Raw genomic sequence first — 125,594 nt, 5'->3', positions numbered from 1 at the left:
TAAAATTTAAGTCAATAAATAGAAGTATAAATAAATAAAATTAAAATATAAATAAATAAGATTAAATACAAACAAATGAGACGAAAAGGTTTAAATATAAAATAATGGGTCCTAAAATATATATGTGGCACAATGTGTGGTCCACTCTTTGATTAATAATCTATTCAACAATGTAAGGGGATCTAAATAATAAATTAGTGCCGCATAATGCACCCAAGTCAAAAGTGACCATGTAAGTATAGAAGACAAGAGGTTGGAAAATTTCCTACAAAGGAGCACAAATTCTATAAAATTTATGTAATTATTATACTTACTAGAAGCATATTTTTATTATTGTGGCCTTTTTTCATATTTCCATATAGAAAGCGTGTCTTTCTTATATATAAGGATAATACACGTTGGATTTCCCGAGTGATCACGGAGTTTTTGCAAGCTTTTCGGCTAAACTTCAAAAAGGAAAATGCGACTTGTCAATTTGACCTTATCGGGGGTCAGGTGGTGACTCAGTGAGGTACCTCTTAGTTGAAGGTATTAGACAAGTTCTTCCCTTCTCTTGATGTGGCATTGAAGTGAGACGTTCTCTCTTAAGGGTATCTTATTTTGGTATCACTACATAAATTCCCATAAAAGCCCATATTTAAATGATTTTTTTTTTTTTTATTCTCCCTTAGAACTGAAAATAACCTTATGCTAAAATCAATCTATTTTATAAATTTTTTAATTTAGTTGCAGGTATCCTCAAGCAAACATACAGGAGAAACAAATGACCTCATATTCATTTCTTTTCTCTTTTGCTGCCCATAGGTTGTTGTCTTCATCCTTGATTCTTTTTACTAAATACACTAGCTGCATTGCATGTCAAAGTAGCTTCACAAATTTATAATTGTGTTATAGCCTTTACTAGTGTTTTTTTTTTTAAATACATACAACTTTAAAAAAAATACTTAAAAAACTATTTTTACGTCTACGATAATTTATGTCATAGATATGACATCTAAGACATATTTCAACATAACTTATTAAAATTGTCCTAAAGACATTATTTGAGTATAAATATTATAGTTATATCTAGATTATATGATTTCTTTGTATTATATTAATTCATGTCTTGAAAATATCACATTCTTTACAAATATACATATTAGTTTTATTTTCAACTTAATTTTTAAATTTTTTGGATTTAATTTTATATTTAATCCAAAAATACCTAATTTCATATATTATAAAAGTTGTATCTTGAAGATATCATTTCAGCATAAATATCATAGTTGTATCTTCAAGACAGTACAATTTCTTTGTATTATGTTGAAGTTGTGTCTTAAAAGATATTACTTCCTTATGAATATATGTAATTGTCATTATTTTTTGTTTAGTAATTTTTAAAATTTTATTACCTTCTTGTTTTTTCTTTTGAAAATTTTTTGTTTCAATTTTATATGTAATCTAAAAATATCTTATTTTTATAAAATTATAAAATCATTGTTCCACATTGTGAAACTAAGGTTTGGTTAATCTTGATTTTGATGATAACAAAACAAGGTTTAGAACTAATAATCATATTTTAAGTGTGATTAGGCAAGACGATTTCCAAAGTGGCAATCACAAAGACAAATCAAGCCAAAGAGAAATCATGAAGAAGAAGACCACCTCAAAGAGAAGAGTTTTTCAAGACCAAAGCTTCATAAGATCTCTTTGTAAGGTTGTTGGTGCACTAGGACTTTCATGCATTTCATTCTTTATTTATGCACCAAAATCATCCAAGAGTAATATTGTTTTAAATATCTTAAGAATTGGATGATTTCATGTTTTCAACTAAAACCTTGTGTTAAATTATTTTCAAACTTGTGTTAAAAGGTTTTATGTTGAAAAAGATTGGGTGTTGAGCCAAAAAATGGCTCAACCGGTCGACCGGTTGTGCTCGTCCGGTTGAGGGAGGCCAAAAAGTTTCTCTCTCTCCCAGTGGCCTTCTCTTCTTGGTCAAGGTTAAACCTCAACCGGTTGAGGTCCGGTCAAGGTCCGGTTGAGGCCCAACGGTCACTTTTCAGGCATTAAATGCTAACAGCTAGTCGACCCCTAGCTCGACCGGTCGAACCCCCAACGGCTAGTTTGACTTTTTTCTTCTATAAAAAGGCTCAAATCTTCATTGTTTCATAAGCTTAACCTTCCCAAATCATTCTTGATTATATTTGAGCCTTGGAAGAGTGTTTTTGAGTGCACCATTGTTTCATAACTTGCATATCTTTAGTGCACCATTCAATCCTAGTTTTTCTTGTATCTTTGAACCTAAAGTTCTATTACTAGGATTTTTGTGAGATCATTATTTGTATATCTTTGTGAGGAATTTTCTCAAGTGAGGGGTATCACTTGAGAGGTTGTTCAAGAGAGGGATATCTCTTGAAGAAGTGTAAAGGGTGCTTGGAGCCAAAAGTCCAAGAGGGTGAATTGGAACCATAATCCAATTGTAAAGAGATTGGAAGCTTGGTTGAAGCTTCAAGATAGTGGAACCCTCACTCGATTAGGAGGTTGAGGAGAGTGGACGTAGGCAAAGAAGTGTCGAACCACTATAAACTCTCGTGTTTGCACTCTCTCTTCCCTAACTCTTTTAAATTATATGCAATTTTCTTTATTTTGTTTATTATATACTTGCATATAATTGTCTCTTATTTTTGCATAGTTTAAATTTGTGAAAAAGAGACCATCACCCTATTTACCCCCCCCCCTCTAGGGTGATTACCATAGTTTGGATTAGCCTCAAATTCCTAACACACACGTATAAAACATATAGTTATATTTGGGAAAAAGTTACAAAGAGGTTGACCTTTTTTCGTTTATTTTTTTATTTTTTTGGATAGTTTATTGATTAACACTCAAAACTACTCTTTTCATATGCCTAAATGATGCAATTTTCTAAGTGTTTTGAGTGCAAATTATGTTCTTTAAGCCTAGTATCGGCTATGTCCTAACTTGTTGACTAATATGCCTAGAATGTAGCAAAAAGAAGGTAAAAAAAATGCAAATAATTGAAGTCTCCAAGCAATCTAACAACTCAACAAGAGGTGGCACACTTTATAAAGACCTTGAGGTGTGTCATCTTGTTGTGAACCTTGGATTATTCCATTATTTGACCTTAGCTCTCATATGATGCATGCATACTATCCCTAGACTCTATATCTAACATAGTGGAAACATATGATAATAAAAATCATAATAAGACATTGATTTAGAGATAGAAAACTCATACTTGTGATTTGGACATTCCTAAATCAAATCCAATCCAATGAAAATAGTTCATAATGTGTCATAGATCTTGTAGACCCATGCTTTTCCGCCTGATCTCTCATTTCATAGATCTTTACACAAGAGCGGGGTTTTTCTTTCTCTAGAAGGCTAGCTAGGATTTACTCTTTGGAGTTTGGAAGACAACAACCAAAGTTGAAGCCTTAAACACCTAAGGGGGTTTATATAAGGTTTCTTGTGGGCTTAAGTGATCATTTGAGTCCAACTTGGGTTGGGGTCATCTAATCCAGCCTACTTGGATTCTAATTAATTAATTAACCCTATTGGATTAAAATTAATTAATTCGTCCAACTTAAAAAGACCATTCATAAGATTTAGCACAACCTCACATTTTTACTAAGGTTTCAATTAATCAGTCCAACTTAGAAAGACCATTCATAAGATCTAGTGCAACCTTGTATTTTTATCAAAACGCCCGTATGCACACTTATGAATTATCAAAAAGTGTTTTTATTAGAAAGAATGATTCATTTATTTGTTTTGAGTCATTGGTTAACAATTTCTTTTATACTATTCTTGTTCCTTTTTTACCTATTGTTGAAAGTCATCATATCTCATTAAAGTGAAAATATCTATCACTTATCAAACATACTTATGGCATCTACTTCTAAGTCATATTAATCTAAATAGGATCCAAAGATTAGCTAAGTCTGAAACATTGCACTCTTTAGTTTCATAATACCTTCCTATTTGTGAATCTTATATAGAAGGTAAAATGACCAAGAGGCCATGTACGACTTGATTGGAGCCGAAATATAGGCTCCAACAACTCATATATGATATGATTTATGCAATATAAAAAAACTCAAATCATCCAACTTAACTCAAATTGATGCTAAGACCCTAGTAATGGATCTAACTTCTATTTTTAACCTAATCCCAAATTTAAGAGATGAAAAAAATGATAAGTACAAAAATCATTGTCAACCAAGGAAGAAGCATATATAATTGAGATACTCGAGAGTTATGAACCATGAAGAGTCTAAGAATGGTTTAAATGGGTGAGTCATGGGCATGAAATACTAACAAAGAATGTTAGGAAGTGAGATAGAGGGCATGCAACCACCATGAAGGAGATTTGAAGCAAATGCAATCAAGTTCATATGGAAATTTGGAACTTAAAATCTTGCCACAATATATACTCTGATTTTAAGTTGACATTTGAAGTACTTTCTAATATCATTTTTAGGTATACTATATATTATTTCAAATCTTGGGAATTCAAGAGTCCAACACTTCAAACGATGTGTAAATTGGTGTTGAAACGAAGAAATTATGGTCATTTCAAGACAACTACGTAGAGTTGAAAAACCATTTTGAAATAATTTCGAAATTCAACTTAGGAATTTGAAATCCATTTTGAAATGGCCCCAATTTCAAAATCGCACACTATCACATTGATGTTTCACCTCCTCTACTTTGGGAATTGCATCTTGGGCACCTCATCTGTCTTAAGTGGACCTGACATGACTAGAAATCATCATTTTACTATTTTTTTTTAGTCATTTTAGGTAATTATTTGTAATATGTAGCCAATGAGAGTGTGTAACATGTTAGGTCATTAATGATACTGTATAGCTCTCTTAGTTCTAGGGTTTAGGGATCTTTTGGAAGAATTTGACATTGGAGGTGGAAGAAGATAAGAACTTTAGTTTGTTTCTTTTCTTCTTTATTGAGTATATTGTTTTTAGTTCTTTTTTATTCAAATTATGGAATTATAGATTGTAATTATGACATCACCCTCATGAGAGGCTAAAAACAACCTTTGGGGCTTGAAACATGAAAACATAAAGGTTAGGCAACTTACAGGAACAATGGGTAAATCATTATAACAATAAGATTAATTATTGATAGAGTTACAATTTATCAATTTTATTTTTACCTTATGATCGTGAGTTAGTTTAGGGAATGATACAATAGATTATTACCCAATACTAGTGATTCTTGGTAACTTTTGATCATTAGTTATTTTAATATTCCCTATCATTATTTGTCTCATAACAAAGTTATAGGGAGTAGGATGAGCTAAAAAAAACAAATCTTATACCGGTAATTCATCTTATTTATTTGATGGTTTTAAGAGTTTGTTTTAAAAAATAAAATTAGGTTTTGGATGGAATTTTGAGTTTTAGAGCTCGGGTTGATTGTGAGCGGCCAAGGATCCTAAAATCCTGAGATCATATTACTTAAAAGACCCTTGTTCTCTTTAATTTCTATACCCTAAGTTAGATTGTGGAAAACTCTAGACTTGAATCAATCGAATTTAAAGTTAATATTCGTTTTGTTATTAATTTAATTTTCTAGTTTCATCTCGGTTGGTAGTGGGTTAGCTCGCTCCATAAAAAACCATCATCACCACACATTCTTTTTCTTCACCACACATCTCCCCTGTAGTGGGCTCCATGTACAAAACACCTGGGTTACAATTGAAAACGTGTCAAATATCATTGATTCGATTTTTACAGTTAGTGTTTCTTTTCTCTTTTTTGGATAAGGCAGCATATTGACCTAGTACAAGCCCAACTCAGCCCACAACATGCTTATGATGTAATTAAGGAATGGGATGGGCATGCTCCTCATCAAATCCACAATTTTTTGCTTTCAGATTTTTGAATAAGGCAATATATTGACCCAATACCTAGCCCACCCATCATGCTTATGAAGAAATGAATGGGATCATCCTTATTAAATCCTTGGAACTTAGTCTTCTATATAGCAAACTACTTTCAATATGCAATTATATATATAATATTTAAACTAAATATATTTTTATTTTACTATTAATACATTTTCAAATTCCATATATTATTACAAAATATTACAACATATATTATACATATATATATTTTTTATAAAAAAATAAATTGAATATGTATATTATTTCCTATTTTATCATTTATTGAAAAATATCTCAATATTTTTATAAGTTATCATTAATTTTAATTTCTTTTGTTAAAATTTTCACCAATATTTTCATAAAATTTAACTATCGATATATATCCATAAAAATCAATTTTTTTTCATCCTTGGTCCCCAAGACCTTAAACTCATACACTCACCATCTAAACTTCTTTTACACATTCATAGCTACCAGTTCATCCCATCACTATTCCATTTTTGGAAAAAGGTCAAAAAATTCTCATATATACGAACTTATTTCTATACATAAGAATATGCAACAATCTCTTTCACATCCCCACTATACCTCCAAGTACACCATAGTTGGTGATGTGTTTCTTCAGTACATGTAACAATATATTTCCAATTGTGTAGATATTATCTATTTTAGATTTAAAAGGTTTTTATGATATGATTAAGATAGACTTACACATATATATTCTTAAACACTTTTTTCTCCATCCAATGTTGAATATCTCAATCACTTTCCATTAAGTTGCTCTTAATCATGAAGATGTGTTTTAAAACTATGAGGACCCATTGGTCTCATAATAGACAATATTTATATGCTATCAAAGTTGAACCTTGTTAGGAGAAAGCCCTTAAAGCATGACATGATGTAATAAATTTAGAATTCATTATTTATTTAATGACGTTTTAGTTTCACTTTTATATATACTTATTCCATATAGTATACTTTATGAGCATTCTTGTCTACATCTTTTACATTGTACGTGACTTAGATGCATTAGGAGTTACACAAAAGATCTAAGTCATGGATTTCTTGTAAATAAATTATTTGTGCACAGTCAGTTCATGGGTCTAGGCAACCCATTAGAGACTGTAGTGTACCACCTCCTAATTAAAGGGATGGTTGGTCTTGGCTATTGGGATGGGTTTCCCATGGTGAGTGTACTAGTGTGTATGGTTGCACATTGGACATAACCTATGGTAAGTTATGACTTAAGACTATCAAGTAGTCATGACTCCATCAAGCTACTTCATTGTGTTGTCTCTCAACCTTGAGAGAATATTAAGTTTGTGTTGAAGTTAGCAGTGGCTTTGAGCTACGGATGAGATCGTAAATTAATCATATATTCCCTATGAATTGGGTCACTATTGATGGAAGTCGGTAGCAATAGATATTCCCAATAAAGGCACCATGATATCTCTTGGGATTGAGATAATGTGTCCCCTTGGGTGATCCTAAGGAGGTGTGTTCATGGAAACTATGGCTATAGTAGTTCCTTAAGTGGAACTTGACATAGGCTCTTTGAAAACTAAGATATGTCAATTGAACATACAATAGGAGGATATGTAATTCAAGCATAATAAAGGTAGTCTTGAAAGACTGATAGCTTTCAACTTGTTAGACTATGGACACCAATTCATGGGAAGATAAAACACAAGGGATAGCAGGTCACAGACCCAAGCATTTGGTGTCCCGTTGTTATTTATACAGGATACTAGAGTTCAGTTGATTCTCTATAGTGGAATGTTGAATCAACTTTAGAATTAGATTTTGAGGGAGACGGTATTCCTATGGGTCCCAATGGTCTTTGCTCTAAGCTCATATACCTTGTTGGCATGGGTTATGAGGCTCGAATTGACTCTAAGTTCACTTTTGCGCATAAAGGAGTTTTGGTAATTACGCAATATTGCACAGGGGTGAGTGAACAAGGTCTCTAGATTGGGCTAATTGATTAATTAGTAGGTCATATTAGGTTAAATAATAAATTAAGACTCGTTTTGGGTTAGATTAAGTGACTCAAGCCCTTAGGGGTTAGGGTTCCTATATTTTTTTTCTAAAAAACCGTCTTCCATCTCCAGAGAGAGAGAGTGAAAGAAAGAGAAAGAGTCATAGCCTCCACTCTCTCTTCTATTCCCATCGGAAGTGTGTCAAGATCAAGGTTCAAGTCATCAGGCGGAAGACTTTGGGTTTACAAGACTTCTACGATTTCATTCTTCATCTTTACCACATGGATTTAATTTGGGAACATTTGAATCTGAGTTATGGTTTTCGTTAGCACTTTCTAAATCCTTTTAAAGTATGATTTTTTTTTTCTTGCTATGCATAGGGTTTAAAAAAAGCCTAAGATAGTTATGTATATTTCTAACCTGATCCAAACTTGGGAGACAGAGAGGTGCTTGTTTTTCCCTTCAATCCTTACTTCATGTGAGACTTTATTTAACTCCACAAGAGAAGAGATGTCTCTTTATTTGACCACATAATTGTGTTTGCATTAAAGATGATTACGATATCCCACTTCGATAATTTTGTGGGACATAATTAGAAAGTTATGTCTATATAAGATGATTGTGATATCCACATCAGATATTAGAAAAAACTTTTAACTATATATATATATATATATATATATATATATATATATAAGCACGTTTTCAAATCATGAAGGTTTGCTATACTTAAAAGAACAATATTTACATAATTAGGATGAACTATTTTAAAGTGTAACTAAACTAAAGCGCAACTAAGAAATTTCCTAAAGTTGAATCAAATGAGTTAGACTAAGTGAATTAAACCTAAAATGAAAATAAGTGAACCAAACTAAAATACAACTAAGTGAGCTAAATAAAAATGCAACTAAGTGAGCTAAACCTAGAATGCAACTAAGTGAGCTAAACCTAAAATGCAACTAAGTAAGCTAAACTAAAGTGCCATTAATGTAGACCCTCAATTTTGTCCTTTTAGCACATGACTTTAAGTTCGTTTTCAGTGCTTCAAAATAGTTCCTTGGTGGCCCATTACTACTCGTACAACTTACCTTTTTCTGAGTCACCTCGGGGACTTTGGTTAGGGGATTATCTTACCCCTTATTGTGACCCTTGGCAGCCCTAACTTAGACTTAGGCTTTTCTTGCTTTTTTTGGGATAGCTTTTAGATACACTTGACCCATTAGGCACCACCCTAGGCCCACTTAGATTCACCTAGGCTCATTCAGGCACATCTAGGCCCATTTAGGTTCACTAGATCCACTTAGGTATCTTAGCCCTCCCATGTCACCGTTGCGGTAATTCCTACATGACTTACATAATTTGCATGATTTGCATTTTTTTAACACTTGTATGTACTTGATTTCCTATTCATTTATTTATCTACTTATTTTATTAACATTTAGTTAGTTATTTGTTTTATTTATTTATTTTCTAGAATATTGCATGAGATTGATGTCATTAATTGCGTAAACTGATGTCTTAATTTGTCTGTGTGTAGCTATGATAGATATATTGTTTTTGATTGCATATATTTTTTATTAGTTTTAATTCTCAATTTCATGACCTCTACTGCTTTTAATTCTTATTTTATTTTGGCATGAGATTTGAATGCACACATTGGAGAAGATCTTTGACGTATACGACTGCATATAGAAAGTGGGCACATCACGGCTGAGGCACATCCGGGAGCATATGGAAAGAAGATTAAAGAGAATCTGATTACTTACCAAATGAGAGAGGGGCTGCATCCTTGGAAAATCTCCAAGTAAGATGCACATATGTAGACTTCCCATATCCACCCGTATAACAAAAAAAGGAAGTAAAATATTCTAGAAGAGTGGGTTGCCATATAAAAAAAAAAGTGGGGAGAAAAAAAGGCATGGGAGGATTTCGGAAGGAAGGAGGAAGAAGGAGTGACCGGGCAAAAGAGGATTTTTATCTGGGGAGTTGTCTTTAGAGGTGAGAGGAAAGCCGGAAGCCCAGCGATTGCAGCCAAGACTGCCCAAAATTTAAAATCCATTGGGTTTGGAGGAGAGGCACAGAGAAGAGGGGACTTTCAGCATGCACTGAGAACGGAGTGGAATCAGAAAAGAGAAGCAATCTTTGCTTCTTCAGAAAAGTTCTAAGCCCAAGAATTGACATGCATTTGACTCTAAAGATCAAAGCTTTAACAAGAGAAGATTCAATTGTTCATTGATTCAGAAACAGAGGGTTAGGGTTTTGATTGTTTTGTGGTTCTGCAGATTGGGTGAAATTGTCCATTTAAAAAGAAAAAGAATCTTGGGCTTTTGAGGCTGGTGTAAAAATGATGTCAAGATCGTATACCAATCTTTTAGATTTAGCTACTGGGAATTTTCCGGCAATAGGTCGAGAACGGAAGCGGCTTCCGAGGGTAATGACGGTTCCGGGCAATGTGTATGAACTTGATGATGATCAGGCTAATAGTGTGTCGTCTGATAACCCCTCTTCAGTTGCTCAAGATCGGTTGATTATAGTGGCAAACCAGTTGCCTGTGAAAGCTAACCGAAGAGCAGATGATAGAGGCTGGGTTTTTAGTTGGAATGAAGACTCATTGCTTCTGCAACTTAAGGAGGGTTTGCCAGAAGACATGGAAGTTCTGTATGTTGGGTCATTGAGGGTTGATGTTGACTTGGAGGAACAAGAGGAAGTATCCCAGATTCTGTTGGAGACATTCAAATGTGTCCCTACTTTTCTGCCTCATGATGTTTTAGAGAAATTCTATCATGGATTCTGCAAGAAGTTGTTATGGCCGCTTTTCCATTACATGTTGCCATTTTCAGCTGATCATGGAGGTCGGTTTGATCGGTCTATGTGGGAAGCATATGTGTCGGCAAATAAGTTATTCTCACAAAAGGTTATTGAGGTGATAAACCCAGATGATGATTATGTTTGGATTCATGATTACCATTTGATGGTATTGCCAACTTTCTTGAGGAGGCACTTTAACTAGTTAAGAATGGGGTTTTTTTTCTTCATAGTCCATTTCCATCTTCAGAGATCTACAGGACTCTTCTTGTCAGAGAAGAAATTCTTAAGGCTTTGCTTAACTCAGACCTTATTGGTTTCCACACATTTGATTATGCTCGGCATTTCCTTTCTTGTTGCAGTCGGATGTTGGGTTTGGAGTATCAGTCAAAGAGGGGCTATATAGGGTTGGAATATTATGGAAGGACTGTGGGGATCAAGATTATGCCTGTTGGGATTCATATGGGCCGGATTGCTTCAGTGATGAAGCTTGCAGATAAGGAGAAGAAGGTAGGAGAGCTCAAGCAGCAGTTTGAAGGGAAAACGGTGTTGCTTGGTGTTGATGATATGGACATTTTTAAAGGTATTAATTTGAAGCTATTGGCAATGGAACAGTTGCTTCAGCAACACTCAAAGTGGCAAGGAAAGGCCGTGTTGGTTCAGATTGCAAACCCTGCAAAAGGTAAAGGAGCAGATTTAGAGGAAATACAAGCTGAAATAAGGGAAAGCTGCAGAAGAATCAATGAAGAATTTGGGGAGCCCGGGTATGAACCAATAGTTTTGTTGACAGACCAGTTTCAATCAATGAGAGAATTGCCTATTACAGTATTGCTGAGTATGTTGTTGTCACGACTGTCAGGGATGGGTTGGATTGCAGTTCAGAAATTAGAGATCAAAGAAAATGATAGAAGCTGGCTGATGTCTTCCCTTCACCAAATATTTAGCAGAAGATATTTCCTAAGAAGAAGTGCACTAAAATTATTTATGATTGACCGGTCAAACTTCTTCTTTGATTTTAGAGGCACTTGTCAAAGAGATGGGGATGTATTTGCCCACTACAGATAATTTAATCCATGCAAGAGATGGACTGGCAGATTGGAGAGCTTTGTGAGGTACACTCATTGGTTGCCTGGCATTAATGAAGGAGAAAAGAGCTGCTTGGAAGACTGTACAGTCGCTGTTTATCCTTGAATCTGGAGAGCAGAAATGCCATCATAATCTGTAGGTAGAAAAGATGAAATCAGAGATGCTCAACCTATAATTCCAACTTCAGAGTATGAGCACCAATTCAAACCGTGGTAAAACTTCTCCCAGGAATGAAAATCTAGAAGAGGCAGAATCTGGACAAGTGGATGGAAATTCTGAGAGGGGTGATCTGGGAAGAGTAATGAAGAGAAAGCTGACATGGATTTAGAGGCACTAGGGGAAGATGTCTTGAGATCTGGAAATTTTGACTTCACTAGTGATCATGTGCTCAATACAGAATTTGTGACACAACTAAAGGATGACATGCAGGCTGCAGATTTAAGAAACAACGGCACCAGAACTCTAATAGCAGTAATATTCACAATAACCTTACACCTGTAAATGGCTTACCTCCCAATGATACTTCTGAGATGGAGATATTGGTGGCTGACTCATCTATGGACGGGAAACTCATCAATGATCAATCCAAAACTCAATTGCCTCAGCAAGATTCTTCATTCATCCGGAAAACCCAAGCCAACCTTTACCATAATGTTGAGGATGCGATTGAAGAGTGGAGAGAAGGAGCCGGAGTTGTCTTCTGATCTGCAGGAAGATAACACAGAGTCTCTGGATAATGTGGACGATGAGAATGCAGATGAATATGGATATTTTTCTGAGTTTGAGAAAGGAACTGCCTAGGCATTAGGACCTGCAACATTTGACCAGATTGACAAGAACATCACTCAAAATGAACCTGATGTTGAAGGAGTTATGGCACAAAAAGAACACCTCACTAAGGAGAATGATAAACAAAATTCTGAAACAGAGAAAAGAATAAAGGAGCAGATACAAGTTTCAAATTCAGAGGTTTCACTTAAAGGCTCATCCCCATAAACCCTTTCTCCCCCCTCAGTTTTCATGTTGGTTGCAGTTTCAAAGAGTATTGCTACTTTCTTTTACATATTCAGCAATTAGGTGTAAGATCATGATTCGAACAGCAGTTTCAAATGATGATGAAGACAAGAAAGCTCTACAGAAATCCCACAAAACAGTACATGGTGCTCTCTATGTTATTTGGAGAAGAGAAAGGGGACCGAGGTTCTTTAAGGAATTGCAAGCTTAGATCCTGAAAGTCGTACTAAGCTCAGCATTGCTTTTGATGATCAAGGAGAAAATTGTAGCAGGCACTTGAGTACTAATACTTGCAGCCGCCCCAAATTAAGCAAGAGCTGGAATTGTCATTTCCTGTCAGTTCCCACTGTTGCCCATGATTAAATGAAGCCCTCAAGCTCTCTTCCAGCAATATCTTTGACATCAAATGCCCACCAGAATCTCCATTCAATAACTGCTTCAATTTGAGCTCATGGATCCAAGGAAAACATGGATAGGGAAAGTTGGTTGCGCCAAGAAGCCCTAGAAAGTGCCAAGAGAGAGAGATGGCAGAATGTATTTGGGGATTCAACACCAGCAAGATAGTCTCAAATCTCATTCCTAGGCTCCAGTCCATTATGGCTACCTTGCTACACACACTTTCCCCTTTTCTTGCTTCTTTGCTTGGGAATTTACTGTTTTAAATTGAATTTTTGAACCATTGTTCAACTAAACATTCCCGGCTTTGAAAAATTCATCTTAGGTCCTTTCTAGGTATAAAATCCATATTCTAACACACTCTTGCTGCCATTTTCCTTCCGGCATGCATTTTCACTATTTTATTTGATTTTCAATCGATTTTCTTGATTTTTCTCGATTTTCTTAAGCATGAACAAACTCCATAATTCCAAGTCATGGAATTCATGGAATCAACTCATGCGAAATTAATTAGGGCTTTGGTGGGGGCCCGACATTCATGATACCTTCTTCAATATTGTTTGCTTGATATGTTGATTTTTTGTTCTTCTTGATGATATACATGAATTCGTTTCGTATTTATTGTTGAGATGCTTTTGATTCCCATAGAGGAGTACTAGCTTGCTATCCAGGTACGCTCTCTTCTCATCTATTTTTTTTAGAACTCTATAGACTTGTATGTCATTGATGACCCTATCCATATTTGACGTGATTCTTGGATGTCTTGATATATGCCTGATTTGCTTGAATAAAACAAATGTTGTATGATGTACCTCTATATTAACTCTGATGTTTTGTGATAGCGCTTGAGAGGCAGTCCGGGTACGCATCCTAACCTTCCTTTATTATGATTTGATCTTGTTTGGCATGCTATTTTTTGGAACCACCTAGCCTGCTTAGGTATCCATAATTAATCGATTAATTGCCACATTCCCCTTAACTTAGTTAGTAGAGACCTTTATAGGGCTTAGAGGGGTGCTACCTTTTAAAGGTACCTTCCCAATAGGTAACCTGATCCCCGGACTTAGACTCGGGTTTTTCAAAGATATGCTTTTTCCAAAAATTATGGAGTCACATTTTAGGGTTTTTCTTTCTTGTTTTATTTTCCCTTTAAAATAAAAATAAAATAAGTGGCGGCTCCAACTTTTTTCCAAAAATTAATTTTTCACAAATAAAAAGCGAGTCTCGCCGATTGAGTGGGGGCGCACGTGAAAAATGCGGGTCCACAATTAAGGTTACATTTGGGATCCATAAAAATCCCTCGACAATGAATCTCTAAAAATGACTAAAAAGTAGTAAAATAAATGAGTGGCAATGAACCACCATGGGACAATTATAAGGCAATGAGAAGTAAAGGAAAATATATATAAGAATATGTGCTTCTAGGAAAAAATGAAGGGTCTACACATAAGAGGTTGCATGTTGTGGATAATAGCTCATGGACTTAAGCTTTGTCTTGTTGTTATTTACATATAGCATTGGAATGTAGTTGATTCTCTTTAGTGGAATCTTGAATCAACTTCAAAATTGGATTTTGAATGAGCCAATACTCTTATGGGTCCCAACGGTGCCCGCTTTGATCTCATATATCATTATGGTACGGTTTGTGAGGGTTGAATTGCCTTTAGGTTCACTCTTGTACATAAAGGCATTTTAGTAATTACATAAGGTTGCATAAGGGATAATAAATAAGGTCTCTGGATTTGGCTAATTGATTAATTAAATGGTCATATGTGGTTAATTAATCAATTAGAACCTATTTTGGGCTAAATTAAGTGACCTAAGCCTTGGTAGGCTCAAGTTATTTAAGCTCAATATGGGAACCCTATAAATACTTTCTTAGGAGTTAGAGTTTCCAAGGCTTTTGATAGTCGTCTTCTACCTCTAGAGAACTAAAAGAAAGCCAAGTCGTTCTTATTTCCAAAGCTCATACTTTGGAGTGTCAAGATCATGGTAGGAGTCAACGAGCGGAAGATTTTGGGTGTACGAGACCTCCAAACTCTTGAAGGGAGATATAGTTTTTGAAATACTAACTATATAAAAGATTAGAGTCTATTCCTAAAACTCATAGGGTTTACATAGATTCTCTTATGGGTTTAAGTGATTTTAGTTTAACTTTGGCTTCGATCACTTAATTTAGCTCACTATGTTCGAATTAATTAATTAGCTCTAATAAATTTCAATTGAGTAATTAGGCCAATCTAGATAAATAGAAATAATTAATCATAAAATCCTATATAACATTGCATTTTTACCAAAACACTCTTATGCACATAAATGATAAATTCTTCATAAAGCCTTTAAATAAATAATTATAAGTTCTTTTGCAATCTAGACCCTTATACACATATGATTAATCTTCAATTTCCTTGAAAACTTTATGCCAACAATGAACTTGAGTAGAGACTATTGAGCTCATAAGAAAATATTAGCTTCCTTAAAATCCAATTTAATTAATTCATCCAATCCATGACCTATGATCTACTATATCTAGACTCCTTATGAACTAGTGTTCATAATCTAATGAAGTAGATATTATTTAGATTTCCTATGAATAAATTAAATATAATCATATATAGTGTAATCATTAGTAAAGGTGATGAAACACTCATACCCTCCACATGCTTGGACATGAAAAGGTCCACACATATCAATATGTACTAACTCCAAACATTTTTTGGCTCTAACTATTTTAGTAGTGACCGTTATTCTCTATTATCCAAAATACTAAGTCTTTTTACGTGGTAACTTTGGTCATAGTTGTCTTCAGGCGGCGCGATGCCACCCTCCGATGCCTCGCCTGAAGGCATGCGATGCCCCGTCACGAAGGCGTTGTTTAAGTGCGCAAGGCGCGATACGGTCCACAAGTGTGCCTCGATCCCCTACCTTTTTTTTTTTTTTTTCTTCTTCTTCTTATTCTTCTTCTCTTCTTTTCCGACGTCAGGTTGCAGAGGGCAGAGAGAAACCCTAATTTTATTTTATTTTACCAAAATGATGTGGTTTTAGGTCTCTTTAAAAATGGTCAAAATGACGTCATTTTGGACCTTTTTATTTTAAAAAGTATAGGCCAAAACGACGTCGTTTTCGACATTTTTATTTACAAAAAGAACAGGTCAAAACAACGTCGTTTTGGCCTTGTTTTCCCTTCCCAATCCCATTTTCTGGTTGTTTTCAACCCGACAATCCTCCCTAATTTTGCCCTAACCTCAGACGTGCAGTGGAGGAGTGAAGAAGACGAAAAAGATGAGGAAAAATAAGAAAAAAATAGAAAAAAAATAGACATACCTTTTCGGGACCTTGATATTTTTTTTTTCACTTTTCTGCATTTTTTTTTTCATTCTTGTCTCATAACTCTCATTGGCATTTAAAAAATAAATAAATAAATAAATATTGTATTTTGACATGAAAATTTTACTAAATAAAAATAAACAAACAAAAAGCACTCTCATGTGCATATTTTTTTGTTAATGTGATGTATATAATTTTTTTTCAATTTTTTTTCTTAAATTAATTATTATTATTTTATTGAATTATAGATAATTTGTTTGCAAGATGGATAATGAGAGTGAAACTCAAGTGGACTCTAGTGCAAGTGGAAGAAGAGATTCCGGATGGAAGTATACTCGTTTGGTTAATAAAAAAAATTTGAACACCATCATATGCATTTTTTGTGATAAAGTAACCAAATGAGGCATATAGACACAAACAACATCTTGTTGGTGGATATAGAAATGCTAAAAAGTGTAGAAAATATCCGGAACATGTTAGAAAAGAAATGGAAGAGTGTATGAGTTCCAAGAAAAGTCAAAATGAGCAAATGAATATGGGGAGCGAAGATGTTAATGAAGATTTGTTTGGTTTGGAAGATGAAGATTTTGGTAAGGAGATTAATAATAGAATGAATGTCACCAACATTTCTAGTGAAGGTAGTAACCGAGGAGAAAGTGGTAGTAGGATGTTTTTTTCAAAAAAACCAAGACAAAAAGGTCTTATAGATCATTTTTTTCACTCCTAATGCAAAAATGGTTGTTCAAAATCGAAGAAATGAGAAGATAAATCAAACTGCCATCAATGATGCCTACAAAAAGGAATCAAGAGAAAAAGCTTGTATGTTTATCACAAGGTGGATGTATGAGGCTGCTATTCCATTTAATGCAGTCACATATCCGAGTTTCCAATCAATGATTGAGGCTATTGACCAATATGGTGTGGGTATGAAGGGACCAACTCTTCATGAGGTAAGAGTTACTAACATTAGGAAAGAATTGACTCTCACAAAAAGATTTGATGAAAGATCATATGGTGGAATGAAAAAAAAAAAATTGGATGTTCAATTATGTCGGATGGATGGGCCAATAGGAAATAGAGAACTTTTTGGTTAATTGTTTAAAGGGAACCATATTCATGTAATCTATTGATACTTCTTCAATGATTAAGACAACAAAAAAAATGTTTGAGTTACTTGACAAATGGGTAGAGCAAGTTGGTGGGGAGAATGTTATTCAAGTTATAATAGATAATCACTCAAGTTATGTGATGCCAAGTAATAAATACAATTTCTTGAATTTTTATTTACTTTTAAAATTTGAATTATTTATCTTGAGAACTTATGTAAATTTATTATCTACAATGTCATATAAGAAGGTTGTTAGAATTAAAGCGTCTGCATTTGTATTGGACACCATGTGTTGCACATTGCCTTGACTTGATGTTGGAAGATATTGGAAAACTACCAAACATCAAGAGGACATTGGAGAGGGTTATATCACTAAATGGGTATATTTATAATCGCTCAGGGCTACTCAACATAATGAGGTGGTTTATTGGACAAAGGAAATTGCTTAGGTCTGCTAAGACTCTGTTTGCAACTGCTTTCATCATATTATCATGATTGCATGAACAAAAAAACAACTTGAAGAAGATGTTTACAAGTTCAGATTGGTCAAATAGTAAATGGGCAAAAGAGCAGAAGGGGAAAACTATAGCCAACATAGTTCTAATGCCTTCATTTTGGAATACTATTGTGTTTTCCTTAAAGGTTTCGAGTCCCCTAGTTCGTGTGCTTTGTTTGGTTGATGGTGAAAAAAAAACTCCTATGGGATACATCTATGAGGCCATGAATAGAGTTAAGGACACAATTGTGAGAAGTTTTAATGGAAATGAAGAGAAGTACAAAGAAATCTTCAAAATCATTGATAAGAAGTGGGAGATTCAGCTTCATCGGCCTTTGCATGCAGTAGGGTGCTTTTTTAACCCGGAATTCTTCTATGGTAAACCAAAAATAGAGCATGATGCAGATATTATGAGTGATTTGTATAAATGCATCTTAAGGCTGACAAAAGACCCTACTAAGCAAGAAAAAGTTGTGGCCAAAGTGAGTTTATACACAAATGCCCAATGACTATTCAGGAATTAGTTAGTTGTTAGGACAAGGAAGACTAGAGCACCAGGTTAGTTATTTAGTTTTGTTTATTTAAATGATTAGATTGTATTTTTGCTAAAATAGGTGAATTGTTTCACTAAATTGTTAATATCTATACTACAGTTGAATGGTGGGCTGCATATGGAGCTTCAACTCCAAATTTGCAAAGGTTTGTAATGAAAGTCCTCAACTTAACGTGTAGTGCATCGGGTTGTGAATGGAATTGGAGCATCTTTGAAAATGTAAGTGACCAAAATAATTACAATTAATAGTCTAATAGAGTCTTAAATGTAACTTAAAAGTTAAAACTTTAAAATATATTTATGAGCTTATAAATTTTTGCAGATTCATAAAAAGAGGATAAATAGGTTAAATCATCAACACTTGAATGATTTGGTATACATTAAATATAATCGAGCCTTAAAGAGAAGATACAATGAATATAACACCATTGACCCAATTTTCTTGAAAGATATAGATGCTAGCAATGAGTAGTTGATAGGAAAAATGGAAGGTAAGGATTTTCATGGAGGTGCACAGGATGATTTTGTATTTGATGATGATAATTTGACATGGGGTGATGTTGCTAGAGCTATTGGAGCTGAGGAGGCTAGGTTTGATACTAGAGCTAGAGCTAGAGCAAGCTTAAGCATAATACCACCAATGATGGGGATAGTTTCAAGCTCTAAAACTTTGCCTTCTCATTAACTAATGGATGAAGGAATATGGAAAAATGGTTGATTTAATAGATGAAGAAAATGGGGAAGACTACAAATGTGATGATGGAAATGATGATGATGATGATTTTGTTGATTTAGAGGAGTGGTGATTGCTTGTTGTAGACAAATTTGTTATTTAAGTGTTTTTTAATGATGTTTTTGAATTGTGGGCAAATTTCATGTTTTGGTTTGGAAACTTTGGATTTGGATGTGTATTAAGTTATTAGCAATATGGATTTAGGTTTGTTTTTATACTTGGAGTTCTTTATTTTTTATGTTTTTTGTTTATTAAATTGAAGTTTTGGATGATATTTGATGATTTATGTGTTTAGGACAAATAAATGATTGTTAAATTTGATTATATTATACAAATATATATATATATATATATATATGTAAATTAGGGTGCGCCTCAGGCTCTAGGGGTGCGCCTTAGGCTCTAGGACTATTTTGCGCCTTGGTGTGCCTTGAGCCTTTTAAAACTATGACTCTAGTCAAGAAACTAAATAAATAATCACTACGACTTTTGTAGTACTTTGGGCATCATCTTTAGGGACTAGCTAATGGAATTTGTCAATACTAAGGTAAATGAATCAATTTTATTTAAATTGCAAGTGAAAAGCAATCTAGGAATTAACTTTTATGAGCTTTCTCTTTCTCTTTCTCTTTCTCTCTCTCACTCTCTCTCTCTCTCTCTCTCTCTCTCTCTCTCTCTCTCTCTCTCTCTCTCTCTCTCTCTCTCTCTCTCTCTCTCATGTAGTCACGCTACACAAGTGTCACAAATCAAAGAAAAAGTAATTGGTTGGAAGATTATGAGGCTTTGAGATCTTAACTACAAGAGGGTTTAGGTTTGTGAACATTTAAATCCCAAGTATGGTTTCTAACACACCTTATAGAGGCAAAGTTTTCATTTTTATTTCTTCCATTATGCCTATGATACAAGCACGTCAAAGCCTAAACGTATATAAGATCTCCTTAGGAAGTTTTAGGTAAATATTCTCTAGATTAGGATTACATATATATTCTAGAGTTTAGGACCTTATTCTTGGGATGGAACTATCTTATAGGTTCCAAATTTTAGTTTTATGATTTTGAGATATTAAATATCTCTTTGATTACTATTTTCTTAAATTTTTCTAGTTAATTATTGTAATTTGCAATGCTTTAAATGGTTTACTTGTTCTATTTTTTTATTATTTGACTTATTTTAATTAATCTATAGAAAGAAATTGTTTACTAAAGGTTACTTTGAATATTTCTTATTGTGATCTTATGTTAAGAAGTTTGTGATCTAGGGGGACCTACTTATTCTTGTTTTCTTAATTGAAATTAAACTAAATTGTTTCTCAAAATTAGTATAGGGATTAGAAAAATCATAGAACATGTTTGATTCTATTTAGATGAGCTAAAAGGAATGTTTTATTAAAATATTTTGAAGTGAATACCTTAGTAAAATCTTAAATTCCTATCATTAAGTCATGCATGAAAGTCATCACTTGTAATATTAGAAATATCCTCAGGGTAAATATGCAATTTTAGATGAAAGATAATTTTCATTCTATATTCAATATGCCTCATAGAGATGTACTATTGAAAATAATTTACGTATGAAGAAGCAAAGTCATATAAATTGACTTCCTTGATGTAAGCCATGTTGAATATAAATATGGTTGAATAGTATCAAATTAAATGTTTTCAATGGAGAGCATTGAAGTCAAATTAAATGTTTTCAATGGAGAGCATTGAAGTTTGACGAATTGAAGGACTCAAGTAAGGAGTAATATCTCCAATTCTGGAATTGATCTTTACAATTTTTATGTGTTATATTCTTTGTAAACTTGTAGAATTGTTGATTTCTAGAAATTAAAATTCTTGAGAGATTTTTTCCATGTGTTCCTATTCTCTATAAACTTGAAGAATGCATATGTTACAATTCATTATTTTCATTCCTTACAATACAAGGCCACTTTCTATGAAAGATTTTTTGAAAGACGTGTTTAGGTCAAGCTCCAAATAGTCTTATCCACATTTAGAGATACTTCCATCCCTTGAATTTTTTGAAATTGTCATTGAGAGACCTTAGCTTGCATCCGATAGGCAATATACCCTAATATACTCAGATGTTATATGTTAGCATCCATATCTACATTCCAAGTATTTAGTTTAGCATTTCCATGTATGGTTTATCCTTCAATGTTACCTCTCATCTCATCTTTCAGGTCATCGACCTCTTTCTCTAGCGAGGCATTGCTCTACCAATGGTTCTCAATGTTTATATCTTTTGAGTGTGGAATTGTGGGGTCAAGGTTCATCTATTTCTTGTTTATATTCATTTAATTGATATGCTTAGGAGGTACTTTTAAGTGTAATAAGTTCCATCCTACCTCTCATTGCACCCAAATTAGGAGGTTAACATCCCGTTTTATTTATTTTACCCTCACTATAAAAGATATCAATATAGGCCAATTTATTCCCAATGTCACGGGCATATATGCTTCTGAGATCATGTTAGTGGTTTTCTCTTTTTTATCATCATCCCACACATTATTCCAGGGAAGGGTCTCACTTTTGGCATAAGTTTTCTATTATTCAACGATTAGCACCAATTAAAGATCATGTTGAATTAGAAGCGCATTGCACTAGTCCAACCCAAGTTGCAACCTTAGTTCCATCAACCACCCAAATCTCGACATAAGAAGGAGATGAAGCCATGAAGATCTTAGGAAACAAACAAGGATGATCATTTATTTCATGCCAAGTTTGTTGTCCTACAAAGTAAACATGCCCATATCATCAATGAGTTTTAAGACATGTCATCAAAGCACATTATCATTTATTAATTGTCTAAAATAAGACATAATAAAATGCACATTTGCAAGTACATTATCCTATGCACCTAATTCCATTAAAATACCCATCACAAGATTTGAAAATTCGAGCCATTTTTCCCTCCTTTTTATTTATTTATTAAAAAAAAAACATTAGCCAATCTCCCTTCCAAAGAAGAGAGGATGCATTAATGAAATTTTTGTATTTGGTGTTTGGGCAAAGACAAGGTAGTAAAGGCTGAAGTCTCCTTGTCCCATTGAACATTTATTGGGATGGGGATGTGGACCACATTAGGCCCCATCCCCACTTGCTCCACCTTCTACCTTCTTATAGTTATAGCTGGTCAACACTCTACCCATCTCTCTATATGCTGGCCCCCTTGCTCTCCACCACATAAGAGCTTTCCCTTTCTTTTTTTTTTTTAGTATAAATAACTTATCTCATAATTATGTTTTTTTTTAAAAAAAAAGTATTAAAAATAAAAATAGTATTAATACCTTAAAATTTTAATTAAATAATAAATTATTTCTTATATGTTACTTTTAGAATATATTTTGTAGTGTTTTCATTTTTTATTTTTTAAAAAATATTTCATCTTTTATTGAATGCTAAAAAGAACTATACTTAATATTTTAATAGAAATAAAATAATAATAAATTTTTTTATATTTAATACTATTAAGTTATATTTAGAATTAAGTTTCATTTATATTTAAGTAAAAAAAGATAAACGTAACAGATTAAGTTTAGTTATGGAATAATATCTTAACATAACAATAAAGAAAAAAAATTATTTTTCTTGCAATATGATGTATAATTTTATTTAAGACTAAAATATACTAATAAAAAAATGGTATTTTACTTGAAAAATGAGACATAACCATGTGAAAAATAAAAAGGTTTGAATAATGTAAGTATGAATGAGGAAAACTTTATGGAGAAGATGGGTGGGTGATTAAGAATCCAGATCCAATTATTGAATGAACAGTTGGAGTGAAAGTGGAGACAAGGGAGCAGTTGAAAACTTGACATCAAAGTCTTTAAAGGAGGTAGTGATAAATAAAAAGGCAAAAGGGTGGAGCCTTTTAGGGGAGGTCTAGAGTATTTATTTAAGTCTTAATAAAAGTAGGGTTAAGTTTGGGTAGGTGGGTCCCTTTGAGGGTGCAGTCATTTTCAAGATGAATCATGGTAGCAGGAAAGTGACCTATGCAACCACACATCCACTATAAATATACTAAAGCTTACCACATCTCCCCCACCATATTAAATATTGGCCATTGATTATGTCTTATAGTATGGTCTTGCCTATTACTATTTTGATTAAAAAAAAAAAAAAAGATAGATTTGTTTAAAATTATTTTTTCAAAACATCAAGGTCATATCAAATCTTTTCCAAAATAACATAACTATTCCCAATAGTCACTAAGTGCTCACCTTTCAACTTCTACCACCGACAAATATTAGGAATGCCTTATTTCTATTTTGAAATGTTTTTAATAAAAAAAAATTTTAAATATTTTAGAATCATTTATAAGTGATTTTTAAAATTTTTAAAAATAACTTTTAAATTTTATCAAATATCCCTTTTTTTTAAAAAAAAATGCTTTTTAAAATAAATATGACTTTTAAAAATACTGTCAAATTAACTCGTAAAAGATCAATATAAATGGCTGTTAATATCTTTAACTTAAATCTTAAAGCAACTTATTATCTAGTAAGGTCATCCTCCCCTTCCCCACTCAAATTTCCAAAAAAATTCAAAAATATAAATTTGATTATGAATTTTTGAAAAATAAAAAATAATTACCTTTAAAATTCTTTTTTTTTTTTTTTGTAGTAAAAATAAATTTACGAATTTTAAAGAAAACAAAAAACAAAATATTTGCTATATGAAGTTAAATAAAAATAAAAAATAAAAAATATTTTATAAAATCTACTTGATATTCTTACTTTTTTTTTCCTCTTATTCTATTTTTTGTCATTTTTTTTTCATGCTAACATGATCTTAATTTATTGTCTGATTTTTAACTTTATAACAATTCTTGGGGGAGAAAATAAAAATCTTAATTTGATGACAGTGAATATTCTACTTTTATTGCTAAGGTGACTTTAAATAGTGTGACAGAAAGTCAAATTCTATCCCAGTGTAATTATTCTTGCAATAAATTCTCCCATGATGATTGCCCAATTTGAAAATAATATTTTTTTAGAATTAAAACTTAAATGTTAAGCTAAAATTATAATTTAAAATAAAATAAATATTAAATAAATGGAAAATATTTTTATTAGAATTAGTATTAAAATTTTAATTTTTTTATTTATTTAGAAATTGGACTATATGTAGAATTTTTTATTAAAAAAGTTCAACATTTTGGAGTTGTAGTACAAAAATATTATTATAAAATGTAAAATCATATTTTTGAAATAAAAAATAATAATTTTCTCATGACCAACCCATCCCCATTCCTCAACTCTTTGTCTGAAATTCAAAATAAAACAAACACATGCCTTACTCCTAAATCTTCTTAATATTCAAAAACCCATACTCTCCCCCACTTTCTAAAGACCCTCCACTTCCTCTATATTATTATTTTTATTTTTATTTTTTAAAAAAAATATATTCTCATTTGTTTTCTTCTTTCGTTTATGTAAATTAATTTTAGTATTTAATTGTTAACTTTTTAGAGTTGCTAATGGGTTGTATGATAATTGTTTTTTAGAACAATTTTTTGTTCTCTAAAACAAAAAAACATAAGAAACATGTTTGATAATTAAAAACTGCTTTCTATTTTGAGTTTATAAAAATTTAAAATAAAGTGTTTTTAGAAAACATCTTTTAATTGTTTTATATTATTTTTACTTGTTTTTTAAAAATTGTTTTAAGAAATAATTATAAAAATATGTACAATAATTAAAAATAAAACACTACATATACAAATTATTTTTAAAACATATTTAAAATATTAAAAACATTTTAAGCTTTTAAACAAACTTTTATTCTACAAAAATTACCAAACAAGTCCTAGGACTCTACTTGGTAATTGTTTTCGAAAATAATTTTAAAAAATAGTTTTTAAAAATTATTTTTTAATATATTAAATTAAAATTTATTTGTAAACTTGAAATATTTTTAACCAATTTGTAACAAACAATTAAGAGATGATCTCTAAAAATATTCCATTTTTCGGTTATAAAAAACAAGATTAAATTAAAACTATTTGCTAGTTATCGTACATGTGTTACTGTTTTTTGTTCCAATTGTTTCACATGCCTTAAATATTTTCAAATCGACCATTAAATTAAATCAATTATTAAATTACAAGTCATTGATTCCTCCGTTGATTTAAATATATATATATATATATTTAATATTTTGACACCGAATGATCATTAAATTGAAAAAAATTCTATGCTACATTGATTCAAATATTGATTTGACTATGATCGCTAAATATTAAATATTTCTAACTTAAAATCATATAAAAATACTTTACAAAATTTTCCATATATATACCAACTTTAATGCAAATTTGAATTCTCAAGATAAAAAGGTTTTCAAAAATAGAATATATTACTTAATTGCAATTTTATTTTAAATATTTTTAGAAGAGTTGTATTAAATTGTTATTTTTTAAAGTTGCTTTATCTTTCTATCTAAGTTGGTTTGAAATGATTTATATTTTTAGCTTTAATAAAAAATTAAAACCAAAGTTAAAATATTATTTTCAAAATATAATACTAATATTATAAAATTTATATTTATTGTATTAAATTATTTTCAAGTAATGTATTTATAAGATATAATTATCATTTTCTCTCTCTCTCTCTCTCTCTCTTTTTTTTTTTAATTTTGAACACCAATGGAAAATGATATTTTTTTTTTTAACTCATTTCACATGATGCCTTAAAAATTGAAAACAATATATTTAGGGTAAAAAAATTCTTAATTTTCTTGACTTGTAAACTAATACTACAAAAAATCCCAAAAAAAATAATTATTTAATGAAATTTTGTTCTATAAAATGATTTGATTTTTATACCATTTGCTCCATAAAAATTCCATAGAATGGTGGGGTGGGGAGAGAGAAGAGAAGGTAGAGGAGGGAAGAATCCCACCCACTACTCCCACGCCTAAAGGCATTGGGATTCGTTTGAAGAAAATTTAACGCAAGTCAAAACACCAGCTCACCAATTTGGTGTTTCTAACAATCAACACAAGAGGCCTCCCTCTGGGTTTGTGGGTAATAACTGCACCTACCAGTACAACTATCTGTTCTGTTCTCTAGTCCACGCTCCTTTTAGTCTCAGTCTCAGTCTCATCTTTGGATTCCACCTTCTCTCCTGTCTTTTAATTTTGAGCCTCCTTCCTACATTGCATAGTACATTCACAAATTTCAGATTGTGCGCTTATGGTTTCAAGCATTAGTGTTTAGCTTGGTCTTTCTGTTTGTTATTTGTGGGGCTTTGATGGAGAGGAGGAAGCCCCTCTTTTGTGGTGACTCCCAGTGTTGAAGATGTAGGATTTTATGCAAAATCCCACCTTTTTTCGTTGTTTTTTTATTTCAGCAGTCACGGGTCTTCTTTCTATTTCTTGTTCATCTGTTCTTTTTGGGTACATTTTGGTTTTGACTTGATTTGCTTACAGTTTGGTTTCCAGTTTTACAAAAATGGGTTTGCTTTAGCAATGCTTGAGCTCTGGTTTTCTCTTAGTGGTTTCTGTTAGTTGCAACTGCATTCTTTATTTCCATTCCTTTTCATTTACCCCATTGCTTCTAGTTTTTGTCTTTTTTTTTGGTAAGTCCAAAATTTTTTTGTTCTGCATTATTGTCTGGTCGTTTTCTGCTCTTTTTCTGTTTCAATGCACATGGGTTGATTATGTTTTCTTCTGAATTGTGTAAATTCTGTGTTTTGGGCCTAGAATTTGTAGAAAAGGAGTAAGAGTGGAGGTTTGTTGTAGTAGGAATGCATTCCACGTGTTTGATATTCTTGTTGTTGGTAGAATTGGCAGTAGGACAATCAGATTTTGGGGCACTCATAGAGCTCAAGAAAGGGATTCAGAAAGACCCTTCTGGAGTTCTTGATTCATGGGATTCTAAATCCTTAGCATCTGATGGGTGTCCAGAAAACTGGTTTGGGATCATCTGTAGCGAAGGCCATGTCATATCCATCACCCTAAACGACTTGGGTATAGTTGGAGACTTTCATTTCACTGCCATTACTGGCCTTAAAATGCTTCAGAACTTATCAGTTTCCAACAATCTTTTCACTGGGACTATCGAGGACGTAGGTTCCATTGAGTCATTGGCATATTTGGATCTCTCACACAATGCTTTTCATGGGCTGATACCCTCAGACTTGACCCACCTGGAGAATTTAGTTCTTCTGAACCTTTCTTCCAACAATTTTGAAGGGAAAGGGCCAACTGGTTTTGGAGATCTTGAGAAGCTGAAGTATATAGATTTCAGGGCAAATGGATTTTCCGGGGACATTATGCGTCTTCTCTCTGAATTGGGTAGCGTGGTGCATGTTGACCTCAGTAGTAATCAGTTTTCCGGATCACTGGACTTGGGACTTGGAAAATCCAGCTTCGTTTCTTCGATTCAGTATTTCAATATTAGCTGCAATTCCTTAGTTGGCCAGCTTTTTGCTCATGATGGAATGCCATATTTTGACAGTTTAGAGGTGTTTGATGCTAGTAATAATCAGTTGGTGGGTGCTATTCCTTCCTTCAATTTTGTAGTCTCTCTTCAGATTCTTCGACTTGGAAGAAACCACTTAACAGGGTCTCTACCAGAAGCTCTTTTCCAGGAGAGCTCAATGATCTTGTCTGAACTAGATCTCGGCCTTAACCAGCTTGAAGGTATTTCATTTTGAAGAATTTTCTCTGCATTTAGTATGCTACTCTTTTTCATAATAGAAGTTGCAAATTTTAAAAAAAAAAAAAAAAAAAAAAAAAACTTTTTGGGAAGTTGTTTGTTCTATGCATATTCTTTTCCATGGGTGAATATCCTGGAAAGGGGCCAGTTGATGGGTCTGTGCTGAAAGTTGCAATGGATTACTTATGGCTTAAAAATGCTTATAGACTAAAAGGAATTCAAAGCAGTTGCTGTTGATTGGGATAGTTCAGGCTTAGTTTTAATGATGGGTTTTCTGGTTTAATGATGCTTGTAGACTAAGGGTAGATGAAATATTGCAATTATTGATATTATGATGACCTAAGAAATTAGGATTTGAAGCAGTAGTGGTGATAAGTCAGGATTGAAATTTATATTGGTGTAATATGTTGCAGATCTGGTACACGGACTTGCTTTCGTACATACATATCTTTAATAATAGAGGTAAAGAGGAAAATAATAAGGGTAGATAATTGTAGTTGCAGTTCTGGTAGAATTTTGGATTGGCATCTCATCATACCAAAGACATTACGATTTTGAAACAAAGGTGCACAATTTGAGTGCATCTCATCATTCCTTCATAAAGGAGTGACTTTATAAAGGTTCACAAAAAGTAGAATTGATGTACAATGAAGCAATGTGGCCAGGGTGAGTGGGGAGGAGTGGATTGTTGGGGATGGTGGTGGGGCTCAGGGGATGGTTGAGGTGGTTGTTGGATTTGTATTCCCTTTTGATATGTGGCTACCACAAATATGTTATATCAACCCCTAAACAGAGATACTCCAGCTCAGGCATTTTTAACTACTGTCTGAGCAAGTCAGAAGATCATGAATGTACTTGATTGAAAATTTAATAAATAGAACTAGTAAAGAAATGAAATTGAAAGACGAAGAGTTATTGGCCTGCTTCATCAGCTGGATAGTATGGGAGCACATCATGGACTAATTACCATTGGGCCCCCCTCATTGCCCTTTCCTGCTTTCATTGTTTCATGCTTGTCTCTTTAACTGCTCACAGCAGTGCTTTTGATGCCCTTATCTGAATCATTGTGACTGAGTGTCCCTTTTTTTCTGGGAATTTTTATTTGTGAAATTGAATCATAATCATTGGACTCGTATTGGGTTTGCTTAAATGAAGTCTGATATGTATATTTTATTTTCTTTTTCTTAGTCTTGGAGTGTATTAATGCTCCTCTGATTGCAAGAGGGAGAAAGAAATGAGAGGAAAATATTGCTAGTTTGAACTTCCATGATAAAAGGGTTCCCTTTGCCCATCAATATTGCTTAAAGTAGCAAGTGTAAAGATTATATTCTATCAAAATATTTCTGTTTGAACATGCAGGTCTTTGCTGTGGCTGGTATTAAATCTATCTGAATATTGATTGTCCTCTCTGATTAGAATTTTTTGACACGATTTGATTAATTTTCAATTGGTCTCAGTCACAACATTGGTGTGCCTTGTATAAGGTGGTACTGGTGTTGGCACTTAATGCAGTTACTGATTTAGTTCAATAGAAAATAATGTTTGCAAGAATCTGAAAGGATCAAATCCTAAATGCATTAGGACCTATGAAATGAATAATGTGTACTTACCAAGATATGATATGATGAGGTTTAGTACATGTGATAACCCCATTTATCACACCAATGCATAAGTTTTTCATATCAAATATTTAATAATGTCCAAAAACTACTCATGCTTAATATAGAAAAGTATGATATTATTTCTTACATAACTGCCTATGATGTAAATACCGCATCAACTCTTTGAAAGTTATTTCTATATTATACATTGTTGTGCAGTTTCTAGTTGATCTTATTCTGGGATGTTGAATTTTGCCTTGTATAATATTTCATATGGTTTTTATTAATTTCAGGCTCTTCAGTCTTACAAGTATTGGTTATGTCATTATTCTCAGATTGTAGCAATGCTGAATCCAATGCTTCCCCATTTTCCTGCTTTTCTTTGTTAGTCTAAAACAATTCATGTTCATGGCAGGTCCTGTCGGAAGTATCACGTCTGCAACTCTAAAGAATCTTAATCTGTCTTCAAACAGGCTGACAGGTCTCTTGCCTGCCAGGGTGGGGCACTGCTCCATCATTGATCTGAGTAATAATATGCTGTCAGGGAACTTGTCCAGAATGCAAAGTTGGGGAAATTATGTGGAAATTATTGATTTAAGCTCAAACAAATTGACAGGAACCTTGCCAAACCAGACTTCTCAGTTCTTGAGGTTGATTTCACTCAAGTTATCCAACAACTCATTAGGGGGATCTCTTCCGCCTGTTTTAGGTACATACCAGGAATTAAAAGTGATTGATCTAAGCCTCAACCAGCTCACTGGGTTCCTCCTCCCAAGCTTCTTCAACTCAACAAGATTGACTGATCTTAACTTGTCTGGCAACAATTTGACTGGATCCATACCTCTGCAAGCAATCCCAGATATTCCTTCAATTGGTTCCACCCAAAATTTGAGCCTAGTTTCTCTTGATCTATCTGGTAACTCATTAAGTGGTCATTTGCCCCAAGAAATTAGTGGTTTCCATGAATTAGTTTATCTTAATCTATCTAACAACCTTTTTGAGGGTAGCATCCCTGATGACCTTCCAGATGGATTGAAAGGATTCAGTGTGTCTTATAATAATCTCTCTGGCATAGTACCTGAAAACTTGAGGAGGTTTCCTGATTCAGCATTCCATCCAGGAAATTCCTTACTGGCTTTCCCTCATTCACCATCATCATCAAATGCTGCTCCTGATCTTGATTTGAGGGGGCAAGGGTCGTCCCACATGAAGCCTGCTGTTAGGGCTGCTCTGATTGCTGGTTTGGTTGGTGGAGTTTCTATGATAGCTCTCTTGTTCGTAATGATATGTTATGGGGCCCACTGGGTAGAATGTAGCAGGGACAGTTTGAAAGGGAATGGCATGAAGAAAGGTACCGAAAAGGAGACTTCATCTGATCTTCATACATCAGCACTTCACAAAATTCTAGATCCATCAATTACTTCATCTAGTTTCCCTCAAGACAATACATCTTCATCGCACTTGGGATATGAACATGAGCATGGTATTATATCATTAGTTACAAAGAAGCCTAGTGATGGCAGCCCTCCTGAACCAATAAGAGAAGATGAAGGAATATCTTCTCCAATATCTCTCCTGTCACCTTCTAATCCATCACCTTCTAAAAGCCCATATCGGCCAGACGAGAATCCTGATGTGCTCAAGGTGTGTTCTCCAGATAAATTAGCTGGGGATCTACATCTATTTGATGGCTCTTTGGTGGTTACTTCAGAAGAACTTTCACATGCTCCGGCAGAAGTTATTGGGAGGAGTTGTCATGGAACATTATACAAAGCTACACTTGACTCTGGTCATGTATTAGCCGTAAAATGGCTGAGGGAGGGGATAGCAAAAGGAAGGAAGGAATTCTCAAGGGAAGCAAAGAAACTTGGGAACATCAAGCACCCAAATCTAGTTTCTCTGCAGGGTTACTACTGGGGTCTAAGGGAGCATGAGAAGCTGATCATATCCAACTTCATCAATGCACCGTGTTTAGCCCTTTATCTTCATCGTAAGTTTCTTTGTACTTTTTTGTGATTGCAGTTAGTTGACCTCCAATCTTTTCAAATTTTCTTCCTTGGAAATATAGGTCTGGTTCTAAGCATATGACCATCATCTTCACTCCTAAAATATGCTAAGCTTATAGTTTATTTATCTTACTTTTCATTTGTATTTTAATACTGTTGGAGCACATTCTTTGGCCTGGGTAGAATAATTTTTGTCACCCTAGAAATAAACAAATTGCTCAGATGATTAAAACATTGTGTAGTCTAGTTGAGGATCAATGAGTATGCATATGTTTGTTAGACAAATTTATAATATTTGTCTGATTTTGCATTCTTGTGATCTATGATAGTGTAACATAGTCAAAAGTTTCACCTTGATTGAATCAATTTGTCACAATTCTTTTTTTTTAGATCCCAAACATTACATTTTAAATGCGATTTATGGTATTATCTTAACCTGTGACGGATGATTTGCATGCTTGTTACTTCTTATGCAGAGATGGAGCCAAGAAAATTCCCACCCCTGTCCCTGGTTGAGAGGCTCAAGATCGCTAGAGATGTAGCCTGTTGTTTGAACTTCCTCCATAACGAGAGAGCCATACCTCATGGCAACCTGAAATCGACAAATATCTTATTAGAAACTCGTAAATTAAATGCACTCCTAACTGATTACAGTCTCCACCGGATAATGACTCCTGCAGGCACTGCTGAGCAGGTTCTAAATGCAGGTGCTCTTGGCTACCGGCCACCTGAGTTTGCCAGCTCAAGTAAACCGTGCCCATCATTGAAAAGCGATGTCTATGCATACGGAGTCATCTTGTTGGAGCTGCTGACCGGAAAAAGTTCTGGGGAGATAGTGTCCGGGAACACAGGAGTGGTGGATTTGACAGAGTGGGTGAGGTGGTTGGCTGCAGAAAACCGTTGGGGTGAGTGCTTTGACAGGCTCATTCCAGGTATGCAGTCTGTGGACCACCCACCAAGATGTCTGCATGAAATGCTGCAAGTTGCTCTAAAATGTATCCTCCCAGCATCTGAGAGACCAGACATGAGGACGGTTTATGAAGATATTTCATCTGTAGTGTTATGAAAGGTCTACAAGCTTGAGGATTAGCTCTAACTGCAGACTTTGACACTAACCCAATTGATTGATTCTTCCTTTTAGGCTTTTGTATTGCCTGTAATTGTTTAGTTGAAGCCTCCCCTTGTTCAGGATGGAAGTAGAATTTTATGAGATGTAAGGGCTAAGAATAAAGGTATTTTGTAGATGTTGGGGAATGGGATAGTTAGATTCTTTCGAAACCTTCATCTGGGATTGTTCACCTGGAATTGTGTATATTTATTCTTTTCCCCCCTTTTTTTAATACTGCTTTATGAGTCGTGTTCTTCGGCCTTGTATGGGATAACTTTTTATTTTTGGCTTTGTTTGGAGGCTAAAGTTAAAGTAAAGTCATAATTTTTTTAGGGATAATATTAATGTTACAAAAGTTTTTATTAAATATAAAAAGATTTTGATCATATTTGTTTTTTGATTGAATAGAAAAAATCAAAATATTTGATTTTTTCAATATCTGATATCAACTAATATAACTAAATTGAATATATTGATAATAAGTTTCTTTTAATTATATTAATTAATATAATAAGAATAGAAAAACTCAAATATTTTGATTTTTTAATTTTTTTCTATTAAATCGAAAAACAAATACCATTTTTGTAGATAAACCAATATAAAAATTTTACCGAAAACAACTTTATTTTTGTTTTCATTTTAAGTTGTTTTAAGCTATAAATTTTGTGAACAAAATTAATCAAACAAGCATGGAAGTTTTTGTTGAGTTCAAAAAAGGATTTTTGGGTTTACCCCATCCCCCACCCCATTAGGGGCCTACTTTTTGTCTCACATTTTGGCTTTGATGAACATCTAGATAGGTATTAAATTTAAATATGCATATAATGTAATTTTAATGGATTAATTATCTTTTACTTAAAGTTATGTTTCTTATAACCTCTTATTTTGGGTGACTATATTATAATATACTAAAGCTTAACATTCACATCAATTTATTATTATTATTTTATAAATTAAATATGGATATTTTTAACCTATGAGAGGACAAATGTTACATCGAGAAGATAAAAATGAGATGATATGTGATGACAATGAAAATGATGTGACAAATGAATCATAAGAGTAATTAATTAATTAATTAAAAAAAACCAAAGTGTTTACTAGATTTTCTATATATAATTATAATTACTATTTCTTTATTTTCTGATAGAGAGCTAAGTATATTTATGAATGAGGATTAAAAAGAGATGAGTACATGATGCAAATAATTATATAGCTAAAATGCCCTATTGATTTTTTTTTCATGAATAGGTTGCAATTACCTAAGTTTTTCTTCATTTAATCAATTCCCAGTTTTTTCCTTATTCAATTAACAAATGCAAAATATTTTATTTAGTGTTTAATATCAAACTTAAAAAATGATATTTAAGACATGAAAAAGAAAGCATACCTTGATCCATAATCCTAACTTCAATATAATTTGGAGTTTTTTAAGTAATTGTTTTAAACTTTACTCTTGATTTTTAGTGTCCCACTCTCTCTTTCATGCCCTCCTTAGTGATAGGTATGGAAAATACTCTAAAAATTTGTGAATAGAGAAAGGTATGGAAAACTCTTCTATATGTAAGCACTTTATGATTCTTCCCATCAATGAATCACTAATTAAATACTTCGAATTTGTTTTAATAATAATATGAACTTAATAAGTATTGTAAATTTTAAAATAATTATAATTTAATGTCACCAAAATTCATACATGGAAATAACCAAAACTTTTAAGAAAAAAAAAAACTTAATACAGTCATTAAGACCATTTCTGGATCCGACACTTCAACATTATGGTGATCTTCTTCTCTAGTTTGTTTCATACCTACCTTAGCAACTCTTCTTGAATTTTGTTGAGGTTGGGCAAGGATTCTACTCTTCTCTTATGGACAATAAATGTTTAGCTCATTCATAGAAGTTTAGATGTTTGTGGTGGCCTTAGAAGAATGAGTATTGAACTTTGTTGGCTCCACATGGATGCTATCTTGCTTATGGATAAAGCTTTAAATTAAAACTCTCAAGGGTTGAAAAGACATTTCCTAGTTGAGAGTGACTTTGTTGTTGGTATTGTGTGGGAAGTGAACTTGAATCACTTAGCTAAATGGAGAAATTCACATCATTTGTTGGTTTCCAAATTGACTTTGGTCTCAACATCTCTTGTTGATATTTGGCTTGATTACTTTATGAGAGGTTTGAGTGATTCCTCCAACCTAAATTGTATTTATGAGATAAGGGTTTGTTTCTTGATTGTTGTTTGAACATCCTTATTTCATTAGTTTATTCGGTCAAAATCATTGGTTTAAAAATTAGATTGAACCGATGACCTTTTTGGTTTGGTCCACCCTTTTGGGTCAGCGACCTATTGAATTGGCCTTGCATTGTCAAAATTGACAATCAGACTAGCAAACTGAGTGAACCGACCGATTTTTGGTGAACCGAACAGTTCATTGCAAGTCTTTGTTTGTTTGTTTGTTTGTTTTCCCCTTGATAGAGATATAGTGAGATGGTAGGAATAGGAGGACTACTAGCTAGTGATCAGCAGTCATGCTCAAGCTGCTACAAATGGCGAGGTGGTTGCTAGTCAGGGTAAGTGCGGGTATGGTGAGAGAAAGATGGAATGAAAGAAAAGAAAATGGAGAAGAGAATAAGAAGAGAAGAAATGGAAAAGAAAAAGAGAAATGAAGAAAAATGGAAGTGGTTGGTGATGGAAAGAGGGGGTTTTAGGGTTTTGTTTTTTAAATGAATTGTGAAGATTAAGTATGAAAATGGAGGGTCAAGATGGGTTCTCTAAAAAATGAGTATGAATAGGCCTAAAAATTGGAATATCTAAAATGGGTATAAATAGGTATAAAAATGGGGGTTTTTTCAAAATAAATTTATATTTATTTTTGTCATTTAATTTGATATATTAAATATAAAAATGAAATATTATTAAAAATTTTAATTATATATATATATATGTTTAATTTCTCATAAATATTTTTATTTTATTAAAAAATTTAATTATATGTGTGTGTAATTTCTTATATAAGTTTTTAATTTTAATAATATATAAATTATATATTTATGACATTACTGATTCAACCACAGTTCAACCACTAGTCCAACTAGTGAACCATGAACCAGAAATTTTTTCGGTTTAATGATTGGTTCGATTTTGAAAAAATTGGTCAAAATCCCTTTAATAGTTGGAGTAGTGGGACACTATCCTATGATATGTTCAAATCACAAATGATACAACGTTGATCTCTAGCGAAAACTCCATTTATAATGCTTATCTTGTTGGTTTTCAACTCTTTCATTCTTTTTGCAAGTGTAAACTTGAGATCCTTAACTTACAACTTATGGTCTAGATTTATAGAGTATATTCCACCTCCCATGGATTAGAGGTAGTGACTTTACTCTTCTTCACTTGGTCACCCCTTATCCTAGGATTTTCCTATCTCTTGGATATATGCCCTATGTAAACTGAATCACCTCATCTAGATTATTGCTAAAGAAGTTCCTTCCACACATGGCCCCCACTTGTTTCATTTGAGATATCATTGCCTCATAGAAGTATGAGACCAACATCTAGTTATCAAACTTGTGATGAATGTAGGCTTTAATTTATTTATTTTTTCAAACCTCTTCCATTAGGCAGAGAACTTTTCCCCATCTTTGGCCTTAAAGTTCAAGATTTCTTGCTTCAATGTGCTAAGAAAAACTTCTAGAAGAAGATGGTTTGTAGATCATTCCAACTTCTTAGGCTCCTTGGTTTGAGGGTACTAAACCATGTTTTTGTTTTATATTTGAAAGTCAATGGGAAGAGTTTCATTCTCATGAGATCTAGCGACACATTAACATCATGAAAAGGTGGAACAAATCTCCTTTGCATCTTTGATATGTGCATAAGGGTTCTCATTTTCTATTTAATATGATTTGTGTTTATTCATAATAATAATCAACTCAATTATTCATTTTTTTAAAATGTAATTTAGTAGATGTAGCATACACAAACACTCGAGGTTTTATGATACCATATCGTAATGTACACTAATGGTTGAGTGATATTTGTAGTGGTGGTAGAGTTGTAGGAAAAGAGGAGATATTCAACCAATGTCATGCAAGATTAAGAAATGTTATTGAACGTGCTTTTGGTGTTGTTAAGGTGCATTTCCCAATATTGAAGAGAATACATCTTATTTGTTTACTATTTAAACAAAAATTGTCATAGCATGCTTCTCCATTTACAATTTTTTTATTATTTATTTATTTATTTTTTGTTGACAAATCTCAAGTATTGATGGATTATTTTTTGAATATAACAATGAAGTGGAATTGGAAAGTAACAATACAAATCAAAATCAAATCTCAACTACATGCAACTTTTTTGCAATATCTGATCATGAATTCATGCAATAGTTTTGAGATCAACTCGCAAATAAACTCTTTCAAGTATATAATTAACTTCTTATTTTTAGCTTTTACCATAAATGTGATATTTATATATTAGCATAAAATGTGATGTCTTTGGATGTATGAAAATATGTACTTAAATTGTTTTGTTTTTTTATTTATTTGAATTAGTTTTTCCAATCCATTATTTTTAAAATTATTAAGTTTAAATATTTTGTTTTTATTTTTTGTAAGGATGATAATGATAAATTATTTATTATAATAACTTTATTATTTTGAACTTTTTAGAAATACGTTAAATTAAATTATTTTTCTTAATATATTAAAATGTTAAGATCTTGATTTGTAGCTTATAAAAAACAAACAACTTAATACTTAATAAAAATAAGGGTTAATTACACTTTACCCCTCTAACCTATAGCGTGTTTTACACATTGCCCCATCGAGTTTAAAATCGAGTAATCTACCATTCATTCTTTATAATTACATACAATGTACATTTTTTAGTGATAGTATTACATTTTTTTATGGAAGGTCCATGTGCTCTCCACATGACCTGTTTAAGTGAGGGAAAAATGGTAATTTTGCAACCAAAACAAAACCCCTCCAACCTTCCTCACCCTCGTCCTTTGTTTCTCTCCTTTCATCGTTCATCTTGTTGAATCCCCAAATTGCAGTTGAAACCCTAAAATCCTAAGGAAGCTAATGTTTGCATTGAAGAGCTTACATCGAAGAGACAACATGGAGTTCAACGATATGTTTTTTTGTCTTGAAATTTCTTTAGTGGCTAGAAAAATCTTAGCAAAGAGAGTTAGGGTTTTGTTTTGATGTTTTAGAAAATTTGGGGAAAATTTGAGGAAATTTCTTTTTAAAACTCAATGAAGAAGATAGATGGAAATTTGATGTAATGCTTCACTTTTTTGTTTCAAAATAAAGTTTTGTTTTGATGTTTCAAAAAATTTGGGGAAATTTTGGGTGTGATTTAGGGAAACTTATCTGTAGTTCGTTATGACATTTTTAGTTTTTTTTCCATTTTAAATTTGGAGAAAATTTGGTCTATTGATATTAGTTTATTTCTTTATAGTCTACATAGTTTTCAATTGTTTTTTCATGCATCCAATGATTTTATTTTATTTTTACTTAATTATTGGTGTTCATTTTAATTCTATCTTTGTTTTTGTTGGATATCTTTGTTTTTCATTCCTTGTTTCCACAATCTCTTACAATTTTGATTTATCTCTTTTTCATTTGGATTTGTGCTTGTTTTAAGAAAAAATATTTTTGGACATACATTCTAGGGAATTTTATTTATTTATTTATTTATTTAAGGGCTAAGTTTCTAGATTGTGAAAGGTTTTCTAAAAAAGTATTTTCTGTCAAACAATCAATGGAATCTTTTCTAGCTTCTTATTTTCCCCGTCCACTAAACCCCTAATTGATACATGGTTGTTACAAGATTTGCTTTGTAAATATCAATAAGTTGTGGTTGTTATTGCAAGATTTGATTTGTAAAGACAAAGAAGTTAGGGTTGTTGTTATAGGATTTGATTCCACGAAAGGAATGAGCAATAGGGAATAGGAGGGCTAGAGGGGTTTTGTTTTTTTTGGTTGCAAAATTACCTTTTTGCCATCACTTAAAAGGTCATGTGGAGAGCACATGCGCCTTCCTTCAAAAAAATGTAACACCATCACTCCAAAAATATACATTTCATATAATTATAAAGTATGAAGGGTACATTGCTCAATTTTAAACTCAATGGAGCAATGTGAAAATACGTTATAGGTTAGGTAAACCCTAAAAATAAAATATTAAAAAAACAAACAACTTAATACTTCGGGAAAAGTGTGTTTCCATACACTCAAATGAAAAAAAAATCACAAAATAGGAACTTAAATCTATAAAATAAAAATTTCTAGTTATCTAAAAATAATTAGCATTTCATGCATTTTTTGGTTAAAGGCAGTATCTTTGACCATTCAAGTATTAATAATATAGGCACTATCTTTGATCATCCTAGTATTACCTTTGATCATTGAGTGCATAAAACTTAAATTATTTTTAAAGGGTTTCTTGATTGGAGCCAAAATATGTGCTCTAATGGCACATATTCGATATGATTTGTGCATCAAAGGACACTCAAATTACCCAACTTAACCTAAATTCATGCTAAGACCTTAACCATAAGTTTAACTTGTATTTTGGAGATTTATTTCAAGTTCAAGGGAAGAAAATGGTGCAAGTTGAATCACTTTAGATTTTGAAATATCAAGAAAAAGTTAAATGAGGAAATAAGCAAGTAAAGGCTCATGGACCATAAGGAAAGGCAAAACGAGGATATCATGAGTTTGGGATATGAGAAATGACCATTATGGAGTAAGAAAGAAGGCAAGAAAATATAGGAAACAAGGCATGAAGTAAGATTAAGTTGCATGGAAATTTAGAATTCAAAATTTGGTGGCAACATATACTTTGAATTTGAGGACAAATTTGGAGCACTTTCTGAAGTCCATTTGAGGAATACCATATATTGTTTCGAAGCTCAAGAAGCCAAGACTCCAGCACTTTAAACGGTGTGCAAATTGGAGTTGAAATGAAGAAGTTATGGTCATTTGAAGACAACTACACAAAGTTGAAGGACCATTTTGAAATGCAACTTGTGAATTCGAAATGACCCCAATTTCAAATTCACCCACTGCTACTTTGATGCTTCGCCTCCTCTACCTTGGGATTGCATCTAGGGCACTCCATTCGCCCTAAGTGGATCCCACACGACTAGAAATCATCATTTTATTTTATTTTTTTAGTCATTTTTAGGTAATTATTTTGTAATAAGTGGTCAATGAGAGTGTGCTACATGTTAGGTAATCGATAATATTATATAAACTGTCTTAGTTTTAGGGTTTAGAAATTTTGGATCTTTTTTCTAGAGAGTTGAACATTGAAGGTGAGAGAAGACGAGAACTTTGATTTTGTTTTCTTTTCTTCTTTATTAAATATATTATTTTTAGTTTCTTTGAATTTAAATTATGGATTTTTATCCTATTATGGATTGTAAATGTGACATCACCCCATGAGAGGCTAAAAAGCTGACTTAGGGCTTGAAGCATGAAAATTTAAGGGTTAGAAACTTATAGGAACAATGGGTAAATTATTATAACAATGAGATTAATTATTGGTTGGGTGATAATTTATCAATTTTTTTTATCCTATCGTTGTGAGTTAGTTTAGGGAATGATATGGTAAGTTATTACCTGATACTAGTGATTTTTGGTAACTTTTGATTATTAGTTATTCTCGTATTCTTTATCGTTATTTGCCCAAAAACAAAGTTATAAGGAGTAGGAAAGGTTAAAAAGTTAAACCTTAAACTAATAATCAATCTCATTTATTTGATGGTTTTAGGAATCTATTTTAAAAGAGAAAAATTAGGTTTCAGATGCAATTTTAAGTTATAGAACTCAAGTTGATCGCGAATGGCCAAGGATCCCAAAACCTTAAGATCACTTTACTTGAGAAACCCTTGTTCTCTCTATTTATATACCTTAAGTTAGATTGTGGAAAGCCCCAAACTTGAATCAATTGAATTAAAAATCAATAATTATTTTGTTATTAATTTAGTTCTTTTACTTAGTTTCACTTCATTCACATATTATTTTTCACTTTAGCATCAAAACAAAAACAATTTATTTACCTTAGTATTGACAAATCTCATAAGTCAGTCTCTGAGGACGATACCTGGAATACTACAAAAACCGTAATAGTTTTTTCTCTGATTTTTCTTAACCAAAGCTACTACATATTAGGCTTAAGTATTTTGGTACAACAAAGAAGTTCGGTCATTTCTATTTTGTAATTATTTTTTAGTATGGAAACTCAATTTTTCGTAATACTTAACACTATTAAGACTATTTAATATTAAATTAAATTAAAATTATATTTAGAATTAAGCCAAAAAAATAAATAAATAAACACCACCTAAGTATGTACCAAAAAATAGTATTGTATATATATACATATAAAAGGGATTTTTACTTAAAGGTATAAATAAATAAAATAGATTAGTGGTCAATTGATCTTACCATGTGATATGTACTAACCAATGCCCTGTAAAATTATTTGCAAAATACCATTATTATTATTATTATTATTAATTAATTAATTAATTAATTAATTAATCAATCAATTAATTATGTAATACTTGAACAAAATACGTTCAAAATAGTAATGGGTATGTAGAGACAAAGATATACTAACTATAACATTGCATATTAGTATAAAAGTTATTTATATTGTTTTAAATAGTAAATAAATATTTACATTGACTTATCAAATATTAATATTAATATTAAAAAATAATAGTAATATTAAAAATATATTTATAAGGTTATTTTCTTTCCTCCAAGCATAGACTTTTTATATGAATTATAAAATCTCTTAAACAACTAAAGCATAATCAACTCTTTTTCTTAATGGGATTGCTTTCCACCATACCAACTCTTGTTGACTTTAGTACAATGAGCATTGTGGGATGACTATGAAGGAGTTGAATGCACTGTATAACAATACATTTTTATTGTTATTTTTTAATGTACTGTATTTTTTAAAATTAATTTTAAATTCACCTTACAATTATAAAAGAAAATCCTTCGTTCACCACCTGTGGATTCAACCACGATTATATTGACCTCATTTTCCACCCAACCAAACACCTGCTAGTTCATCCTGAACCCCTTTCCCTCAGTTCCTAAATTCTTTGTTTTTGGGGGAGAAAACATGTTTGCAGCAGAGGCAGCTCTATCTGCATTCCTTGAGGCTGTGTTTACCAAATTTCTCTCCCCACAGCTGTGGAGTTATGCCCGCTTCCTTGAGGTTGATTCAACTTTTGAAGAGTGGAGGAAAACTCTGTTGGGCATTGAAGCAGTTCTAAATGATGCTGAGGAGAAGCATATAAGGGAGAAAGGAGTGAAAGTTTGGTTGGATGATCTCAAGGCTTTGGCCTACGACATGGAAGATGTACTGGACGAGTTTGATACTGAAGCTAAACAACCAAAGCCTATGGGTGGACCTCAAATCACCATCACTAAGGTACAAAAGCTCATCCCAACTTGTTGTTCTAGTTCTGGTTCTGGCGCTCTCATACTTAATGAAAACATGAATAGAACTATCAAGAGAATTACAAAGGAGTTAGAGGCTATTGCAAAACGAAAATTTGACCTCCCTTTGAGGGAAGATGTTAGAGGGCTCTCAAATGCCACCGAGAGGAAGTTACAGACCACTTCCTCAGTGGACGGGTCTGGAATTTATGGTAGGGATTCTGACAAGGAGAAGATTATTGAATTATTGCTTTCAGATGAAAAAACTAGGGATAGTAAAATTTCTGTGATTCCCATTGTTGGTATGGGTGGGATTGGTAAGACAACCTTGGCTCAGATGATTTATAATGATGAGAGGGTGAAGAACCATTTTGAGATGGGGATTTGGGCTTGTGTCTCGGATCAATTTGATGTCACAAGAATAACCAAGGCAGTTCTAGAATCGGTGACTAAAACATCTTATGACATCAAGAACTTGGAATTGTTACAAGATAGTTTGAAGAATGAATTGAAGGGGAAAAAGTTTTTTCTGGTTTTAGACGACGTGTGGAATGAAAATTACCATAACTGGGATGTCTTACAAGTACCTTTCAAGGTTGGAGCTCAAGGCAGTGCCATCATTGTAACCACCCGTAATGAGGAAGTCGCATATCTCATGTCCACCCTTCCTTCTCATCACCTTGGTGAGCTATCTTCAGAAGAATGTTGGTTACTGTTTGCACAACATGCGTTTGCAAACATAAATTCAGACGTGCGCAGAAGCCTGGAACCAATTGGGAGGAAGATAGCGAGGAAATGCAAAGGATTGCCCTTGGCAGCGAAGACATTGGGAGGTCTATTGCGTTCTAAACAAGATAGTGAAGCTTGGAATGATGTATTGAATTGCAAAATATGGGCTTTACCAAAGGAGAAGAGTGGAATTCTTCCATCTTTAAGATTAAGCTATCATTATCTTCCCACACAATTGAAGCGATGTTTTGCATATTGTTCCATATTTCCCAAGGATTATGAATATGAAAAGCAGAAGTTGGTGTTATTATGGATGGCAGAAGGTTTACTGGATGACTCTGGCAGTGGGGAAACCATGGAGAAGGTCGGTGACATGTGTTTCCGCAATCTGTTAATGAGATCATTCTTTCAACAATCTGGTCGTGATAAATCTCTTTACTTGATGCATGAATTAATGCATGAGTTATCGCAATTTGTATCTGGAGAATTTTGTCTCAGAATGGAGGCTGGAAAGCACCAAAAAAATCCTGAAAAGGTTCGACATTCATCATACCTTCGTGAAACATATGACGGCTCTGAGAAGTTTGATTTCCTTCGTGAAGCTTATAATTTGCGGACTTTCTTACCATTAAATATGTCTTTTGAAGTTGAAGCTTGCTACTTAACTCATAAGGTACTAGTTCATATGTTGCCAACACTAAAGTGTTTGAGGGTTCTATCCTTGTCACACTATCAGATCACTGACTTGCCTGATTCAATTGGAAATCTAAGGCATCTACGCTACCTTGATATATCTTACACTGCAATCAAAAAAATATCTGAATCAGTAAGCACACTTGTGAATTTGCAAACACTGGTACTGTCACACTGCTATCATATGAATGAGCTGCCTAAAAACATGGGGAATCTGATCAATCTGCGTCACCTCGAGAACAGCGGAACTTCTTTGAAAGGGATGCCAATGGAAATGAAAAAATTAAAAAACCTCCAAACTTTGTCTGCCTTTGTTGTGGGCAAGCATTATGGGTCAAGTATCAGAGAGTTGAGAGACCTCTTCTGCCTTGGGGGAACACTTTCAATTTTAAACTTGGAGAATGTGGTTGATGCTGTGGATGCCAGGGAAGCCAATGTAAAGGATAAGAAGAACCTTGATGAGTTAGTGCTGAAATGGAAAGATAATGACAACAATATTGCAGTTGATTCGCAAAATGAAGCAAGTGTACTTGAACATCTCCAGCCTCATAAAAAGTTGAAAAAGCTTACGATTGATTGCTACAGTGGTTCAAACTTTCCAGATTGGTTAGGGGAACCTTCATTCACGAATATGGTGTTCTTACATCTCAGCAAATGTAAAAACTGCCCTTACTTGCCTCCACTTGGGCAACTTCCTAATCTTAAAAGCCTCTCTGTTGTGCATTTTGATGCAGTAAAGAGGGTGGGTGCGGAGTTTTATGGCAATGATTCTTCTTCAGCAAAGCCTTTTGGATCACTAGAGACTCTAATGTTTGAGGAGATGCCGGAATGGGAGGAATGGGTTCCTTTACGAATTCAAGGTGAAGAATTCCCTTGTCTCCAAAAACTCTGTATTCGAAAATGCCCCAAACTGACTAGGGACTTACCCTGTCGCCTGTCTTCTTTAAGACAACTTGAGATTTCTGAATGCAGGCAGCTAGTGGTGTCACTTCCAACAGTTCCCTCCATTTGTGAAGTAAAGTTGCATGAATGTGATAACGTGGTGCTTGAAAGTGCCTTTCACTTAACCTCAGTTTCTTCCTTGTCTGCAAGCAAAATTTTTAACATGACACACTTACCTGGAGGTCAGATCACCACTTCTTCCATACAAGTCGGATTGCAACACCTTCGTTCTCTAGTAGAGTTACATCTTTGCAACTGCCCACGGCTAAAGGAATTGCCCCCCATTTTACACATGCTCACATCCCTTAAGCGGTTAGAGATAAGGCAATGTCCAAGTCTCTATTCACTTCCAGAGATGGGGCTGCCATCCATGCTTGAAAGGCTAGAAATCGGTGGATGCGACATTCTACAGTCTCTACCTGAGGGAATGACGTTCAACAATGCCCATCTCCAAGAATTGTATATCAGAAATTGTTCTTCTCTCCGGACCTTTCCTAGAGTTGGTTCATTGAAAACACTATCTATCTCCAAGTGTAGAAAACTAGAGTTCCCTCTTCCTGAGGAGATGGCTCACAACTCCTATGCATCCCTTGAAACCTTCTGGATGACAAATAGTTGTGATTCTCTCAGATCCTTTCCATTAGGCTTCTTCACTAAGCTTAAGTATCTTAATATCTGGAATTGTGAGAATTTGGAGTCCCTTGCAATCCCAGAGGGACTTCACCATGAAGATCTCACCTCTCTTGAGACCTTACACATCTGTAATTGTCCTAATTTTGTCTCTTTTCCCCAAGGAGGATTGCCCACCCCCAACCTGAGATTCTTTCGAGTTTTCAATTGTGAGAAGCTCAAGTCACTGCCCCACCAGTTGCATACACAGCTCCCATCCCTTGAGGTAATGGTGTTATACAAATGTCCAGAAGTAGTTTCATTTCCAGAAGGAGGGTTACCGCCTAACCTCTCTTTTCTCGAGATCTCATATTGCAACAAACTCATAGCTTGTCGGACGGAGTGGCGATTGCAAAGACACCCTTCTCTTGAAACTTTTACCATCAGGGGAGGATTTAAAGAAGAGGATAGATTGGAGTCATTTCCTGAAGAGGGACTGCTGCCCTCTACTCTGACATCTCTCAGAATATGCAATCTTCCAATGAAGTCATTGGGCAAGGAGGGGCTTCGGCGCCTTACCTCTCTTAAAAGCCTGGAGATCTACAGCTGTCCTGACATCAAGTCCTTCCCTCAAGACGGGCTGCCTATCTGCCTCTCGTTTCTTACCATTAACCACTGTCGTCGGTTGAAAAAGGGATGCCAAAGAGATAAAGGGAAAGAATGGCACAAAATTGCTCATATCCCCTGCATTGAGATTGATGATGAAGTCATTGTCTTGTGAGCCATAGCATTGATAATGAATCATTTTCTTCTTACTGGTTGAAGTTTCAGGTACTTGCTTTTTACTACTTTCTGCGCATACCAATATTCCTAAGTTTCAAGCATGATTGACAATCTGCCCAAACTGATCTCCTCAGATTGTTACTTATGCATCGGTCAGATGACTTCCTCGATTTGAATAAGGATGGTCAACAAATATGCAATCAAATATGAGTTGTGAAGACCATACAATCAGAAGATGGAAAAGCTAATCCATGTTGGAACATCGGTATCCTTTCAGGTTTGGAACTTTTTCTTCTACAAAAGTTTTAACAGCAAACTTCAAACCCATAGCTGATATTTTTCTATTCCATGTCTTTCTGTTTTTTCAGCTCAGTGGATTCTCTGCTCAGTCCATCTTTCGAGTTATGGTCATCGCTCATAATCCACCCATTGTGCAAGTGTGGCCGGGCTCTGTAGGAAGGTGCATGCTTCTGTATTACCATCATAGGAGAAATCAGGATCCATCCCAGATGCTCAAGCAAGACTGAAAATCCTACTACAAGTTCACATTCAAGGGAAGGATATGCTCAGTTGGTCCGGCCTTGGGCTTACTTCCCAATGGTCATCAGTTTGAGTCTCCTCAGGGCCACTGGAGGTTTACCCGGTTGTTAACTTCCCCATGAGAATAGTCGAGGTATGCAAAAGCTGGGCCGGACATCCATGTTTATCAAAAAAAAAAAAGAGGAAAGATATGCAATTCACTTCTTTTTTTCTTCACAAATATGTAGTTTGTTTTCCAACCCCAATTACAAATAACAATCAATGGCAATCAATGGTGTTTAGGCGTATTTACACCAAATCTTAAGGGATTTCGAGTGAATTAACCCGACAAAAATATTAGAACAAATAACATTTGTCTTCCCTATCAAGCTTATCTCAATAGAATCGATAACTACTAGAGCTATCTATAGATGCACAATATAGTAGTCCAAAGAAAAAAAATCAGAACACCTATATTAGTCCATATACATAAAGCCAGCAACTATTTAATAAGAAAACGGACCAGAAAATTGAAGATTCATCAGATATAGAATCAACCAGTTCCACTATCCGAGCCTCCGCCATATTTAGACTCAGGGAACTCTGAAAACAATCATCAAAATGACCTCCTGATCTGCAAGCAGGCCCAGAAATTGAGACAATTTTTTTTTTTTTTACTTTGTAGAATTTACTTTCCACCAATTCAGCACATCAAAGCTTTCATTTCTACATCATCAGAGGGTTCAAATGATTGTTTTTTTTAATCTAGACAACTTTAGAGAAGGATGATCACAAATCATATTAATCCTTTGACACATTAACCACACTCGATGATTGAATTTCACTAGAAGTTTGGGTAGTATCAAAAGTGGGTTCACATGAATACACTCACGAAAAAAAAAGGTGTCTTTGAATTACCTTGTCAAAGATGCAACAACAACATCATCAAATACTTGTTCAAAACAAAATCACCCATGATTCAAGTTTATTACATCTCAAATCAAGCATAATTCAAATAGTCAATAATTTGTTGACTCCATAAGGAGAACCTCAATACTTCTCAAGCTTCCATGGCATTTTGGTTGCCTAATATCATTCAACCAACTCAGAATGAATTAAGGTTATGTTTGGTTCAAGGAAAGAAAAAAAAAATATAAAGAAAAATGATTTTTTTCATATTTGGTTTCACTATAAATTTTTTTAAAAAAAAAATTAAATATAATTAAAATTAGTTAAAAATTTATACATTTTAAAATTATTTGATCTTTATATAATGAAGAAAATTAAATGAAAAAACATATAAAAATAATTTATTAATTTTAATTTTTTTTATTTCACTTTTTCTTTCCTTCCACTTTTCCTCTCTTTTTTCTTTTCTTCACATTTTCCCTCAAAATTTATGGGAACCAAACATAGCATAAACATAATTCATAAAAATTAGTATTAGAAGTAACACTTTCTGTGCTTTTGATAGCGTTTCTATTTGAAGTGTTTTTAGTGAAAGTATTTTATTGTTTTTAAAATAATCGTATATTAAATGTTTCTCTATTCAATACTATAAGTGATTTTTCAACTTTTTAAAAATATTTTTTAAATTTGATCAAATATTTGACTTTTCTTCAAAAGCGTTTTTTTATGCTAAAAGTGCTTTCTAAAAGCACTATTTGACACACTCTTAATGTAGCCCTAAACTTCAATGTGGCATCAAAAAGGCTTTTCAAAATTTCACAAAAACTTATGCATTTTCCCAATCATTTGGTATAAGTGGTCCAATTTTTTTTCCTCTTACCATCATCCTCAACAAAGTAATTGGAATAGTGCTCATCTTCCATCTCTAAAATTTTTAAAACTTTTCCATACTTGATACTTGAATCAACATCATATAAATGGAATTCCACCTAGTAGGCACATCTAACACCCCAATACCACTAAAATAGATTTTCCTATGTTCTACACATGCTTTAAACTTTTGTAACCTTGCAGGGGAAGATCCAACATATCAAAGAACATCCCTAATACTAGCTAGTGAATCATGCAAATCTCTCAAGCCCTTGGTCACAATCAAATTCAAAATATGAGCATGAAAATGCAAGTGTAGAAATGCACTATATAAAAGGCATCCATTTCAAAACTTTCAATTTTCTCTTTATATAATTAATGGCAACATTATCAAATGTAATAGTATAAATTTTCTCAATACCCAACCCTAGCAAACAACACCCTCATCAGTCCTGTTCTTTTGTATAGGCTCCAAGCACTACAAATGAAATGAGCAGAAAGAGATACAATTGATATTTTTTGTAGGGAAGTTCAAGCTATATCCAGTCTAAGTCATACCCGTTTGTTCAAAAAGAAAAAACTTTCCACCCTCTTTTTCTTTTCCATGTATAGTCTATAAATTGTCGTATGGGCTGGTGAATCAATCTCAAGACATGTTACCTCAAAAATGTTGGAATCATTCTCTCTTCACAAAGCTACATGGTTGCTCATCAATGATTATCATCCTAGCACGAGCTTTTCCACATGCTTCCTCATTCAACCCTCAGCCACTCTTTATCCTTTTTTCTGTTAAAAAACAAAGACATTTTTTCTTTTATCTTGTATAGGCTGTAGACTAAAAGCAACAACTCTAGAATAAGTTACTTGGAATTACATTTATATATATATTTCAATAATTTCTCCTTAGAAGAATTTGAGAGAAAAATATAAAGGAAATAAAATAAAGAGAAAAGGTAAAAGGAAAGAAAAAGAGAAGAAAAAAATTAATAAATTATTCTTATATCTTTCTTTAAACTCATTTTACTTATTCAATGTTTCTATCTTAAGATTAAATAATTTTAAAATATATAAATTTCTTACTAATTTTAATTACATTTACCTTTTTTTACTATTTCTATAATAAAACTAAACATGAGAAAATGATTTTCTTTAATTTTTTTTTTCTTACTATTTTTTGAGAACCAGCCATAGTTTAAAAGAAATCCATTTGAAGATAGTAAAAAAATAAAAAAATAAAAAATTATCAAGGTGTAAGTGAATAAGAGAAAATATAGGTAAAATTGGCAAAATAAATCATTTTTGGGAATAGTTGTCAAGACAATTCTTTGTTGTTTTTTAGAACATAAGTCTCATGAAATGTTCTCGACTTGCTTTCTATGTTTTCAAATATTTGTTAAATATAATTTTTATATGCAGTACATTAATTTCAATCATTCTCTATATTTATAAAACAATTCTCATAAAACATATAAAAACAATTTTTAAAAATTAAAATATGTTGTCAAAAGGTACCTTGTTTCCAATTTAAGTTCTCAAAAAACCATTTTGGTCAAAAGATTATCAAAGGGTGTTTTCGATTTTGAAAAATAATTATCTCTTATCTTAAACATTGAAGTGAAATAAAGTTTATCAATCCTAGGTAAACATCCAAGAGAGGGGGAGGGGTTGAAGTAAGTGTTAATCATTTTTTCAAAATTTTAATAAATACAATTAATGAAATAAATATAAAAGGAGTAAAGGAAAGAAATTGCAAATAAAGTTTATAATGATTTGACAATCCATCTATGTTCACTTTCCTCAAGTTCCAATTTGAATGAAGGTTCTACTATCTCCAAAGGTTTAAACATAAGCCTTCAATGTCTACAATTAAATTCTTAAAACATTCACAATTCACCTCAAATGATCAATCTCACTTGAATAAAAATCACAAGTTTTTTATATAAGAATGAATCAACACAAGTAGGAACTAGGATTGTACTAGTGTGTTCAAAAATCTTTAAAGAAACAAGGAATAAATGCACTCAAGATGATTTAAGACTCATTTCAAGATGTACGGTAATTTTCATAAGTATCTTTATCTCATAAACTCTCAAAAAAAAGGTCTTAAATATGAGTTTGGTAAACTAAACTAACGGTTAGGCACAAAAGCCCTGGATCGATTGAACCAAGTAGTTGACTAGTCACATAGCCATGAGGAGTCAAAAATATAGTACAACAAGTGACTGTTGCTCATAAAACTTCATCTAGGTGCACCCGGTGGTTCATTTAATTGCCTCAACCAAATGAGGCTAAGCCAACCTTACTAGAAGAAAAAGCTTGGGAATTTAATATCTCAACTAAGAGTGTGTTTAGTAGTGATTTTAGAAAGTATTTTTAATATTTTTAATATTTGAAAGATAAAAATTTTCAAGTGTTAGAAATACTATAAGCACTTTCTAGAATTATTATTAAACACACTCTAATTGTACCAATCAATCGATCAATACCCTTGTCAATGAAAAAAAAAAAACTAGTCTTCCTTTTAGAAGAGCTTAAAGGGGAAAGTAAAAAAGCAATTATGTTATCAATAAGTTTAAAAACTTTTAGAAAGGGTATTCAACAAACTTTTTAAGTTTGGATTTTGCTTCCAAGATAAATTCATCCAATTTTTAAGGACTTTAACAATTTTTTTTTTAATAATATTTTGAATGAATAGAAAAATCATGTTTTGAGTGCATGAAATTTTAGAAAACAACCTTGGAACTCTTCAAGTCAATCTTACATATGGTTCCTAAGATTCTTCGATCCCTCCAATTCTTCATTGAATTGGGATGATCCATCTTGGTACGAGACATAAAATTGTTTTCACATATAAAAATTGAACATTTAAACTCAAAAGAGAACATTAGCTCCTTGATTCAATTTTGTTATCATTAAAATATGATAGATTAAACCTTGGGCTAACAATTATTCATCTTATATTTACTTCAAATGTATTCTATGATTAAACGTATATCTATGAGAGGACTAATCACAATAATAATATGAGGAAAAAAATTAATATTAACAATAATGGTAAGTATTGGGGTATTCACCTATCATTTAATATGTAATAAAATGATTCAAATATGAAGGTTGAAATGTGACCAAGTCAGGGAAAATGAAAAGTCCAATATATTTCATGTATGAATATATTAGTTTTGTGATGGTGATACATGAAGACTTATAAATAAGATTATGGGGAGGATGGAGCATGGGAAGACAAGTAAAAAATTCAATAATAAAAAGAGATTGAAGTATATGGGGTGGTTGAAGGAAAAGAAAAACAAAAGAAAAGGGGGCTTGTGACATATATATGTTGAATGGTATATCACAAATAAAAGTCTAGAATAGAAGAAAAAGGAGTATTGACAAATGTATTTGTACAAATTGGCCGGCACCCATGATGAGATCAAACTCACTCTGGGTCAAAGGATTTTGATAGTTTTAAAACACGTTTATAAGATTAAAAGGAGTTCATAATAATTCTGATCAATGTTTATTTTAAACATGAATTCCTAATTTGGTTTGAACATTTCTTGTTTTTCCAGCTAATTTATTGCTTATGTATTTTAGTTTAATAGGTTGACCCAAATCGAATGTATTTATTGTATTTGTATTAATCTTTTCAAAACATATTTCCTAAAAAGCCGAAAGTTATAAAAAATAACTTGAAATTTATAGTAATTGAAAAAATATTTTTAAATATGTTGTAATTTTTAACGTATCAATACGAAGTTGTGACTTGATGTAATTACATGATATTGAAGAAGTCTTTTTTTAGTACTTAAAAAAACCCCACTTTCAAATATAACTTCTCAAAATGATGTAAATTTAGGAAATATTTTTTCAATTGCCATATATTTTTTTTTAAATGCTTTATTTTTCAAAATCTCAAAATACCCTAACACAACTTAAAAACACAAAATTTAACTCTTTTTAACTCATGAACTCCGAACAAGATTGGTTAACCTTTAGTTTAAGACGGTGTTTTTTTTAATTTAATATTAAATGTAATTTATTTTCATAATTTAAATTATTTGTTTTTAACTTTTTTTTTTTTTTTTTTTACTTATGACTTATTTTTTTAATTTTGTAAATGAATAGAAAATGTCAAAACATTTGACTTTTTGCTTAATACTAAAAACAACTTTTTGAACCAACCAAAATACAATCTTAACACAAGCATTACCCTATTAAAACTTAATACTGAACAAAAATACAATAATAAAAAAACTAAATTAAATGTATTTAGATTTTTTTTTTTTTTAAAAAAAAACACCACCAAAGCCTTTATTAATTTGATTTCAACCAAAAGGCTGACCAAAAAGGTACAATTAATTTTAGCATTATTTTTTAAAATTTTATATTTTAATTGTAATAACATTGGATTTTTAAATTACATTAAATGACTAAAAATTAATTTATAATAATTTAATCTAATTTATTTAAAATAAAATAAAATTCAATCTGCAATAAAACCAAGGGAAGACACCCACACATTTAAATGAAGAAGATTAAAAAAATTGTGTAAAATTATATAAAAAGTAAAATATTAATTTCAATATTAATCCTCACACATTCTGATAAATAATTGATAGAATGATTCAAACATGTTTTGTTTTTGGAAAAATTTGAGAGAAAAATACGAAGGAAAGAAAATAGAAAGAAAAGGTAAAAGGAATGAAAAAGAAAAGGAAAAAAAATAAATTTAAAATTAATAAATCATTTTTATATCCTACTTCAAACTCAATTTACTTATTTAACACTTCTATATAAAGATTAAATAATTTAAAAATATATAAGTTACTTACTAATTTTAATTATATTTACCTTTCTTTACTATTTTCGTAGTAAAACCAAACATGAGAAAATAATTTTCTTTAATATTTTTTTCTTTTCTTACTATTTTTCAAGAACCAGACATAGCTTAAAAGAAATCCATTTGAAATCAAAGTTTTTCCCTTTATCACTTATAATATATCAAGCAAAACCTAGGAAAAACCAACAAAAAAATGAAATGACGTCCATAAAATAATAATAATAATAATAATAAAGAGGAGAATCTATCAAAGTATAAGTGAATAAGAGAAAATATAGGTGAAGATGGCAAAATAAATAATTTCGAGGAATAGTTTTCAAGACAATTCTTTGTTGTTTTTTAGAACATAAGTCTCAAGAACATGAAATGTTCTCAACTTGCTTTCTATGTTTTCAAATATTTGTTAAATATAATTTTTATATGCGGTACTTTAATTTCAATCATTCTCTATATTTATAAAATTATTGTTTAAAAATAATTCTCATAAAACATATGAAACAATTTTAAAAAATTAAAATATGTTGTCAAAAGGTACCTTGTTTCCAATTTAAGTTATCAAAAAACTATTTTGGTCAAAAGATTATCAAGGGTGTTTTCGATTTTGAAAAATAATTATCTCTTATCTTAAACATTGAAGTGAAATAAAGTTGATTCAATCCTAGGTAAACATCCAAGAGAGAGGGAGGGGTCGAAGTAAGTGTTAATCATTCTTTCAAAATTTTAATAAATACAATTAATGAAATAAATATAAAAGGAGTAAAGAAAAGAAATTGCAAATAAAGTTTATAATGATTTGACAATCCATCTATGTTCACTTTCCTCAAGTTCCAATTTGAATGAAGGTTCTACTATCTTCAAAGGCTTAAACATAAGCCTTCAATGTCTACAATTAAATTCTTAAGACATTCACAATTCACCTCAAATGATCAATCTTACTTGAATAAAAATCACAAGTTTTTGAAATAAGAATGAATCAACACAAGTAGGAACTAGGATTGTACTAATGTGTTAAAAAATCTTTAAAGAAACAAGGAATAAATGCACTCAAGATGATTTAAGACTCTTTTCAAGATGTATGGTAATTTTCATAAGTATGTCTATCTCATAAACTCTCAAAAAAGGTCTTAAATATGAGTTGGTAAACTAAACTAACGATTAGGTACAAAAGCCCTGGATCGATTGAACCAAGTAGTTGACTAGTCACATAGCCATGAGGAGTCAGAAATATAGTACAACAGGTGATTGTTGCTCATAAAACTTCATCTAGGTGCGCCTGGTCGTTCATCTAATTGCCTCAACCAAATGAGGCTGAGCCAACCTTACTAGAAAAAAAAAAAGCTTGGGATTTTAATACCTCAACTAAGAGTGTGTTTAGTAGTGATTTTAGAAGGTATTTCTAACATTTTTAATATTTGAAAGATAAAAATTTTCAAGTGTTAGAAAAACTAAAAACACTTTCTATAATCACTATTAAACACACTCTAATTGTACCAACCAATCGATCAATACCCTTGTCAATGAAAAAAAAAACAAAACTAGTCTTCCTTTTAGAAGAGCTTAAAGGAGGAAAGTAAAAAAAGCAATTATGTTACCAATAGGTTTAAAAACTTTTAGAAAGGGTATTCAAGAAACTTTTTAAGCTTGGATTTTGCTTCCAAGATAAATTCATCTAATTTTTAAGGATTTTAACAATTTTTTTTAATAATATTTTGAATGAATAGAAAAATTATGTTTTAAGTGCATGAAATTTTAAAAAACAACCTTTGAACACTTCAAGTCAATCTTACATATGGTTCCTAATATTCTTCAATCCCTACAAGTCTTCGTTGAATTGGGATGATCCATCTTGGTACGGGACTTAAAATTGTTTTCACATATAAAAATTGAACATTTAAACTCAAAAGAGAACATTAGCTCCTTGATTCAATTTTGTTATCATTAAAATATGATAGATTAAACCTTGGGCTAACAATTATTCATTTTATGTTTACTTCAAATGTATTCTATAATGAAATGTTTATCTATGAGAGGACTAATCACTATAACAATATGAGAAGAAAAAAAATTAATATGAACAATAATGGTAAATTTTGGGGGGTATTCACCTATCATTTAATATGTAATAAAATGATTCAAATATGAAGGTTGAAATGTGACCAAGTCAGGGAAAATGAAAAGTTCAATATATTTCATGTATGAATATATTATTCTTCTGATAGTGATCTATGAAGACTTACATATAAGATTATGGGGAGGATGGAGCATGGGAAGACAAGTAAAAAATTCAATAATAAAACAAAGATTGAAGTATATGGAGTGGTTGGAGGAGAAGAAAAACAAAAGAAAAGGGGGCTTGTGACATATACATGTTGAATAGTATATCGCAAATAAAAGTCTAGAATAGAAGAAAAAAGAGTATTGACAAATGTATTTGTACAAATTGGCCGGCACCTATGATGAGATCAAACTCACTCTGGGTCAAAGGATTTTGATAGTTTTAAAACACATCTATAAGATTAAAAAGAGTTCATAATAATTCTAATCAATGTTTATTTTAAACATGAATTCCTAATTTGGTTTGAACATTTCTTTTTTTTTTTCCACCTAATTTATTGCTTATGTTTTTTAGTTTAATAGGTTGACCCAAATCGAATGTATTTATTGTATTTGTATTGATCTTTTCAAAACATATTTCCTAAAAAGCCGAAATTTATAAAAATAACTTGAAATTTATAGTAATTGAAAAAATATTTTTAAATATGTTGTAATTTTTAACGTATCAATACGAAGTTGTGACTTGATGTAATTACATGATATTGAAGAAGTCTTTTTTTAGTACTTAAAAAAACCCTACTTTCAAATTTAACTTTCAAAATGATGTAAATTTAGGAAATATTTTTTCAATTTCCATATATATATATTTTTTTAAATGCTTTATTTTTCAAAATCTCAAAATACCCTAACACAACTTTAAAACACAAAATTTAACTCTTTTTAACTCATGAACTCTTAACAAGATTGGTTAACCTTTAGTTTAAGGCGGTGTTTTTTTTTATTTATTTATTTAATTTAATGTTAAATGTAATTTATTTTCATAATTTAAATTATTTGTTTTTAACTTTTTTTTTTTTTTTTTTACTTATGACTTATTTTTTTAATTTTGTAAATGAATAGAAAATGTCAAAACATTTGACTTTTTGCTTAATACTAAAAACAACTTTTTGAACCAACCAAAATACAATCTTAACACAAGCATTACCCTATTAAAACTTAATACTTAACAAAAATACAATAATAAAAAAACTAAATTAAGTTGTATTTAGATTTTTTTTTTTAAAAAAAACACCACCAAAGCCTTTATTAATTTGATTTCAACCAAAAAGCTGACCAAAAAGGTACAATTAATTTTAGCATTATTTTTTAAAATTTTATATTTTAATTGTGATAACATTGGATTTTTAAATTACATTAAATGACTAAAAATTAATTTATAATAATTTAATCTAATTTATTAAAAATAAAATAAAATTCAATCTACAATAAAACCGAGGGAAGACACCCACACATTTAAATGAAGAAGATTAAAAAAATTATGTAAAATTATATAAAAAGTAAAATATTAATTTCAATATTAATCCTCACACATTCTTATAAATAATTGATAGAATGATTCAAACATGTTTTGTTTTTGGAAAAATTTGAGAGAAAAATATGAGGGAAAGAAAATAGAAAGAAAAGGTAAAAGGAAAGGAAAAAAAATAGATTTAAAATTAATAAATTATTTTTATATCCTACTTCAAACTCAATTTACTTATTTAACGTTTCTATCTAAAGATTAAATAATTTAAAAATATATAAGTTACTTACTAATTTTAATTACATTTACCTTTCTTTACTATTTCCGTAGTAAAATACCAAACATGAGAAAATAATTTTCTTTAATATTTTTTTCTTTTCTTACTATTTTTTGAGAACCAGATATAGCTTAAAGGAAATCCATTTGAAATCAAAGTTTTTCCCTTTATCATTTATAATATATCAAGCAAAACCTAGGAAAAACCAACAAAAATATGAAATGACGTCCATATAATAATAATAATAATAATAATAATAATAATAATAATAATAATCTATCAAAGTATAAGTGAATAAGAGAAAATATAGGTGAAGTTGGCAAAATAAATAATTTCGGGGAATAGATTTCAAGACAATTCTTTGTTGTTTTTTAGAATATAAGTCTCAAGAACATGAAATGTTCTCAACTTGCTTTCTATGTTTTCAAATATTTGTTAAATATAAATTTTATATGCAATACATTAATTTCAATCATTCTCTATATTTATAAAATTATTGTTTAAAACAATTCTCATAAAACATATAAAAACAATTTTAAAAAATTAAAATATGTTGGCAAAAGGCCACCTTGTTTCCAATTTAAGTTATCAAAAAACTGTTTTGGTCAAAACATTATCAAGGATGTTTTCGAGTTTGAAAAATAATTATCTCTTATCTTAAACATTGAAGTGAAATCAAGTTGATCAATCCTAGGTAAACATCCAAGAGAGGGGGAGGGGTTGAAGTAAGTGTTAATCATTCTTTCAAAATTTTAATAAATACAATTAATGAAATAAATATAAAAGGAGTAAAGAAAAGAAATTGCAAATAAAGTTTATAATGATTTGACAATCCATCTATGTTCACTTTCCTCAAGTTCCAATTTGAATGAAGGTTCTACTATCTCCAAAGGTTTAAACATAAACCTTCAATGTCTACAATTAAATTCTTAAGACATTCACAATTCACCTCAAATGATCAATCTCACTTGAATAAAAATCACAAGTTTTTAATATAAGAATGAATCAACACAAGTAGGAACTAGGATTGTACTAGTGTGTTCAAAAATCTTTAAAGAAACAAGGAATAATTGCACTCAACATGATTTAAGACTCTTTTCAAGATGTATGGTAATTTTCATAAGTATCTCTATCTCATAAACTCTAAAAAAAAAAGGTCTTAAATATGAGTTTGGTAAACTAAACTAACGGTTAGGCACAAAAGCCCTGGATCGATTGAACCAAGTAGTTGACTAGTCACATAGCCATGAGGAGTCAAAAATATAGTACAAGTGACTGTTGCTCATAAAACTTCATCTAGGTGCACCCGGTGGTTCATTTAATTGCCCAACCAAATGAGGCTAAGCCAACCTTACTAGAAGAAAAAGCTTGGGATTTTAATACCTCAACTAAGAGTGTGTTTAGTAGTGATTTTAAAAAGTATTTTTAATATTTGAAAGATAAAATTTTTCAAGTGTTAGAAATACTAAAAACACTTTCTAGAATTATTATTAAACACACTCTAATTGTACCAACCAATCGATCAATACCCTTGTCAGTGAAAAAAAAAAACTAGTCTTCCTTTTAGAAGAGCTTAAAGGGGAAAGTAAAAAAGCAGTTATGTTATCAATAAGTTTAAAAACTTTTAGAAAGGGTATTCAACAAACTTTTTAAGCTTGGATTTTGCTTCCAAGATAAATTCATCCAATTTTTAAGGACTTTAACAATTTTTTTTAATAATATTTTGAATGAATAGAAAAATCATGTTTTGAGTGCATGAAATTTTAGAAAACAACCTTGGAACTCTTCAAGTCAATCTTACATGTGGTTCCTAAGATTCTTCAATCCCTCCAAGTCTTTGTTGAATTGGGATGATCCATCTTGGTACTAGACTTAAAATTGTTTTCACATATAAAAATTGAACATTAGCTCCTTGATTCAATTTTGTTATCATTAAAATATGATAGATGAAACCCTGGGCTAACAATTATTCATTTTATATTTACTTCAAATGTATTCTATAATGAAATGTTTATCTATAAGAGGACTAATCACTATAACAATATGAGAAAAAAAAATTAATATTAAAAATAATGGTAAATTTTGGGGGTATTCACCTATCATTTAATATGTAATAAAATGATTCAAATATGAAGGTTGAAATGTGACCAAGTCAGGGAAAATGAAAAGTTCAATATATTTCATGTATGAATATATTATTCTTCTTATAGTGATCCATGAAGACTTACATATAAGATTATGGGGAGGATGGAGCATGGGAAGACAAGTAAAAACTTCAATAATAAAAGAAAGATTGAAGTATATGGGGTGGTTGGAAGAGAAGAAAAACAAAAGAAAAGGGGGCTTGTGACATATACATGTTGAATGGTATATCGCAAATAAAAGTCTAGAATGGAAGAAAAAAGAGTATTGACAAATGTATTTGTACAAATTGGCCGGCACCTATGATGAGATCAAACTCACTCTGGGTCAAAGGATTTTGATAGTTTTAAAACATGTCTATAAGATTAAAAAGAGTTTATAATAATTTTGATCAATGTTTATTTTAAACATGAATTCCTAATCTTGTTTGAACATTTCTTTTTTTCCACCTAATTTATTGCTTATTTATTTTAGTTTAATGGGTTGACCCAAATCCAATGTATTTATTATATTTGTATTGGTCTTCTCAAAACATATTTTCTAAAAAGCGAAAGTTATAAAAATAACTTGAAATTTATAGTAATTGAAAAAATATTTTTGAATATGTTGTAAATTTTAACGTATCATTACGAAGTTGTGACTTGATGTAATTACATGATATTGAAGAAGTCTTTTTTTAGGACTTAAAAAAACACTACTTTCAAATTTAACTTCTCAAAATGATGGAAATTTGGGAAATATTTTTTCAATTGCCATTTTTTTTAAAAAAATGCTTTATTTGTTCAAAATCTCAAAATACCCTAACACAACTCAAAAACACAAAATTTAACTCTTTTTAACTCTTAAACTCGGAACAAGATTGATTAACGTTTAGTTTAAGATGGTGTTTTTTTTTTAATTTAATGTTAAATGTAATTTATTTTCATAATTTAAATTATTTGTTTTTTACTTTTTTTTTACTTATGACATATTTTTTAAATTTTGTAAATAAATAGAAAATGTCAAAATATTTTACTTCTTCCTTAATGATAAAAAACAACTTTTTGAACTAACCAAAATACAATCTTAACACAAGTCTTACCTTATTAAAACTTAATATTTAACAAAAATACAATAATAAAAAAACTAAATTGAGATGTATTTAGATTTTTTTTTTTTTAAAATAACACCACCAAAGCCTTTATTAATTTGATTTCAACCAAAAAGCTGACCAAAAAGGTACAATTAATTTTAGCATTATTTTTAAAAAATTTATATTTTAATTGTGATAACATTGGATTTTTAAATTACATTAAATGTCTACAAATTAATTTATAATAATTTAATCTAATTTATTAAAAAATAAAATAAAATTCAATCTACAATAAAACCAAGGGAAGACACCCACACATTTAAATAAAGAAGATTAAAAAAATTATGTAAAATTATATAAAAAGTAAAATATTAATTTCAATATTAATCCTCACATATACTGATAGAATGATTCAAACATGTGGACCGAGTTGCTATCAAATACAGTTTAGAAGGGAGTAAGAATGATGAATATTTAAAAGATTGGATAAATTAAATATATTTTAATTTATATTCAGATAGTGACACCTCAAGACTTATCGACAAGAGAATTGTAAATGCATGGACGGACGAGAAGAAAATAAGGTGGCGTGTTACATTTGCCATATGGTAAATGACAGATAGATAATTTCAAAGTGTACAACACTTCAATACCTGCACCAAGTGAAGGATAAACCATAGCCGCCTTTTTTTTTTTTTTTTTGGAATTTTGAAAAAAAAAATCAATAATATTTTCAAATCCATGATAAGTGGGAGAAATTCAATTGAAAATTATTTTTTATAAAAATAAATAACTTGAATATTTAATGAAATTCAAGTCTATGGAAATTTAAGACAAATTTAGACATCCAAATTGTCATCTATGTTTGGGCATATATAAAAATATTATTAATTTTTTATATTCATTCCAAGTATATTTTCCAAAATGAAGAAACATTCAAAAGGAGGACCAATTGTAATAAAAATATAGGAATAAATTAATCTTACCATTAATGATAAATTAAAAGTATTTAATAAAATGATTCAATGAAATTTAAAAATTCACAAAATTAAATATGTATTTAATTTATTAAGATATGTTTGATGTGTGATAGTGACACATGAAGACTTATAAATAGTTACAAGTCTTGCGAATGATGTTGTAAGGTATAAGACAATAAATAGTTCAAACTTCAAAGATTTCTAGAAGAAACAAAGGGGCAACGACAAATGGATGTATATCCTAAACATATAAAGAGACATAATTAGTGTCAGATAAATATTTTGGTTATGTTCGGTTCCAAGAAGTACTAAGAAAAACTTCAAATTTATTTTTTATTTTATTTTTGTTTCTCACATTTTTCTTCAAATTTTTCAGGAACTAAACGCAATCTTTGAATTTATAATTACATCATAAATTAGTGAAAGTTGATTATATAATTAATAAATTTAAACTCAATGTATAAGGAATTTTTTAGGAGGATCGTATTGCAATTAGAAGCACCCAATGGAGTGGACAAAAATTTTATTTTAATAAAATTAATATATAAAAAAGGACTATTGTAATGTCATGAATAATAATTAAAAATATAAAAAATATTTTAAAAATATTTGTATTGTATGAAAGTATATAATATTTGAAACAACGTTTAATTGGTTATAACCATCAATCAAACATCCCCTAAGGTCAAATAAGTATTTATATATTAAACTTGAAAGGATAATTTATTAACCACATTTAGAGGTGGCGAGTTTCCTTTCCTAATATGTAAAAATAGAAATTTATTCTTTTACACTTGATAGAAATCAAATTAAATTTATATCATTTTAGCGTTGGATTACAAAGATACGAATAAAATATGTATGCCAATTTTATGCCCAAGAGGTAAAGATAAATAGCCAAACATCAATTTATTTTCTCGGTTGCCAACCACCACACGGAGAAAGAGGAGTCATTTTATAGGGAAAGGAGGAGGAAAGAGAGAAGCGTAGGTGAAGCTTCTCTGACTCCGACCCTTTCGCTCACGGTCTCACCCTACCGCGTCTCGGCAGACAAAGAGTTGCCTTTCCTCCCTCTTTCAGTATTTCTCTTGCTCCTCTTTCATCAGTTGCGACCTTGGCTGCTATCCATCAAGACATGTATATTTATGTTTCTTCCACTTTGAGATTTCCATTTGTTTTTTCTACTTTAACCTTATATTTTCTTTTTTGAAATTTCTGGATTGATTCATAAGCTCCTTTGATAGTCATTTTCGGAATCGTTTTTTACTTTTTCAACACTTAATTTTTTGTTTTTCATATTTTTAAAAATTTTAAGTGGTAAAAAAATTAGAAACACTTAGTAGCATATGATTTTAAAAAGCGTTTTTAAATTTTTTAACACTAAAAAAAATTTAAGTGTTAAAATGATTAAAAAATCACTATCAAACTCACTTAAAAACATTTCGTAAAATCACTGTCAAATATTAAATTCTATTTTGTAGTGAATCTAAAAAGTGTTTTTAATATTTCTAACACTTAAAATTTTTTATATTTCAAGCATTAAAAAGAGAAAAAATGCTTCTAAAAATCATTACCAAATAAACTCTTAGATATTTGGTAAAATTTAGAAAACACTTGATAATTCTCTTAAAAATATTTTTGAAGAAATCACTTCATAAACACTTCGAAACATTATCAAAAATGCTCTTAGACTACGTTTGATAATAAATTTAATAAGTGTTTCTAGTTTTTTTTATACTTAAAAAATAAAAAAATTAAGTATTAAAAATATTAAAAACACTTTTTAAAATAACTGTTAAACGCACTCTTAATCCCTTTAAAAGATCTCATCATACTTCCCTTCAATTTTGGTAAAAATTTTTTTTATCAAAAATCTCACATAATCATTTTATTAATTAATTTCATCCATCTCTCTAGATTTTTTGTAAAATTTTAAACTAATAAGAGATAAGTGTATTTACTCAAAATGCTGATGAGACAGAGTGAAATCCATACTAGTTTATTATGATAATGTTAAAGCTATAAAGATGAAATATGCTAATAATTTTTTATAATTTTTAATAATATAGAAATTATCTATTTATAGTCCCATGTTGTCATGGACCGACAACAACAATAACTTAATCAACAACCTTTTCGATTTTATTATTTTCCTTTTATAAAAAATAAAATTTAAATAATTCAAACGGTAAATTTTTATCAAAATTGAAAATTTGTAACAGTAAAATTTAATTTCCCTGAGTATGATTTAGTTTTGGAGGGTTGAAATTATTTTTGTTTAATTAATTAATAAAGGTCGCTGGGGTATAGCTGTCATGAATTAGAGAAATATAGAGACGGTGTCACGTTTTCAAAGGGTTCACGTGTACTTAGTCTCCACATACACACCGCCTCCCATTTCTGATTTCTCTTCTGCTCCTACGCGGTTTCTTCTCTCTGTTGCAGAGCCTCCATATATATCATACCCAACGCCTCTACTCTTCTTCTATTCATTTCTTACAACCACTCAAGTCCAGAGCAATGGCTGATCGAGTTCACCCCAAAGCCTCTTCTCCTGATGCGACGTCGCCTCGCCCACCCCAATCCCCGTCCAATTCCAATCCTCCAACGCCGGAAAATCCCGTCCCTCCCGCGGGGACCTATGTCATCCAGATCCCCAAGGACCAGATCTTCCGCCACCCGCCTCCCGAAAACGCCCGCCGCTACCAGAAGTACAGTGGCCGGAAGCCTCGACGGAGCGGCTGCTGCTGCTGCCTCTGCTGGTTCCTCGGCCTCGCCGCGCTCCTCATCTTCCTACTCGCCATCGCCGCTGGTATTTTCTACCTCGTTATCCGGCCCAAGGCCCTCAGCTACTCCGTCGAGGACATCTCCATCACCGGCTTCAATGTCTCCTCGGCGGCCGCGACAGCGTCGATCTCGCCGGAGTTCGATGTCACCGTCAGGGCCGACAACCCAAACAAGAAGATCAGTATCTACTACGAGGAAGACAGCTCAGTTAAAGTCTACTACTCCGACGTCGACCTGTGTAACGGAGTCCTGCCGGTGTTCTACCAGCCCCCCAAGAATGTCACCGTGTTCCAGACTGCGCTAAATGGCTCCGGCGTCGTTTTGACGAGCGGCATGAAGGAAACCTTGGTGAATCAACAGCGTGAAGGGAATATTCCGTTGAAGCTGAAGTTGAAGGCGCCGGTGAAGATCAGGGTGGGGTCCGTTAAGACATGGACGATCACCGTTAAAGTTTCGTGTGACTTAACGGTGGATAAGTTAACGGCGGAGTCGAAGATCGTTTCCAAGGACTGTGATTTCAGCGTGAGACTTTGGTAAAGAGAAAGGAAGGGGAAACATCTTACATGTACTTGAAGTTGGCTGTATTGATTTTTTTTTTTTTTTTTCCTTTCTTTCTTTCTGATTTTGAAGAATTGAGGAGGGCATACATGTTACAGATTGAATGAATTTATATACACATCAGCATATGATTTACTCTTTTGTTGGTGATTTGACATTGAATGGATGGTTCATAGATTTCTCTTAATTCAATTAATTATAAAAATGGGGGTTTTCTTAGTATTTCCCAGCAACCAAACATGACCAATTTAACAAAAAGCAAAGAAAAGAAGAAAAATGAACCTGTAAATTGTTGGTGTTTGACACTGAATGGTTGGTTCATAGATTTCTCTTATTCAATTAATTATAAAAATGGGGGTTTTCTTAGTATTTCCCAGCAACCAAACATGACCAATTTAACAAAAAGAAAAGAAAAGAAGAAAAATGAACCTGTAAATTGGTTTCTAGACTACTTGTACTTTTCTGGTCATACAGATTGGGCTTAACCTCAGGATGAATATGGACTTGCTGATATAAAATAAACAAAAGACATAATCTCAATCTCTGAAAGCATTTATATTGAACAAGAGGGGAAGTAGAATTCTAGCTCAGTTTCTTATGTTCACAAAAACTCTATACAGCCCTGCTTCTGAAATCTGATCACCTTCAAATTCTCCCAACCACCCTTTTATTTCCTCATCCAATTAAATACCCACTTTTTTCTTTATTTATTATTCTCATCTTCATATACAAATCTTCATCACCTCAATTCTCCAATTATTTCTTCTGGCCTGCTAAACAACAGTGTTATTAGGTTGGGACATAGATCGTTCATACCTAGCTCTAGAGTCTTTAATGGTCTGCTCAAGATGCCCATACATCTTCACCGATGATTCTGCAAAGTTATTCAACTGCTCAAGAAAGCACGCCAAGCTTGATTGGAAACGCTCAAACCCCGATACCCAGTCCACTGGAGGAGCATCATCCCTCAGTATATTAAGATGTGAGTCTGTTGAATGTGGTTTGTTCTTACTCTTGTCGTGGCTCTTCTCTTGCCGTGGTAGGAAGAAGCTGGTTTCAGCTGCTAGACCCTTTATGGAATCTGTGACTTCCTTTTTAGGTAACTTGTCTAGCATGTCCAACCAGACGTCACATGCAGCATAAATGGGTGGCCCAGTATCTCTCAACGGGTGTTCTGATTTCCGCCTCCTTTTTTTCTTTGAGGATTTCTCTTCAACCGGCACACATTTGACAAGCCAATCATTAATAGCCTGCAAATAGGATTTTTGAGCACCAATCCATTTCGCAAAACTTGAAGATAGGGAACTGAGAACAGTTCCAAGATGGATGGTGAATTGCCGGTGTGATTCTGACTGTATAGAGATTTTGGTGGTGCCATTGTTATATGCAACTGAGATGATGTGATACTGAAGCCTGTGGCATTCAAACATCCCCTCCCACATTCGACTTAACCTGCAGTGGATAGAAAGGTTGAATCAGATGAAGCTCAAAGTTGAAGGTTTTAACGAAAACATCTCTACACCAAGAATATAGGTAGCATATATGGAACCACAAACAGGTAAAATCGTCGGGTATACTCAAATATTTAAAAGTAGCTCCCTCATGACACTTACAGTGTATTATCCGGCTGGCCCAAGTCACTACTGCATACTGATATGCCATTATTTCATGGTTTAGATTTCATAAACAGAACTATGTATGAGGTATTGGATATGGGTATGGGAAAAGCACCACTCGGTGTCCAACAAGGGGACATGGAGCTTCCCACATCCAAACTCCATATTCAATTGAAGTGGCTGCTCCAACTGCTGCTTCAACAATATCAAAGGATAAGGTTGATGGAGACTTTAGTCAGCATGAGAATGAAGCTTCAGCGGACATGGATGAGTGAGATTAGATTCTTATAGAGAGAAGAATGGAAATCATACACCCTAATGTTTTACAGGGTTCATTCTTTGATCATTTCTTCACCAAAAGATTCTGCATATCATTATTCTCATCACTCTAATCCTGAGACCTAGTCATCACCTGGTCACTAAATTTAGTGGGTATCATGTTGGTAAGAGGGGTGACACATTCAAAATACTAGACCAAAAGACTACTACTGCCTACTTGGCTGGAAGATCCTCCCACAAAACAATACTTCCTGCTTGAGATGGTAGAGATGGGGTGTATTCAAGACGGTAACATTTTCAGCCAAGACTAGCATGAAAGGGATTTGAGTAAAGATGGGCCCAAATGCTTACAAATCTTTATAAAGGTCAGTTTTGTTTTGATGAAGGAGGTGGTTCAGTTCTCAAGTAAAAATGACGGGTCCATTAATATGGGATCCTATACATGCCTTTATAAGTTTTTGAAGTGTGCTAAAAATACCTATAATGATTTAGTAGTAAGCATTCAATGATCAGAAACTTTGATCAATAAAACATCCTAGTTATGATATATTTGTTTCTCATTCTTCTAATTATTATGATATCCATCTGATTTTTCAAATTTATTTTCAAACCACTTCATCTCTTGATATGTGATTATACTGTAAATTCAACATCAAAGATAATAATCTAAGGAAAAATATTCTTATCATTTCCAACATAAAATCACACCAGCAATGGTGTAGAAAACCTGACGTTTATGCAGAAATATTTCAGCAGAGAGTGAGACAAAGATGATACCGATAAAAGGCGTGGGAGAAGAAAGAAAAATAAACAAGAAGCAAAGACAACAAAAGGATGGAAAGAAGAATTTGTAACTTCCCAAAGGAACTAAAAGGGTAAAACCTAATTTTCTCATCCTTAATAGGAGCATAGATGCCACTCACAAAAGTTATGACCTGTGTTATAGGAGAATCTATGTCATCACTTCAAAGTATGTGAAATGCCCATGCCAGACATGACACGTCAGGATTTCATGTATAGAAGATATCCAAGATGTCCAATGGTAACATATTATCCAAATGGCATGCCCAATGAAGAAAATAAAGAACAAGCATCTCGTTCATCAGACCTAAATTATACAATCCATCTTAGTTATAACTCCAAATCAGCTCAGGATGTAGAACACGAGGAAAGAGAAATTAGAGTATTTACCAGTCACCCTATGTCCCAAGTATTGAGCAGAATCCCACAAAATCATGTAACTGATGTACTCCGTTTTTTTATTAATAATGTTTGAATTTGTGTAACTATAAGATATCACAATCTCCATGTAAATAGGAGTAAGGAATAACTATCCTTGTGTTATTTTCTTTCTATCATTTTCTCCATGTAAATAGGAGTAGGAATAGCTATCCCTTTGTTATTTTGTTTCTATCGTTTGTATACTTATCTTGTATAAATACTCTCCATAAAAAATGAATAAAGTTAAGCCATTCAAACAATTTTGTTCTCTCTTAAAACTCTATACTAAGATCTTCCAATTAAATGAATCCAACATTCACACACTCACCAGCATCTGGCACTTGTATCCTGGTCTATGTGATATAGAGAGGAATAGAATCCTAAAATCCGACTTGAAGCCTAGTAACCAAACTTGGTCATCCATCACATATAATATGATTAAAATAATAAAATAACCTAAAGGTTGATTACATCATTTAGTGGTTTTGGTTAGCGTTTTGAAGGTTAGGACGACAAACTAGGAAAATAGTAAAAATAGCAAGCATAAAGGAGATCTATAATGAGAGGAAGACCCAACAAAGCAGTAATGCAAAAGTTTTAGTCCTTGGAAGCAAACTAAACTAGACTTCACAAATGGAAACAATTAAATCTCAAATTTAAGTTTGAGGGATGATTTTCCAAATCCTGCCCATGAGACACTACTTTGTAACTTGCATATTTAGTAATTACACAATAAAATATATACAATACTTCCAAGCCATTTTTCTAGCCCGATGTGGTTTGAAAAGGACCAAATCGTTGAGTTATGTGCAAACAAATAAAAAACCCTACTTATTATTGGTTTTCAATGATAGTGCTGTGAAACAACCAAAACTTAAGAATTTTTAAATGAATTTCAAGGGTCCAAATAGCTCTTTCTTCTTAATCGAATTTTAAGCTTTTAAAGGGATATTTAAATTTTTTTTTAAAAAAAAACAATGTTATAGAAAAAGACACTGAAATTCTCAAGAGATTAGTATAAGAGCCAAAACGGGGTTTACTTTATGAAATCTCCAAACACAGGGTTTACCTTATGAAATCTAAATTAGAGGTTACATCCATTTTTCCTATTTTCCATAAACTTGTTTCTCCTCAATTTGGGGCAAAAATACATGCTCTTTGATCTGACAATGGTCGAGAGTATTTCAACTAAGAAATAAAATACCTAGAAAATGAAGGGATTGTACATCACTTATGTGTGGACATTCCTAACAAAATGGGGTTGCTAAGAGAAAAAACCATGGCTAATTAGAATTGGCTTGGTCACTTCTATTCTAAGTGAAAGTTCCAAGGCACTATTGGGAGATGTCATATTAACAATTGACTATTTGATAAACAAACGTCCATCTTGAGTTTTGTTAGGAGAAAATCCTTATTTACAAGAATAATAACACACGATAAATAGAAAATGGACAGAGCACAATGAGATTTATAGTGGTTCACTCTCAATGTAAAAGCTACATCCACTTTGTCACTATAGATTTTTCACTATGATAAAAAAAAATATTATAAGGTGATTATCCCTCCTTTGTTTTCACACACCCTCACTCTAAAAAACAGTTGTCATAATTATTCCTTATATAATGCAAAAATTAAGGCAGACTAAACATCTGTAGAATACTTAAAATACCCCTTACAAAAATTAGGCTTCACACAACTCAACAAGCTCTTGGTTTCATATCTCCTATAAAAGAAGCTTACCACTTTATTTTCAAATTTTCAGGGAGTTAGGCATCTTCCACCAAAGAAATTTGGTTGCACCTCATATGTCCACATCCATAATCATTTGAGAGGTAAATTCAATCCTAGGTATCTTAAATGTATATTTCTATCTTATTCCTCCACAAAAAGTGTATAAATATTATCAACCACCAACTAGAAAAACATATGTTACCCTAGATATGACTTTTGTTGAACATCAACCTTATGTTGGGAATATCTATCTTTAGGGGGAGAATCACAATAGTGAGGAAGATAGGTTTTCTTTTGACAAATGACAATGGTGATGGGGAGTAGTGATCCGAATGGTGCTAAAAATGAGACTGTTTCATACCAGATTGTTGACTCAATCCCTCAAAATCAACTTATTCTGAGTCTTCTTGAACAAAACCAAGTACCACCAATGTCCTCAAATGATTCCAGTATAAAAGAATCTCAAACCATACTTTCATCAAACCATTCTATAGGAAAAGCACCTACTAAAATTTGATAAATGCAAACTTCACCCGTCCCTATCCAAAAAGCCTACTATGAAGGTGTGTTATTAGAAAAATAGCTCTCTATCATTCCATAGGTCCCAAAGTTTGACTTAGTGCTAGGTAATGAGAATGTTTAATCACGATGTTAATACTAACAATGATTTGGATTTGATGATTGCTCTAGTAAGGGAACTTGGTCATGCATTCAGCATCCAATCTCTCACTATGTGTCATTTGAGATACTATCACCACAATATTGTGCTTTCCCTTCTAAACATGACAAAAGTTTATGAGGCATTAAACATAAAACAATGGAAGGATGCCATAGAAGAAGAGTTGCAAGCCTTGAAAAAAATGAGACATGGGAAATTGTGGACTTACCTAAGGGGAAGAAAACAATTGGATGGAACTAGAACTACCCCATCACATACAAATCCATGGTAAAAAAGGGTATCATCAAAGTCAAGGTACCACACTTTTTCTATAAAACATTCTCCCTAAGAGACTTTAATCATCTATGTCGATGGCATTACAATCATTGAATATGATCAATGGGAGATTATAAAGCTGAAAACATACTAAGCAAATGAGGTTGAAATAAAGACTTGGGAAGTCTACAATATTTCTCGGGTCTAGAAGTTGCTCAATCTAAACAAGGGATTTTTATCTTGCAACAAAAGTATATATATATTTTTTTGATCAATAAGCAAAAGAATTGTATTACAAAGAGGCGCTAAAATAGCAACCCACAGAATTACAATATAGAGACACTCACCCCCTTACATTTGGACCCAAAACAACAAGGACAAACAAAAAACCTTCTCTCTCATCGCGAACCCACCCAATCTACAAAATCTATTAAGGTCGAAGGACCATCTTTTATCCACAATTTGGTCTCCGACCAAAGTAAATACACAAAAGAAGTTTTCAGCCTTTGGAGGGACAGCACGCTATCTTCAAAAGCAATTTTATTCCTTGCCTTCCAAATGACCCAAAACAAGCATAACGGTCCCACTTGCCACACCTCCTTCCTCTTCTCACCCACAAAAGAGCCTCTCCACCCTAAAAGGGTTTCCTTTACCAAAAAAGAAAACACCCAAGACACTCCAAATAAAGAAAGGAGAAACATCCACACTTTCCTTGTTTTTTCACAATGAAGAAGGAGGTGATCAATCGACTCCTCAAACATTTGGCATAGAAAGCATCTATTAGCCAAAGCCCAACCCCTCTTTTGCAAACAGTCCAAGGTTAGAACTCTTCCCCACGAAGCCTCCTAAGCAAAGAAACTTAATTTGGGTTGCACACAAGAGTTCCAAATAATCTTCGAAGGGAAAGAAACAAGAGAAACCGGCTGCAAGGTCCTATACAAAGACTTTACCGAAAAAACCCCATCCTTTGAATCCATCCACCTCACCCTATCCTCCTCATCCACACTAACCTTCTTCCCATCCAAGTAACAAAACAACCTTTTCACCTCTTCCAACTCCCAATCATTGAAATGTCTATTGAAACAAGGACTCCAACTTTCCCCCCTTTCCCTCGCAGCTATCCAAACTTCATTTGCCTAAGCCTCTTTAGAAGTTGCTAGAGCAAATAAAGAAGGGAAATCCTCGCACAAAGGGGTGGTTCCACACCACTTGTCTTTCCAAAACCTCACCTTCTTTCCATCACCCACCACAAAATCAAAAGAAGGGGTCACTAGATGTCCCAACTTGCTTATTGCTTTCCACAACCCGACTCCATAGGCCTCCCTAGCCTCACAAGAGCTCCACCCTCCTCTTTCCTCCCCGTATTTCCTTCTAATCACTTGGTTCCGAAGGGCCTTTCTTTCAATTGCAAAGCACCAAACCCGCTTGCCAAGGAGAGCCCTATTGAAAGTCCCAAGCCTCTTAACCCCCAACCCTTTTTTTTTTTCTACACAAACAATCGGCCACCTTACTAAGTGCGGTTTTTGCTCAAGAGCCCCACCACCTCACAAAAAATCCCTTTGAATCTACTCCAATCTCATTCTAACCACCCTAGGCAGTTGGAAAATAGACATGAAATAGATCGGCAAATTGGACAAAGTACTTCGAATTAAGGTAATCCTCCCCCCCTCCCCTTTGAAATGTATTAACGTTTCCACATAGCCAATCTCTTGCGGAATCTTTCTTCTATTCCATCCCAAGTGGCAACAGATTTAAAAGGAGCACCCAACGGCATTCCTAAGTAGGTGGAAGGCAATCTTCCCACCTTATAACCGAACTCTTCAGCCAGTTCTTCCACATTCTCAACTCTACCAACCGGTATCAACTCACTTTTTTCCATATTCACTCTTAACCCTGAAATTGCCTAAAACCACATTAATAGCCAACACAAATACGTCAACTGCTTCTCCTTTGCCTCACAAAAAATCAACGTATCATCAGCAAACAGAAAATGAGAGACCTAGACCCTTTCACCCCTTTTTTCCTGAACTGAGCAAGGCGATAAAAAAACCTTTAGAAACTGCTCTCTTCAACAAACAGCTAAAAGCCTCCATCACAATAACGAACAAGTAAGGCAAAAGGGGGTTTCCTTGCCTTAAACCCCTTGAGCTCTGAAAAATTCAAGGAGGGCATCCATTCACCATAACAGAGAATCTAGCAGTGGATAAACACCATTTTATCCATCTACGACACCTTTCCCCAAACCCCATCTTCTCCAACACTGCTAAAAGAAAAGACCAGTCCACGTGATCATAGGCTTTCTCAATGTCCAATTTGCAAAGAATCGTCCCTCTATTACTTTTCAAAATGGAGTCTATTGCTTTATTAGCAATCAACACTTCATCCATACTCTCCCGCCCCTCCACAAATACATTTTGAGACATTGAGATCACCTTAGCTAACACTTCCTTCAGCCTGTTAGCCAACACCTTAGTTAACCACTTGTACAACCCTCCCACCAAGTTAATTGGCCTAAAATCTTTCAAGTCCTTACCCCCCCTTTCTTAGGAATCAACACTAGAAAGGTTGCATTCAGACTTCTTACAAAGCTTCCAGACTCATGGAACCGTCTGAAGTTCATCACCTCCACCTTTACAAAATCCCAAGAAAACTGTCAGAACACCATTGAGAAACAATCAAGGTCTGGAGCTTTCTCTTTGCAGAAACCTGACAACGCACCAAAGATCTTCTCCTCCGAGAAAGGCTTCTCTAACCCTTCCACATCCAGCTCTTCTAGCCTCTTAAAAATCAAACCGTCTATAGTGGGCTTCCAACCATTGAGATCTGCCAATAGACCTTTGAAAACTCTTCTCACTTCCTCTTTAATTTCACTTTCCTCAGTGAGCCACCTCTCATTCACTTTTACTCTAGTCAATTGATTCCTTCTTCTATGAGCATTAGCCATCTGATGAAAAAACCTTGTATTTCTATCCCCCTTCTTCAGCCAAATTTCTCTAGACTTCTGCTTCCACGACACTTCTTCTAAAAGGACCCACTTTTTATAAGTCTTTCTTGCTTCCTTCTGAGCTTCCTCTTCTTCCATAGACAGTGAGCGAACACTCTCTTCCTTGTCCCAAAAATCCACCAAATTCCAAGCACTCTGCTTCTTAGTTTCAACCTTACCAAAAACCTCTTTATTCCAACTACTCAGAATCGGTTTCAAGGCCTTCAATTTTTCAGTCAAAATGAAGTCGATTGACCCACTAACCTGAATCCCCTCCCACCACTTTCTCAACACCTCTTTAAAGCCCTCTTCCTTCAACCACATATTTTCAAATCTAAAAGACATGGACCCTCTCTCATCCCTCCCCCATCAAGAAGAATTGGAGAGTGATTAGAAACTGGCCTAGTAGAACAACTTGAATGGCCCCCTGAAAGTGAACTTCCCAATCTTTAGAAATGAAAAACCGATCAATTCTCGACTTTAACCGATTATTAAAACCTCCACTCCAAGTGAACAACCCCCCTGAAGATGCAAGTCCCTTAGTTCTGAGTCCTCAACCACCTTTGAGAATCTCCTCATTGCCAAGGACAGACGACCTCCTCTACTACACTTAGAGTGGAATCTTATCATGTTAAAATCTCCTGCTACGCACCACAACTCATTCCACAAACCTCTAATGGCTCCCAGCTCACTAAAAAAATCTTCTCTCTCCAACTTCACAGTGGGTCCATACACTCCTATGAAAATCCAGCAAAAACCATCCTCACAATTCTTGAAGCGACAAGAGACTGAATATTTGCCCACCTCCATCTCCACCATCTGTAACACCCTATTATCCCAACCCCCCCTTCTTTTTGAATTTCACAAGCCCCCACTCCAAACATCTTCCTACCCCGAGACTTCTCACAATCCCACAAATTATCTCCAGGATTTTTGTTTCCTGGAGGCACACTAAATCCACCTTCTGAGTTTTAATAACATCCTTTATCAATTTTCTCGTCTTTATCATTTGCCCTCCTACATTCCACTAAAGGATTCAAAGCCTCATCTAACACACTCCGAATGACCCCAATCCCCTCTTGACCCACCCTAATTTACAAAACATTCAAGTTTCTTCAGCTCTCAGTCAAATCTAGAGGATCTCTGCCCTTTCCTCTTTTTTCCGCTTACCCTCTTAAATCGGTCTCTTCTTTCCCTCATTCTATCAAGAAGCTTCAGAATCTTACCTTCAAATTCCTCAGTGGGCATTCCCAAACAATGACAAAAATTTTCCAAACAACTGTACCTCCACAACTCCACATCCCCTCCCTCTTCCTCAACCCTTCCATCCCTCCCCTCCCTTATCGGGAAAGACTCACCATCGCCCTTCTCAAAAACCCCTTTCTTCCACTAACAACACACTCAAAGGATTTACAGACAGCTCCCTTTTGTTTTCCTTCAAAATGACATCAGCATCATGGCCCTCCTCTACCTCGATTAGAGCCCTCTCCACCCTAGAGAAAGGAGAAGAAGAAGAGTCTTGTCCCCCCCAAACGCAAACAAAAGAAGGCGAAACGAAGGAATGCCTGGAAGCTTCATCCATAAGGCACGCGTCTGCTGGAGAAAAACTACCTAAAACCCCTTCTATCTCTTCAAAGCCCATTCCGCCGACCAAAAATTCTTCTGCAAACCACCCCTTAGAAAGCATTTGAAAAACCGAAGCCCTACCCTTTTTTAAAGGCTCGTCCAAGAAAGCCTGATTTGGATCCGAAACCCGCTCTGCTCCTTTACTAGACTGTCCCACTTCCCAAAACAACTTGGGCCCACTCCTCTTATTTTCCTTTAAAGCACAGCCCAGCCCAGAATTCGTAGGGCCTTCACAAAACAGGCCTGTATTCCCTTGGGCCCGCACTGGATCCAAAACCCGCTCCGCTCCTTTACTAGACTCCCCCACTTCCCAAAACGACTTGGGCTCGCTCCTCTCATTTTCCTTTAAAGCACAGTCCATTCTAGGACTTAAAAGGTTTGAAGGGCCTTCACAAAACAGGCCTATATTCCCTTGGGTATGAGCATCCACACAAACGTGCTTGCATCCATTAAACGCAGTTGACCCCCCTTTCTCACTTAAGCCCACCCCACCCCTCCACTTCCCTTCTCTCTAGTCCCCTTCCCAAAACTTGAAAAACTATCAACAAAAACTGTCGTCTCGTCTCCATCACCTTTCTCTTCCCCCCTATTCTTTCTGACTGAACCTGCCCCATCAACCTCTGTTGCACACCAAATATCCTTCCCCATACCACCGTTGTTCCCCGCACGTGAGCCCACATCCCACTCTTCCCTAACCTTTTCCCCCTCTCTCCCTTTCAATTTATTCCTTGGCACCACTGTAGAATCCACAACGACACCTCCCACCACAACTGGACTGCATAACAATAAGATTTCACCACTAAATGCAATGTCCCCGTAAAATCTCTCCCCTGTCTTCACCAAAATTCTGGCCCATTGGAGTTGAGAAAACTTTTTTGTTTCTTCATTCACCTCAACAAAACCTCCACAACAGTCACCAATTTTTTTAAACACTTCTCCACTCCAACAGTGAAGTGGGAGACCCACCACCCTCACCCACACTTCTTTTGCTGAACTTCCTAAGCACAAGCAACCAGCCTCCTCACTCCATCTCTCTAAGTGCAGCAATTTATCCTTATAGCGGCACATCCCCCTCTTTAACACTCTCTCTGCCTCCTCATCTTCAATCTCCAATAGAAAGAAAGCTCCTCCCAGCTTCAAAACTTTCACGCCTTTCTTAAAATTCCAAAAGCGCTCCCCCCTTTTCCTGAACGAGGCCATCTCCGACTCCACCACCGACCCAAAACCCCACCTACCGACTAAGCACCGACCCAACACGTCCTCCCTACCCCTCAACTCTCTACCTCCAAATTGTAGCCATAACGCATCTCCTATCCTTCTAGCCGGCTCCCTAGCAACATCAACGAAAGCCTTCTTCTCACCCTCCACCATTTTTCCAAGGCACTTCTCGGCCTTACCTTATTTTGTCACCACTTTCGTCTTTGATTCAGCTTGGGAAGCCGTTGCTTTAGACTTTGCTTCAGCTTGAGTAACTACCCCTAAAGCCCGTAGTTTCTCAGCGAAAATGGCCCATCCCCCTAGTAATCCCTTTCCTTCAAGGAAAACTAAGCAAAATCTCTTAGTCTCTAAATCGACGACAGAACATAAGATGCATCTCCCCGCCCCGTTTACACACCTATCCAGCCTGAACTTTCTCCTCTCTTCCTTCCAGACTTTTACTATCCTTCCTTCCTTCTTCTCCTTGCAACATTCTTCAAATCCTTCCAAAAGGTTTCTTAAACTTAAATCTCCAAACTGGATCCAAGAGGAGAGACCTCTACTCCTCTCCACAATGGTACCTTTTAGCTTCCCTCAGACTTCCTCTATCGAAACTTCAAACGACTTTGACTCTATCGCAACCCAACACTTTCCCCCTCTCATCTCATCTCACCACTCAACAACAAATATGCTAGAATCTAAACCAGTTGAGACTATTATTAAGGTAAATCACAAACCAGGGAAGAAAACTGAAGAAGGTTCATAAGACCAAAGCAATTATCCACGAATGGTGGGAAAGTTGACCTACCTATTACAAACAATTCCAAATATTGCTTATGTTGTAAGTATAATCAATCAATTTATGCATGCACCACTCATCCCACTTAGAAGTTGTATACAGAATTGTCAAATATCTAAAGGCTACCTTAGTAAATTTATCTAATCTCCTTTCCTCTTTGCTAATATATACATATCACCCTCCTTTGCCAATGAACTTGTCTCCTTTAGGTCTTTCCTCTACGAGATCTTTTTATAAAGCTCTCTTAACCTTATTTGCCTCTCCTATCTTGCCCTCTTTTTCTCCCGCTAAATTAATCTAGAACTCAAAAGCTCCACCTATGGTTAAAGCTTTTGCTTGACTTATAGCTAATAATAAGGTTAATACCAATGACTTGTTTCAATTGAAGAGTGAATCAATGTGTTATGTGTTTTAAGAGTAGCGAATCAGCTAACCATCTTTTTTCTCCATTGTCCCACTGCACTACAACTTTGGCATAGATTGTTTAGCACAACCAATCACAAGTGGATTCCTCCTAGAGGCATAATAGAGATTTATGTGGAACCATGGGTCCTTGGGTGAAAATCCCTAAAACCCTCAAGGAAGACACTTCAATGTGGGTGTATGGGATTAGTCCTGCCTCTGGGTTTTAGCCCCTAAAGACATGGAGTTGGTCTTACCCTTGAGTTGTAGTCCCAAAAGACATGAGGTTGGTCCTGCCCTTGAGTATGAGTCCCAAAAGACATGAGGTTGGTCTTGCCCTTGAGTAAAAGTCCCAAAAGACATGAGATATGACTTGTCCTTGGGTGGTAGTCCTAGAATAGTCATTATTTATGACCCAACATCTTTTGGAGCATTGATGGTTGATATGTACATTAGTGGGGATTAGTAGTTTATCATGTGTGAGAGAATGGATGAGGCAAAGCAGAGATGAAACCATCAACAACATACATGCATATTTGACGTTATTGCACATTTGTTAATGGTTATAAAATGTTTATTATGCATGTTGCAATATGTTTAATTCAAGGTTTTTAAGGATATGTATAGGATGATTATAAACTTTCCTACTGAATTGTGAACTCACCCTATCCTTCTCATTCCTAGATGCAGGTCAGAAAACACTTGTTGGGGGTTAAGGCTTGAGCTGTGCATGTGCTATTCATTGGATATTGTTTTACTCATGTTGAGAGTGTTTTGAGGCTTTTGCCTTTGCATTACAAGAAAGATTAAATCATTTTGAAGAAATAATGTAATTTATCTTTGTTTTTTAACACTTGTAGTATGGGCTACCTTTAGTGAATCATGGGGTTTTGGTATGTACAAAGCATTATTGTACAAGTTTTCTTCATGTGAAACAGATTATATTTTGTTAATTCATGATCCCAAAGGTTTATCATAAGGTACATTTTTCTTTATAATAGGTTTCCACATCATTTCTTCGGACAAAATTCTACCTAAAACTTAGCATTTATTTTTTGTCTCCCAAGTTTTAGCAGCACTAATTTTGTATTTGAGTATTAATTTGTACGTCTAAAATCCAAGGTGTGATCATAGTGACCAAGGGTCTCCCTAGTTTGACATTTCATCAAATCTTAGATAAGCTTGGAATGCAAAATTTCTTTGCACCCACTAAGGAAGGGTGTTGGAAGATTTGTGATTTAATATGGTCTAATTACATACATTTCTTTCGATAATTACTCTTGTATGGTTGACTTGTATGGTTGTGCAAGTAACAAATTAATAATGAAAAACAGAGAAAAAACATTTTGTCTTTACTACATTCAAATTCTTTCCTTTTACCTGCAAATCCCCATATAAAACACACTGTTAGTATCAGCTTCTTCATTTTCCACATTAAGGTGTCTCAAATGGAGTTCTATTGGTCCATGTATATGTTTTTTTTTTTTTTTTTTTTTCTATTGTTCCCCCTTTGAAGTTTACAGTAACTGGGAGAAAGAAAAGCTCTTTATTTCTATTTACAGGATTAAGCTTCTGTGACTGTGTGCTTTTCCTTGCAAATCTTTTTAGTTCAATTGTTATAGTTTGTGAAATCTTGATTTCAATATATCTGATAGACAGATGAGACTTCTGAGGCAAAGTTTGTTAGCATGCCTTTGCTAGAGATGGGAAAAACAGTTGCAGGAGGTACTGTAGGGGTGAGCAATGTGTTGGGACCAGCTTACAGAGGAAATCAGAGAGTGAAGATTGAAGAACTAACAATAGAAATTTCATAATTCAAAGTTAGAGAATTATGAGCAACATGGTATCTTATATTGGAAAGAGAGACAGAAGGTTCAAATTGTAGATGGAGTTTGTTACAAGGGAGAGAGATTTTGATCAAACTACAATATTTCCCTTCAAAATCAAACTAATTGCACAACCAGCCTAATTTTTGTTTACTTAAAAGGGAATAAAGATAACCTGCCCAAATTGTGGCTAGGTTAGCAAGATGTGCCTGGGCATAAACATATCGACAGACATCCTTCTATGTGTAAATTAACTACCCTATTTTCTAGATATTTAGTTGGTAGGTTTCCTGCTGATATCATAAAAAATAGTACAAACAAAATAGCAATACTTAATCAAGATGAAAGAGGAGATGTCCATCATTTGTGAATGAAAATAAAAATGTGTGCTCACTGATTGCATGACACATTACCTAACAGCAATAAGCTCCTGCCACAAATAGCAGGAAATATTTTCATTTACTTTTTATCATTCCATTAAATGAATTCTACATTAGACATCATTAGAAGTTGAACCATCAATTCGAGTAGATTTTTTCCTGACATAGGTCAAAAGGTCTGAACCAACTTATTTTAATTTTATAATAATATTATGATATAAAATCAAATTTATGCACATACAAATATATGGAATTTCTTGGGACTAGTGAGTCTGAATTCTACAGGGTGCAGTTAGGTCTAAATTGTGAGTATCCAAATCTTGTAGATCCAAATGAATTTCCATTATTATATATTAAATGATAATGAGAAGTGTATAAACACGTACCCTGAAATTAACTCCTCTAGCTGTGGCTCAAGCTCTGTGTCCCTTAATTCCTCAATTCTCTTCGATATTGAATTAATTCTGTGAATTGCAACTCTGATTCTTGAGTGTAGATCCTTAACAACTGCCCGAGTTTTATCAATCTTGTTAGTACTTTCTCCCTTTGATTCCAGTTGTCTTAGAATTTTACACTTCATGTCATAATCCCTTCTGATCATCTCACTAGCCTGGAATTAAGAAAATTATATAAGGTGATACTCGGTGATCATGGGAGCCTTGAAAAAAAAATATATATTATGAGAGATGATACTTAAGCAGCATAAACTTGAAACTAAAAAACAAAGAGCTATGTAAGACAATAAAGAGAAAAAGAATATAGGGGAAAAAAATAAAAAGTAGAAGAAGAAATTCCAAAGAATTATGAATATTATTAATCAAAAGTCTAAAATATTTAACATCACTTGGCCTATATATAGATAGACAATCCTAACTCTAGTAGGAAACTAATTTTAATAATCCAACTCTATAAAAAATTATCACTAAATAATAAAAAACCTAAAATAAACAACAAATAACAAAATAAAATATTATCATTTCCTACATCTATCACTTTCTATATGTATGCATAACATAAGAGTGTGATTTAACATCTTTATCTCCATCATTGTCTCACCTAGAAAAAAAGACGTAACTCCTATGAGTTATGTTGCAAATATTGCTCTAAAAGATCAAGAAGAAGTTGGTGAAACTCCTTATCAGTAATTCAAGTATCATCGATAGTAAGATGATCTTTCTATTGAACAAGGAAGCATTAACCATCACCAGCTAGGGAACCAACATAATGATCCGCCAATATAACCAAAATCAAATCAGTTGACGTCAATCAAACAGAAGGAGCACAAGACATAAGATCAGAGGATTGTCTTGCAAAAACAGAAGGAGGCAACGTTGGAAGCTCAAATGTGCCTCAGTATGGAAATAAATCTGCCACATTGAAAACTGAACTTATAGTTTATTTGCAATGGAAATTGGATCCAAGTCTTTGAAGGATAAGGAATGGGCCAAGTGAGTGCACATGGCGTTTCTTTAGGGAATTTTTAGGGTAACAGTTAGGACAAATGTGAATCATAATATATTCACCCTCTCCGAACTCTTTATTCCTTTGATGTACATCAGCAACAAGTTTATAATCAACATTACATAAAACAATTTTTTGTTGTATCTTAGCATGTAAGCCATGAATAAGGTCAACAAAGACAGGCAGAATTAGAAGAATGATAAATCAGTAGGCAAAGAAACAAGATCAATGGATTGGCAAGTTGAAATACCATGAACAACTTCAAAATGACTTTTTCCTATGGACTGATTAACAGAGTGGTTGTAAGTAAACTCAGCGATGGGTAAACCAAGATCCTAATTACCAGGTTTCTTACCAACTAAGCACCTAATCAAATCACCTAGAGTACAATTAACAACTTCTGTCTAACAGTCTATTTGAGGATGGAAAGCAGAGGAATACTAGAAAGTAGTTCCAAACAATTTTCAAAGCATCTTCCAACGATAGCTAACAAACTTGACATCCCTATCAAACACTATGGTAGAAGGTAAACCACTTACAATTTCATTCAAAAATGACTTTGCCACATAGGAAGCATCAACACTCTTTGAACATAGGGTAAAATGGGTTATCTTAGACAATCTATCCACAATTACCAAAATAAAACCTTGACCTGTAGCAGTATTGGGCAGCCCTAGGAAAAGTATAAACTAAGATCATGCCAAGGTGTATGTGGAACAAGTAATGGAGTGTACAAACCTGTGTTTTTTTTTCTTACCCTTACCTAACTAACAGGTACAACGTTGGGACACTATTCAAGCATCATCACTTTTCAACAAAGGAATTTGTAGATGAAAATAGAGAGCATGAGAGGGGGGTAGTTACTGGTTTGCGGTGGAATCGAAGTCATTTGAGGTCTCGGTGGAGGAAGTTCAAGGGAAGCTTAGAGGTATCATCTTGGAAAGAAGTAGAGGCTTATCCTCTTGGATTCATTTAGGAGACTTAAGCCTAGGGAGGTTGTTGGATGGAGTAGAAGAATGTTGTAGGGAGGAAAGAGCAAGAAGGTTTGTTAAGAGCTGGGAGGATGAGGGCAGAAAGTTCAAGCTGGAAAGGCGCGTAAATGAGGCGGGGAAATTCGTTCTGTGTTCAGTTATAGATCTGGAAGCTAAAAGATTTTGTTTAGTTTTCCCTGAAGGTAAGGGGTTCATTGGGGGCTGGGCTACATTAGCTGAGAGGCTACGTTCCCTAGTGTGTGGCAGGAGATTTCAACATGATCAGATACCCCTCGAAGTGTAGTAGAGGTGGTATTTTATCCCCTGCCATGAGGAGATTCTCAGAGATAGTCGAGGACTTAGAATTGAGGGATTTGCCCCTTCAAGGAGGTCAATTTCCTTGGAGAGGCGGCTTAAGTAATCGGTTGAAGTCTAGAATTGATCGGTTCTTGATCTCTAATGACTGGGAGTCTCATTTTCCTGGAGTCGTCCAGCATGTCCTTGCTAGACCGGTGTCCGACCATTTTCCAATTCTTCTTAAGGGGGAAGGGGTGAGGAGAGGTCCCACCCCATTTAGGTTTGAAAATATGTGGTTGAAAGAGGAGGGTTTTAAAGATTTATTGAGATTGTGGTAGGAGGGGCTAAAGTTCAGTGGGACTACTAGCTTCATTCTTGTTCAAAAGATGAAAGCTTTGAAACCTTTTCTGAGTAATTGGAACAAAGAAGTGTTTGGGAAGATTGAAGTTCAGAAGGTTTTGGCCTTGAACAGTGTAAATTGTTGGGATACAGAGGAAAATTTTCGATCACTGTCTTTGGAAGAGGAGGATTTTGGGAGAAGCTAGGGAGAATTACAAGAAGTAGGCTCTTTTAGAAGAGACGTCTTAGAGATAGAAATCAAGGGAAATTTGGTTGACGAAGGGGGATAAGAACACGAGCTTTTTCCACCGAATGGCTAATGCGCATAGAAGAAGGAACCAAATGGCCAGAGTCAAAGTTAATGGAACTTCGCTCCATTAACTGGTGTGGGAACTTCGCTCTTTGTAATTCTTTCCCCTCTTTGTTTGCTTTTGCGACTTTTAAAGAGGCTTGGTTAGTGGAGTTGTGGGACTCTTCGGGAGAGGAAGGGGTTTGGAGCCCTAGGTTCTCTAGGCCCTTCAATGACTGGGAGGTGGAGGAGGTGGAGAGATTACTTTTTACAATCCGGGGAAGGAGACTTAATCCTAATTTGGAAGATAAGAGTGTTGTGGAAAGAGACTAAGGATGGGATTTTCTTAGTTAAATCTCTTTATTGCGCTCTAGTCTCAAGAAGTGTTGTTCAGTTTCCTAATAGCATCATTTGGAGTCCCCGTGTTCCTACTAAAGTGGGTTTTTTTGCTTGGGAAGCCTCTTAGGGTAAGGTGTTAACTTTGGATCAACTGAAAAAGAGGAGGTGGACTTTAGCTAATAGATGCTTCCTTTGTTGTGCGGAAGAATAGTCTATTGATCATATTCTAATTCATTGCACCAAGGCAAGAGTTTTATGGGAGTTATTGTTTGCTCTTTTTAGCATAATTTGGGTCCTTCCTTTTTCGGTTAGAGATACCCTCCTTGGTTGGCATGGTATCAACATGGGCAAGAAGCGTAGAAAGGTGTGGAAGGCAGCCCCTTTGTGTCTTTTTCGGGCGGTATGGAAGGAAAGAAATAGGATTGCATTTGAAAATGAGGAGCCTTCGGTTCATAGGTTGAAAAAATCTTTTGTATGTAACCTTTGGTTTTGGACTAAGTCGGTTGTAAATGAAGAACCTCTTCTTTTATTCAGTTTTTTTGATTGGTTAGGTTCTAGTTGAGGGTTGGTGATTTTGTGTATCCCCTCTTCTTTTTGTTCTTGCTTTTAGGCGCCTCTTGTATACCCCCTGTATGCTTTTGGGTCAGTCTTAAGTGACCTTTTTTCTAATATATATATTTTCTCTGTGTGTTTACTTATCAAAAAAAAAAAAAAAAGTTAATGGAACATGGATCACTGAGGACAATGATATAAAGGAAGAAGTGGGTAGAGCTTTTCAAAATTTGCTTTCTGCCACTAGTGAGTGGAGACCCAGCTTAAGTGGTCTGTCCTTTGAGAGGTTGGATTCTACAGAGGCAAAAGGGTTGGAGAAACCTTTTATAAAGGAGGAGATTTTTGGTGCTCTGTCGAATTTTAGCAAAGACAAAGTACCGGGCCCGGATGGTTTCTCCATGGCTTTTTAGCAGTTTTCTTGGGAGTTTGTTAAGGATGAAGTGATGAATTTTTTTAAGGATTTTTATGATGATGGTCGTTTTGTTAGGAGTGTGAATGCAACTTTCTTAGTGTTGATCCCGAAAAGAGGGGATGCAGAGGACTTGAGGGATTTCAAGCCTATCAACCTAGTGGGAGGGTTATACAAGTGGTTGGATAAGGTACTGGCTACTAAGTTAAAGCTGGTGTTAAATAAGGTGATTTCCAATGCCCAAAATGCTTTTGTGGAGGGTAGACAAATTATGGATGCAATGCTTATTGCAAATGAAGCAATTGATTCAATTATGAAGAGCAAGGGAGGAGCAATTCTCTGTAAGTTGGATTTAGAGAAGGCGTATGATCATGTGGAGTGGCCTTTCTTGTTTTTGGTTTTGGAAAAAATGGGTTTTGGGGATAAATGGATCAAATGGATAAAATGGTGTGTCCCCACTACTAGATTTTCAATTCTGGTTAATGGCACCCCTTCAGGCTTTTTTCAAAGCTCTAGAGGTCTAAGGCAGGGAGACCCTATTTCGCCTTATCTGTTTATGGTAGTGATGAAAGCACTCAGCTACCTTATAAAAAGGGTTGTTAATGGAGGTTTTTTGTCACCTTGCCAGTTAGGGGTAGAGGGGGAGAAGGGGTTAAAATCTCCCATTTGATTTTTGCTGATGATACTCTGATTTTCTGCAAGACCAGCGAGGACCAAATCACCTTCTTAAGTTGGCTACTTATGTGGTTTGAGGCTATATCAGGGTTGAAAGTTAACTTGGATAAAAGTGAGTTGTTCCCAATGGGCAATGTGGAGAATATGGAGGAGTTGGCTTTTGAGCTTGGTTGTAAGGTGGGAAGATTACCCTCCACTTACTTGGTTATGTCGTTGGGTGCTCCCTTCAAGTCTGTTGCAATTTGGGATGAAGTGGAGGAGAGATTCCATAAGAGACTAGATATGTGGAAACATCAATATATTTCTAAGGGAGGGAGAGTTACCTTGATTAAGAGTATGTTGTCCAGCTTGCCTATTTACCTTATGTCTATTCTTCAATTGCAAAGGGGGGTCGGGTTAAGGTTGGAGCAGATTCAGAGGGATTTCCTGTGGGGAGGTGGGGCTTTAGTTCAGAGACCTCAGTTAGTAAGATGGGCAACAATATGTCTTGATAAGAGAAAAGGGGGTTTGGGGGTTAAGAGTCTTTCTACACTCAATAAGGCCCTCCTTTGCAAATGGAGTTGGAGCTTTGCAAATGAGAGAGGGTTTTATGGAACCAAGTAATTAGGGGGAAATATGGGGAGGATCAAGGAGGGTGGTGTTCTCGGGATGTAAGCGAGGGGTATGGTGTAGGGTTGTGGAAAGCAATTAGGAAGTTCGGGCACTTAGTTAGTAGTAGATTCTCCTTTGTGGTGGGGAATGTCCAAAGGGTGAGTTTTTGGAAGGATACTTGGTGTGGGGATACACCTTTGTGTGTTTCCTTCCCTTCCTTGTTCGCTCTAGCTGATCCAAAAGAAGCTTGGATGAAGGATGTTTGGCCGGGACAGCAAGTGGGGGGAGTTAGAGTCTTTGCTTTACTAGGTCCTTTAACGATTAGGAGATGGAAGAGGTGGTGGGCTTTCTAATATGCCTGTGTGGTCAGAAACTGATCATGGAGGAGGAGGATAGGGTGCAGTGGATGGAAACAAAGGATGGAATTTTCTTGACAAAGTCTCTTTACAAAGCCCTAGAGCCTGGCTCCTCAGTTTTGTTTCCAATGAAGAACATTTGGAAGTCGTGTGTGTAGCCAAAAGTAAGCTTCTTCGCTTGGAAGGCTTCTTGGGGTAAAGTTTTAACATTGGACCAAGTTAAAAAAAGGGGAGGGGCCTTAGCAAATAGATGTTATTTTTTTTAAGTGGAAGAGGAATCCATTGACCACCTCCTTCATTGTGAAAAGATAAGCATTGTGGGAGATGCTTTTCACCCTTTTTGGAGTGTCTTGGGTGTTCCCATCGTCAGTTAGGGAAACTCTTTTGGGTTGGACTGGTTCCTTTTATGGGAAAGAAGTGCAAGACTGTTTGGAGAGCGGGTCCTCTTTGCATTTTTTAGACTGTTTGGAAGACTAAGAATAGAATCGCCTTTGAAGATGAAGCGCTGTCCATCCAAAGGCTGAAAACTTCCTTTCTTAACTCACTTTGGTCGGAGACTAATTTGTTTATAAAAGATGGTCCCTCCACCTTTGTTGAGTTCAATGATTGGGTGGGTTCCCATTGAGGGAGGGTTTTTTTTTTTTTTTTACATCTTTATGGACAGTTTTTTGCTTTACTCGTAAAGGAGTGAGTATTTCCCTTTCTTTTCTATACATCTTGAGTCGCTATTTTAGCACCTCTTAGCAATACAATTCTTCTCTTACTTATCAACAAAAAAAAACTTTTCAACAAAGGCTTATAAAACCTATCTTCAACTAGAGCTATACTTTTACCCTTGCCAAACTGTCTAGCTACCTCCAGCATGTAACTCCCAGACTACAAACTCTGTAAGTGAAGCACGAGGAAAGCATAATTTAACTCCCTTGAAAAAGATAACCATCCCAAATGAGAAAGTTGGCATCACTTCTATTAGGACTATCTAAAAGATACGTAAAAATAGTACCAAAATCTGTACAAGTAGGAGACTCATCCTTAATTCATGTAAACCCTGCCATTTTATTACTCATAGAGTGGAGGACAGTGGCAACATAATAAGGGCATCAACAACCTTATTTTCTACCCCATAGGGATGTTGCGAAATAGAAGTGTAGTCTTGGAGGAATTCAAACCACCCAATATGTCTTTCATATTCAACTTACATTGGGAATTAAGTTATCTAAGGGCTTGATGGTTAAGAGTAAAGGGTGAAACTCTTTTGGTTACAAATAGTACCTGCAATATCATAAATTCACAAAATATAAATAGTTGGATTTTATGGAAATATGAGATGGAAATCCTAAGCTCTAGAAAAAGTTTTTGATAAAGATGGAAATTGATTTAAGCTCATAGAAATATTGGAAAAGAACTCTAAGAAATGATAAAAACTATTGAATTTTTTTTTTTTTTTGAAGGAAAACAATATATGTATGATAAGGCAATAATAAGCAATACTTGAAAACAAATTTAATATTAAAATGATAATCTATGTAGTCTAGGTGTATTTTAAGGACATAAAACAAATGATGATATACAAACAATTATATTTTGTTTAAAAATATTTATAATTTTCTTTACTAATTTATGATTCCTTTGTCTATATAAAATATATTTTAAAAAACTCATTAAGAAGATTACCATGCAGTTAATGGAATTTGACAATAAAATAATTAAATTTTTTTAATTTTTTATTAAAGTTATATTTTAAATAGTTCATTCCGTAGATAAGTTTTAAGGGAGATAATATATTTTGTGTGCACAAACATATATAAATGAAAAAGTAGCTTATTGTAAAGCTCTCCACTTGCCACTGAAAGGGCCAAGTTTGAGCTCCATCACTCCCCCCTTGCTCTTAATTTAAACAATCATCTGTGGAGTGGGCAATTTAGCTGTAGGGGGGGGGGTGGGGCTAAGTTTATTGATGATTTTGTAGAAAATTGATGATAAAATCATCAAAATATTGGCCATGGCAAGAAAATCGGTGATAAAGTCACTAAAAAAAAATCTGAAATGCATGATTTTTTTCAACAAAAATCACTGAAAGTGACTTTCCTTCCTGATTTGTATTTCATGCCTAGCTGATTTTTGAAACTTTGACCCAGAATCTGCTGAAGTTTACCAAAACTTTAATCCTTGCCTATAGCTACTCTTGAAGCATCACAAACTACCTCAAAACCCTTAGAAAGATCAGGGTGTCGCTAAATAGGAGTCTCAATCATTTTTTGCTTAATCATTGGGAATGCTTTATGGCTGCAATCCAATGAAAGTCTTCTTTTTTCATGCACTTAATAATTAGGGTAGTAATGGTACTGAAACCTTAAATAAATCTCCCATAACAAGAAGTTAAAACCATGCAAACTATGAATTGCAGTCAAAGTTTTAGGTTTAGGCCAATCTCTTATCACCTTAACCTTTTCAGGTCAATGGAGATCTGTTGAGTAAACACAATAAAACCTAAGAAACACATTTGGGGTTGCATGAAAGTGTACTTCTTAAGGTTAGCATACAATTTCTTAATGCTAAAGGTATGAAAGACTTGTCTAAGATGACTTGAATGCTCCTCCTTTGTCAACAATAGATCAAAATATACAATAAGGAATTTTCCGAAGAATGATCCAAAACGTGTCACCACTCTCATGAAAGTACAATGGGTGTTAGACATTCCCAAAGGTATCACTAACCACTCAAACAACCCATCCTAAGTTTTGAAGGTTGCCTTCCATTTATCCCCAAGTCTATTGATGGCACCCATTGCATTAGTTTATCTTCCAAAACCATTAGGAACAAACTAGCTGATCTAACATATCTTCCAACCGAGGAATAGGAAACCTCTACTTAACTGTGATTTTGGTGACAACTCTACTATCCACACACATTCTCTAAGAACAATATGAGGATTAAGATTATGACAAATAAAACCCTTAACTAAGAGACCCTCTATTTGTCGATTCAATTCAGGATCTGTCCGCCAATAATTGTGATCATGGGGCTAAGTCCATAGTATGTTGAATGTCTATCATGAGTGGTAATTCATCAAGTAAGCCCTCAGGCATAATATCCTTAAATTCATCTAGGAAAGGAGTAACCTCAAAAAGGTAAACCAAATTGAACTCAAATGAAGTGTGGTTTTCCTTAGCTATGACAAGATGTACTAAACTCACATGTCTGTCACACTTAAATTGCTTAAGGGACAAAATTTGAATTCTTTGCTCAAGTTAATCCCTATGAGTAGACTCATCAACAAGCTTGCACTCATTAAGTGTTAGCTTAACAAGTTTTAAGACAATTGTCCTACCTCCATGGCTAAATAGCATGATTGTATAGCCAAGGACATCTTAACAAGAAATGAGCGATATTCATGGGTAAGGCATCACAATAAATGTCTTCCAAATAAAGCCCAAACATAAGAGGAACTAGACATCCCTCCTTGACAAGTAAAGAAGTTTTATCTACCCAAGCTACCTCAAATTGATGAGGGTGGGGCTCAAGCTTTAGATCGAGCCTAGAAAGGGTAGATTCAAACACTACATTCATGGTGCTACCTTAATTAATGACCAACTTAGAAACTTTATCCTTACAAGGAATATAAGCATGACAAATACTTGTACATTTTCATGTATCACAGTCAATAAGAGTGGATAAGATACGTTGTATCATAGATAAAACTTCCTCATCCTCATTAACCTTAAAATGCTCCTCCTCATAATCAAGATCTTCCATAGGCTCAAGTTGGAAATACTCATAAGCTTCCTAGGTTAGGGAGGCATCCTCATGTTCTAAGGGCAGAGTATGTTGGGGGCATTTACAGCCTTTGCACCCCTTTGGATGACAATGATGACAGTCAATTTGGGATGCAAATAAACAAGAATTACATGAATTGTTTGACTTACACTTAATCAAGTTAGTCTTAAAAGTTGAAGTGGAACTAGGATTTAACCCATTGTTTGGTCGAGGAAGAACCAGTTGTGCCTTTAGTAGACTTATGAAAGGTATTAGGGTGAAGTTGATGAAAGTAGGTGGGAAAGGAGCACGCCTCATAGGATAAGAAGGGAAGTACTTCTCAGTTTCCCAAGCCTTATGATAAGCTTTCTCTAAGGACTTGGAAGAACGCAAACTAACCTCACATTCAATTTCAACTTTCAATCCATTTATAAGCCCAGCAATAGTGACCCAGTAATCCTCATGAATTCCATAACATAACATTAGTTCCTCAAATTAAGTCATATACTCATTAATAGAGGTAGTAGTTTGTCGAAGGGTCAATAGTTAATCCAACAAGTGATTTCTATGATAGCTTGATAAGTGCTTTTCTGTTAGTCTTAACTTCATCTCTTCCCACATAGTAATAAGGACTTGGTGTAAACGGTTGATGTCACACAAGATTGACTACCAATAACCCTTTCTAGAGCATACCAAATTCATTTTAGTAAAACGAACTCATTAAGTGTCAGTCATGTCATACCACTCAAAGTAAAAACATATTTAGGTCACAATATCTTTCACCTGTGTAAGATTGGCTTGTACAATTGTCATAATGGTTGTGAGGTTTTGCACATCCCCTAAAGGGCCAAATGGGATTGTTCTAATTTAACAACATTCATTTTGGCACAAACAAAGGTTAGGAAAAAAACGAAATAAGGACAAATTATGTAATATTGAGATGAGATGTGAATTACTTCAATTAATACCAAATTTCTTCTAAAATGGAAGCACACAATGGGAATAAAAGCTCAAATAAAAAATTATGCAATAACTCTAAAGAAAGGCATAGTTTATGAAATAGATAGGAAACAAAGATATTAAATTAGACACTTATCTTAGGCGTAAATGTAGAAAGTGATGGATATAAGAATTAAGAAGTGCTAATATTTTATTTTTTATTTATTATTTATTTTAGGTTATTATTATTTAGTGAAAGTTTTATTCGAGTAAAGATAATTAAAATTAATTTTCTACTAGAGTTAGGATTGTCTATCTATATATAGGCTCAGTGATATTAGATGCTTTAGACTTTTGAATAATAATATTCATAATTCTTTGGAATTTCTCTCTTCTACTTTAATGCCTCTCCCCTATATTCTTTTCTCTCTATCGTCCTACATCAATTAGTAATAGATCAAGGTCAATTTTAGATGTGTTATTCAATTCATGACTCCATTAAATGTTCAAAAGAATGCTCAAATGTTCAAAGCTCAGATTGCTCACTTAACTCATTCATATGGAATGCTAAGTCCAAAGGCTAGTGTGAATTACGAAATAATTAGAAGGAAAGTGTGGTATTTTCATTTCTCTAACCATGGACAACAAATATTATTTTAAGCTACTTTCCAAATAATCATGAAAACAAAAATAACAAAAGAACAGCAAAGTGTCGAAATGTTAGGAGTTAGCTAGAGCTAAAAGTTAGGAGTTTCTAGTTTCTTTATCTATTTAATAAAATTTGAATTTTAAATTCGAATTATTTAAGATAGGGAAATTTGTTTGTTTCCGTATTTTTAGGAGTTAGTTGTTTTGTTTTGTTAGCTAATGTAGTTGAGAAATTTGTGGCAGATCTCAACTCTTGCTGAGTCTATTTATTTGATGTAATCGGTTTCAAATTTCAATTTTTTCAAAAAATGAGAAATCTTTCCCTTTCAAAATTTTCATGGTATCAAAGCTTTGGTATAATCAAAGTTTCTGATGGTGAAAACTGCTATGGCTGGAGCTGGCAGAGGCTCGGCGACTACAGGGGATGCAGTAGAGAGCATTCAAAACAACTCTACTGCATTATCTAATGAAACAGAATACTTGTTTGTTGTGTCATCAAATTCCCTTCAATTGACTATGAATAAGTTGAATGGAAAAAACTACTTGGAATGGGCTCAGACTGTGAAGCTCGTAATTGATGGTAAGGGGAAGCTTGGTCACTTGACTGGTGAGGTGAAAAAACCAGCAAACAATGATCCACGCCTAAAGAGTTGGAGATCTGAAAACTCCATGGTAATACCATGGCTCATCAACTCGATGGAGTCGAGTATTGGAAAGCCATTTTTGTTCATTCCAACAACAAAAGAAGTGTGGGATGTTGTTCGTGACACTTATTTGGATCTGGAGAATTCATCTCAAATATTTGAATTAAAGACTAAGTGTGGCAATCTAGAGAAGGAGATAGAGAAGTTACTGTGTGCTATAATGAAATGGTAACTTTGTGGCAGGAGTTGAATCAATGTTATGAAGAGGAATGGGGTTCTCCCACTGATAGTATGCAATATATGAAGAGTAAGGAAGATGACAAGTTGTATTTGTTCCTAGTAGGTCTTAACAGAGAATTAGATGAAGTGTGGGGCCGAATTCTGGGATGAAAACCTCTCCCCAGTCTTCAAGAAGTATTCTCAGAGATCAGGAGAGAAAAGTCTCGCCGAAGAGTCATGCTACAAAAGCAGGAACCAAAGACCAACCCTGAAATTGAGAGTTCAACTCTCATAACAAAAGGACCAAAGGCAAATGTGGAAAAGAGAAACTTCAAACAAGGAGAAAAACCATGGTGTGATCATTGTAAGAAGCCATGGCATACACATGAGACATGTTGGAAGCTACATGGGAAGCCTCCGAATTGGAAAAAGGAGAATGGGGGAGATGGTCGTGTGTTCCAAGTCTCAAATGAAGATCAAGGGAACCAACCAAGTTTTTTCAAATATAGCTTCCATTCATGAAGGAGCAAATAGACAGCGTGTGTAAATTGCTCCAGTCCTCGAGTCCCACTATAAATCCTTCTTCCTTGTGTTCTTTAGCCCAAAAAGGTAACTACCTTACCATTTCCCTCTACAGTGTCAAACCCAATTTTAATTGTCCATGGATTATAGACTCAGGAGCAACTGACCATATGACCAAATCTTCTAAATTATTTTCCTTGTATGGTCCTTGTGCAAGGAAACAAAAAATAAAAATAGCAAATGGATCCTTCTCAGCCATAGTTGGGAAAGGCTCAATTGTTATTTCTCCTTCCATTACTCTGCATAATGTCCTTCATGTTCCTAACTTGTCATGTAATATTTTGTCTGTTAGTAAAATAACTCATGATCTAAAATGTCAGGTCAGGCTCATTTTTTCCATTCTTCTTGTGCGTTTCAGGATTTGGACTCGGGGAAGACAATTAGCAGTGCTAAGCAAAGTGGAGGACTCCATTTCTTTGAAGATGGATCTGAATTAGAGGGACAAACTCATAGTACTTGTTTCAAACCTCTTTTTACGAATAAGATTATGTTATGGCATTTTAGGTTAGGACATCCAAACTTTCAGTATCTAAAGTACATGTTTCCGAATCTATTCCTAAATAAAAATCCATCTTCATTTCAATGTGAAATTTGTGAATTGGCACAACACTACCGTTCTCCTTTTCCTCTACAACCATATAAACCCTGCAAACCTTTTTCTAGCATTCATAGCGATGTTTGGGGCCCTACTACAGTTACTACTCTTTCAAGAAAAAAATGGTTCATTACATTCATTAATGATCACACAAAGATAACATGGGCATATTTGTTAAGAGAAAAATCCGATGTTGAAAAGTTTTCAAAAAAAAATTCAATATGGTACAAACATAATTCCAAGAAAAACTTCAAGTGTTTAGAAGTGACAATGGAAAGGAATATTTAAATAAAATATTAGGGCAATTTTTTGAGGAAAAAGGAATTGTTCTTCAAAGTTCTTGCAATGATACTCCACAACAAAATGGAGTAGTTGAAAGAAAAAATTGGCATCTTCTTGAAATTGCTAGAGCCTTGCTTTTTTCAACTAAGACACCTAAATGTTTATGGGGTGAAGTTGTTCTTACAGCTGCATTTTTTATTAATTAAATGCCAACAAGAGTTTTGCATTTTCAAAAACCTGTGGATGTTTTTAAAAATTGTTTTCCCACGTCAAGTCTTGTCATTGATATTTCACTAAAAAATTTTGGATGCACTACATTTGTCCATATTCATAGCCACAATCATGGGAAACTTGATCCTAAAGCTAGGAAATGTGTCTTTGTTGGCTACTCACCAACACAAAAAGAATGTAAGTGTTTTGACCCTGTTTTAAGAAAATTATTTGTGTCTATGGATGTGACTTTCTTTGAGACAACCCCATATTTTGATAATAATCATCTTCAGGGGGAGAGTGAGAGTGAAGATTCTTGTGTTGGCGATATTTTCCAAATAGAGCCAAAACCACCAGTTTTAGTTGAATTTACCCCTGAACACCCTATTCCTTCAGCTCTAGAAAATCAAGACACTGTAGCCATAGATCAACACCTGAATCAAGACACTACAGCCACAAATCAACACTTGAACCAAAACACTAGTCACAAATCAAGAATCAAGTAGTTTAGGAGATGAAATTAATGGAACCAATCCTTTAATGTCGTTACATAAGCATGAAAAAGTGAAGATGAGAGAAAAAACAAGTAAAATAGAACATGAGCTTCATGTCTATTCAAGGAAGAGACATCTTCAAAGAAAAGAAGATTCAACTTTGCAGCAACTCCATGAATCCCAAGTATAAATGAGAATTTTACTAGTTCCTCAGATGAGTTGTCAAGTAAACTTCCTTTGGTGTCAAGCCCTTCTAAGTCCAAGTTTGAGTCAATCAAAAATTTAGATGTTCCTATTGCTTGTCGTAAAGGTGTCAGAACTTGCACAAAGCATCCTATGTCTAACTTCATATCTTATGAAAATTTGTCACCCTTGTTTTATGCCTTTACCACTCAACTCTCGTGTAGAAATTCCAAAAAATGTGCAAGATGCTCTAAGGGTTCTGGAATGGAAGGAAGTTATTCTTAAAGAAATTAGGGCTCCTGGAAAAAATGAGACTTGGGAAGTAGTTTATTTGCCCAAAGGGAAGAAAACAATTGGCTGCAAATGGGTTTTTACAATCAAGTACAATGTAGATGGCACCTTGGAAAGATACAAAGCTTGACTAGTGGCAAAAGGGTTTACCCAAACCTATGGTGTGGACTACTCCAAGACTTTTGCACCGGTTGCCAAGTTGAATACAGTACGAGAACTCCTATCAATTACAGTAAATTTAGATTGGACACTCCAACAATTAGACGTTAAGAACGCATTCCTAAACAAAGATTTGGAAGAAGAGGTGTACATGGACTCTCCTCCAGGATTTGATGGAAACTATGGTTCAAAGGTGTGCAAACTAAGACAGTCTTTACACGGCCTTAAACAATCACCGAGGGCCTAGTTTGATAAATTTACTCAATTAGTCAAGAAGCAAGGCTACACACAAGGACAAACAGATCACACCTTATTTGTAAAGTTTTCATCAGAAGGTAAAATTACAATTTTAATTGTTTATGTAGATGACATCATTCTCACTCGAGATGATTTAACAGAGATGGACAGGTTGAAAAGGAGCTTAGCCACTAAGTTCGAAATTAAAGATGTAGGTTCCTTAAAGTACTTCTTAGGCATGGAGGTTGCAAGATCAAAAAAAGGGATTGTTGTTTCACAAAGTATATCCTTGATCTCTTAAAAGAAATTGGTATGAGTGGTTGCAAACCATCAAAAACACCAATGGAACCAAACTTGAGGCTTGGAGATAGTGACAAAAAGGTTTCAGTTGATACAACAAGATACCAGAGGTTAGTTGGTAAGCTAATCTACTTATCTCATACTCGGCCAGATATAGCTTTTGCAGTGAGTGTGGTGAGTCAATTCATGTACTCTCCATATGAAGAGCACCTTGAAGTGATCTACCGAATCTAGAGATACCTTAAGAGCACACCAGGAAAGGGAATATTTTTCAGGAAGAATGAACATCGTGGTGTTGAAGCCTATACTGACACTGATTGGGCTAGTTCAGTTACTAATAAGAGGTCCACCACGGGTTACTACACATTTGTTCGGGGTCATTTGGTTACATGGAGGAGTAAGAAATAGAGGCGTAGTGGCTAGAAGTAGTGCTAAGGCAGAATTTAGAGCTATGTCACATGGAATTTGTGAGATGTTGTGGCTAAAGCGTGTCCTAGAAGAGGTAAGGCAGCCAATTGAAGGAGTTATGAAGTTATATTGCGATAATAAAGCTGCAATCAGCATTGCACATAACCCAATTCAACATGACAGAACTAAGCACGTGGAGATTGATAGACACTTTATCAAGGAGAAATTTTAAACTGGTGTTATATGCATGCCATTTGTTCCAACAACTCAACAAATAGTTGATATCCTTACAAAAGGACTCATCAAGCCGAACTTTGAATTTCTAACAAGCAAGTTGGGCATGATAGACATCTATGCACCAACTTGAGGGGGAGTGTCGAACTGTTAAGAGTTAGTTGGAGCTAAAAGTTAGAAGTTTCTAGTTTCTTTTTTCTATTTAATAAAATTCGAATTTTAATAGGAAAATTTGTTTGTTTCTGTATTTTTGGGAGTTAATTGTTTTGTTTTATTAGCTAATGTAGTTGAGAAATTTGTGGCAGATCTCAACTCTTGCTGAGTCTATTTATTTGATGTAATCAGTTTCAAATTTCAAGTTTTTCAAAAAAAAGGAGAAATCTTTCCCTTTCAAAATTTTCACAAAGTAATGGAAAATACCTTGACTTCGTCATAAAGCTTTCTCTCCCATGCAAATAGTCTATCCAAGGTTGAAGCATGACTGCCTGAGGTCATGCAGAAATTGTCAAAGAGGTTGCTGGTAAGGTCCTCAATATCATCCTTTGAATTTGAGCCAAGAGGATTCCTGGATGAGGAGGAACGAGATGAAGCTGTCCTGTGCCAAGTTAAGTACTTCATGGCAGCTTGAGCAGGCTCTAAGTGCACATAAATATAGGATTTAATGAGTGAACCCAAAGATTAGGTATAGGTTGTTAATCACAGCCAGCAAAATATTCTGTTAAATAAGCTTTTTATTATAAGAAAAAGGAGCACATTCCACTAGTCACAGAAAGTTTGCTGTGTGTGCTAAGTGCTAATCACATGAAGCTACTATGCATAATCCATAAATTCACTATAATACACGAAAACAACCTCCATCTAGTTCCCTTCAAGTGAGACCATATTGCCAACAAAACAATGCAAAATAGGATGTGCTGGAAAAACTGAAAATGGAAAAAGAGAGATTTAGTGTTTGCACTCTTTGCTCTTCTTTTCTTCATTTAGGAGGTATTATGTACTTCGAGCACGTTTGGCTTTCTGGGAGCTGAAAGCAGCCTTTTGAGCCCAAGAAGAACTTTTACATGCATTTTGGTGGTTTTAGTTGAAGTGCTTTTGGCTTCGAAAGGAGCTTCACACAAAAGCCAAGAAGTTGCTCCTTGCAGAAACAAGTTTTTGGCTTATACAAAAGGTCATTTCATATTTAATGCAATTTTCATAATACTAAAATTACTTCCAAAACAAAAAACTCTACAATACCAAGTGTAGCCTCTGATAATCTCATAAACCACCAATTTCTTCATCATTCTCCAACCCTTAAGAACAAAAGAAACACCAAGGAAGGCAACAACAAATCTGACCTTAACAAGAAATTTTTCACATTTTCTTTACATTCTCTCTCTCTCTCTCTCTCTCTCTCTCTCTCTCTCTCTCTCTCAGTTTTTTTTTTAAAAATATATATATTAATTTCACTTTCTTGCAATCTCCACTTAGAAGAGTTTCTGATTGAAGACTATTAAAAATTCAGGGTTTTATAGTTTAAGGACTTTGTATAATCATATCTAAAGGATTTCTTTCATATCTCTCCTCTATCCTTATTTCATCGTTTTGTTTCTTCTTATTCCCTCCTACGTTTCTTCTATTTGTTTCTTGAGCCTTTTTTGGTTGATTTAACAAAACCTTGACTCCGAGGTAATAAAAACAGTATTCAGATAATAATTGATGCTTTCCGTTTCAATTGCCTTTTTTTTTTCTTTTGGTCCTAGGGCATTTCAGAATTTGTTTTCTACAAAATATTTGTTTATTAAATTAGGGTTTCTTTGTCAAACCAATATTGGGATTTAGCAGATATTCATCTCAAACAAACAAAAGAAAAAGAAAAAAAAAAATACTCCTTTTAGCATTAAAAGCTTTTTTTAAACACAATTCCCAGAAGTTAACCAACCAGCCAAATAGAAGCCATCCCTAATGCTTCTGCTACTTTCATTGATTAAAAGCAAACAAAAAAACAATGCCAAATAAGCACTTATTTTTCCATCCAAGAGCAATGTAGTTTCCCACTGAAGCAATTGGCATCCAGTTAGTTTCCTTTCAAATTTGTAGGCCTTCGTTTTCATTTTATTCATAGAATTAAGAACAATGAATAAGGGCCACACCACAGAATTTATATAAAATAAGAAAGGGCGCAGAGCCCAATGGAAACCTCATTCAGGATTGGTAGTTCACAAGTGATGATAGGATAGTTTAGTTGATTAATATATTTAACAAGATCTTAAGAAACCAAGAAGATGGATTCTGGAATATTCATATCCGAAGATACTTTTTAACATACGAATATGACAGAACTGAAATGAGATGTCACACAGAATGCATGGAGACCTACCTTCTTGAACGATAGTTGGGTCTTCCCCACATGAGAAACAAGCTTTGAATAGTGTAGATGTTACGGACCCACCTGTTATAATAAAAAGTAGTCTCTTGTCAAAAGCTTTCACTAACTAGCATGAAGAAAAACCCTCAAACAATTTCTCATGGTATTCAGCAAGCATATGAAGCATTGTTCTTTTTTACCCCCTAAGAAAACATCAATATTGCAGAATGCAAGGCTCTAAACCATTGAAATCAATCTGCCTAAAGTGCTGGATGGTTTGGGTACTCTACAAGTGGACTGCATGAATTATGAACTGAGAGAAAGGAACAAAAAATATCATTACGGAACAAACTAACATACTTCACTTTCCTTGTAATAAGAAACTGCCAACATTTATGAGAAGATCAAAACACAGTTAAAATAGAAGTGTTGTCCCCTGGAATTCCAATTTGAGAGAGAGAGAGAGATCATACTGTCTTTCTGCGGAAATATTGGACGAAAGTGAAATTTATTCGCTTCAAGCATCCTTGGAACTTCTTTTCCAGATTCAGAAGCTTTAACAAAGAGATATTCTATGTCTCTTATGCTTGAAAAGAAGTCCTTTGGGGCAACCTTATTTTCAATACCATTTTCTTTTACAGGTGTGCTCCTTACATCAGAATGAAGTGCAACTGCTGAGGATGTGCTTCTCAATGGTGATAAACCGGGAGAGTTGCTTTTCTCTCCATTCAAATACCCAGTTTCTGAAGCTACACTTCCTGTTGAAGGCATAGTAGGTGAAGAACTAGCTGCAACATGATCTGGTACCCTATTAAGATTTTCAAAACTTCGGACTAGAGTATCTGTGGAAGGCTCATCAAATTCGTCTTCTGAGTCCTGAGATTCTTCCTCCCCATGAAAAGAAACTTTATCTTCTTCATCCTCTAGTTCAGGAATACCCTCCTCTTTCCTAAGCTGAGTTATATCATCAGCAGTATCCAAACCTTGGTTCAGTTCTCCTCCTTGAGAAGAAAACTGATTATCAACAGAAGGAAAAAGGTGAAAGAAATCCCAAGGTGGAGTACTAGGTGGCAGGGAAGAAGCTTCAAATGGTGTCATTTCAGGCCTTCCAGTGGAACGAGGTGTGGTGTTTTGAGGGGTACTGGAGGAGGTTACTGTCCCCATGACTGGTAAAGAAGGTTTTTCTTCTACTTTTCTGGAATAGCTGCCCCTGATTTTCATATGGTTTAACTGAATATGACTAGAATAAGGAGGTGAAGGAGTTGGAGAAAGGGCTTCAGTTGCATCTACACGTTGAGATAGAGATGGGGATGAGAATGAGAACTGGGAAAGGGACTTCTCAGTCAAAGCAAGTGGCTCTGGTGTGGCACTAGTGGAAGTGTATAAGGAAGATTCATTTGGAGCTTCAGGCTCAACAAACCTCCTAAGAGCAATTCCTATAGCTTCGAGTGACTGAATATAATCAACATGAGCAGCTGCTAGAGCACACCTGCCATCAAGTGCTTGCCTAACAAACTTCTTCCTTTCACGACACATCTGCAGAGCCTTATCTTCTTCTATTTTAGAGTTTGTGATGCCCATCTCTTGACAAACTTGCTGCTAGGAATCCCTCTTGTTATGTAATCAGGGAAGAAGCTTTTTCCTAGGAATTAAGTAGTTACAAACATATTAAAAGAGGTATAAAAGAAAATTAGCAATAGCACAGATAGCTATCGGTCAGAAATTTAGTGCCATTTTGAGCAATGGTAGTGCAAAACTATTAAATAAACAAACTCATCTTGAACACTTACCTTTTGCTCAATAGCAAGAAAAAAATAAATAAATGGTGCAGGCAAAATTAATTTATATTAAAAAAAAATTGGATTATAAAAAAGACGGGAAAAAATCCAAACTTCCATAATTTCAATACAAAAATCAGAAGTCACTATCACCGAAAAAATTTCCATGTACTCCCTTGTGATTTCATCCACAATAGAAATAATCTAGTTCTATGAATGAGTGGTTCTAGATCCTCTGCTTAAATATCATTCCAAGAAAGGTTCATACTGATTATGCCACCAATTAATAACACAAGATTCAAACTTATTATTTAGTGAAAAGAGAGACCATCCATGTAAAAGTTATCTTCAACAGAAAAAATCCACACCATACCCATGCACTAAAATCAACTTCTCTATCTTCATTTTTAGGAAGCAATTAACTGGTGAAAATCCAAACCTTACTAAAGATATTGGAACATTGTTCTGTAAAGATAATGAAAGTATGAACAAAAATTGAATAGAAACCAAGCAGAAGAAGCAGAATGTCATTGAGAAAAACGCAGATGGAGATACACCATTTCTCAAAGCCAGAAAGGGACTGGCAACAAAGAAGACACACTCTGCAATGTTGACACTACCAACCCCACTGACAAGAGGAATAAGAAAAAAAAAGATTGATTTAAAATAAAGGCTGATTAAGAAAGAGGAAACACATCCAATTTGTTAAATCAACATAAATTGAGAAAAAGCACCCGCTAATTCTGAATGAAATTAGCAATGCTCCATTTGATTGGTATGGAATTACAGAGAAACAAAAGAAACCCTGGGAATTTTAGGACAGCCAATCCATCACCAATTTGTTAATACAATTCCAAGTTCTCCTTTCTCTTCTTGCAATTTCTCCCAAACCAAACAGCTAGTGCACAGAAGAGGAAATAGAATAATTTCTACAACCATCATATAAAAACGAAAATTTCACAATTAAGGAATGAAAATAGACCTGGAAAGAGTGAATTAGATCCTCAAATTCAGATGAGACTTTCAACAATCAAAACCCATAAAGATAAACTCTGTACAATAAGGAAAAAAAAAGGGACATGTACAGATAGCTTTAACCCCAAAAGCAAAAGAGATAAGGAGAGCAAGCTCCAAAGTCACAAATTTTAAAACCAATGCCTAAAAAGAAGAAAACCCAAAAGAGGGAATCTCTATGAATATTCATTAATTCACTCTGCAGAGCAAAACGAACAGAATTGTACCAATATGAACTATTATACCTGAATTTTCCACATAATTAACTCATTTACTTATCCCAGATCATCAATTCTGATTCTTGGAGTCTCAATAAGCAACAGTTCTGATTAAAAACACAAGAAATCCACCAAAGAGAAAAGAAATCCCAGCTCGATGAATCAAAGCTCCATGAGCCAAATCTCAAAAATCATCAAATTCAAAGCCCAAACATCAGAAAACCAAATCACAAGCTATCCACCATGAAATTAATCTAAAAGTGAAAATTAGATTGATAAAGGATGAGATTCAACAGGACCACACAAATCACATATCTTCCATCAATCCAAACTCAAAATTTCCCAAAAAAGAAAAAACAGAATCATACCCAAATCCAATCTAGACTCCACGAAGACGGAATTGAACCAAAAAACAGAAACGAAAATAAAAATAAATTTGTGGGTCTTGGCGTACCTGGGAAGAAGAGTCAAAATCGAAGCTGTACAGTACGGAAACTTGGATTTCAGAGAAGGCTCATGCGAAAATATTTAGAGAATCGATGAGAAACGAAGAGAGAGAAAAGGTTTGTGGGAGAGAGAGTGGTGCTGGTGGGCGAATCCATGCAAAAAGCACATACAAAAGACAGACAACAGTGTCACTGCGTGGACTCTGGAGCCCACATACCCACATAATCCCACGGTTTCCAAGCTTTGATTTTACGCCATACTCTCGCCACTCGCCTCCCTCGAAGCTACTTGGAGATAAGCTCTGCCCATTTGTCCCATGGCCTCAAGCCTATCACAACGGTTACTCATAAAGAAAGTTACCAGGAAAGCCACCCTCCCCCTTTTCGATTGCCAACCGACTCTTTTCCCATCTATTTTATTGACCAACCCAAGTAAAGCGTTTCTATTATTCTATACCAATTTTTTATACTTAAAAAAAAAAAAAAAAGGTGTTTTTTCTTTTTATAAAAATATTAAAATTTCATGGTAAAAAACACAAATTATAAATTCAATTTATATAGTATAAACTAAATTTAATTTAAGTTTTATTAAAAATAAAAATAATTTTTTAATTACCAACAAATTAAAAATATATATATAAAGTTTTTAATCAAAAATTATAATTTTTATAAGTATTATAACAATATGAATATTAACCTCTTATAAAAGCACAATTGATTTATTTTTTTTTAAATAAATAATAATAATAAAATGGCTAATATTATTTTATTTTAAATGAATTTAAATATAAATAAAATTTAATTTTTAAGGTTTAAATGATCTATTTAGTACTTAATACACAATTTTTATGAAGTCTTGTAAAACAAGCATAACTAAAAAAATATGTGAACAAAACTTTTTACATTAAAAAAAATGTTTACCGAAGTATATTTTTCCTTTGATTTAGTTACTCTGATTATCATGACAAGAATACAAAAGTTTTCTTTAGATTTGAATATCAATGGAGGGTCCATAACAAAGAACGCATAATGCTTTTTGTGATTTCTCATACTTTGGGATTTTTTGTGAAACTCTTTTCTTTTTGTAAAGTCTTTTTTTGTTGGGAAACCTTTTTTTCCATGTTAAATTGTTTTTCCATCTTTGACATAATTTGATTGTTTAATTCAAAGAATTTGAACAATTTTTCTCTTTTCCCAGCTTTGCCAACAAGAGAATATTTATTATTTTTTTTATTCTCTTCTTGACTTTTAAGATTTGTTTTATTTTTTAAGGAAACTTACTCATAAGAGAATATTTATTTATAATTCTATTTTACTTATTTTATTTTATTTTAAAAACTTAATTTTATAACCTTCCAAATTCTGTCATATGTTACCTTTCAAGTTGCATGCCTATTGGATGTGTAGGACCATCATTTGTCAAGCCTAAATTTTGATGAAATAGCATAATTTTGAAAACCAATTTACTGATAATTTAATCCACTAAAATATTTTATGTCTATAACTTTATTTTTAAAAATTATTTCTTGAGAACAACAAAATAATATTATTAGTTTTTAAAAATAATTATTTTTTAAGCCACACACAAAATTTGTTTTTATTATTTAGCAAAAACACCTCTCAAAGATAGTTTTTTTTTTTAAATGAAAAAAAAAAACCTATGTAAAATGTGAGATTTTAAAAAAATATATGAAAATAGAAAAATTATATTAAACTATATGTTCGGATATTATTGTCAAATTATTTCTTTTTTTCATTCTTATTCTCATTGTTATTTAACATTAATATGGAAACAAATAATTATTGAAACTTTACATTTTTATATGCATCCAAACATTTTCCTTAGCTTTTTTTTTTCTTTCCTTAAAATTTTCTCCTAACTAAACATAACCTTAAGATTTGATTTGGATATATTAGTTTATTTTTAATATTTTGGTTTTAAAAATAGAAAAAAAATAATAGCAACTTTATAAAATGATATGTATGTTACTTTCAATTTTTCAGATTTGAGTAAATAAAAAGTTTTAACATTTTGTATTTTAAAATAATTTGGAACATAGAGAGACTAAGGGGAAAAGGGGAAAGTATAAGACATTCCAAGTCCAAGATTTTGCAAAATTAAAGTGCCAAAAATATGAAAGCAAAATCTGGAACAATAATAATAGTTAAAGATGTACAACGTAGATGGGGGAAAACCCCTTCAAGCAAGTCCTTATCATTCTCACATTTGTTGCTTGACTTTCCCCATTTCTTCTTGCTAACGTTTTCACAAAATCGAAAATTCATAGCAAGGATGTTTGGAATAAATTTTTTACTTGTTGGCTTTAGCTAGAAGCTAATGTCCAAGCCCAAAATTGGATAGTTCAAAATAAAGCCTTTAAAAGAAACTAAAAAAATTTTGACTTCTTGATGAAGATCATTTTTTAAATCATAAGTGAAAAATTGTTTGTTAGTAGGGTAACACCTAGAAGGGGGTAAATTGATGATTTTTGAAGATTATAATTTAAGAGTTGTACCATTAACCCAAATTGATTCCAGGAGATATCAGGAGTGGTAAACAAAATAACCAAACATCAATCAAATAAGTAAGGGACATAAAGAATTTTTACGTAGAAAATCTTCACACTAACTATGGAGATAAAAAATAAAAATAAAAAACTATTGATTTAAGACTTATAATCTAAAATTCATTATTTGAGATCAAGTCACACAGAATCACCTAACAGTTTACCCCTAAGATTTACTCTACAAAACCTATAACTTGATCCACATCCATGATGCAGCAATTTCTAATTGCATTAGTAAATTCTCCTTAACCTTATTGAAGGGATGCAAGTCTCCTAACAACCCAAGATTCAAGTTTTGAATCTTTCTTGAGAAATTGGGAATGGTAAGGCAAGTTAGGTTAAATCTTTCTAGAGTGTCCAATCTTAAATGGGTTAAAAGATGGTTTGTATAAGCATGTAAGCCTAGGAGATCAATATATTGAATTTTCCAAAAAAAACACTCGTGAATTTCTAAAAATAATTTACCACATTTTGGTAAATTTGGGACCACAACTCGAGTGCACTTACCCACCGCTCGAGTGTTTGGGGCACTTGAGCATTGGATAGATGTTTGAGCTACTCCAATGCTTAAGCGTCCCCTATTTTTCCAAAATATTAATTTAAGTATTTCTAATTCACAAAAAATACATCGATCCACTTTAACCATTTAGTCACCTAACTTGCCACTAGGTAAACCTTTTTAGATGTGACTTTCTGATTGAACTAGTAACAACCTTGGATCTTCAGTGGAGAGTAAGTCACCATTAAAAAGGTTTCCTAAGCCATAAAATATTAAGACAAAATTGCCAACATACAATGTACTAGACTCATTGTCTTAACAATCTTCCTTTTTGGCAATTTTATGACAAAAAAATTGTTATATAATCTCACCCCTCTCTCTCTCTCCCACTTATAATGGAATTTACATAATGCTCATTTACTCTCATCTAAAAATAAGATGAGGGAAGGCAATGATCGCATTTGGATTCAATGATTATCCCCCAAACCTATGACCTTCATACACACAAACAACTATACTAAGGGTAAAGCATTGTGTGGGATAAAATATAGTTGAGAAAGCGAAACAGGATAGTAAGAAGATAATATTGATGTACAAAATCCAAAGGGAAATACACTTGAATACATGCAAATCAATCAAACATAGGATAAGCTTTTCAACCATTAGTTGGTCAAGAGAAGAGCACCAAGTGCTTTCACCAACCAGAATATACACAATGAGGACCATGTAATTAAACTCCTTATGCAAAGTGTGGTTCTAGTAAGTTTGAAAGATCACTAACATTATTATCGCAAGAAAACATGTGTCAGGTGACTTTTTCAAACCATTAAAACATGTAACCAATATGTAAATTAGTTTCCCCTAAAATCTCAAAATTAGTTTCCCCCAATACCTTAATATGTACACTCATAAAATATAAACTCTCCCTCTCAATATGATTCTCACCCTATTTAATTCTCCCTATTTTTTGTCACGAAATAGATAAAGGAAGATAAACAAGAAAACACAAAGGGGAACCAAAATATCCACAAATATATAGATATATAAATAAAATAGGTTTTGGATACACAAACAAAAGAATAAAAAGCATACATCTAGACCAAACAAAAATAATCAAAGAATAATCCAAAAGACGTAGCTTGATTGGTTTCAATGCAAATAAAGATCCTAAAAAAACATAAACTATGTGTCTATAGCGAGCAGTAGTGGTGGAAGAGCAGAGCTCAAGGCACCCTGAGAATGAATCCAGGAGATATTATAGGAAAGTTGCCCCTTAAGCCCTCGAAAATGCGCATCCTAAGAATCCTTCAACAAATGGAGGCTAGAAATGGAGTCCATGACTTGTTGAAGAGAAACACCATTAGTAAGAGAAGTAAGGCGAGAAAACAAACGAGAAGGACCCCCAAGGCCTCTGTTACGGTGGCCACGAGGAGCAGGTTCAAGAAAATTGACCTTGGTGATAGGGGGATCCTACTCCATAGCATGAATCTCATCCTCCTTTGCAAGAGCCTCCTAAGCAGCCTTTTGTGTTGATAAACTAGGGAAGTAGGACCCTAAGGAGTAGTAGCCAATAAAGCAAGGGCTAGAGGAACCATGGGACCATAAACATGGCTATAATGTTTGGCCTAGGAGCTCGCATCAATGAGAGCACAAGGCACCCAAGCAGCCAAAATAGGATCAAACTTAAAGCTAATGTCCTCCAATAGCTGAGTAATAAGGAGGGCAAATATGAGAGCTTCAGAGTGCATGATGGGATCACAATATAGTGTCATGGTTTTGAGGATCACTTGGATGATGTCAAACTACTGCCCAAAAAGAATGGCGTGAATGAACCAGGCCATAGGGTGACAAATCTAAGTATAATAGGAAAAAAAAGTAGAAAGAATAAGAGAGAAACATAGCAAAAATCCAAGCTGACTTGGTGAAGTCAACAATGGAAACATGAGTTGATAATGGATGGAACTTGGCATAAAGAGTAATAGGAATAGAGTTAAGCTCAATTATAATAAGAGCCTCAACCTTTAAAGTGAAAATCGAAAGTTGACCAGTGAGAGGAGGCATGCCCAAAATACGTTTGATGGAATGAGTAGAGACCATGAATGTTTGGCCATACATGGTGACCTTAAACATGAGGTCACAAACTATGAAATAGGTGTTTGAATAGAACATCTAAACGTAGTGGGGATACGGAGTCTTGCAAAAAGTAAAAAAAGTCTTTCGTCCTCTATCACAAAGAGAGGTGTCCTTAAAGGCCCTAAGGTTGATGGGGTGCTCTACCTCGTAAAATAGAATAGTATCTATCGTGAGTCTTCTCAAAGTGAAAACACTATAAGGGAAGAGTATCCAAGTCAAAAAGACCTTGGAGAAGCATGCCCAAAACAGGCTCCAAAGACGCAAGAGAATTCAGCTCCCTAGGACAACAATGTCCAACCATATGAAAAGTGAAACCAATTAAAGCACAAAAAAACAAGGAAAAAATACTTGAGTAAATTGAACTGTTAGAAATGCTCAAAAATTAGTCTTGAACTATATTATGCAGAAAAAAAAATATGAAATAAGACACAAACTCACCATTGAAAGTCGAGATACAACAACCCAAAGCACTCAAACGTACTAAAAGGAAGATAACAAATAAAATGGCACACTAGAAGGCATTATATAAGCACTTGAGCCATTGGATGCAAGATTAGCCCTTGAGTAGTGCAAGCATTGGAACGACATTGGATGTAGCTTAAGGAGCGCTTGAGCAATACGATCGCGTGAAACGATGCTAGAAGTAACTTATGGCCGCTTGAGTGCTAAGAGCACTTGAGCACTACCATTGGTAAGGCTAGCACCTGAGCACTAGGATAAGTGCTCAAATGCTCAAGGCTATGTAGAAGACTCCAAAAAGGGTTAAAACAGTAAAAATAAATAAATAAATAAAAAACAATTAACATAGCAAAATAAGAACCAACTAGTAGTGACATGTAAGAACTTTGAAAACAAGTCAACTAATCAACTAATTAGGGCAAGATTAAATCACAAAACTCACAAAATTAGAATGAAAAATAATTAAACAAGTAGAATGTCTAGATAATATAGGTCAACCAAAAAAAGAATGATATTTCAAGTCCAAAGAACAAAGTTAATCACAATCTTAGTTTAGAAACTCAATGCATAACAATCAGAGTATAAAAAAATCAACAAATAAACAAAAGCATTGATGTTTAAGGGAAAAAAATTTATTGTCTAATTTTATATTTTGAGATTGAATTATGAGAAGTTACTAAGTCATACCTTTGGTCAAGTTAAAAAAAAAAAAAAAAAAACACTAATCAATTTGTTTTACGATCACCAGATTTTTGTTTAACACAACATCGTTGTTCTACATACAATACAACTTAATAACCCTCCTCATCCCTCCCTAAAGCATAATCTTCTAGTTGTCATTTTATGTTTTGATCAATAATGATGTTTTTCAAAAGCGTTATCTTTTATTATTGCTTTCAATGACACACATGTGAATTTATGGATTAATACTATGTTAAAAATGTACAATTTTCAATTATCACTACAACAAATATGATGTTTCACCACAAATGTTTTCGTGGCAAAAAGTTAGGTTTTGTGGTAAATATGTTTTTGTCAGGAAAAAAATTTCATGATGTGGTTTTTAAATCCGTGACTAATTCATTTTATCCATTATAAAAAAATTTGTTACTAAAAGTTACTATTAGGGACCAATAATATTTGTGGTCAAAAACAAACTATTCATAATAAAAACTACCTTCATCTTGAGACAAATTTTATAGCAAAAAAGTTTCCTTTTACAATGAATGTCGTTTTATGGTAATATAACATCTTTAGAAATGAATTTAAGTTGGTGGCAAAAATTGTTATAATTATTTATTTTTCATTGTCTTGAGAATGTTTATAGTATAGGTTTTTATTTATAAAAACATGATGACACCCTCACACCTATCCCAAAATTAGGAGAGGACATTTTGACACCTTAATAATTATTATATTAAATTGTAATTGTCTGACTTAAACCCATAACCCTCCTTCACTTTATCACCACTTAAAAAAAAAACTTTCAAAATCTCTTCAAGGTATAACAAACTTTTAATTAAGATCAACATTATTTTTATCTTTATACTTATCTTGAACTATAATTATTTTAAATACTTTTATTAATGAATGAAAAAATAAAGATTTCAAAACAAACTATACAAAATTATCAACACTTATTTCTATAATTATTCTTTAAAAAAATATTCAAAGATAATTAAAAAAAAATGAAAATTTTAAAAATAAATAAATAAAGCCTTTAGAAAAATGTAGCAATTGTTTGAATTGAAATATAAAGAAAGCCAAAATTCTTACTAAATGAGTCTTTGAAATAAATCTAATAATTATGTAAATTAAAAGAAGAAAAATTAAAATTAAAAAAATTGTGAAGATTTTTTTTTTGTAAGGTTTCTTTTTTTTATTATTATTATCATCTTATTTTATATGTTCATTATAATTTTTCAATTAATAAATAATTTTTTTATACGAATTTTTCAAATAACATGCATGTCTTCAAAATTTATATATTTTTATTAAATTTTTATAAAGTTCATTTATATCTTCAAAATTAGAATTATTAAATTGACATAAAAAAGATCAAATAGTTTTTTTTTCGCTTTTTACTAACATTATTTTTTTTTGTTTTAATAAAAAAAGAATTTTTTTTAAGTAATGACTATTTTGTGTAATGTTTTTATAAATTATTAAATATGTAAATTTTAATTATTTAAAAGTTTTATTTATTTTAAAATATATGGTGCATATATAATTAAAATAATTCTATCACAAATAAGATTGTGGAAAAAAAATTTGAAAATTTTTTAAATTTGTAATTATTTATATATTTTTTTATCAAAAATAATTTCATAGTAAAAAGCAAAGCTTATAGAAGAATATCACATATTATGTGAGAATTATTTATACCATATTTTTAAAACTAAATGTAAATTCATGATTAAAAGTGATATTTTGCCATAAAAAAATTATGGCAAAAAGTGGAGTTCATGGCAAATTGTCATATATTGTACCATATTCATTCTTACTATATTTTTCACTATAAAAAATAAATTTATGGCTAAAAGCAATATTTTGTAACAAATAAATTGTGGCAAAAAGTGGAGTTTATAACACAATATCATATATTATGCATGAATTAATTGTCATATTTTTAGTAATGAAAAGTAACTTTGTGGTAAAAGATAATATTTTACTACGAACAACTTTGTGATAAAAAGTGAAGTTCATGGCAACATATAACATCGAAATTATTCCCACCATATTTTAAGTGACGAAAAGTGAATTTGTGGTTAAAAGTGATATTTTGCCATAAAATTTAGCTCATGATTAAAAAAAAAATTGTAGCGAAATATGATTTTTTTTGTTTTTTTGGTAGCCTAGTTGTAGGTCTTACAAATGCCCTCACCCACTTAATCTTTTGAATTAATTATGAGCTTTTAAAATCCCTTAGTAATTTTCTTGGTAAATAAATTGTCTTTTATGAAAATTTTCAAAAATATTTATTTCCTAAATTAATAACATAGTATAATAGGAAAATGTAATATTGAAAAATCTAAAATTTCCATGAGGGCAAGTTATCCAAAATTATTTTGATAAGAAAATTGCTCTCAAATTTTAAATTCAACTTTCATTAGATTATCTTTTATCATACAACATTCCATTTTAAATAAATATTTTATCTTGAAATTAATGTTTTTATAGAAAAAATTTTCTTATTAAATTAATAAGTTTCCAAATTCTTTTATTAATATTGTTATTGATAAATTATCCATCTTGAAAATTTTTCAAAAATTATTTATTATTCCAATTGAAAATGAGTGTAATAAGGAAATTTTCAACAAGAAGAAAAAGAAAAAAAAAATTGAAACCAAAGAGCATCTTATCCAATATGGAAAACTATTATTCTTTAAGGATTCTCATAAAACAATGTTAATATTGATCTTCTTTCATCTCAATCATGTCTCCATTTCCTTCATAATTTCGTTTTGAATTGATCTATCATTTTTATTATCTCTTTAGAAATCTTTCTTACCTAATACACTCAAATATAAACCATTATATTCAAATCTAATTTTGCTATTACCATAATGCAGGATTAACCAAACCTCAATCTAACAATTTCCTCATTTTTTATGATGAAAAAAATGAGCTTAAATTGTATCCTCTTGATGTATGCTCTATAGATTTAAGAAAGTATTCAACTTAAAAAAATTTAAAAGATATATTAAGGGTTATCAAAATAGTATAATTAAGGGAAACAATTTAATGATCAATTGGCAATTAACAAGATATCAATTATAAACAAAATGCATGCATGTATATGATAATTTTGCACATAAGATCATTATTGATAGGATAGCTAAAATAAGATTATCATTTTAGTACTATAGCAACCTATTAATAATTCTCTCATTTTCTAGAGTTTGCGGCCAAACTAATCCTTATTTAAAAAAAAATGAACCAAAATAATGCATATATGAAAATAATTGCCAAAGTAGTCTTTAACTCCACATCATCAGCTTTTTCTTTGACTTTTCTTTCTCCTTCAACACGATTTTTATCCCAAACCCCCCATCCCCCCTCCCGCCCTTTTTTTTTTCTCCCAAACCCTAACTATCATTTTCTCTCCCCACAGTCTGTGGCTCCCACCAACAACGCATTGTAGTGCCAAGTAAGTTTTTGAAACAATTTATTTTTAGGTAAAATAATAGTCAAACGTTTGGGTAAAATAAATATGATTTTTTTTTTTTTTTGTTATTTCAATTTAGGATTCAGATTCAGCTATTTGCAGTATGATGGATAAAGTGAGGGCCAAACACTTAGGTAAAATAAGTAGGAAATTTTTTTGGTTATTTTAGTTTGGGATTCAGATTCGGCTATTCGTAGTGTGAGGGACATCTACAAGTTGGAGTGTTCTTCCAAAATGAGATTGACTTAAAAATATTAAAATATTGATATAGATTGGCTACTGAAAATTATTCCCTTTGTAAAAATGGTATAGAAACCATGGTCAACTTTTAAATGCTTATGGAAGACTCTTTGAATTAATCATGTTTGATATTTGGCCTTTCATGTAGTTGTATTTGGTCACCTTGACTCAGGTAAGTCCCAACAAATTTCATTGAAATAAAAATAATAATAATTATTATGTTTATTATAATTTATGAATTAAAAATTCTACAAATGGGCTAAAAGATTCAAAATAAATAAACTATCAAATGTAATGAAAAAACTTGAAAAGTTGGGAACAAGTTACAAACCAAGAATATAAATTACAAAAATAAATTTGGATGTAAAATTAGGGGTGTAACTTAGATTGGTTAGTATGACCTAAACCATTTTTTAATAGGTTTGGACAATAAATTTTAATATTTAAGTTATAGTTAAGTTAATTTTTTATTTTTCAATCCAAACTTAATTTGAGTTGGATGTAGTTCTCACAACTCAAACTTATCCCTCTTCGAGTTTATTATTTTGATAATATTTATAATTTATATTATCTTATTTAATATCTTTAAATTGTTAATAAAAAATTATTAAATTATAATTATATCTTACAATACAAGATTATTATTATTTTTTAAATAAAGTGAAGGCCAATTTTTTTGGTTATTTTAGTTTAGGATTCAGATTCGACTATTTGCAGTGTGAGTGACATTTGCAGGTTGGAGTGTTATTCCAAAATGAGAGTGACTTAAAAAAAACTAAAATATTAATATTGATTGGCTAATGAAAACTACTTCTACAAAAATGGTATAGAAACCATGGTCAACTTTTAAATGTTTATGGAAGACTTTTTGAATTAATCATGTTTGATATTTGGCATTGAGGTGGTTGAAAATGTTATGAGGAAAGTAGATTGCATTAAGGTAAATGCTAGGTAGTAAAATTTTTGTATGTTGTTCTGTTGATGTATGAATGGAAATGACTTATGTTATGGAAGGTTGTAAGTAATATTACAAATTTATGTTAGTTTAGAATTCACTTTAGAAATTAAGATGATTTGGAAATATAAATATAAACTTGAATGAACGTCTTGGATTGATGGATTTAATATACTCATAGATGAAAATTTCAAAAAAAAAATCGCTGAAATTTCATGTTTCAGTGAGGGGCAATACAAAAAATAAAAAATAAAAAATAAAAGAGGGAAGAAGTATCAGAAAAAATCGATGAAAATTGCCAAAATATCAACTCGGACATAGTAATCGGCGATTTTTTAAGATAATCGGAGATTTTTTAAGAAAATCGCCTAAGACCCCAAAATATTGCCGATATTTCTATAATTTATTGTCAATATTTTGGCAAAATTGGCGAAAAAAATGTTGTGCAGGTGCGGGACTGGGCTGCTGACCAGTTAAACAAAAAAAGATTTTTTTGGACTGCTGGTGTGAGACTCAAGAACCTGAAACCAGTGCACATAGTCTACTCACCAGTCACCAATGGGCTACCTTGACTTTTAGTATTTGATGTGCACTAGAAGAATATATACTAACATAGTGATAAAAACAAAATATTTTAATAAACAAATTAATTCTAATTATTTTATTTTTAAATTTAATTTAATTGATCATTAAAAATATAAAATTACAGTGATAATTTTCTTAACTTTTTTTATATCATTTATATATTAATTAAATATAAAAAATATAAATGTGAAAAAAAAATTATACCTATATCATCATTTATTTTATATCATTTAGTACAATTGAATTAAATGGATCATAATTTTAATATTAAATATATTTTAAAATTAGACATATTATAATTAAACATCACAATATTATTGTGGAATAATATTTAATGTAATTTAATAATAAATGTACACTTATAAAATTCATATTTTTTATTGACGCATACGATATTATTATCAAATATGATAAATTATATCAGATATATATATCAAATTCTTGAACAAAACAAATGTAAAATGTCTATTATACTTCTAATTACTTTTTTTTTTCATGAATTTTAATCAATTTTAAGTTTATTGATATTTTTTTCCAATATATCTGATATATCAGTAAAATCCAAGTACCGATATATTCATAATTACCGATATTTTCATCAATAAATATGTTGCAATAAATTACTATTTTAGACCAAGCATAATATTTTACAGCCAAAATTATGTGTAATTACACAATTAATGTCCATTTTTAAGTTGATCTTAAGTAATCATATTGCAGCTAAGAATTCTATATCTAGTTTATGTGGTGTTATTAGATGTTTCCTTCATCACAAGAGTACAAGCATTTGTTAGCATTTTAGCACCTTCGTTATATTGATCTCGTAACATAGGTGCAACAGTGTTATGTCTCATTTACTTTAGTTTTCTGATGGTCTAAATGCACTTTGGAATGATATTGTATGAAAATCTAAAATATATACAAAATATTATAAAAAAAAAATACTTAGTCCTCCCTATTAAACGAATCAAATTTATATTTTAAAATGTTATTACTAATATTACATTTTATAAAACTTTCATTAATTACATGTATAAACATTACCAAAATATTATATTATTAATAAAAATAAAAAATAACATTAAAAATAAATTTAATATATAGAAAATATTAGTTTTTACTTAAAATTTAACTTATTCAATTATAAAATATAAAAATTGATTTAAATTAGAAATAATAAAAAAATTAACAAGATATTAGTAAAAGTCTATTAATATGTCTATGTTGTTTTCTTTTTTAAAATTTTTTTAATGAAAAGAGAAATGAAAAAATGTTAAAATATTTTTTTTTGTAAATATTAATTATTCTTAATATGTACACTTTACATCCATTTTTGAAACTTATATAAAATCAATTTTGAACAAATTAAAAAAATTCTCACTTAATATAGGTAGCTTAAACAACGACATTTTAATTGTTAATGAAAAAATAACAATATTTTATTCAATTTTAGTAGTAATAAATAATAATAAAATATTATTAATAAAAAACATTGAATTATTTGGATGTTAAGGTCTTATTTTTTATTTGATTATTGTTAATAGAATACCCTATTATTGTTATTTGTTATTTCATTACATATTGATGTTATAAATAATGTTTTCTATTGTGTAATTTTATGGTTAAAATGAAATTGATTTTATTTTGTTGGTTTCTTCTATAGGTAAACTTTGTCTAATTTATCGGTAGCAATAGTTTGTTTTTGTAATGGGAAAATAGTGAAAACACAAACTGATGTTTGATTATGTTGGGGATAGAGTTGTAGTTAAACCTATTAATATGCCTCTTGGAACAACATATGAACAACTACTAGAAATGATATACTCAGTTACTAGCATCAATAGAGAACATTTTCAATTAATTCTTAGTTGTAACTATCCTATGAAAAAATGGAATAAATTCCAATCTTGCCAATAAAGAATGATAGTGGTGTAACTCGAATGTTAAATGCATAACAGATTTGAAATGGATGAAGTTGAGTTATTTGTTGAATAAGTATCGATTAACTTATAAATGGATTCACCATTTGGTAATTGCATACATTTATTACTTGGTGAAAATTATGGTACTAGTAATATTCCAAATCCATTTACTTTTGAGCATAGGGCGAAAAAGTATGAGAAAGATGAAGAAGGAAAACAATGTGATGATGACATTGTAGGAGTCTAGGATGTTCATAATGATGATAATCAAGATGGGGAAGGTTGTTTGTCTTTTTTAGTCATTTGTGAGAATTAAAAGAGAACAAATGAGATGTGGTTGTGGATGAGGGAGGTTGTAACTTGTCAAACAATCCAAATCCAAAGGATCTAGATGAGTCAATTGATTATCTCCAATGCAATATCATTTGGCAACATCACCACAGTTTAAAAATATTGAAAACATTGGTCATGTTTTGTCAAGTGATTGGACCCCTTGGGGAAACACCCTTACGGGATATTCAATCGGAGAGTTCCCAGTTGGCAAAATATTTAATTCAAAAGGAGATTTGATTGTAAAGATGTACTATATTAATTTACACCAAGAGTATATTGTTTTGTCATCCATAAAGAAATTGTTGGTCCTAAAATGCAAGAAAGATGAACAGTGTCAATGTCCTTGGAAACTTCATGCTACGGTTACTAAAGGGACATCTTTATTTGAAATCAACAAATATAGTGGTCTTCACACATGTGTCAATCCTTGCATGAACCAAGACCATCATTAGTTAGACTCAAACTTGATAGTCGCTCATATAAAGGGAAGAACTAACGCATAATTCACACTTTCAGTAGCTGCCATTCAAGCAAGTGTTGTAGAAATATTTAGGTATTAGATCTCATACACTAAAGCTTTGAAAGGCAAGCATAAAACATTAACTAATTTGTTTGGTGATTTCTATAAATCATACACTAAATTGCCACTTTTTTTTTGTGCTTTAAAGTAAGCAAATCTAGGATGTGTTGTAATTTCTAAAACATTCCCAGGTAATATGCGAAATAAAGAGGTATTTCAATGAGTCTTTTGGGCATTTCATCATTCCATAAAAGGCTTCAAGCATTGTCGTCTTGTGTTAATTATTGATGGTATACACTTGTACGGGAAGTATAAAGGCACTGCAATGATTGTCATGGGTTGTAACGAAAAAAATCAATTATTCCTTCTTGTTTTTGCATTAATTGAGGATGAAAATGTTATAGTTAGGGATGGTTTTTGGCATGTATTGGAAATCGAGTAACTCAAATGAGGGGTCTTTGTGTTATATCTGATTGTCATCCGAACATAATGATTATGTTTGTTGATGTTTATCTTGGTTGGTCTGAGCCAAATGCATATCATTGGATTTGTATGAACCATCTTGCTAGCAACTTTATGACTCACTTTAAGGACAAATGCTTGAAACAACTTTTATGCAAAGCTATCTTAGAAACGAAGGTAGAAAAGTTCAACATGCATATGGACACAATTGAGAGGATTTATTAAGATGCACTCAACTGGTTGGAAGTCATTCTCTTTGAGAAATTGGAATTATCACATGATGGAGGTCGACGATATGGTATAATGACTACAAACATGTCAAAAGTGTTCAATAGTGTGCTTAAAAGGGCACGAAACTTGCCTATCATTGCATTTATTCAATTGATATTCTATCAAGTTAATAGTTACTTTGTTGTAAAAAGAGAACATGGTGCTAGTTGACTAGCTTTAGGTGACGAATACACTCTTTATGTTGATGTTAAAATCAATGTAAATGTTGTTAAGACAAGTTGCCATAAGGTTGTTTTATATGACCACTTCCAATGATTGTTTCATGTGAAGGCCAATAGGGGTAGTAAAAAGGTTTTATCTGGTAGGCGAACATATTGTGTTAACCTACATGAGTATGGATGCACATGTGGCAAAACACTCATATATGGATTTCCATGTAGTCATATTCTAACGATGTCATTTTTGTTCAATTGATTTTAGATAATTTGTTCAGCATTATTATACTATGTAATCGTACTTTAACACTTAGGCACCATTGTTTTGACCCCATACACAACGAGTATGAGTGGCTGTCATATGTTGGTCTAGTATTGTGTCATAGATTCAATGAAACGTGTGACAAGTGGACAACCTAAATATACTCGTTTGCATGATGAAATAGATGTTAGAGAATGTAAAACCTCTGTTACATGTGGCTTATGCAAACAAAGTGGTCACAATTGTCACTCTTGTCCAAATAAGAACATGGGTGTTGGGCCTTCATGATGTGTCATTACCATTGTATTCTTCTCTTAACATAGAGACAAGTTCATGAATGATTTAGTTGTATTTAACTTTTCATTGGCCTTGGTTAGATTTGGATGTTGACATTAGTTTTAAATTTTGCTTAATTAGGTTATTTGTATTTTATGCAATACCTATGTTATAAGAGAGACTTTGCAGTTAATTTCAAAATTGTACTATTAACAATTATTAGTCTTCCAATAGTATATTGCTTGCAGATGGATATTTTGGTTAATCAAGTTCTTTATATTTTAGAGAATACCTTATTTATAGGGGGGATTCTGCTAAAGTTTTTAAAATTATAATATTAGCATTAGTTTATTATGACAGTATAGTAATGGAGCCTAGAGATGGCAGATTCAATCTAGATCCATTATATCGTTCTATTTTAGTGTTATAGGGCAAACATAGGTTTCAATTAGTGGACTTTGGTCAGGTATATATGTATATATATAATCATGAACCTTAATTAAGTTCTTATTTAATTTAAATGTAAAATTTTGTAGTTTAATTGCATACTGACATGTCGACAATGTTTATGGACATTCATGCGAGAGTGGGAGATGGACCCTCATATTCGGTCATATATCATGCAGTCTAGTTTTTATGGTGTATACCATGTCTGACACATTTCACTAGATTGGTCATTGATCATGAGTCTTGTTGAGCGATGACGACTTGAGACACATACATTTCATCTACTTGTTGGAGAGATGACTATTACTTTACAGAATGTAGCCATGATTTTAGGATTACGTATTCATGGGCCTCCTATCACTGACACATGTGACATAGATTGGTCAATGCTATGTTAAGAGCTTTTAGGTGTGGTCCCATCTCCATCTCATATTAGAGGTTCAGGTATATCAGCATGATGGTTGCGTGAGCAATTCTCATATCCGCCAGCAGGAGCCAATGATGTTATTTTACAGCATTATGCTTGTACTTTCATACTAGCACTATTGGGTAGAGTATTGTTTGCAGCCAAGACTGGTACACATGTATAGTTATGTTACCTTCCACTATTGAAAGACTTCATTGAGATTTCTCACTGTAGTTGGGGCAGTGTAATGTTGGCATACCTGTATAGAGAGTTTGTGAGAGTTTGGCTAGTGCCACAAAGATTTCTGGACCTATTACACTATTACATGTCTTTCAACATAACTATCTATTATAATTAATTGTTTGCATTATTGTTGTAAGTTGTCTAATTTTGATAATGTTATTTGATTTTGTAGTTGTGGTCATGGGAGAGAGACTTCATGTGGATTAACTTGATTTCAGTCATCTTTTAGTGACTATACCAATCCCACATGTACATGATGATGTAGTTGAGGTTTTACATGATCATTTATTGTCAAATGAGGCACTCTCGGTCAATCCATTGAGCCATAGGTGGAGAATACCTCTGTCTTGGTCTCATAACGCATCACCACATGTGTGGACATTCTATCGAGATCAATTGGATGCCTAGACACAAGATCAAATAAAGCATTGATGGATAACATTACCATTACAACAATTTGAACCAATGTGACTAGTTAAAATTTTATTTTATTACAGGTATTATGGGAGCCATATACAACATATTTGATTGCACATCTTCTGGCTATATGTCAGGCTGACCAAGACATTTGGCAAACTATGTCACCTCTTATTTGTTTTGATGTTATCAAGTGGCATAGACTAGAACAAGTTTTACGCCAGTTTGGTATACGATAAAGAATACATCCATCTTGTTTGATAGATATGGAACTACATTTAGTGGATAGGCGAGGACAACATCAGTATGATTGGATGGCATTCCATGCTCAATACATTTCTCTTTAAGCTACTCGTTTCGACTGTATTCAAATAGCACCACTTGCTACTACTACCATGGATTTTTATGATCCATATATGCAGTGGTATCAACATATCATGCGACGCCTGATCGCACCTATTTTGCATAGAGATCATATGGGGTTCCATAATACTATTTCTGCCATTAAGTTATTGGTGAGACCATTTGAGATATAAAACCATTTTTGAATGAATGTTAAACTTAAATTATGTGCAAATGTCTCATGTTTCATTTTCTTGTACAGATCACTATCATATCATAGATGGTTATTTCAGATAATTTGAAGGAAACCCACTCAATTACTATTGATGTTTTACGTGCTATTGAAGAGGACCATCGCATACACTCAACAGAATAGCCATCCACATCTTTAAGGCCATCTATGAGACCACCATCATTGATTACGCTTGTTAGGGTACCATCCATTAGAGGTCGAGGAAGAGGTGGTCGTCGAGCTGATCAACGACATGTACCTCTGGCATCTAGTTTGGTACAACCTTCGCATCCACCATTCACATCTACCCTTCCTCTATTTCAACCATCTACATTATTAGAACCATCACTCTCTCCCCCTAATGTATCCATGCCAACCCTTTCACCTCAACTCGAGACTACCATACCATCTACCCTTACCCTTGTTGAGTCATATATATCTTACATTTCCCCCTTCATGTTACATCTATACTGACTTCTTCACCTCCACCTCCACCTCCACCTCCACCTCCACCCCAACCATCTATATCATTGGATGCACTCCCACCTGTTATAGAGTCCATTGCACTTCCACTTTTTCTTAAGGAGACATCTCATACTGCACGATTACATGTATGAGTATGTAGAAGACATCTAGTTCCACGTGTATGTCAAGTTTTGCCTCCATCAGTTCCATTTTACTCGACAACTCATGTAGGTGGCACATCATAGCCTATAAAGATGGAGACTTTTTAGATAGCATAGATGGATCCAACTAATATGACCATCTACTATAGATGTTCATAACGAAAGAGAAAGATTCCATCATGTGGCACACATTGATAACTTTTTCATGTTGTAATAGTTTGGTTGATACATTTAAGTTTATATAAAATGTCAATTCAAATTAGTGATGTTATGTTATTGACCTGTTTCCTTGATAATTCAAACAAATAAGACTCAAATGCATCATAAGGCCTAAATGAAAGAAATTTTAATTTAACAAATGGTTACAACCATAACCCATTTTTCTTTTATATAATTAAAAAATTATACATTTTAATCAAGACATAAGTTCAAATCACACTTAATAAGGAAAAACCTAAAATCATAATCATTGGCATTAATTTTCATGTGAAAATATAAAACTTTAAAACAATATAAACAATAAAATAATGTGAAAAAATAATTTTCCTTAATTCATATGTGATAAAATTTATAAAACAAATAAATATTATATATACCATATATATAATTTTATGAGAGTGCATGTAGGTTAAATTATTTTCTCAAAATTTCAAGGAAATTTTGACAAAAAAAAAAGATAAAAATAATAATTTTAAAATAGTCAAAGAAAAATTTTGTTAATGATAATTTTAAAACAACAATTAGTAACTCTCGTTTTAAAGAAAATTAAAAAAAGAAATGTAAAACCACAATCACTAACTGTGGTTTTAAGGATATTTTGAAACCACTATTACTAACTGTGGTTTTAAAGTAAATTTTGAACATATTTTTAAAACCACAATTACTAACTATGGTTCTAAAAAAGATTTTAAAAATAATTTTAAAATCATAATACTAACTATAGAAAATTGTAGTGGGGTGCAGTTTAAATATATTTTTGAAACCACAATTAGTGGTGTGTGGTTTAAAGATATTTTTGAAACCATAGTTAGTAATTGTGGTTCTACAGAAAATTATAAAACCACAATCCATGACTATAGTTTTAAGGATATTTCTGAAACCACAGTTACTAACTATGGTTTTAGGTTTATTATGATAAAGAAGATTTTAAAAAGCATTTTAAAATCACAATACTAACTATTGAAATTTGTAACGGACATGGTTTAAAGATATTTTTGAAACCACGGTTAGTAATTGCGATTTTAAAGAAAATTGTAAAACCACATTCCGTGATTGTGGTTTTGAAGATATTTCTGAAACCACAATTACTAATTGCGGTTTTATGATTATTACGATTTTAAAACCATAGTCACTGACGATGATTTTTTATAGTAAAAAGAAAAAAACTCACGTGGATGATTACGTGAATAGAAAAGACTACTTTGACAAATATTTTGGGAGGGACACTATTCTCACTATTTTTTTTTTCTTCCAAATGATTATTTTGGACTTAAACTCCATTTTCTATCCTCAACAAAAAGTTACAAATAAGCATAACAAAAAGACCTTAATTGATCATAAAACAATGACATCAAAAAATTTTGAACAACAAACATATCATCATTTTTACATGGAAACTAGCAAATTAAAACCTTTTTTACTACTTTTTTCCTTTAAAAAAACATTTTTCAAGAGAAAATTTTCTCAATCTTCTAGGATGATTTGAAAAAATATGAAGGAAATTTGGAGATTTTCTATATATGCAATTTCATTAATATAACCATTTAGCATACAAAATATAGCAAACATAAGGTAGCATTATTAGATCATGTAAATACATGAGCATCCTATTTCATCCAAGGTTTCCTACATAAAAGATTATGGTTTTTACGAATATCAAAGATGATACTAAAAAAAATATCTCCATCACCTTTATAGGTTATAACATGTCAATTCAAGAAAGCATCATTCTATATATCTTTCTTGATGTTTAAAAAGCGTCGGTAGCCGTCTTTTATAGCGTGTTGTCATTTATAGTCTTACTTTACTTTCCACATTTTAAAATAGAGTAAGAACAATTATAAAATGTACACTTGTTTTTCCTCTATTTTCTATTTAACCAAAGGAATGATTCTTTTGAGGTTCAAACAAAACCTAGAATCCTTGTACAAAAATAATGATGTGGGACAATTATAACATATTATTTTTTTAATACCCACAAAAAAACAATTCTTTATTAATTAATTTCTTAAGTGTTTTATATGCAAGTGGGTTTGTCCAAAGAATCTACGTGTTCATTTTGGAGAACAACCTAACATGGACACGTAAGATTGGACCCACAATGAGAGTGACCTAAATGGTTTTCTTTTGTCTTTTTGTGGAAGAAAGAAAGAAGATCACCACCTTCCAAATGAATATGAGAGAGGAAAGCTTGGTGCTAGTACAAGGGAAGCCATGGATTTTTTCTTTTTTCTTTTTTCTTACTTTTTCAATATATATGGATATTATAATTTATATCCTTTGTTTATTAATATTAAATAATATAATTTCAATTTTATATTATATTAAATTAAATAATTTTAATTTGTTTTATTATTTTGTTTTTATTTTTATTTATACATTTTTAATATAAAATAAAATAAATATAAATATAAAATATTTTAATAAAATTTATGAAATGCATGCCCGGATATATTTTTTCTCATACACCCCATGTATAATGATATTTTATTTACATGTTGATCCTATTTTTATAAGATTATTTTAGATTTATAATTGTTTTATATTTTACTCTTAAAGTTATTAATCTAAGATCAAATACTTTTAATTAAAGTCAATATTTTAGTTTAACAACTTTCTTATATCTTCATTATACAACAAATTTCAACATAATCTTAAATATTACAATCGCAATTATTGTTCAATATTTCCTCATATATTTCAACAAATAGAGAAATTACATGTACATTTGAACTAGAAGTATATGTTACAAAATATTTCAAATTCTTGATTAATTTATATTTAAAAAAAATATTATATAAAATATATCCTAAGTTGATATATAATTGTAATTAAATTCCATATAAAGTAAAATAAAATGTGGTAGAAAGATCTCTCTAAATATATCCTATAGGCTTGTAAAGAAGAACGGATCTGTTAGGATAACCTAATTGATTAAGGTGGACATTAAGAAGTGTGGTCTCAGTAAGTGACACATAGTCCTAGGTTTGAATCTCACTACTGATAATACCTTGAATTTATCCGTTGTTGATTGTTTTGAAAAAGTCAACAGCCCAAGGTTTGAGTATGTTTTTCGGTTATCAAAAAAAAATATATATATATATATATATATATATGTCTTTTGTAATATTTTCTATCATATAGTAAAATATTATCTCTTATCCATAAAAGTAGGGACGATAATCAAATTGCATTAAAACGTGGTGTATCTTTATGTGTAGATGGTTTTATCTTATATTCTTTGATTAATATGTTAATATTAAAACTACCATCAATCAATAAATAATATCAGAGCTTTTAAAAGCATAAATGAATATACTAAAATAAAAATAATTTAACTTATATTTCATGTTATATTTTGTTATTTAAATTTGCATACTAAAAATTTTGGTCGCAAAGCAAGTTATTGGACAATTTGGCATTATTTATTGTGGATCTTAGTATTTGTGGGTCAGTGGCACATGGAAATGATTGAAGCTAGCAAAGGAGGCAAAGGAGAAAAGATTATTAATTGAATGGTACAAATATATACCCACTAATATGCTATGCACATGGGCATCAACTTTCTTCTTTCTTTTTCTTAATACTTTGCCTTTGGGTCAATTTTATTCTAAAAGCCAGCTACCATGATCAAACAGATGAAGAAAAAGGAAAAGGGAGTTGGAATGTATATGATTTTAGTGGATCTTCCATCATTCTTGGTCCTGTCTCAGGTGCCAGCCCTTTCAGCTTTTTGTTGGTGTGGGAAAAAGAACAGAGGATGAGAAAAGGTAAGAGCATGCAATAATGGTAGTTTTAATATTTTTATGTAGGAAAGATGGATGTAATGTGATGTGGGAGTAGGAGAATATTAAAAAGCAACTTTATTGTGATCTCTTCATCACTTGCCCTTTCATTTACACTTGTGTTGATAATGATTAACAGCACTGGAGTGTACTCATAAAAAAAATAAAAAAATATAAAAAATAAAATGAAAAAATAATGTAGTATGTAACAGTTGGGGGACATAAAGTCCGTATCAAACAAATATTATTTCGAGTCCGTTTGAAAGTAATTTTAAAAAATATTTTTAATTTTTCTAACATTTAAAAATTTTATCATTCAAATATTGGAAAGACTAAAATAATATATTTTAATTATGAAGAGTATTAAAAAAGTTAAATATAATTAAAATCGATTATAAATTTATATATTTTTACATAAAAGTAGAAAAATAAGTGAATTAAACTTAAAATAATATATAAAAATAATTCATTAATTCTAAATTTATTTTTATTTTCTTTTATTTTTCTTATTTTTTTTCTTTGTGGTTTCTATACTCAAATTTCCAGGTAACCAGGCATATGAAGGGTGAGGTAGAAATGTGAAAGAACCCTAATAATGTAGTTGTATATATGGATACCAATAAATTCTATGTTAAACTCATTATTATACAAAGATATTTAGTTAATATAATGGGTAAAATATATAACTACATATTTAAAAGTAAAAACTTTCAAAAGGAGGAATCATTTTTGTTAAAGGCAAATGGCTGTCTCAAGCCTTGAGTCCTCAAGTGGCCTAGTCTATTCTGTCTATTCTTTATTTTCAAGATGGGCCTTCAAATCAATCTACTTATTGGGTTTCTAATTGATTGCAATTGAGCAATTGAGAAATTTGGCCTTAGAGGAATGGGGACCCTTTCTCAATTCATCCACCTTGGTATTTGGCTAACGAGTAGTAACCCCAATTCCAAAGAGATTATCCTCTCTCCCTCTCTCCCTCTCTCTCTCCCCTGTTGAGTGGATTATTATTGTGTTGAGAATATGAATTGGAATTGGATCTTGATCTAATATTATATAATATAAAATCCAAAAAAACTTCAATGGAGAGTCTGAGACTTATGCTCCCTCTTCTAGATCTCCTGCCATCATAAAAATAAATTAAACTTGAAAAGAACCAAGAGCATTTATTGCATGTCTAAGACTAACACCCCAACATCCTCGTTGTTCTTCCCAGGCCCAAGCCCAAGCCCACTACTA

At 32.8% G+C, this 125,594-nt stretch overlaps 4 protein-coding genes and 1 pseudogene across 6 annotated transcripts; 4 read left to right on the top strand and 1 right to left on the bottom strand.

The window, feature by feature from the left end:
• The first annotated feature begins 10,008 nt into the window (after positions 1 to 10,008).
• LOC100253092 (probable alpha,alpha-trehalose-phosphate synthase [UDP-forming] 7) lies at positions 10,009 to 11,603 on the top strand (annotated as a pseudogene).
• A 14,679-nt stretch (positions 11,604 to 26,282) lies between these two features.
• LOC100242827 (probable inactive receptor kinase At5g10020) lies at positions 26,283 to 33,025 on the top strand. Its single transcript, XM_002270248.5, has 3 exons — positions 26,283 to 28,062; positions 30,095 to 31,669; positions 32,162 to 33,025. Exons 1-3 carry the CDS (start codon positions 27,165 to 27,167, stop codon positions 32,749 to 32,751), a joined length of 3,063 nt encoding a protein of 1,020 aa, XP_002270284.2. The 5' UTR covers positions 26,283 to 27,164; the 3' UTR covers positions 32,752 to 33,025.
• An 8,817-nt stretch (positions 33,026 to 41,842) lies between these two features.
• On the top strand, positions 41,843 to 46,853 carry LOC100265114 (putative disease resistance RPP13-like protein 1). 2 transcript variants are annotated; one of them, XM_010653303.3, is made up of 3 exons: positions 41,843 to 46,074; positions 46,184 to 46,303; positions 46,395 to 46,853. In XM_010653303.3, the coding sequence occupies exon 1, from the start codon at positions 41,951 to 41,953 to the stop codon at positions 46,022 to 46,024; it is 4,074 nt and encodes a 1,357-aa protein (XP_010651605.1). In that variant the 5' UTR covers positions 41,843 to 41,950; the 3' UTR covers positions 46,025 to 46,074; positions 46,184 to 46,303; positions 46,395 to 46,853. The 2 variants fall into 2 exon arrangements, with proteins under 2 accessions (XP_010651605.1, XP_003632256.1); XM_003632208.4 differs by having other exon boundaries at positions 46,161 to 46,303.
• A 16,686-nt stretch (positions 46,854 to 63,539) lies between these two features.
• LOC100242686 (NDR1/HIN1-like protein 13) lies at positions 63,540 to 64,698 on the top strand. Its single transcript, XM_002273449.5, has one exon. It carries the CDS (start codon positions 63,733 to 63,735, stop codon positions 64,534 to 64,536), a length of 804 nt encoding a protein of 267 aa, XP_002273485.1. The 5' UTR covers positions 63,540 to 63,732; the 3' UTR covers positions 64,537 to 64,698.
• A 390-nt stretch (positions 64,699 to 65,088) lies between these two features.
• On the bottom strand, positions 65,089 to 102,199 carry LOC100264970 (nitrate regulatory gene2 protein). Of its 2 annotated transcripts, none has more exons than XM_002273592.5 (6): positions 101,823 to 102,199; positions 98,832 to 100,000; positions 98,371 to 98,442; positions 96,432 to 96,646; positions 79,938 to 80,161; positions 65,089 to 66,009 (listed from the first exon to the last, which is right to left on the bottom strand). In XM_002273592.5, the coding sequence occupies exons 2-6, from the start codon at positions 99,937 to 99,939 to the stop codon at positions 65,331 to 65,333; spliced, it is 2,298 nt and encodes a 765-aa protein (XP_002273628.1). In that variant the 5' UTR covers positions 99,940 to 100,000; positions 101,823 to 102,199; the 3' UTR covers positions 65,089 to 65,330. The 2 variants fall into 2 exon arrangements, with proteins under 2 accessions (XP_002273628.1, XP_019076117.1); XM_019220572.2 differs by lacking the exon at positions 101,823 to 102,199 and adding an exon at positions 101,426 to 101,627.
• Between the last annotated feature and the right edge of the window lie 23,395 nt (positions 102,200 to 125,594).

This window comes from Vitis vinifera, chromosome 6 (assembly GCF_030704535.1).
Source record: "Vitis vinifera cultivar Pinot Noir 40024 chromosome 6, ASM3070453v1".
Classification (NCBI taxonomy): Eukaryota; Viridiplantae; Streptophyta; class Magnoliopsida; order Vitales; family Vitaceae; genus Vitis; species Vitis vinifera.
Note: the sequence above shows the minus strand (reverse complement) of the source record. Positions and strands in the feature narration are given on the sequence as shown.

Excerpts from the sequence above, each read along its gene's own strand:
- LOC100264970 (XM_002273592.5), bottom strand. The coding sequence starts at position 99,939 with ATGGGCATCACAAACTCTAAAATAGAAGAAGATAAGGCTCTGCAGATG. Across the intron at positions 98,443-98,831 it reads AATATTTCCGCAGAAAGACA|GTGGGTCCGTAACATCTACA; the intron begins GTATGATCTCTC and ends TTATTATAACAG. Across the intron at positions 80,162-96,431 it reads AGCTTTATGACGAAGTCAAG|GCTAGTGAGATGATCAGAAG; the intron begins GTATTTTCCATT and ends TCTTAATTCCAG.
- LOC100265114 (XM_010653303.3), top strand. The coding sequence starts at position 41,951 with ATGTTTGCAGCAGAGGCAGCTCTATCTGCATTCCTTGAGGCTGTGTTT.
- LOC100242827 (XM_002270248.5), top strand. The coding sequence starts at position 27,165 with ATGCATTCCACGTGTTTGATATTCTTGTTGTTGGTAGAATTGGCAGTA. Across the intron at positions 28,063-30,094 it reads CGGCCTTAACCAGCTTGAAG|GTCCTGTCGGAAGTATCACG; the intron begins GTATTTCATTTT and ends TGTTCATGGCAG. Across the intron at positions 31,670-32,161 it reads TTTAGCCCTTTATCTTCATC|AGATGGAGCCAAGAAAATTC; the intron begins GTAAGTTTCTTT and ends CTTCTTATGCAG.
- LOC100242686 (XM_002273449.5), top strand. The coding sequence starts at position 63,733 with ATGGCTGATCGAGTTCACCCCAAAGCCTCTTCTCCTGATGCGACGTCG.